Here is a 144,179-nt window from a genome sequence, read left to right as displayed (position 1 = left end):
GACACATATTGCAATCGATCCGATGCATATGATCGAAACCAGGTTAGCGGACGATACCAATACCTGAGTTTTTGAGTTTTTGCAGTAGAATGTCATGGTCTACTGTGTCAAAGGTCTTGGCAAAATCAAATAAAATAGCTCCAGTTACATCTCCTTGTTCCATGTCAGTTTGGATGTCATTGCAAACTTTTAAGAGGGCAGTTGTAGTTGAGTGATTTGGGCAGAAGCCGTATTGATTAGGGGTCAGATAGTTTGATTGTTGGTAATACTCACATAATTGTGCATTGATGCATTTTCACAGTATTTTTGACAAAACAGGGAGCAATGATATTGGGTGATAGATACCAAAGAGTTGTCACCACTTTTATGGATAGGTACTACTTTCTCAGTCTTCCAAAGTTTGAGTATGTAACCAGACATCAAAGAGTTGTCAGCACTTTTATGGATAGGTACTACTCTCACAGTCTTCCAAAGTTTGGGTATGTAACCAGACACCAAGGATTAATTAATTAGGGCTGTGACAGGTTTAGCAATTACAGGTGCGCTGTTCTTCAACAGCGTAGCTGGGATTTGACCAGGTCCAGACCGTTTTTTGCATTTTTAGATTGTTAAGGTGTTCCATAATGACACTAATAGGTACACATCTAAAATTGAACTTCTCTATATTGGTCTTTTCAAACTTAGTGGGGCTTGATCCATATTTGTAGTTTTAGAATGCGCGTCATTTAATAGCTTGTCAATCAGGGTGGTGAAATATCCAACAAAATAATTGTTAAAGGCATTTGATACATCATGTTGCGGGTTTGTTTGTCCAGTTTGACAGTGGAGGGTTGGCAGTGGATTGTTTTTTTTTGTAAGTTATTTATGAGTTTCCAAACATTTCTAGGGCTTCAAATGCTATTCTTTAGATTACAGATTACTATGATCACTGCAATAGGGTACTACCCTTAGTGCTGAAATTACCCAGGGCTGGAAACAAAAGCACTCATTCTTATACCAGTAATATGTGATTTAATCTAGAGTTGAACCCTCTGTAGAAATGTATATACATCATCAAGTAGCCTTTTATTGTAGCAGAACAAATACATTTATTCAAGATACAAAAATCATGACAAAATAAAGGGGAAACACAAAGAAAAAAAACAAGCAACAATCTATTTTCTCTGTAATTACCCTCTGTCATGTCTTATATATCCTGAGTAAAATAAATATGCTTAGCAACAATCAGAACAACCTTAAAGAACCCAGGCCACTTCATCTTAAGGTTCGGGTGCAGTGGTCCTCCTGTTATTTTAATATGTAATGTAAAACATGGTAGTTTTGTTGAAACTGCAATGTTTACAATGCACTGTTAAGCACTCTTCCATACTGGCTCTAGACGGATTTCCCCTCTAATACAGAGTTAAAATCAGTCCTGGAATCAAATGCTGCTTGTGGCAGTATTTGATAGGAGGAGTGTGGTGTGTGGTCACATATGTCTGGTTACAATCCATTGCTTCTCTATAATATCAATGGATTGGAGGAGATGGTGGGTGATGTCAGCTTGAATGCTGACATCACCGGAGGAGGAGCTGGAGGCTGCAGCAGAGGAGTCCCAGTGCTGGAAAAGATGTGAGTAATCATTACTTAACTATCATATTTTAATGCCAAATGGGTTTAGACAAATCGGCTTGGACAGAAGGAGCCTATGGTCCTAAAATAACAATTGTTATTTTTGTGACTATAGGTTCCCTTTAAGGATGTACATATGATTCTTGCGGTGATTGAACTCACATTGAACTCACATTTATTCACTCAGGAAAAATCTTAATTCAAAGATTATAATTATTTTATTCTCAAGAGAACACATCAACAATACAAGATATCCAGGGTACCCACACCTGCTCTAGCAAAGTGGACTCATATCAATAGTTTTCTCATTTTAAAATGATATTAAGCAAGACTGAAAGTAATTAAAGTTAAAGCTGTTACTAAACCATCTTAAAAAAAACATTAAACACTATGAAAATGGATCTTTATATCCATCCAGAGTAACACTACAGCACTTGAGGCAGAATTTAATCATAAACATGATAATAGAAAAGTATGATATATTTCTCCCATAGTCCGTAACTCTCTTAATGCATGAACTCTTGTTATCATTAAGAAATCCTATTAACTAAGGCCTACCAAAAAGATAAAATGCTTGAAAAAAGAGTTTAAAATCTGCAAAAGAAAGAAAAATGGATCAAAGATAATAGGTCAGAGACTACAATGTCATACATAAAATGCCTGGGGAGTAAAGCATTTTGGTTACTACAGTCATCCATCACTGCAGACAGTCTTAAATTGGCAAGTGAAATGTACAGAACATTTACAATTCACAGGGCCATTTACTGTCCCTGAAATATTAAACTTGATTGGTAATGTGACACGTGAAGGGAAAACCAAGATCAGTGTGTTGTAAGAGTCAGATTTAATTTTCTGTGCTTGACAATACCAAATAATTCCCAGAACTTGCCATAAATAATGTTTACATTTTATAAACTGATTTTAAAAATATGTAAATACTACAAACAGTTACTGTGTCACCTGTGGATACCCAATGATATAGCCACCAACTATAGTTCCTCAACCATAGGGTCAAGGGGCTTTAAGTGGCTTTGTCACTTGCTGGGGTCTTTGAGTATTTTGCAAAGACACTTGATGGTGACTTTGCTGTTTGTAGTGCGGTATTCATAGGGTGTAGGGGAAGTTAGATTGTACTTAACTGCAGCTGTTCCTTGTGACCATCTTTTTCAGCCGGATTCTTTTAAGCTCCTGACACTTCATCTGCCAGGGGCCACGTTTGTCAGGGTGGCGGTCCGGTGCCCGGGACCCAGACACAGTGTCCAGGTGGCGGTGCGTGGACCGGGACCCAATATGCCTGATGTTAAGTGGGAGTCTTCAGCGTGGAGGTGGATTAGCAGGGTCTGGTGCAGGGTAACCGCACGCCCCCTGGTGTTGAGCACCAGCGTTTGTACAGCCACATACCAAGACCCTGAATCAGCTTCAGCAGATAACAGGAACTAGGAGCTTGGAAATTAAGCAGGCCTCCCAGGAGCTGAATAGGGAGGCTCTGCAGCAAGATTGTATCCAGTACTAGAAACAAGGCTAGACTAGAGATAGACATCAAACATGAAAACAAGACAGAAGTAGTAGAACCCAGAACCAGAGAAGGATAGTAAGCTAAACCCAGAACATATACACAAGACATGAACATAACATGAGCATGACTGGACAGGACTGTACATGGACTGGGTATACAAACGAAAACAAGACAGGATAACATAGGCAAAACAAGAGGAGAAATAACTAAGTACTACATACGAAAATCATGGGGATTTAGTCACACTATATGATCATACATTGCATAAGCCTGCCAACAACGCCAATGTACCCCATATCTGGCAGGTCCTACACTGCCTAAAGTATGCTAAAACATCCTAAGTAGACATATATATCACTTACCTGCAAGAAAGGGCAGAAGCTTTGAGCAGCTGCCTGCAGGACTCTGAAACAGAAAGGAATGATGGAAAACAAACGGGTGTGGCAACATAAAACAAACATTTAAAGGAAACCTGGAGACTGGGAAATCCAGGAACGAACTATAGGAATGAACCCAGAAATCCCAGCATAAAGAAAACCAGACATAGAATAGAAAACCAAAAACCAAGGAAAACTAAGCAAGAATAGCAAAAAGAGTACTAGATACCAGAAGCCAAGTCCAGACATCAGAACAGAGCAGAGCTGTATTCTTATGCAGGCTGCATTGCCATTTATGGAGGATACCACAATACCCTCCACTGACTATGCATTTTTCACCACAGCCATCAGTAGTGACAGCTTATGGCTTAACAAAGCTTCATGGCAGTAGCTCCAGGGCCGGCGCTACCATAAGGCGGCCCAGGCGGCCGCCTTAGGGCACACAAGCCCTGGGGGCACAATGTCAGGCTGACCGGAAGGAGGGAAGCGCACTGCGCTCCCCTCCAGCCGGTTACTACTTGTAGCGTGGCCAAACGCAGCCCATAGATTCCCGCCCGCGGAGCCCAGCCTCGGCCCGCCCACCTCCTACCCTGGTGTCTGCCGACTGCCGCAGGCTGTGTGGAGGGGGCGGGGATATGAATGACATCATATCCCTGCTCCCTGTGTACCACACAGCGCGACTGGCGCCCAGTGATGGGGCTGGGCTGGGCTGCAGGATGAGACTCCACAGAGCCGGACAGCAAGCTCCCCAGGGACCAGATTGAACAGATGTAAGTATGAAATTATGTATGTATGTATCTGTATTTATGTCTATCTGTCTGTATGTCTCTGTATGTATGTATGTATGTCTCTGTATGTATGTATGTATGTATGTATGTCTCTGTATTTATGGATGTCTGTCTCTGTATGTCTATGTATGTATGTCTCTAGATGTATAGATGTCTGTCTGTATGTATGTCTCTGTATGTGTGTATGTCTATGTATGTCTGTCTCTGTATGTGTGTCTCTGTCTGTCTCTGTATGTCTATCTGTCTGTATGTCTATCTGTCTGTATGTATGTCTCTGTATTTATGTATGTATGTATGTATGTCTCTGTATGTCTATATATGTCTGTCTCTGTATGGATGTCTGTCTCTGTATGTCTATGTATGTATGTATGTATGTATGTCTCTGTATTTGTCTGTCTGTCTGTATGTCTCTGTATGTATGTATGTATGTCTATGTATGTATGTATGTCTCTGTATCCATGTATGTCTCTGTATCCATGTATGTATGTATGTATGTATGCATGTATGTTTGTCTCTGAATGCCTGTATATATGTATCTGTATGCATGTGTGTAACTGTGTGCGTTTATGTCTCTGTATGTACGGATGTATGTATGTGTCTGTGTGTCTCTGTATGTCTTTGTATGCATGTTTCTGTATGTATGTATGTGTCTGTATGATGGTTTGCCTCTGTATGTATGTATACAGGGACATATTAGCCGCAAGGCTAACAAGGCATTTGCCTTGGGCGGCATTTTCCAGGGGGCGGCAAAAAAAGCCGCCCCCAAACGCCCAGGGCAAATGCCTTGTTAGCCTTGCGGCTAACCGACATGCCGGTTGGGCTGATGGGCGGGCGGCTGTCGAGGGAGCACTTCCTCTGAGCTCTCTGCTCAGCTCCCTTGCATGCTGCCCGCAGAGTGAGGCTGGGAGCCGGAATATGACGTCATATTCACCTCCCAGCCTCACTCTGCGGGCAGTGTGCGAGGGAGCTGAGCAGAGAGCTCAGAGGAAGTGCTCCTTTGCCAGCCGCCCGGCCGCCAGGGCCGCCCAGCAGCCACTGGACCACCAGGGAATGGGAGAACCACCCCCCCCAGCATTCCCAAATGGGGGGGGGGTTAAATTAAAAAAAAGAGAAGTGAGTATTAATGTGAGTGAGTGTGTGTGTGTGACTGTGTGTCTGTTAGTGTGTGTGTCTGTTAGTGTGTGTCTGACTGTGTGTGTCTGTTAGTGTGTGTGTGTCTGACTGTGTGTCCGACTGTGTGTGTCTGATAGTGTGTGTGTGTGTCTGTGTGGCCGACTGTGTGTGTCTGTTAGTGTGTGTGGAATACAAAAAGGACAAATGTGTGAATTACAGGCGCTTATTTGCTTAGTGATTATTTTTAAAAAATAGCAGCTTGAACACTTTGTGGATGCTCCAGAAATCACCCACCAATTTAGAAAGCAAAACAGAACACACAGAGAGGATAGAAAGTGAAAGAATCGTCTCCACTCCGTGGGATATTAGTGCAGCGCTAATTAAGAATACAGTCGACTCACCCTATTGATATTGATTGGGTGGTTCAACTAAGTTGGACATATATGGAGAAAACACAAATAGAAAATATATAGTGCAGGGTTGTTTAGACCACAAATTAGAGTTGTCTGTAAATTGGCAAACTCACATGGTAACGAGCCTTTTCAGAAACAGGCTCTAAACTTTTCAGCTGGTATGTTATAGGGTAACATACACCCCCCTTTTTGGATCTCCTCAAAGGTCGTGCTTCCAATATATATGGTGGAGAAAGGGAGAAAAGAATCTCTAAGTGAGATCTGTAGGTGTGAAACACAATTGTGAAAATTATAGAATTTGCTCACCTGGCTCAGAGCCTTCCAAACTGGCTCTGAGTTTAAAAGTTTGCGTCAAACATAGGCGTGCGCAGCCTATTGCATTAGGGTGTGCACCCTAAAGCACAAACACCCGCCGCATGTATATGTATATCTTGAAAAAAGACCCGGCAGGGTCGAAACGTCGATTGATTTTTGTACACTTTTTTGATGACCAAATAAAGCACCAATTTGTCCACTAATTTGAAGACCTGTGAGTGCATTTTGATTTTTTTCATTTATGAGTATATATATCTGACGCCAGCAATTTGCACCCAGGCACATGTGATATAATTAATTATTTTTGGAGGAGAGTGCCAAGCTTCCATTTGTTTATATATATATATATATATATATATATATATATATATATATATACACACATATATACATACACTGCTGTGTGTGTGTGTGTGTGTGTGTGCTGTTAGTGTGCTGTGTGAGGGTGGTGTGTGTAAGGGTGCTGCTGTGTGTGTGTATGTGTGAGGGTGCTGGTAGTGTGCTATGTGGGTGAGGGTGTTTGTGTGTGTGTGTGTGTGTGTGTGAGGGTGCTGTTTGTGTGTGTGTGTTAGGGTTCTGTTAGTGTGCTGTGTGTGTGAGGGTGCTGTTTGTGTGATGTGTGTGTGATGGTGCTGTGTGTGTGCTGTTTGTGTGATGTGTGTGGGTGTCGTGTATTTCTGAGGGTGCTGTTTGTGTGTGTGTGTTTGCGAGGGTGTTGTTAGTGTGCTGTGTGTGAGGGTGTTGTGTGTTTGTAAAGGTGCTGTGTGTGTTTGTGAGGGTGCGGTTAGTGTACTGTGTGTGTGAGGGTGCTGTATGTGTACTGTATGTGTGTGGGAGCTGTTTGGGTGCTGTGTGTGTGAGGGTGCTGTGTGTGTGCTGTTTGTGTGAGAGTGCTGTATGTCTGTAGGTGCTTTTTGTGTGTGGGTGCTGTATGTGTGTGTGTGTGTGCTGTATGTTTGGACAGATTGTGGAGGTGGGGGCAGATTAGTAAATATCCCCCCTCCCTTCTTACCTTATGTAGGGAGGGGGGATCCTTGCTGCCATGTGCCATCCCTGGTGGTCCAGTGGAGAGTGAACTCTAGCCTGCGGGGCTAGAGTTAACTATCGTGAGATCTGAGCGTTGCCGCGGCAACGCTCAGATCTCGCCAGAGGAACCTGGCGGAGCTGCTGTCTCCCCGGGTCCTCTCCTGCCTCCCTTCATGCTGCTGTGGGCCGGTGAGGTAGATCTTTGATCTCCCCGCCGGCCCATGGAGGCTTAGAGCAGAGCCGACACTCAGCGCCGGTTCTGCGTGAGCCGACAGGGGAGAATAAAGTCCTGGGGAATAAAGTGTGGGAACCAAGATTCCCACCCCCCCAAAAAAATAATATACACTCCAGTGTGTGTATGTATATGTGTGTGTGTGTGTATGTATATATATATATATATATATATATATATATATATATATATACACACACACACTGACACGCATACTCAAACACACACACACTCATACATTCATAGACACACACATTCACACTCATACATTCACAGACACACATATTCAAATACACTGACACACATACACATTCACACACACATTCACAGACACACACATTCACACACACACACACACACACATTCACATACACACACACACAGACACACACACATACACAGTCAAAGACACACACACACACAGACACACACACACAGACACACACACACACACAAACACAGTCACAGACACACACACACACAGTCACAGACACACACACACAGTCACAGACACACACACACATTCACACACACACACAAATGATTATTTTTTAATTAAAAAATGTCCACCCAGCCTCCTTACCTGGAGAGCTGGCGTGGACTCTTCCCTGGGGTCCAGTGGGTCGGGCGGCTCTCTCAATATCAGCCGCGGCGAGGGAGCTGTGAGCTCTCTGCTCCCTCTCGCCGCGTGGGCTGTCTGCTGTAGCTGGGAGCCGGAATATGACGTCATATTCCGGCTCCCAGCATCAGCAAGCAGCGCGCTTGCGCTCACAGCTCCCTCGCCGCGGCTGATATTGAGAGAGCCGACCGGGGGGGGGTCCATAACCTCTTGCCCCCCCCCTTCCCATCCATGACAGGGGGGACATGGGGGGAGGAAGGGGGTCGCTGAGTGCCTGCAGGAACGGCGTTCCTGCAGGACTCAATACATAGGCGTGCCGCGGGGATTAGGGTGTGCCCAGGCACACCCGGCACACCCGGCACACCCCGTGCGCACGCCTATGGCGTCAAATATAGGGTGACAGCCCCCTCTGGAACCTGGGCAAGACTAAAGACTGGATCCACTTTTGGTCAAAAATGCACGAAAAATTGCTTTTTAATGTAATTAAAATAAATGCAATTTGAATGCAAATAAGAATACAAGTAAAATACAAATAAAAAATATATAAAATGTATATCTGGATAATCCAAAACGCGTTTCACCTATCCTGTAGGCTTTTTCAATCGGCATGGTGTTGCTTCCTGGTTCCGGTATTTACATCATCAATCTGGTACATCCTGTTCAATTCCGATCCTATCGGAGTGCGTCCTTACGTCTGGCTCCTCCCTTTCACAGCTATTTCTTCTTAACTCAATGATATGGCTTCATTGGATCGTCAATAGGTAGACGGGACTACATTTCCCGAAATGCATTGCGGCCGCACTATTTTGTCATTTCCGGTACGGCAGAAATGCCAAACTCATCATACTTAGCCAAATAATGTCTCAGATTTTAGCGAATTTCGCTCAAATTCAAGGAAAAACGGGAGAGAAAAATTATACAAGTATCAATAGAATAAAAAGCTAAATCAGATCTATAACAAAGGAAAGAGAAAATGTGACTCCAAAACTCAAAAAATAATAATATAATACCTTGCTATGTACAATATTAGAATCCCTGATATCAAATCAAAAGAGAAACTAATATTTAGTGTCTCAAACTCCTAATTTAGCATGGATCAAGCAGGGATATAGTAGATTGTTTTTAACTTAGCGTAGATCAAACAGGAATACAGCAGATCACTTCTAGTCCTACATGGATCAAGCAGGGACGCAGTGGATCATAGGAAATGGTACAACTCAAAGTCCGCATTGAGACCGTGCGGGACCAGAGTGTCCAAGTCAAAGATCCACCGCATCTCCGCCTGACCCAATTTCTTGATTATGTCATCACCCCTCCAATTGGGACAGACCTTGTGGATAGCGAGAAAAGTCAGATGTTGTGGATCGCAACCATGGTGCTCTTTAAAGTGAGACGAAACACTGTGTTGCATAAATCCTCTCTTGATATTACGAACGTGTTCGTTTATCCTTATGTACAACGGTCGCTTTGTTCTCCCTACATAATATAAGTTACATGTGCACTTAAGTACATATATGACTTGTTTAGTATAACATGTAATCATATTACTAATCGTATATTTCTTTTTGCCCTGTGGATGTGTAAAGGTAGTCACATGTCTCTTAGTACTCCCTGTCCGCCTACATGCTATACATAGCCCACATCCAAAAAAAACATCTTTATGCAGAAAGGTTTTGGATTGGTTGCCATTTTTTATATGATTTTTAACCAACTTTGATGCTAGGCTCGGGGCTCCCCTATAAACAACTTTTGGCTGTTCTGGTAATAAGTTATATAATATGGGATATTATACAAGATACACCACTGTATGTATATATATATGTTTGTATGGGTCTGTATGCCTGTATGTCTTGTATGTATGTTTCAGTATGCCTGTATGTACATATGTATGTGTAAGTATGCCTGTATGTCTCTATATGCCTGTAAATATGTATGTGTCTGTATGGCGGTATGTCTCTGTATGCCTGCATGCCTGTATGTTTCTGTATGCCTGTATGTCTTTGTATGTATGTTTCTGTATGCCTGTATGTGTCTGTATAACGGTATGCCTCTGTATGTATGCATGTCTTTATATGCCTTCATGTCTCTGTATGCATGTATGTCTCTGTGTCTGTATGTCTCTGTATGATTATTTATGTGTTTGTATGACTTTTACTGTGTGACTGAAAAATGATGGCTGTGGCTTGGGAGGAAATACACACAGGTGAAGATGCATTTTTTTTTTTTTAAAGGAGTGTAAGGGCACCAAAATGCATCTTCGCCTGTGTAACTAAAAATCCTAGCACCGGCCCTGAGTAGCGCCACCTTTTTTTCCAGCTTTGTCAGTCATAGAAAAAGTGCAAAAGACAAAGTAGTCCCTACTTTGTCTCACTATATCTTTTGAGTGCATTGGAATTTCAGAGAAATTCCAACACAAACTATGTCAGCATTTCATAAAGATTTAAGGTTTATAAAATACACATTTTTGGGGAGATGGGGGTGACAGAGTCTCTTTAACAAAGGAATTAAATCCCTCATGCTGAAAGCCTTTGGGAAACTGCACATTTGAAAGCCTTGAAGAAACTGCACATTTTGTATATGTGCTGATCCCTGTTTGCCTAACAATTTGTTACATTCAGTCAGCGCTGGCGGATTAACATTAATTAATTAGTTAATGAAGCTGTGCATAAAAAAGGCCCGTTGATAAAAAAAATAAATAAAAAAAATAAAATAAATATAAATAAATTATATATATATATATATATATATATATATATTTGTAGTTGTGGCAACAAGTCCAAAAGGTGATAACATAGATGTGATATAGCATAACGTAACATAGGAGTAGTACGTAAGTCAGTTGTGGTGTGCCGAAACTGATGTACCGGTAGGTCTTTAAAAATGAAGATGATCCACCTATGAAAAAGTGCTCAGAAATTAGTTCTGAAATTAGGAGTGTAGGGTGGGATGACGTGATATGCAGACGATGATGCGGAGGCTGGAGAGAGGAGGGGTGTCCTGTAAATAGCTGAAATATCCCTTCCCACAACTCCACACTCCCGCCTTTACATTTGTGGTCAAAGCACAAAAGGACACAACATAGAGGTAATATAGAAAAACATAACATAAAAGTAGACTGTAAGTCACTTGTGGTGTGCCTAAACCAATGTAAAATGTGGCCTGTAAAAAAAGATGTCAAACATTTTAAATACAAAATACACAATTTATTCCAACCAACAAAATACAATAATGCACAACTTAGGCTATTAAATCTTGAAATGCCTGTCTATTTAAGGCTGGGGAATGTAACAGCACTATATGGTAGATTTCCAGTGCTCTCATTTTTTTTATTACATGGAAAGGAACATTCTTAATAAAAGTGGTAGATACTGCCTCTATCCTGAATGAGTATCCTGAATAAGTATTTCATTCAAGCCTAGTCCTATAAGTAAGATTTTTACATAGCATACATTTTGTGGTGGTGAGAATGGTAAGAGAAAATAACGTCTGGGATAGAAATGAGTGGATTGTGGATAAATAGCAGTCTAATATTTTATCAGGGCACCATTTCTTATATGTAGGGTAAAATGGCACATCAACACGTTGACCCATCTAGCTGGGTTTTGTATGGGGTAGGGAGAGTGTATAGTGGTCTAAAGGTTTTTTCTTAATGTAGCTAACTTTTCAGGATTGATCTGTTTTACTTAAGTTACCGATAAATTCTCTGGGCCTAAGAAATCCATATAATGCAAGCTAGATTGCTGTATGTATTACCAGATTAAAAACAAGACAATGGATAAGCTCAAAATAACTTAAGAAAGGAAAAACAATTGCAGCAAACCTAGGGTTAAGGGACTTCCTCAAAGACGCCCAGAGAAAATGTACAATAAGGAAAAATGAAAAAAACAGGTTGCACCTTATGATAAAATAATCTCTATAGTAAACCAAATACAATAAGACAACACAACATTTTTTGCCAGAAATATGTAATAATAAAGAAACAAAACAAAAACAAGTAGTCTCAGGTATAATTATCTTTCTTCCCTTTGGGAGAAGGATAACACGTTTCTTATGGCAGGTTGAATCCGTAAGAACATGATAGGAAGGACCTGTCTTGTAAAAGAGCTAGCAAATGGAAACTGAATGGAGAAGTCCTACGAGTCCTAAAAAAGACTATTCTAAAGGACTTGCTGAAGGCAAGAGGGAGAATTGCCAGCAATAAGTCCAAGGCGACATTAATAGCCGAAATGGACAGAGTCATCTCCACATCTTCTGCATCTATGGGCAGCTCATCTCATCCTTGGGCAGCTCACCCTATGTCTTTAAGCCTGAGCTGCTGAGGCTGCACCACGCTCAGATGAGACCCAGATAAGGCAAAATAACCCTGACCCAACCCTAATGTCAGCCCCGCTAGAGTGGGATACTCCAGCTGAGTTAGGGTGGGAGGTAGTCAAAGACACATCTCTACAAAAGTATAGGTCTCGGGCTGATGCTAGTCAGGGGGGACTTGTGGCTGAACAATTTACTTAGGTTCAGTGGTTGCTGTATAGGGTTACTGAGACCATGACCTGAGGTTCTGCCACAATGCTAAAGCTACAGCTGGTAATTTTGAGTAAATTTTTGCTGGAGCTTCTGTGGATCGTGCATGACAGGATATTTGGATATCCGCCAGATGTTGCACCTAGTTACCCCATGCTTTTCCTTGCTCAAAGTGTCATGGGACATCCGGCAATACTGCCAAACCTGTGACACCTGCCAGCGGGCAGGAAAGAATTGAAAATGTCCCAAAGTGTGGTTACAGTTGTGCTCAAAAGTTTGCATAGCCTGGCATAGACTGTGAAAATATGACTGATCATGCGAAAAAAATTATTTTATTGAAGGATGGTGATCATATGAAGCAATTTATTACCAGATAGTTTTTTGGCTCCTTTTTAATGTTAATGTGTGTGTTTTCTCAGTGAATGTGTGTGTATGTCAGTGAATGTGTGTGTGTCTGTGTGTATTGGTATCGAAAGTGATACACTGTGTTGGAGGGGGGTGATAGGATTAAAAAACTTTCCCAACGTGAGATCGTTTGGATACATAAAATTAAAACTTTAGAACCTAAGGGACCTCAATGTAGATATAGATCTAGCTAGCTTATGATATTGTATTTTTTTATTTCATGTTAAAATCTGCTATATTAACAATGTCTAAGACACTTTTATATGGATCAGTAAATCGACTTTCCATTACATTGTCTGTTGAATCCTTTTTACAATTTTGATTTGACATGTCTGAAACACTTTTAATTCAAACAAAAGAACTGTGTGTAAGCTTTTTCAAAAAATGAGAAAACGACACACAGAGGTAAAAAATGGTGGTACCAGCTCCACCTAAGGGCATAACCCGATATTTATTTAAGAAAAAGACAATAAACACATTATTAGAGTTTCTACTAAATGTGAGACTCCAACCTGGTTTTGATACACAAGTTAAAGACAGGGCCGGATTTTCTTTTTTTTTTTACACACTACTCTTAGGTTTGCCATCTGACTGGTATTTTACTAGTACAGCCGGTATTTGAGGCTGCCTGGCCGTGCTGGTATTGCAGTAATACAGGCAATACAAATGCAGGTATTTTTCTCAGAATAAATGGAGATTACTCTGCAATACCAGCAACGGCGAGTAGGGGTCACTGTGTGTGGAGAGAGGCAGGGATAGGAAGTTACAGCATATCCCTGCTTCTCTCTACTCACTGATCCGTGGGGGAGCAGCAACACAGCCAGCAGCTCTACAGCTCAGGTAAGTGACGGATGGGGGGAAGGCAGCAGGGACACATGGGGATACTGAGACACTAGGGGACACTGAGACACTAGGGGACATATGGGGACACTGAGACACTAGGGGACCCAGACACATGGGGAGACAGACAATAGGGGACACTGAGACACTAGGACACATGGGGACACAGACACTGGGAGACCTGGGAACACTGAGACACTTGGGGACACTGGAAAACACGGGGACACTGAGACACTAGGGGGCACCGGGACTCATGGAGATGCTGAGACACATGGGGACGCTGTGAGACATAGGGACATTGGGAGACACCTAGACATTGGGACATGGAGACACTATGTCCCCATGTCTCCCAGTGTCCCCATGTCCCCCAGCCAGTGTCCCTAGGGTATCAGTGTCCCATGTCTCTCAGTGTGCCTAGTGTCCCCAAGTGTCCCTATATGTCCCAGTGTCCCCATGTCTATGTCCACAACTGTCCCCATGTCTCCCAGTGTCCCCAAGTGTCTGTCTCCCAGACAGTGTCCCCTAGCCTCCCAGTGTCCCCTAGTCTCCCAGTGTCTGTGTTCCCATGTCTCTGTGTCCCTAGTGTTTTAGTGTTCCCAAATGTTTCAGTGTCCCCATGTCTCCCAGTGTCTGTGTTCCTAGTGTCTCAGTGTGCCTAGTGTCCCCATGTCTCCCAGTGACCCTATATGTCCCAGTGTCCCCATATCTATGTACACAACTGTCCCCATGTCTCCCAGTGTCCCCAAGTGTCTATCTCCCATCCAATGTCCCCAGTGTCCCCCAGTCTCCCAGTGTCCCATAGTCTCCCAGTGTATGTGTTCCCATGTCTCTGTGTCCCTAGTGTCTTAGTGTCCCCAAATGTTTCAGTGTCCCCATGTCTCCCAGTGTCTGTGTCCCTAGTGTCTCAGTGTCCCCATTTCTCCCAGTTTCCCCTGTGTCTGTGTCCCCGGGTCTCTGTGTCCCCATGTCTCTCAGTGTCCCCATGTCTCTCAGTGTCCCCATGTCTCTCAGTGTCCCCATATCTCCCAGTGTCCCCATGTGTCTGTGTCCCCGGGTCTCTTAGTGTCCCCATGTCTCTCTGTGTCCCCAGTATCCTAGTGACATGGGGACACACTGAGACATTGGGACACTGGGAGAAATGGGGACACTGAGACACTGGGAGACTAGGGGACTGGGCGATATGGGGACACTGAGACTGAGACACTGGGAGACAGGGAGACACTGGGAGCAATCCATCTATACAGCAGAATCAAACTGTGAGTAGTTTGTTGGTGATTTTACAGACTTTTCTCTGATGTCACTCCTTATGATTTACATTATGTGATGCCACGCATAACTAATTAATTATACAAATGATTCAGGCTGGTATTTTTTCCCAAGAAAGGTGGCAACCCTAACTACTCTTCACATACTCTTGCTTAAAGGAGCACTATAGGGCCAGGAACACAATCATGTATTTCTGACCCTATTATGTTAAAACCACAACCCTGGCCCCTTCTTGCCTCTCTAAATATAGTAAAATATTACTTGTATTCAAGTCTGCAGCTGCTGGCTCTGCCTCTGAACTGACTGTCTGCTGACATCTTTAGAAGTGGTGGTCTGAGAAAATTACAATACTTCCCCATAAGATTGGCTGAGACTGTCAACTAGGCAGATCAGGGGCAGAGCCAGCACAAGTCCAACATAGCCCTGGTCAATCAGCATCTCCTCATAAAAATGAATTAAATCAATGCATCTCTATGAGGAAAGTTCAGTGTCTGAATGCAGAGGGTGGAGACACTGAATGGCAGTGCTGCACACTAGGCAGTACTGCCCCAGGAAGCACCTCTAGCAGCCATATAAGGAGCAGCCAGTGGAGTTATTTTCTCTGAAAAGACAGTGTTTACTGCAAAAAGCCTGAATGGAATGATTTAACTTACCAGAACAAATACAATAAGCTGTAATTGTTCTGGTTACTATAGTGTCCCTTTAAGTTTGGAAGCTTAAGAGGGATGTATGGGAACAAATCTTGTGTGGACTGGGTGACAATAAAATTAGTTTAGGTAATGCAGACGTTGGTCTCTCTAACACTGTGGCATGTCCCCTTTCTTCTACACTCACTACATACACCTTTACTCTATCCCAGACTATATACCAGGAACTTCTGCCTGCTAGGAATAAGGTAAGGAGACAAGTGGACCAGCGAGTGCTAGGGGGCAGTCCTTAGAAAGCATGGAGTGAGCGCATCATTAGACGCATTTATGCCAAGCTCAGGGGGCTGTCTGCATAGTATGCATTTAGTTGGAAAGCCTGCATGATTGGCATTCATGCCAGGCTGTCCTTCAAATTATTTGGACATACATGCCCCCTTTTTGGGCATGTTCACCCCTTTTGGCAGTTCTGGTCACGTGATTTGCACCAGTGGCACACCCTTTTACCCCGCCCATTGACTTCCTGCTTCACTGGACACTGTTAGGGGGCATGGATTTACTTGAAAGATGAAAGCATAAATTAGAGAGAGATTAGCATAGAGTATGTGTTTTCTTATAGCTGCATCCTATGAGTTTCCCTCCAGCACCATCTCCATCAGATACATGACCGTTGGGAGGTATGACTGTTTTAGTGTTTTGGTCGATAAGATTCCGTAATTAGGCCTATCATAATTGTCAGCACCAGGCCCACTGTGCTCTTAGTCCGGCCCTGGTTAAAGAGGGTAAGTATAATACAAATAGTGATTCCTATGAAAATAAGCTCAGACTATAGCCCAAATCGTCAATAACAATAACTCCAAAAGGTGCCAGCAACAAAAAAAGATAATAAATAAAATGAATACTTTATTGGTATGAATAAAAGGCACTATACATGAAAGACGATAGGCTAGTGGCCAGGGGTATATCAGTCAATCATCTGGGAATCTCAAAAATTGACTACAGATCTTACAACTACTATATATGTCCAAATTAGTGAATACTATAAGGAGAGCCCAAATGGGGAGAAAATCCCAAAATTAATACTCAGAAAACTGTTAATTGACTTTCCATTACATTGTTTGTCAAACTCCTTTTACAATTTAGATTTGACATATTTAAACTTGAACCTTGCTTCTGTGAATCAATTAAAACTCATCCTAGGATGAGGATAAGTATGTGTAGCTATATACCGGTATATTCATTTTTATTTTTTATAGAGAACACACAAATTCACCTGGTAGATGTAACCAATAATTAGATAATTAGATATTTATTGGACATGTATAAGAGCAGATCAATTCACATTTTTTACATTATGATTATATTATTATTAATTCACTTTTTATACAACTACTATTGTTATATCAGACCAAACTACTTATGAGTCTGCACAATGGATTTTGAATTCTTTGTAGTTACAAAGTATTTATACATTGAATCACTTTGTGGGAATAATCTTCATTTTTTTTAGCTTAACCGTCAAAAGATGTTACTTATGTTCCATGTTAGGGATAGGACATATCATTTAATCACCACCAGGGGCCATATATCATGCCGGCAGCACCATTGGTGGAATGCACGACCACATTGATTCCAATGATAAATCACAGGTGGAACGCATGGAAATGCTGAGGTTACTACACTTCCGGTATGGAATAATCACTCACTGAGGAAGCTTATGAATGAGGACCCACACAGGTGAATCAATTCACCTAATTTCAAAGGAGAACACACTCCCATGGATCCACCAATGAACTTAGGGATTAGCCCTAAGAAAACTTGAGGGTGGGAGGGTTAGGCTGTTTTATTGCTGTATGTCATTGTTGCATGCTACTGTTACACACATTGATTTTTGGTTTCTGAGGAAGTCCAATTGTACTTGGATGAAATGCGTAGAACCAGTTCTGTTTTTACTTTATTGGTGTATTTTCACCTTTATAAATAAATCCGTACATTTTTTTTTAACCACTATCCTCTAGATTTCGATTCTTAAAGGAACACACACGGACCAAGGCGTGGGTTTCCAGCCCCCCAACACCATTGGGGGAGGCACCTTTTGAATGCGTTTATATCTTCAATCTTGTGAGTGCACAAGATTACCAGCGCTCATATATAATTTATAACAGTAATACACTATGTTTTGTTTTTGTGTTCTCTTTTAGATTATACAGCCATTTCCCATGTTTTGTTGTTTCTATTCCTACAAAATGACTTTAGACCTGTTTAGCCAAAAAATCTTGAATGGTCCCAGTATTCAGTGGTGAAAACAATGTAGATTGGACCAAAAAATGTTGTGCCCTCATCTAGTCCAAGTGTTGCCAAACAGTAGATCCTCAACTGTCGGGTAACTTCCATGCTGCTTTGCCAGGCCGGCATCTATCATTTGCCCATCCATGCACAGAAATATAGAAACATAAAATGTGATGGCAGATAAGAACCATTTGGCCCATCTAGTCTGCAAAATTTTCTAAATACGGTACTTTCATTAAATTGGGTAATAGTAACAACCCCTGGATGTTGGGCTAAGGTAACATCCCCAGGACGTACTTGAAAACCACAGTAATCTAAATGTACCTTTCCTGGTTATATACTTTGTTGTTATTATTATTATTATTATTATTATTATTATTATTATTAGTCCCTGGCCTCTAGGATAGCCTTATGCCTATCCCACGCATGCTTAAACTCCCTCACTGTGTTAACATTTACCTCAACAGCTGGAAGGATATGCCAGGGTTGTATCTATGCGCAGTGTATGTGTTTGAACGTAAACATGTTTTGGTATGGAGTGTGTGTAAATGTAGGCGTGTGTTTGTACGTACTGTTTCCAATTGAAAGCATTGGTGTGTTTGTATGTAATTTATGCATTAGAATGTAGGTATGCATTTAGTGTTGGCTTTTGAATGCAAACATGTATTTGTGTATGGGGTTTGCGTTTGAATTCAAGGGTGTATTTGTATATAATGTTGGCATCTGAATGTAGGAATGTGTTTGTGTATAGTGTTGACATTTGAATGCTGTAATGGATGGATAAACAGTATTTAACGTACACCACCATATACACCATACACACAAAATGACAGAGACACATATACACTAACACAAACACACATATGCAGACATTCTAACACAGATTTACATACGCACTGACACACAGAGATATACACACATTCTGACACAGATTCTGACAGACTGACTGACAGAAATACACACAAGTTATAAATTACATATTTTAACCAGCACCTTACCCAATACTTTTTTGGGTACATGAGAAGTTAAGCTATTGAGGCACACCTTAAAAAATAACCTTTTTAGGCTGAGACTGGCTTATTTTAATGTGTTTCCTAATACCGTAACTTAACTGCTCTTTAGATTGTGTTTAGTTTGTGTAGGCAGCTATCCTATATCTTTGTACCACTGTTAGAGGTGTTTCACTGCACTAAGATTTGTTTGTACTCTGCAGTTTCTATTCCTTGACCAAAAGGCCACGGCATCAATTTGGCATCCAACTGGCATCTGACTGGGCCCTCATCACAGAGATGCACAATCGATGCATGCCCCAAGCTTGCAGGCTTCTGGCAGTTGCACTGACTGAACCAGCAGTAGTTCCATGCCTGGCTGAAGTGTCCTTCTAATATTTGTAACCATAACCATTACTGCTGTTTGAAAGATAAAAATGACCTAATCGTTTATCAGTCACTCCAGGCAGTAGTGCAGTCTGCATCATTACTAATGGCTAAAATGAGGTTGTCATATCTCATATCACTAATTAAAAAGACAGAGAGGTTGTGATGCTACTTATTTGGGGGGGGGGGGGGAGGAGGCGGAGAACTCATTTGGGGAAGTAAAACATTAAGAGGCTTAAAGGGACACTCCAGGCACCCAGACTACATCTGCCCACTGAGTGCCAACTCCCCTTAACCCTGCAACTGTAATTATTGCAGTTTTCATAAACTGCAATAATTACCTTGCAGGGTTAACTCCTCCTTTAGTGGCTGTCTACTAAAGGGCACTTCCTGCTTCATAGCAAAGGTTTTCTGTGCTAGAGCAACGCTGGATGTCCTCACGCTGTGTGAGGACCTCCAGCGCCGCTCAATTCCCCATAGGAAAGCATTGAAAGCATTTTCAATGCTTCCTATGGAGAGCTCTAATGCGCATGCGCTGCATTGCCGCGCATGTGCATTAGGTCGCCTCAGCCGGCGGGCGGGATCAGTCTCCCCTGCCGGCTGACGTGATGAAGGGGAGGAGAGGCAGTGAGGGACATCGGCGGGGGTCTCAGGTAAGTCACTGAAGGGGTTTTTACCCCTTTAGCAACCGGGGATGGCTGGTGGGAGGGAGAGGGGACCTGCAGTGCCAGAAAACTGATTGTTTTCATGGCACTGGAGAGTCCCTTTTTTAGGAGAATTCAACTTTAAAGAATGAGTCCTCTTTATTCATTTTTTTTTAAAGTGCAGATTTAATTTGAAATTAGAACATTTATAAATGACCTAGATGTTTCTTTGGTGTTTAGAGGGCACACTATTTTAAGTGGGTGTAACGTGGTGCATATATAGTGGTTAGATATACTCTTTTTGTGGTTTATACTTTTATAAATTAACTTTGTTACACCCTTGACTTCTCATTGAACTTCATTGGGAAAGTCTGTGATTGGACAGCCACAGAAAGTCTGGCCTGGGAATGAAGAGGTGGGCTTGCACAGACAACAGACAAACGAAGTGCAGCGTTTGCAAGCTGGTTTTACATATACCCCAATAAAAAAATGCATAATTAAATGGATGCATGATTTCATTTGAGGTTTATCTACTAAACGGTGATTTAAAAAAAATTATTTTTTACTTTTGGCAGTGGAGCAACTCTTTAAGATTTAACAGATGTAAGTATGTTAGCACATATTCGTTACAAGCACATGTTGTTTGTTAGGATCTACAGTTCAGTCAGGGTTGCCATCAGAAATTTTGGGGCCCCTGACACAGTTCAAGGTCTGGGCCCCAAGGGCCCACCCCTATGTCTGCCCACGGGGCCCATTCTGAGTCCCCCCCACAAGGATGGTGTGTGTGTGTGTGTTTGGTGTGTATAGTGGATACAGATTGCACATGTGTGTAATGGATGTAGTGTTTCTGTATATTAGATGCATTGTGTGTTTGTGTAGTGAATAGTGATGTCGCGAACATAAAATTTTCCGTTCGCGAACGGCGAACACGAACTTCCGCGAATGTTCGCGAACGGGTGAAACGGGCGAACCGCCATAGACTTCAATAGGCAGGCGAATTTTAAAACCCACAGGGACTCTTTCTGGCCACAATAGTGATGGAAAAGTTGTTTCAAGGGGACTAACACCTGGACTGTGGCATGCCGGAGGGGGATCCATGGCAAAACTCCCATGGAAAATTACATAGTTGATTCAGAGTCTGGTTTTAATCCAGAAAGGGCATAAATCACCTAACATTCCTAAATAGTTTGGAATAATGTGCTTTTAAACGTCAGGTATGATGTTGTATTGATCAGGTAGTGTAAGGGTTACGCCCGCTTCACAGTGACAGACCAAACTCCCCGTTTAACGCACCGCAAACAACCGCAAACAGTCCATTTGCACAACCGCAAACTCCCCATTTGCACAAGGTTGGATACCAAGCTAGCCATGTCCCGTTCCTTGTCCTCACTGATGTCATTGAAGGTCTCTTCCTCCACCCAGCCACGTACAACACCATCGGTCCCCGAAAGGTGACAACAAGCCCCCTGTATTTTTTTTTTAAATATACACTACTGTTACACCAGATATGAGTTGCACTAGTGTGACACTGTGCCCTGGCAGGCCCTGAAACGCACACGTGTGAAGGAAACTGACTGCTATGATTTCACAGTCACATTTCTAGGTTTTTTTTTAATGTACACTACTGTTACACCAGTGATTGGCCCACGTCATGCCGACGCCCCCAAAAATGTTCGTGTGTGGGGGTGCTGTAATGACGTTGGCCAATGGGAGCCTGAATCAACTTTTGGCTCCCACTGCCCCTTTAAGAGCAAGCTCTTGACTCGAGCCGTGCTCCTAATGCCAGGCGGGCCACGTGACCGATCACTGCGGTCAGTGCACGCGGCTAAGTCAGAAGAGGAGATCAAGCCGCATGCGGCTCGCGTGGAGGCAGGAGTGATCCAGCCACGCGCGGCTCAAGCTTAGAAGCCAGGTCGGTCCCAGGATAAGGTAAATACAGCCACAACCACTTATCCCAATCACACACCTTTCCTAACGTCCTATCCCATTAAAAGCATATTACCGCGTATTTAATAAAACAGATAGACCCCCTACTTCATCCAGGTTACCGATCGTTGGTACGAGATTCTGAGCCCTCTCTGATTTACTGTACACCACTATTCGATATTCCCACAAATTTTATATAGCATTTTATGTTTGTTTGAGACCACCTTAAAAATATTGGATATCGCTTAAAATCATGATCACTATATACTTTCTCTACAAAGCTCTAAAACGAACCAAACTACTCATCCATCCGCTATACCACTTTATCCCACCTAGAACTAGTGCCCAGTTAAAATACTTGACTCTTACTTACCCACACTCAGTCATGCCACACACATTTCACCACTACTCTCACTGAATCCCTCTGACTACGGCTAAATTCATCTTCTACATCAGAACACTACTCCTAAGATTGGGTTGTATCCATGTCTCGGGTCTTTCATTTAGAATAGGGGCAGCTTCGTTCTCCTTCAACACTGACACTCCAGTGCATATTATTAAAAGATTGGGCAGATGGAAATCCTCAGTCTACAACCAATATATTCCTCATCCCGAGAAAGAAATGAGGAAAGCTTTTAAAAGTTTGGCTTTGTAAATTTGATGCAATAAGTGTGTTTTTCTTTAATACCTTTTCACCCTCTTTGCATGAACCCGATTTACATATATTACTAATATATTTCGGAACATATATATTATATTATTCACTCACTCACTCACTCTCTGGGCCGGCCTAAGACATCATGCTGCCTAGGTCCAACGATAAATATCGTTGGGAGGGATATGGGATATGGGAGGATAATGTATAATAAACACAGGTTACTGGCTATGGGAGGGATAATGTATAATAAACACAGGTTACTGGCTGTGGGAGGATAATGTATAATAAGCACAGGTTACTGGCTATGGGAGGGATAATGTATAATAAACACAGGTTACTGGCTGTGGGAGGATAATGTATAATAAACACAGGTTACTGGCTATGGGAGGGATAATGTATAATAAACACAGGTTACTGGCTATGGGGGGATAATGTATAATAAACACAGGCTACTGGCTATGGGAGGGATAATGTATAATAAACACAGGTTACTGGCTATGGGGGGATAATGTATAATAAACACAGGTTACTGGCTATGGGAGGGATAATGTATAATAAACACAGGTTGCTGGCTATGGGAGGATAATGTATAATAAGCACAGGTTACTGGCTATGGGGGGGGATAATGTATAATAAACACAGGTTACTGGCTATGGGAGGGATAATGTATAATAAACACAGGTCACTGGCTATCGGAGGATAATGTATAATAAACACAGGTTACTGGCTATGGGGGGGATAATGTATAATAAGCACAGGTTACTGGCTATCGGAGGATAATGTATAATAAACACAGGTTACTGGCTATGGGGGGATAATGTATAATAAACACAGGTTACTGGCTATGGGAGGGATAATGTATAATAAACACAGGTTACTGGCAATGGGAGGATAATGTATAATAAACACAGGTTACTGGCTATGGGAGGATAATGTATAATAAACACAGGTTATTGGCTATGGGGGGGATAATGTATAATAAGCACAGGTTACTGGCTATGGGAGGATAATGTATAATAAACACAGGTTACTGGCTATGGGAGGGATAATGTATAATAAACACAGGTTACTGGCTATGGGAGGGATAATGTATAATAAACACAGGTTACTGGCTATGGGGGGGATAATGTATAATAAACACAGGTTACTGGCCATCGGAGGATAATGTATAATAAACACAGGTTACTGGCCATCGGAGGATAATGTATAATAAACACAGGTTACTGGCTATGGGGAGGATAATGTATAATAAACACAGGTTACTGGCTATGGGGGGATAATGTATAATAAACACAGGTTACTGGCTATGGGGAGGATAATGTATAATAAACACAAGTTACTGGCTATGGGGGATAATGTATAATAAACACAAAAAAAGAATGAAAAAAAAAAAGAATGCAGCTTCAGAATTAATGTAAATTGTATGCTGTCTAGGAGGTGGGAGGGTCTGTGAGGGAGGGTCTGCTGCTGATTGGCTGGAATGTGTCTGCTGACTGTGAGGTACAGTGTCAAAGTTTACTCAATGATGACGAATAGGGGGCAGACCGAACATCTCAAATGTTCGCCATCCGTGGTGAACGCGAACAAGCTATGTTCGCCAGGAACTATTCGCCAGTGAACCGTTCGGGACATCACTATTAGTGAATGCAGAGTGTGTGGTTCTGTAGTGGATGCAGTGTCTGTGTGTATTAGATGCGGAGTGTTTGTTTGTGTAGTGGATGTAGTGTGAATATGGTGAATGGAGTGCATGTTTGTGTAGTGGATGTAGTATGTGAAGTGGATGTAGTGTGTGTATGGTGAATGCATTGTGTGTTTGTGTAGTGGATGTAGTGTGTATATAGTGAATGCAGTGTGTGTTTGTGTAGTGCATGTAGTATGTGTAGTGGATGTAGTGTGTATATGGCGAATGTAGTGTGTGTTTGTGTTGCGATTTTAGTGTGTGTATGGTGAATGCAGACTGTGTGTTTGTGTTGTGATTTTAGTGTGTGTATAGTGAATGCAGACTGTGTGTTTGTGCTGTGGTTATAGTGTGTGTAAATGTGTAAAATAGAGGCTGCATTTGCGGGTGAGGAGAGCATTTTTGGTGGTATTTACATTTGTTTTAACACACATATTAAACACACTATTTTTATTTTATTGCATTCCTGGTGGTCCTGTGGTATGGTGGAGGGAGACAGCCACTGTATAATGTAGAAGGGATCCTGCAGGCACCATCTTAACTTTCAAGCAGCTCCTTTCTCCCTAACTCTCGTGAGCTTTGCCTGCGTGCTGTGCGGAGCGTTGCCATGGTAATCCATGGCAACACTCTGCCACACTGCGGGGCTTGCCAGAGTTACAGACACAGGAGCTGCTGGAAAGTTAAGATGGTGCTGGCAGGATCCCTTCTACATTATACAGATAGTCGGGAGCCCGCAGGTGCACATAGTATATATAGCAATAATCTATATATATATGTGCACAAATGGAATGAGGGGCCCGGGACTTCCAGAGCAGTCTGGGCCCCACAGCCAGGCTCATGACAACTGTTATGGTTGTCATGCCCTGATGGCGGCCCTGAGTTAATAAGCACGTAGTAAAAACATACAGCATTTCAGCATATCATTCAGCTTGCAGTAAATCTCAGTGAAATCACATTTGTTTCAACAGATGTATGCAAATCAGAAATCTGGCAGTATGAAGTGCAGCATTTACAAATGGTCTATGTTAATATTTAAAAATGGGGGTACCCACATTTCGAATGTATAGTTTAGTTTATGGCTCCTAATGTATTTCTTGTTTAGAATTTTGTATCCTGTTACTGTCAAAACGACAATTCATATTTTTGATAACTTCTCAGACCTATCTCTGAAAGGTGATATTTTCCAGTATTTGTAGAATTGCAATGCTACATTACATACATTTTTGAACATGAATCTTTGCTTTATTTAAAGGAACCCTCCAGACATATAAAGCACTTCAGCTGTTTAGCTAAAATCCGGACCAAATTAATAAAGTTCGGGTCTGGAGAATTCAAATCCAGGCTTGGATTAAAAACCAAATAAATAAATATTTGCCCACTGGAAGTGTTAGCAGCCAGTGGGAAAATATTTAAAGCAACCCTCGGTGGTGCAAGGAGTTATTATGTGTCTGCTGGGTCACATAAGATTTATTTTGAAAGTTATTTACAAATATATAATTTAAATAAATATTTAAAGTATTAAAAAAGCATATGGTCAATAGAATCCACATATTACTGTGACAGGTGTGGGCATGCATATTAAGTTGCTAAAACTTGTTAAAACTAGCAACTGTGTAGCCACTGCTGCCCAGTCGCTACAAAAGGCTTGAAAGAGGTTTATTTATTTATTTTATTACTTTTTTTACTTTAATGTTGCAGGTGGCTCACGAGAGCTAACCAGCCACCACATGGTTACCTCTCAAAGCGCAAAGTTGTTGTTTTTTAAACTATTTGCCTGTGGCGCAAATAGTACTTAAAATTACTGTCCACTTTGAAAAAGCAAGTGAATTATAATTATTACACTTGCAAGGTTAAGGGGACTGGGACACTGCACCAAGACCACTTCATTGAGTTAAAGTGGTTGGGTGCCTATAGGGTCCCTTTAAGCACACACTCTGACTGACACACACAAATTCACTGACAGTCACACAAACACACTCAATGACAAACACACAGACGTCACTGGCAGACAGAGACTCACTGATTTGACACACACACATTCGCTGACTGATACACACTGACAGTCACATACACACACAGACATCACTTACACACACAAACTTACTGATTTGACACACACACATTCACTGACACACACTCATTAACAGACACACACACTGACAGACACACTGATAGTCACACACACACTCAATGACAAACAGGCTCTCACTGATTTGACAAACACTCACATACACACACTCACACACACACACATACACTCATACACACACACACATACATACACTCATACACACACATACATACACACATACACACACATACACTCACAAATTATTACAATTATTATACATTTAAATTTTCCACCCAGCCTCCTTACCTGGAGAGCTTGCGTGGATCTGTCCTTTGGGTCCAGTGGGGCTGCTAGGAGGCGGGCGGCTGTGTTCGAATCAGAGGCATCGAGGGAGCTGTGATCTCCCTGCTCTGCTCCTTTGCGCTTTGTAGACTGTCTATTGATGCCGGGAGTCGGAATGACATCATATCTGGCTCCCGCGGCATCAGCAAATGGCAGGGAAATCACAGCTCCCTTGCTGCCTCAGATTCAAACACATTTTTTGCCGCCCCCTGCTTAGTGCCACCCAAGGCAAAAGTCCTAGTTTGCCTTGGGCTAAATACACCAGTGTCTACAGTACCATCTAGTAAACATCTAATGTATGGAACAGTTTTATTCCAGTAGGAATTATTTTAATACGGATGTGGTGGCTAGTATATGTAAGCTAGTAAATAGCATGTTTACATAGCTTGTCACAACACCATTAAAAAAAATCATCAAATCTAGCAAATCAACCTGTTAATATTAAAGTCCCTAGTGCTTATTATGTTGTTGCATGAAGATTGTACAAAAGCTGGAACATCTTTTATTTCCATTAAACTTCTGCTTGTTTGATCAACCTCTACAAATATTCTCTTTCAATTTAATGTGCTAAAAGTCACATTGTCCCAAACACACCATCTTATTATGCTTCATTAATCTCTGGCTGAATGATTTCATATCATGTTTATGCATGCAGTGTGAACTTAAATTTCTGGTTCAAAATAAGGAAATAGAGTAAACACATCTGTTAAGGTGCTTGTTCTAATATATTTTATAGTACTTTACATTCCTCACAGTCATTATAAAACAAATACAATTTCAATATTACTGTTTTTGGTGAGTAAACAAATATCTTTACATTTGTGATTATGAACACAAATGGAAGGTTGCATGGGGAAACATTTGCATTTTAATTATGGCTTGACCTCGGTTTGCTAACTCAAGATTCATTTTAAGACTTAAAACAAAATTACAATAGTCTACAGCAATTCTATTTACAAAGTATATGGATGAGTATTTGAAGAACTGAAAATTAATTTAGCTACACACAATGGACAATAATAAGTAAAAATATTTTTAAAAAAATAATAGATAAATATAAAAAGAAAAAAATAATTTACATGAATTTATTCATTGGTGTCACATTATAGAAATATTATTTTACACATTATTTTCTCTTATTCCTGTAACAGCTTTACAGGGAATTAATTTTCTTTAACATGTAATAACAATAAAATCAATTTGCAGCCTGTACTGTAATGTACAGCATCACTAATTCCAATATATTATTCGGAACTTACTGAATTTGTTCTTTTTAATGGTCTTTTGGGAATATGGAATATATATGTACGTATAGAATTTTATAACATGACCGGAGGCTTCGTATTTGCTTAAGACTTTCTTTACTTAAGCTTCACAGCAGCACTTTTTTACTTAGTAACAAGGTAACCAATCAGAAAAAAGGACAATAAGGTATATAAGTCCCTCCCAGTGATGTCATTTCCTCTTTCTTTGCTGCTTCACACCAGTACAGGTCAGAGTGCCACTGTCTCCTACTTCTGTGGGTTTCTGTGGTTTATCTATTATTGTATCTGTCATCTGTTTAACTCATATTTCTTTAATTTATATTTCCTTATAGTATATATTTAAATATTTTCTCTGTATACTATCCCTTTGGATTTGTTAAATTACCATTAATTTACTTTCCTTAACATCTGATAATCTATTTTTTCCACATCTCTAACAACTTTGGTATTTCATTACTTTTCCGTTTTTATACTGTCCATTTTGTTATTTTCTACCTTCTTTAGCCCGGTTTCTTCGAGCGGCATTCTTGCCCCGTTTTTCCCGGGCTGTTTGGACTGTGGAGTACGCCTCCAACGGTCCCTAGTGCGCACGGCGGCCATCTTGGATCTCGCGCTCCTCCGCGGGATCCAAACGGCCCCTCCTTTCACTTGTTCACATGCGCAAGATCGCGGCGGCCATTTTCTTGGAGCCGCGATCTCCATTTACTCCGGCCGTGCGGCGGCCATTATACCGCTCATCATAGCGGTTAAATAACTAACGATATCGGTATAATCTTTAATAATCCTTAATAAATTTCACAATATTATCTATGTTCATTTATTTTAATCATTATGGAATTTTATTTTCAGCTTACTTCTTTCCCTACAAAGGAAGGAGTTTGACTCCAAATGCAGTTTAATCTCTATCTCACTCTACTTCCCTCTAGTGGAGGGTTATATATACTGCATATATAAATTACCATTAATCACTCAATATATATTTACAACTAATAACTGGAGCCACATTTCCTTAAGTGTTTTATTGGTCAAAATTTTCCAAATATACTTTATGATTATTAAAACTCATATCTACACTGTGCATGTGTATAAGGTTAAACACATAAAACGAAATTATGATTGCTGTTATCATATACAGCCCATGATTGGCCCGCTTTGTCTGTGCCACTATACCTCTATACGGGTTTGAAAAAGTATTCCCTGAGGTGATTTATACTGGGTGACCCCCAACTTCAACAGTCTTCTCAGATGGGACAGCTTCCACCCTGTACCCCTCAAACGAGGTATCCCGACTGGTCAATACCTTAGGATCAGACGCAACTGCAGCACCATTGACGAGTTTAAGATCAAGGCCAGTGAATTAAAAAAGCAATTCAAGGCTAAAGGATACCCTAATAGATGCCTTAAACAAGCATACAAAAGGGCACTGGACTCTGATCGCAGCACTCTGATAAGTGGTGATCCCCAAAAAACATCTGAGGACCCTAAAAGGAACATACGTCTAATTGCCACCTATGATGCAGGTTGGGAGGTGATAAAAAGTTCCCTTAGACGCTTCTGGCCACTGTTAACGGGTGACCCACATCTCCAAGAAGTACTGGCTCCAAACGTTTCTATCATGGCTCGGAGAGGAAAAAACTTACGAGACCTTTTAGCCCCCAGTCATTTGAAAACCGGATCTCCCCCCAGAACATGGCTCCAGACCCCTTTAGTTGGATCCTATGGATGTGGGAGATGTATCTCTTGCAAGTTTATTAAAAGAGATTCTAAAACAGTTAAGGACAGTTTGGAAAAGAAAGACTTTGCCATAACCTCCTTTTGCAATTGCAACACATCTGGTGTTGTATACTTGCTGACCTGTGAATGTAACAAAAAATATGTGGGCAAAACGTTTCGCCCCTTTAAGAAACGGATACAGGAACATATCAGATCATGTAAATATTCGACTGAAAATCCGATCTCAAGACACCTTCGTGAATGCCATAATAATGACCCTAAGGGGCTACGTTTCTGTGGCCTGGAACTGGTCAAAAGGAACCCTAGGCGGGGGGACTATGATAAATTTCTGAGGCAAAGAGAATGTTTCTGGATTTATCAACTCAAAACTCTGAGTCCAAAAGGCCTCAATGAGGGCTTCTCCTTCTCCCCCTTTCTGTAATATATGGTGTCTCTGAGACATAAACACAAACTAATAACACCCTCTTTATATATGTGTATATATATAATATTTCATTCTGTGTCATTTCAATATTTGGTAAAGTCTTTTTTACTTTAACCCTAATGGGTATATCATATACATTATAATTCAATTTACTCTATGTTTCCTCACCCTAAGTAGTAATACTGTACTGTAATCTCTAAAATTCTGCATACATTTACAATATACCGATTACTACATGATCTAATGAAGGGATACATTCATCCATTTTATTTTACCTCACCCTAAGTAGTAACACCTCTTGGACTATGAGATTCTGTACATATTCTGTACATATCTAAAGTACATTGATTACAACATACTTTAATGTAGGGATACATTCATTGAACATGTGGCTAAACAGCCTGATATGTTCGGGCAGTATTGCAGGGAGCTCCCCTACCAATATGTAGAAATCTACACATGTTCCCCCTCGCTAACAAAACTGCCCGATCACGCATTTTCTGGCCACTCCCCCTGCTCGTGACGTGGCGCTACACAATTGGCCACATGACGTCACGATGTGCGCTGGCCCTGTATCCTTTAACCCCTTAAGGACACATGACATGTCTGACACGTCATGATTCCCTTTTATTCCAGAAGTTTGGTCCTTAAGGGGTTAAAACCGTGGCGGTTCTTCAGGCATCTTACCGCTCTTGATAAAGGCGCCACATAGCGCCGAAACGCGCGTCGAGTAGGACGCTAGGTTTTTTAATCACTATGGGTTGTTAGGTCTAGGGTTACTATTACTATTTTCTGAGATGGGTACCAAGGACGAGGAAAGGACTAAGACTTTATAGACCTTGTTAGTGGATGTAAGCACTTGTAGCAAATTATCGGCTGCATGTATCCCTCCTAGTACAGTGTTTCTCTGTTTGCAACTATGTATCTGAATTCAGGCTATTAATCTAGAGGACACTACACAGCAGTGTGTACAAGGGGAATGATACTCTGTATGCTGTAATATCTTAAGGGCTCTTAAGTTATTTACTTGGAAGACTGGGGCACTGGCAAAGTTATATTTGTGGGGGATTATAAATGCGAAACCCATTTTTAGGGATTTTTCTCTCCACATACTACACTTTGATCGTGGACTGTGTGTGCCTAAGCAGTCATCTCTAACAGCACTTGAGAACCCTTCACTATACCAACATACAGGACAGCGTCCTGCCTTAGACTACAGGGAATCTACATCACCCTGAATTTACTAAACAGGGATTTATTTTAGTTCCTTTTTCTTTGTAGCCTGGAGGACAATACACATTAATGGGTACAAGGGGAATGATACCCTGTATGCTGTAATATTTAATTTTTGGGCTCTTAAGTTATCTGCTTGGAAGACTGAGGCATTGGCAAAGTTATACGTGGGGGAATATAAATACTAAACCCGTTTTTAGGGATTTCTCTCTCCACATACTATACTCTGACCCTGGACTATGTGTGCCTAAGCAGTCATCTCTAACAGAAATTGAGAACCCTTCACTATATCAACACACAGGACAGCGTCCTGTTTTAGACTACAGGGAATTTACACCACCCTGAATTTACAAACTGGGAGTCCAATTCACCTGGGGCTCCTCTTTTGCGTGTTTCCCACAATAGTAGTCTGTGACTTACATATGCAGTTATTCTTCCTATATATACCTCTATATGCTAGTTTACCTCTGCAGGTCCACTTCAAGGTATTTTTTACCTGTTTAATTTACCCTGTAATATCCTTGCTGGATACCTATCTATCTCATGGAATCCTGTACTAAGATAACCTAATCTCAGCAGCTAGACTTCACCCTAGACCCACACCCAGTGTACATAGCACTGTTTTTTTCCTTTTTTCACGGTTCTTTCTTTTGATTTATTTTTCTATTTAGGACGTAGCAATTTATCTATTGTGCATTTATTTGTATATCTAATAAAGATTTATTATTTTTTACGCCGTATACCAGGGGATTTATACTATATACCGTTGTGTATGGGCACACCCTCTATCAGCGTGGCTTGTAAGTGGGACTTCTGCTCCACTTTCAGTAACTCTGACTTTTGGGATTTTTTTATCGACCCCGAACTTCAGCTTGCAATATGAAATAATAACGTACTGTGATATTTCGAGACGGCCTTAAAATACATTCTAACACTGGCCTATTCTGCCCCACTGTTGCTATGGAGGCTTCAAATCAAGATCAAAACTTGCAAGCAATCATAAATGCAGCTGTTGCTGCTTCGCTAGAAAAGGCCCTGGCTCGGGTGCTGCCCATTGAGCAAATAGACCCTAACATTTCTGAAACCCCGCTTTCTGACGAAAATGCAGGGGATTCTGATTCCACTAAAAGAAACCCTTCCAAACCATATAAACGTTATTGGAAAGGGAATGGGCCAGAACCTCTCAAACGTAAGGGGAAAGAACCGGCGAAACGCCCCAAACAGGTGGATGTTAGAGAGAAACACTCCATCCAGCCTACTCTGTCGGAAGAAGAGGAAGATTCTTTCGACTTACACCCTTTGGCCATCCTAGATGAATGGCAAGCTGACCACTCCTCAGAAGACGAGGAGGACTGGCCCGAGACATCCTTTAAAGGAATACCTCTCCCTCAATCTGTTATGGGAGACCCCTCAACCGAAGTTACGAGACCCGGATCACTTCCATCTGGGGACGCTGAATCCTTTCTGGATACGCTTGGTCAACCTCTTTTTGACCCGAGACAAATTAGATACCCTTGATCATCTGAATGGTCACTACCAGACCATCTTTCCCAGTATATTCATTTTTGGATCAGAAGACCCCTAGATCGGGAGGTCCGCAAACGACTACGAGCTGAATGCCCTAGACCCACCTTACCGGATAAGGTCGCGGTGACCCCGGAGTTTGATACGCTGCTCTACACATATTTGGCCAAATCGGGCCGTGACCCAAAAAAGGGCATTGAGTGCAGCCTACGCCTAACCCAAGACAAAATGCTGGATATCCTAGGACCTCTGGCAAAAATTCTTCTACTGGCTGATGAAGCCTTATCTAATGAAGGCCCTCTAGACCCATCTGTGATCAGAGAATGGTCTCTACGCTCTATTTGCCTGCTGGGCAATGCTAATACATCCCTCTGTACTGAGCGTAGAAAAGCAGTGCTGCTGCGTATGGATGCCAAGTTAGCTGACTTGGGAACCAAAGAATTGGGCCCCAAAGCAAAAGGTCTATTGTTTGGAGAACCCTATATTAAAGAGTTACATAAACATGTAAACTTATACGCCACACTAAATAAGGCGCAGTCATCCATGAAGAGGGTATTTCATTATCAACCCTGACGGGTTTTTGGCAGGGCTGGCCGTTCAAGGGGTCGTACAGCCAGCCATTTCTGGACCACAAACCAACGCCAGAGAACCCCAACTCCTTCATTCTTTCCCAACTACCAACCAAGAGGCTCTTACACCCAAAGAGCAGATAAGGGAAGAGGATACAGAACCCGTGGACGCAACAGATACCCAACAGGTGAGATTTCCTACCTTTCACCTTTCTACTGTTTATCATGCGGGCAGGTTGTCACACTATGTAGACATGTGGAAGACACTGTCTTCAGATACCTGGGTCCTAAATACAGTTCAGGGTTATTCCATAGAGTTTCATTCTCTCCCTTCTCAAACAGGTTCTCCTCACTATCCAAAAATGTCATGGTCTCAGAGTCTTCTTCTAGATTCAGAACTACGTTCTCTTTTAACAAAAGGAGCGATTCAACTCGCTCCTCTCGACGAAGGTTTCCTCAGCTCCATCTTCTTAATAAAGAAAAAATCAGGGGAATTTCGTCCAGTAATCAACCTTCGTCAACTGAACTCTTTCGTTATTTACAGACATTTCAAAATGGAAGGGATTCATCTCCTCAGAGACATTCTCCGACCACGCGATTGGTTCACCCGTCTCGACCTCAAGGACGCTTACCTCTCTGTGCCGATACACCCATCCAGTCGGCGTTTTCTCCGTTTTCATTGGCACCACCGGATTTCCAATTCACCTCTCTTCCATTCGGCCTGAGTTCCGCCCCGTGGTGCTTCACCAAACTGCTCAAACCAGTCACCGCACATCTTCGAGAAAGGGGCATCCGTTGCTTAATCTACCTCGACGACCTCTTGCTTCTCTGCGAAGACGTATCCAGACTGCGTTCACAGACGAACTATACATCTGTATTGATCGAATCCTTGGGGTTTGTCATAAACCAAGAGAAATCATCTCTGTCCCCATCCAGAGTCATTCAGTTTCTCGGCTTCGAGATCGACTCCTCAACCTGTGTTCTTTGCCTACCTCAGTCCAAGTTAACTGCGATCAGGAAGGAGCTACGCAAAATGCTTCGTCAAGAGGATTTACCTCTTCGAGGATTAGCTCGAATCGTAGGCCTACTTTCTGCTTCCATTCAGGCAATCTACCCAGGCCCCCTTCACTACCGGGCCATGCAACGCTTGAAAGCTCAATTCCTCCGGACCCATCCATCATACGACCAGAGGGTCCCGATCACTACGGAGGTGAAGGAGGAACTCTTTTGGTGGCTCCACCACATGTCGGCCTGGAACGGCAAGGCAATTTTCGGTCCCACCCCGGACTTTGTGGTGGAATCAGATGCGAGCCTCCAGGGTTGGGGCGCAACCTGTCATACAACCTCCACCGGAGGACCATGGACCACCTCAGAACACTTTCTCCACATCAATTGGAGTTAATTCAAATCAATCTGGAGTTAATTGCAGGCTCGTTCGCAATTCGCAGTTTGACCAATCATCTCTCAAACTGCTGTATTCTCCTTCGGATGGACAATATCTCAGCCGTCCAATACATCAACAAGTTGGGCTGAGCCAGATCTCGCATCCTCTCCGAAGTGACAAAAGACATTTACGAATTTTGCTTCCAACGCAACATCACACTTCGGGCAGAATATCTCCCAGGGGAGACGAACATTACCGCGGATTGGTTCTCCCGACACTGGAGAGACGGCAGCGACTGGCGCCTACACAGAACAATCTTCCTCCATATCTCCAAACTCAGGGGCCCGTTTATCCTAGACCTATTCGCCTCCCGGACGAATTTTCAAGTCCCACGTTTTTTCAGCTGGCTTCCAGACCCAGAATGCTCGGCGGTGGACGCCTTCCTTCAGAATTGGCCGACGACGGGAGCCTATGCTTTTCCTCCGTTTGCGATTATTCCCAGAATCCTCCTTCAGATTCGCAGACAACAGATCACACTGGTACTACTCACCCCGCTCTGGCGGGGCCAAGCATGGTTTCTGGATCTTCTGGACCTCTCCTGCCAAGATCCTCTCCTTCTGCCTCCATGGTCCATCATCCAATGATAACGCAAGGCCACCTCCACCTAGTAGCTTGGACTCTTTCAGGGGAACCTGGCACTTCGGAGGACTATCGCAGAGATCTAAGGAACTCCTCTGGGATTCGTGGGCCCCTGGAACTAGAAGATGCTATCTTTCTTCCTGGAACGCTTGGTGCAATTGGTGCCTGGAACGGAATACAGATCCCCTTACGGCCCCTAGACAGTTCATATTGAATTTCCTCTCTCATCTATTCGATCTAGGCCATTCCTACAGATCCATCAACGTTTCCCATTCAGCCATCTCGGCAGCCCATGTTCCTCTAGACGGAGTTCCAGTGGGCCAGGACCAGCTGGTTTGTAGACTATTGCGGGGCATCAAACTGTCTCGCCCCCCTAAACTGAAATACTCCCATCTGTGGGACGTTAATGTCATGATTCGTGATTAAATTCTATGAGGTGTAGATTAAATTTGTTTTCTAGTGGCCTATAATATCTGTTTCATATCAACTGGTTATCATATTTTCAAAGTCCAATTTGTGCATTAATCCTTGGTTTCGACTCTGCTCTCTCGTTTCAGTGTAAAACTCCCTTAAGAGGTCAAGTCTAGTTGCTGTTCCATCGCAAGCTTCTTCTTTACTCCTCAAGAACTCAAGTTTACGTTCCTGTTTCCCTCTCAAGCATCATCCTTCTCCTCTGGCATCCTGAATCTCTCGTTTGGTTTCTTCAGTTCCGGTTCATATTTGTTCGCAGCCAGAAAGAGGAAATGACATCATTGGGAGGGACTTATATACCTTGTTGTCCTTTTTTCTGATTGGTTACCTTGTTACTAAGTAAAAAAGTGCTGCTGTAAAGCTTAAGTAAAGAAAGTCTTAAGCAAATACTCGCCTCCTGTCATTAATAAAATTAAGATTATAGGTACACTAAAGCTAACATAATCTACAATTATCATACACTACATAAGCAATAAAATAGAATTATTTTAATTGAGGTGCAATTCAGGCTAAAATTGATTTACTGATTTTATATTACAAATTTTAGCAATTTGTTCAACACATCATTTTGAAAAGAGATCACAGTTCAGGAGAAACTTTGACCCCATTTAATAGTTAATATTTGCTTATTAACACCTTTGAAATTTGTCTTAATAAAATGGTGGGCTTCATACAGATTCTGTTTTTTTTTTTTTTTAAATGAGAAAGTTTGAGAGTTACGCATACAGTCTATACATAATTCAAGAAACTTGCCAGATGCTCAATTCGACTAGTAAATCCTTTACAAAGTTCAATGTAGTTTGATCTTGCATCAATTATGAATCCCATGTAGTAATATTCATTATTTTACAATGTTGTTTGAACAATGTCATACACATTACACAGGTCCCAAAAGATAAGTAATGTCATGATGTATCATGGTATTAACCCCTTAACGCCGTTACGACGTACCATGCCGTCCCGCATTAAAAGGGCTTTAAAGCCGTTGCGGCGGCATGGTACGTTGTAACAGCTTAAGCCCCCAGGAGGAGAGGTGTACTCACCTCCGCCGCGATCCTCTTCTGGGGGGCTGCCTGACAGCCCAGGCAGCCCCCCTCCGGCAAATGAGGCCCCCGGGGGCCATGTGATCGCTCTCAAAGAGCGATCACATGGCCCCCTATAGCTGGCTATGGATCTGCCAGCAGGGGGACTGTTTGAAATATCAGACAGACCCCCTGCTGGTGGGAAAGTAAAAAAAATATATATATTAGACATGTGTAAAACTAAATTAAATATATTTATAATAAAATACACTTTGTATGACGTTACATATATATATAATATGTATATATATTATATATATAATATTTATACATATTATATATACCGTATATACTCGAGTATAAGCCGACCCGAATATAAGCCGAGGCCCCTAATTTTACCCAAAAAAACTGGGAAAACTTATTGACTCGAGTATAAGACTAGGGTGAGAAATGCAGCAGCTACTGGTAAATTTCTAAATAAAATTAGATCCTAAAAAAATATATATTAATTGAATATTTATTTACAGTGTGTGTATGAATGCAGCGTGTGTATGAGTGCAGCGTGTGTATGAATGCAGCGTGTGTATGAATGCAGCGTGTGTATGAGTGCAGCGTGTGTATGAGTGCAGCGTGTGTATGAGTGCAGCGTGTGTGTATGAATGCAGCGTGTGTGTATGAATGCAGTGTGTGTGTATGAATGCAGTGTGTGTGTATGAATGCAGTGTGAGTGTATGAATGCAGCGTGAGTATGAGTGCAGCGTGTGTGTATGAGTGCAGCGTGTGTGTATGAGTGCAGCGTGTGTGTATGAGTGCAGCGTGTGTGTATGAGTGCAGTGTGTGTGTATGAGTGCAGTGTGTGTATGAGTGCAGTGTATGAGTGCAGTGTGTGTGTATGACTGCAGTGTGTGTGTGTGTATGTTGCAGAGCCTTGGTGGGGGGTGGGCAATTTTTTTTTATTTTTTTTTTATTTTAATTTTTTTATTATTATTTATTATTATTTTTTTATTTAATTATTATTATTTTGTATTATTATTTATTATTTAATTATTATTATTTTTTTATTATTACTAATTACTTTTTTTTCATCCCCCCTCCCTGCTTGCTAGCTGGCCAGGGAGGGGGGCTCGTACTCCCTGGTGGTCCAGCATTGGTAGTTCAGTGGGGGGGGGGATAGGGGGTCTGGCAGAGCTGTAACTTACCTGTCCTGCAGCTCCTGTCAGCTCTCTCCTCCTCCGCGCCGTCCGTGCAGCTCCCTCTGTCAGCTCACACTGTAAATCTTGCGAGAGCCGCGGCTCTTGCGAGATTTACAGTGGGAGCTGACCGAGGTGCTGAACAGACGGCGTGGAGGAGGAGGGAGCTGACAGGAGCTGCAGGACAGGTAAGTTACAGCTCTGCCAGCCCCCCTCTCCCCCGGTCTGTATTATGGCAATGTAAATTGCCATAATACAGACTATTGACTCGAGTATAAGCCGAGTTGGGTTTTTTTAGCACAAAAAATGTGCTAAAAAGCTCGGCTTATACTCGAGTATATACGCTATGTAACGTCACACAAAGTGTATTTGAATATTAATATAAGTATATATATTAATATTAAAATACACTTAGAATGACGTTACATATATACATAATATGTATATATATTATATATATAATAGATGTACATATATATATATTATATATAAATACGTATAATTAAAATAATAAATAAAATAATAAAATAAATAAATAAAATATTGAAACAAAATTTAATATAAATTATATATGCATATGTAATTTCATTCTAACTGTATTTTGTTATTAATATATATATATATATCGGTAACAAAATACACTTAGAATGATATTCTATATATATTTATCTATATATAAAATACAAATAACCGCAAATATATATATATAGATAAATACATATAATTACATAAAAGATTACATTAGTATACACGTAGAATTTAAATACCTATAAATGCATATATATTAAAATTCTACGTGTATATTTAAATAATCTTTTAACGTAATTATGGGATTTGAATCATTAAAATTTGATTGACATGCCTGACAACACAGGGAGAAAGTGCAGAGAATTTAATTCGCAAGCACTATATTTGACCCTGTAACTCTCCAAAACACCATAAAACCTGTACATAGGGGGTACTGTTTTACTCGGGAGACTTCGCTGAACTCAAATATTAGTGTTTCAAACTGGTAAATTGTATTACAACAATTATATTTTTTCGCATTTTTTACAAGCGAACTGCACTTTTATGATCTATATTATTGTTGTAATATGTTTTACTGTTTTAAAACACTAATATTTGTGTTTAGTGAAGTCTCCAGAGAATAACAGTACCCCCCATGTACAGGTTTTATGGTGTTTTGGAAAGTTAGAGAGTCACATATAAGGCTTGCATTTCATTTTTTTCACATTGAAATTTGCCAGATTGGTTATGTTGCCTTTGAGAGCGTATGGTAGCCCAGGAATGAGAATTACCCCCATGATGGCATACCATTTGCAAAAGTAGACAACCCGAGGTATTGCAAGTGGGGTATGTCCAGTCTTTCTTAGTAGCCACTTAGTCACAAACACTGGCCAAATATTAGTTTTTTGCTTTTTTCACACAAAAACAAATATGAACGCTAACTTTGGCCAGTGTTTGTGACTAAGTGGCTACTAAAAAAGACTAAACATACCCCACTTTCAATATCTTGGCTTGTCTACTTTTTCAAATGCTATGCTATTATGGGGGTAATTCTCATTCCTGGCTACCACACCGGAAAATTTCAATTTGAAAATGGAATGTTCTATATGTGACCCTGTAACTTTCCAAAACAACATAAAACCTGTTAATGGGGGGTACTGTTGTACTCGTGACACATCGCTGATTACAAATATGTGCATTTTTTCAGTATTATGACATTCACAGTTAAAATGTCAGACGGAAATGCAAATTTTAAAACAAATCTTATTTTCTCACATTTTTTTTAATTTTATTCATAATAAATTATGTTCCATATATGAATAGTTAATGATAAATTAAAGCCCTCTTTCCCTTGAACAAAATGATATATAATAAGTGTCGGTGCATATAATTTGAAAGAGGGGAACTACGGGTGAACAGACATATAGCGCAAATTCTAGTTTTTGTTTACGTTTGGTTTTGATCAGAACGTGCACTATTGACTCCGTCCTGAAGGGGTTAAAATAATCACAGTGACATTACATTTGTTGCAATCATTGGGAAAGACAATGAGATTTTAGGATCATCTCCCTCCATAGCTTTTTTTTTTTTTTTTTTGCATGTGATCTCTATCAGAAAAAATCACAAGCACGGAGACAATCAAGAAACATAAACAGTCTTAAAGCATAACTGTCATTTCTCTGGAATGTACACTATTGAATAAAATATTGAACATTACCCATAGCCTGTGTTCACTTTTCACGATTTTCTTCATTTTCCTTTTTATTTTTTTTACAGATTTAGCAAATTACATCATAATTTAGTTCACACAATACAAAGCCAGGGCAAACATTGAAAAGGACCAGGAAAAATATAAATATTGTTTCATTTCTCCTCCTCTGTGTATGCTTTCTCTCTGATGACTGCCAAGTGTAAATGACAGAGCTTGTAACAAAGATTGACATAAAACTAAGCAGAATGTGGATATCTACATTTAATATTGTTTTTCAAATCTCACAAATATGTATTTATTAAACATAGAGATAAGTAAACATTTTATTTTAAATTGTGTCATTACAATTTTAGTTAATGAACACTTGTGTTTAGCTATATAAGCCATGAGTGAAATAGAGGCTATGAGGTAATTGCATTCTATCTGTCCCCCTCTCCCTCCAAAAATGCATTTACTGTGATCAATAGGACCACATGGTTTCCTTTCACACAGTGTAGTGATGGTGGAAATTATTACCAGAGGGAGCATAGGCCCAGTATTATCAACGCACACTGCAACTCTCTACTTAATAAAGCTCTAAACCACTGTACTACTCTGTCACCTACAAGCTTTTTACTCATAATTCTTACTTAAAGATGGCAAGTTGCAGAGTGGTTTGAGGTAAGTGATCATTCAGCCTCTGTCTCATGAAAATTTCAAAACCTCAAGCTCCCCACAATAAATCAAACAAAACAATGCCCATTCAGAATTGTATTAAACAGTGTCAAAATATTATTTTCAGTAAGAAGCAGATATTTTTTTTTTTTCAATTTCTCTTTTTTTTTTTACATTGTTTATTTTTCTGGTGCTTGTGAAGAACATCACTTAAGTAATAAAATTTCTTCAAAGCCAAGGTTAACATTGTGAGGGAGCATTGTATGCCAAGGTTTACAGCACCATTTTTGTGTATATAGCATGAGGGAAACAGTTATGTCTTAGGAAAGAATCAAAGCATAACATAGGTACAAGTAGATAACATAGACATGAATATTGAGGGATTAATCAGAGATACTGCAGTATTATTATTCCACTGGAACCATAGAACCGCAGGCATGGAACGACTGTGGGTCCGCACCACTGCGGTAGACCATCATTTTCGGGTAGACCGTCAACCAACACCCTTACTGGGTAGCATGCTGTGATATAGTAAAAGTTCGCTCATGGGAGCAACAAAGCAGCAACAGGCAGAGCAATCCCTCCGGCCCCCGTTCTGATTAATCTCCGCCACTCTATGTCTGCATATTCGGAGACTTGCTGCGTCTGAGCCCATCCCACGAGGACAACTGCGTGGTGCCTTAACACGCCTTGTAAGATGGCACCGGAGGTGCTGTTCCCCTGACTCCCATAGATGTGGGTGGTTTGTTGGGGCAAGGACCCAGATTGCCTTTAGCGGAGGTGGGTATACGGTGGAAGTAGCAGGAACTGTAGGTGCATGTCCGCTTGGAGCATGCTGCAGACTGTTAGTTGTAGGCAGTGTGTTTCTAGCAGCTAATGCCTCATGTACCTCCTGTTTTGGACAGAGTCGCTCCAGGACAGCGTCCAGGAATGTCAGGCACTGACATACTGCAGGACCCATGTATCTGCCTGATTCGGCGCTGTGCCTTGCGTATCAGGAACACGTGGAGCAGTCATTATGTGAAGTGCGGTCTGTGAGGTGGGTTGCCGCATTATGCAGGTCTGCAATTTCTCGAGTCCAGCAGAGGCCGGGATGACTGCCACAGGCCCACAGGGTGGGAAGGGGGTATGGGACCCTATATACTTCAGACCTAGGCAGGCCATGAAGTGGAAAATCATCCTCTTCCCCCTTCAACATTCCCGCACCAGGCCTTTAAAGCTCATTCGTCAGACAGCACTCTCAGCAAACAGGTTGGAAGTTGACTTTCTCAGATAAAGGTGAACAAGAGCTTCCCCTCTGAGATTAGCTTCAGCTGGTGCCAAAATTCTGAGTTTAATTGTTTTTTGATAGACAATGCTGAGGAGACGATGTACTGTACGTCTTTCCAGCACAACGGTCAGGTCCGGCCCCCCCATTTATTTATTTTTTTTATGCTGGACTGCTAAACTGTCCTAAAATGAACAGACCAAAACTGTTAATTATAGCTTGAAAATCGAATTGAACAGGTAAATCAGAAGCAGGAAAAACAGGTGAGCAACAAGATCTATGTGACTTTGACAAGGGCCAAATAGTTATGGCTACATGACTGGGTTAGAGCATCTCCAAAATGGCAAGTTTTATGGGGTATCCCTGGTATGCAGTGGTTAGTACCTACCAAAAGTGGTGCGAGGAAGGACAGCCGGTGAACATTGTTAGAGCCATAGCTGCCCAAGGCTCACTGATGCATGTGAGAAACGAAAGCTTGCCCATCTGGTCCGATCACACAATACTGTAGCTCAAATCACTGGTGATAATAGAAAGGTGTCAGAATGCACACTGCATTGCAGTTTTCTGAATATGTGGTGCTTGATCACAATGCAGTCAGAGTGCAGATAATGACTCCTGTTCACCACCAAGAGCAGTTTTAATTGGGATGTGAGCATCGGAATGGGACCATGGAGCAATGGAAAAATGTTGGCCGATTTGATGAATCATGTTTTCTTTTAGATCAGGTGGATGGCCAGGTGTGTGTGTGTCATTTACCTGGGGAAGAAATGTAAAGAAAGCAGGCTGGTGAAGGCAATGTCATGCTCTGGGCAATGTTCTACTGGGAAACCTTAGGTCCTGACATTCACGTGGATGTTACTTTGGCATGTATCACCTACCCAGAGATTGCTGCAGATCATGCACACCCGTTCATGGCAATTGTGTTCCCTGATGGCAGGGGCCTCTTTCAACAGGATAATGTACCCTACCACACTGCAAAATTTGTTCAGGAATTGTTTGAGGAACATTACAAAGAGTACAAGGTGTTGCATTGGCCTCCAAATTCCCCAGATCTCAACCAACTTGAATACCTGTGGGATGTGCTGGAACAACAAATATGATTCACAGAGATCCCACCTCACAACTTGTAGGATTTGCTGCTAATATCTTGGTACCAGATACCACAGGACTCATTCAGAGGTCTTGTGGAGTCCATGCAGTGATGCATCATAGCTGTTTTGGGAGCATTATTCCTTTATTAGTTAAAGCCCTGCTAAACTTACCTCTAAGCTTACCTAACGTGAGAGATGGACCCACGTCACTATTTCTATTTTCAACCTGAAATAGGCAGGTACCTAATTTGTTACTGTAAAGTCTAGATATCCAAATATGTCTGTATCAGGTGGGGATGATTTTTATTTCTTTGCTTATTACCTGAGAAGGATTTATAAATGTTCAACAATAAAAAAATGTAAAGTGTGTCTTCCATGGCATGAAAAAAGAAACAACATAGTTTTATTAAAACATTGGCAGATACTCCTGATTACATACCAAATTTACAGATGCTAGATTTTAGCTTTTAATTTCCACCTTCTAATGTTTTAACTATAACTGCCAATTTATGCATTTTTAGCTGCACTATCTATCTATCTATCTCTCTCTTGCTCTCTCTCTCTCTCTCTCTCTCTCTCTTTTTCTATGTGTATATATATATATATTTTCTATGTGTATATATATATATATATATATATATATATATATAGAAAAAGAGAGAGAGAGAGAGCAAGAGAGAGATAGATAGATAGATAGTGCAGCTAAAAATGCATAAATTGGCAGTTATAGTTAAAACATTAGAAGGTGGAAATTAAAAGCTATATATATATATATATATATATATATATATATATATATATATATATATATATATATATATATATAGAAAAAGTCCAATATGCTTGCACTCCTGGTTAACTGCAGATATTGCCCGGTGCTCATCCAGCAAAATTCAGAAAAGTCCAAATGAACGGAGAGCACTCAAGAGTCTTTGTATATTATAAAATATAACTTTTAATTCATAATAAAATAAAATATAACATCAACGCTTTGGCTCACATCTGGAGCCTTCTTCAGGATACAAACAACATCATAAATTGGTCGTTCAGACAAATTTACTAATACTAAGTAAAAATTACTTAGTATTAGTAAATTTTGCCCCTACTTACTGAAAGTAATCAATCAGAGAGTTATGAGTCAAATTACACAGCGTGGGAAAATTCCAAAGAACTTTCCCATGCTGTGTAAAATGACACCGAACACTCTGATTGGCTGGATTTCAAGCTAACCAATCAGAGTGCTGTGACAGGTAAATGTAGAGACTTTCCTGTCAGTCCCTTCATTTACCTGTCAGAGCACTCTGATCAGATGGCTTAAAACAACCAGAGTGCTCTGAGACGAATTTCAGGGCGGGGCAAGGCTTTATAAACCTTCCCCCACCCTGCATAGCTCAGTCTGCGTGGAGCCCTCCATAGGTTAACGTGGATTCGGGTTTTTTTGCACACTTGTTTTTATTTTTTTCAAAGTGCTTCGGTTATTATGGATTTTTATTTGGCCTTTTTTGGGGCTGAAAAAAGATGTTAGAAAAAGAAGACTGGGGGCTGGAGAGGGAGGACAATAGGTCCTGCCCCTTATTGGTATTTAGGGCCCCCACCCACTGCTCAGGGGTGGGGGCCAGGGGGGAGGACTATAGGTCCCCCCTTATTCTAACTTAGGGCCCCCACCCACTGCTCAGGGGTGGGGGCCAGGGGTAGGACAATAGGTTCCCCCCCTTATTCTAATCTAGGGCCCCACCCACCGCTCAGGGGTGAGGGCCAGGGGGTAAGACAATAGGTCCCCCCTTATTGGTATTTATGGCCCCCACCCACCGCTCAGGGGTGGGGTCGGACAATAGGTCCCCCCCTTATTCTAACTTAGGGCCCCCACACACCGCTCAGAGGTGAGGGCCGGGGAGAGGACAATAGGTCCCCCCTTATTTTACTTTAGGGCCCCCACCTGCTGTTCAGGGGTGGGGGCTGGGGGGGCAAGAGGTCCCCCAATCAGGTTAGAAGCCCCCACTCATGCGGCACGGGAGGGGGGACACGTGTTTGTTTGTTTTTTTAACAGTGAGCAGCCATAGGCCATAGGCTGCTCACTGTTTACTAGACATGCCCCTACTCGCGGTATAGCAAGTAGCGGCATAATTTAATAATACTAAGTAATCTTTTAGTAGATAGCTCCCTAATACCATGGGAATGCCCACCTTGGAATGCTGGATAAGCAGGAATAAGGAAGCAGGATAAAGGTGAATGACTATGTAAGTATAAATGTATAAAAAGTTACCTTACTGTATAATTGCAACAAATATAGAAATGAAGAAAAGTCAAGTAAATGCTAGGGACCACACTTAACCACACCACTAAGTGTGGCTTCTGGCATTTACTGGACGTTTTTTTACTTTTACTTTAGGGCCCCCACCTGCTGTTCAGGGGTGGGGGCTGGGGGGGGCAAGAGGTCCCCCAATCAGGTTAGAAGCCCCCACTCATGCGGCACGGGAGGGGGGACACGTGTTTGTTTGTTTTTTTAACAGTGAGCAGCCATAGGCCATAGGCTGCTCACTGTTTACTAGACATGCCCCTACTCGCGGTATAGCAAGTAGCGGCATAATTTAATAATACTAAGTAATCTTTTAGTAGATAGCTCCCTAATACCATGGGAATTAAGGAGTTATCTACTTATGAATTCCTATCATTCCATTGACTGGCTAAGTAACTTACATTTTATATGAATGTGTGTTACTTGATTGTTGTAAGTGTTGCAAATGCTTACAGCTGAATCCTGGCTATGTTTGTATACTTTTTATTTAAACTTGTATACAGTGTAACATTCTTCATTCTTCCACTGGGTTGGTATATTAGTACTTTGGCAATACTGTGCTTCGGAACTTCGACACTTCGGCACTTCAGAAGTTCGGCACTTCGGAACTTCGGCGACTTCGGAACTTTGGCACTTTGGAACTTTGGCATTTCGGAACTTCGGCATTTCGGAACTTCAGCACTTCAGAACTTCGACACTTTGGAAATTTGGCAATTTCTGAACTTCGGTAATTCGCCACTTCGGCAGTTCAACAATTTAGCTATTCGGACATTCGGAAGTATCCGAATGTCCAAATTGGCCGAAATTCGTCCGAATTTACATTCGGAATTAAACGAATTGCACATGTCTAGTATGAGTAAAGTGCACATTTTTGCAGATTCGTGTAGGTAATTCACTCACATTTTTCAGTGCTAACTAAGAGCACTGCTGTATTTAGCATGGAGGGCATAATCCATATTAAAGGATATATGCAGGTCTAGATGATAAATGTATGTCCAGTTGGATTATTTCTTGTGCAATATAGAAGGCAGAAGCAGAAAGATACTCCAATGGTGAAGTAAGTACAAATAAATAATATATATATACATGGAAATGTACTTACACTTTCGAGAGCAGGACTTTCTCTAGTATAATGAGCCTTAGGTGGGATGTTCTCCACCTTGGAATGCTGGATAAGCAGGAATAAGGAAGCAGGATAAAGGTGAATGACTATGTAAGTATAAATGTATAAAAAGTTACCTTACTGTATAATTGCAACAAATATAGAAATGAAGAAAAGTCAAGTAAATGCTAGGGACCACACTTAACCACACCAAGTGTGGCTTCTGGCATTTACTGGACGTTTTTTTACTTTGTTTTATTGTTATTATTTTTTATGCAATAAAGGTAACTTTCATTCTATTTATACTTATCTAGTAATTTACCCTTACCTTTATCGTATCACTCCACCCTATACTAGTGGAGCCAGCGTTTCGGCTCCATAATATGTGAGTGCATATTTTTACATTGTTTTATTTCTGCTATTTGGTGTGGCATACTGTACTATATTATTGTGATTTACTTCCACAAGAAAATCAACTAACATAAGGACTACACATATATCCTGCACCACATTATATCCTGGGGATCATTCCTCCCAAGTGTTCAAGTTGGAGGTAAACCCAAGCTCCCAAAAAGAGTGAGTGGACTATTTTTATTGTTTTTATTTTATTGTATTTTATGTCTTTCTTTGTCATTACATATATTTCCCAGGGAAAGTTAGGTTTCAATCATATATTTGCAAGTATCCATCATGTAGTATAAATTAATGCTAAAATAGTTATTCAGTAGCGTGAGAATTGCGGAAATTTAGCAAATTTCAAATGAAAAATTAAAAAATATCCAAAGTGAAAAATATTCTCCAAGTCAGCTATGTTTCAAGTTTGACTAATTTGACCTTAACACTTTTCACTTTAGTTAATAACCCAGTAAAATTAAATTTGAAAAAAACAAATCTCCCTATTTATGTAATTTTATTAAAATATTCCTACATTTTCTTATTGTTAAAATAACTAACTCTAGAATAGTATTTTCTAGAATAGTACACTGTAGAATAGTATTCTCTGTAGAAGAGAGGCGCTTTATTAGGTATTAAAGAACAGGTGTAAGAACTGTATCTTTAAGAAGCAGAGATTCTCTCTAGCTAGGAAACATAGTCACAATTGCAACATTCCCACTGCTTCTTTTGTTTGCTTTTGTGTAAGAGCCAGAAATCGACAGGGGCTCTTTCTCATGGTGATTAGAAACAGCCTAACACAAGATGATCTTTCTTTTCTTTTCATCCTTCCTTCCTTCTATCTTTTTTCATTCCTTCCGTAAGCTTTGAAATAAATATTGAGCAAGTTGGAAAGACTGAGATGTACAGATCTCACACACATTTAAACAAAAGAGATAGAGGAAGACTTCTGAACATAAAAAAAGAAAAGAATATGTGCGAGCCAAGCCCCCTTCAATATGAAGTGCCTCCTCTGGATGCTGTTGATAGTGAAAAATGCTTTGGATTTCCACTAGGTACCTGGAATTAGAGCTTCATCTTTCATAGAGTGTGCCATGCATGCTTCTTAGTATTCATTTTATTATATTTGAAAAGACATCCGGCAAAATAATTCTTCTTTGAAGAGGTTAAGCTCAGTGGACTAGAGAAACCATCGTATGGTGCTGAAGACAGACTTTTCAGTGTGATTCGGGAATAATCAATGAATCTTTCCAAACATAGGTAAGCTAGATTTAACTGATGATTGGAAATTAACGGATAATTGGAAAAAAAATTAATGATGCATGAGAGAGGTGTTCTAATTTAATAGCATACATATAGACACTATGCATCAATACATATTAATTTAGGACTGTGAATTTATTACGAAAAAAAGGACTAGCAGTGGTAGTCTGTTGCCCGGAGTATTCACAGATAGGGGGCACTCTGATACATTTTTGCCAATTGGGCAATTTACACAATTGTAAATTACATTTCAAACCCTTAGATATCCATATTATATTAATTATTGGTAACAGCAGTTTCTCTTGCATTTCCATTTAATTATCTATTAAATATGCTGTATTAAAAAAGGGGTTTAGAGTAAGCATTGATATTAGTTCTATCCTTATGTTAAATTGGTCAGTGTAAGGTGCACCCCAAAGAAAACATAAATACAAATGAAGCCTTAACTCTAGACAAATAATATTCACCTATTGTTTTTTGTTAGTTTTTATTTAGGGTTAGATCTCGGTTATTTAGGTTGTGGAGATATTTTTGTCTTTTTTTTTTCCATATGTTTGTCTGTAATCATACGAAACTTAATCAGTTGGGTGGAACTTTGCTCCTAAAAGGTTTGTGGGAATTTCTGATGAAAAGCTAAACTAAGCAAGATGTAAACATTCTTACAAATGCCTTTACATCTGTTCTCTGCTTATTCACAGATTTTTCTAACCTAAAATGAACTTTACACATAGACTTATTAATTTGTAATATTTTTAAGCTTTTTATTCTGCCAGTATGTCATTTATTCAATACAAAATGCTCAAGGTCCAAAGGGAAGTGCAGTGACCCAATGAACTGTAGGCTTTTTCTTGGTGTCTCCAAGTGCTCTGCACAACAAGGCTTACAGAGTAAATAGTATCGTTGCCATGGACAAGGTCTGCATCAGGATCAGAATGTCACATATAGACATAGTCTGAGCTCATTCGTTGAAAACATAAAGTGGATGGAGGTTTGTAAATATTGGACTTTGTAGAGTTTGCTGTAGAGTTTTATCCTGAGAAGATTACATTCAAACACAATATTTTCTGGATGATTTTTTAAAATTGTGGTATTATCAAGCATTATTTCACTAGCATTCCCAAATATGGGAAATAACGGGCACGAGTCCCTGAAAGTTGCTCCATATACAAATATAAATTATATATATTTAAGATTTAATTAATGCATTTGTGTTACACCAGAATAATAGCGAAGGAGATTTATATACTTATTACTGCTATTAAGTATACCAGACCTGTACAAAGGAAAAGACTGCTTGCAATGCCCACAAAGTAGGAAAAATGGGATAGGTTTACGTGCACCTCCTTATTTTGCCAACATCAACTGTGTGAGTGTCCACATTAACTGTGTGAGTTCCTCCACTTTTCTATTGTCAATATTCCCTTAAATTGGCTTTCATAGTGTGCATAAGAAAATATTTGCATGCTGTGTGAATTCAGCAGCTATCCAATTATGGAGATTTGTGATTCACTGTTAATTATTTAATGTCTTAAATTATAACAGAATAATGTATAATTTACAGTTCCTGATGATGTGTGAGTTAGCATATTGTGTAGGAGTACGTAGACGTTAAGGAAAAATATCAACATTTATTTTTAGTATGACACATACTGTTTAACATAGACCAAATATGTTTTTGACAGGTGGCATGCTTCTGTATTCAATAATCATTTCAGCTGTTGGAAGCAAAAAACAGAAAGACATATATTTGTAGAACGAATTGTTGCTTGAATATGAATTAGAAAAACTATTTTAGAAACAATATATTATAGAGTACATTTACATTTTCGACCCAATTGCCCAGTCCAATTTTGAGACCAAAATTCTTCCTTTTCACTGCTACTCCAGTGAACATCTTTTCTGCAAGGTCACCATATCTGTTGTGTATGCATGTTTATCACAAAGACCCAGCACATAATTCTGCAATATTACTTTTTGAAATGTGTTTAACTGCAGAGGGATATTTGGATGACCTAGCTTACATTTAGATGACCTTGGATATAAATTGTAATTAAGATTTGCTAAGCTATTATTAGTCATGCTACCTTTTCTAACCAGATTTTTTCACATGCATGTAATGTTCAGGGCTGTGGCTTTGTCAAATTGCTTATCGTGTCCTTGTTGAAACACACATTAATAAAATACTATAATTTATTTTCCATGACAACACTAGCATTACATTTTAGGAGTAGCATAGAACCATATTTTATAAATTATTCAATACTTAATTTTGTTCAGAATTATCAAATGTTGCCCTTTTTAAAATACTGCAGGCAGAGCCATCCATTGAAGGGTCACTATAATTTTTTTTTTTTTTTTTTTGGGGGGGGGGGGACCATTTTGATGTAAAATGCTGTATTGGGCACTATGAAGTAGACCCCCGTCCATTTGCAGTAAACCTGCAAAAATAAGTATTTTACTTACCTGGAACCCAGCCAGGACTGGGCAAAACTGACTTCCACACCTAAGTCTGATATCACAACAAGGGCCTCGTAAAGAAGCCTTAAATTGGACCATTTTTCTGTGTGTGTAATCTGAGCTGGCTAGGGGAGGTTGAGAGTGTTAATTTAATTAAAGAAAATTGCAAATAACAGAGGGAGGGGAAACTATCTTCTCCTTGCAGACGCTCTACCTTTAAGAGGGAAGATTAGCTCATGTGGACTGCTTAAGTCATATGTGCTTGGGTGGCAACAAGCCCCCACTAACTCTGTGATACCCCCACTAACTCAGAGATACTGCACATAGAGACCCCTACCACCATGACCACTTCAAATCATTGAACTGCTCATGGTGATTTTAGTAATCCTTTAACTCTTGAAAGACTACAAAATAATTATTGTTATCATTAGTATTCATAGAGCCAACATATTTTACAGCACTTCACAGTTATAGACAGGGGATATTTGACAAGTAATCTACATACAGAATATTAACAGAGGTTAGATTTCATTCAGAATCTAATTTTATCTGAAATTCGGTCGATTAAGCAATTCAGAAGCATACAAATTTCTGAATTGCTGAAAAACAAAAGAGGAACGAAAATGAACAAGTCTGTAACAAATCAAATTCAGGCTTTGCTTAATTTTGATCTTTCAGAAGTTTAGGCAAAGTACCTAACTGGTACTTTGTAATTTGTAACTGCCACCTTCATTCATTCCCTATAGTAAATAATGTGTGCCGAATTTTTGAAATTTTTCGAATGAATTTCGGTTCGTCTAAATTGATATTTTCCAAATTTGGTCAACCGGAAATTTGAAAATTCATGCATCAAAGCAACACACAATTTTCACCTATGCACATGTCTACAAGGAGTGAAGAAGGCCCTGCTAAACAAGCTCACAATCTATGAGGATTTGAGGTAGGTGGATAAATATCATCAGGTGCATTGCTCAGGGACACTTACTGATAAAGTGGTCTGTAAAAACAATACAAATAAAAACCAGACCTAGTTATGTGGCATATAAGTCTGGCTTTGATGCATTAAGGCTGTTAATACATAGTTTTATTTTTTAGGTATTTTTGTAGCACACGGATAGGGAGCCATTAGCGGAATAATATAGCTTTAGGAATACAAACAAAACAGGGTAGTACTAGCGCTTAGGAATACAAACGTACATGACCTTTAGCCCTCACCACGTGCTACCCTGACCCCTTGGTTGAGATCATCAAGATTAGGAAGATTGCCATAGTGAATAATTGGGAGTTTAGTGCAATTGCATGGCAAACCAATGTATTGTGACAATCAGCATCTAATCATAGAGATACAATTACTCAACGCATATATATGGGGAGCATTCGGCGTCTCCATGCAGACTGTGGAGACGCCAAATGTTTTTCCTGTACACTTTGCAGGACCAAACCCAGGAAGTCCCTGTAGCGCATACAGGGGTGATAACCACTAGAGGTGGTCAAATCATCACTGCCTTTTTTCAGAAAAGAGCAGTGTTTACACAGCTGACCTGGCAGAGATAGGCTACATCCCCCAGAACCACTACATTAAGATTTAATTTCTCTGGTGACTATAGTGTTTAATTACAAATATCATGGGTTAGGGAGTATAACAGAGGTTAATTCATGTGCTCTTACTCTGTATATTAACTCTAAACATGTGGGACGTAGCTAGAGTACTCTGGCTGAGTACCTCCGTCAAATGTTCTCTAATGTTGGAGAAGAGAGGGCTGAACTGAATATTGCTCTTTCCCCAAACATCAGACGATACTTGGTGTAGGTTAAAACACACACTTTATTGGGACACAGGCACAAATTTATATCATGTATCAATACAATTAGGTAGTCCTGTAAATGCATGCACTTTTGTCAGTCACAGTCTTGTTGTTTTCATTTTAACTGCCTCTTTCTATGTTCAAGACCATCATATGTTGGCCAATCTCATTTCTTCTATCTAGGGAGCCAGGAGAAAATAACAAAAAAAAACCTCCTGAAAACACATAAATATTAAAAAATATATATCATCATCATTGCAAAATATGTGCTGTTCTTCAGTATTCGGCACGCTCCTAAAAGTTGGATCACAATTCACGTAGGAAGATGTAAACATCATATGACATCCGTATTTATTATATAATTTTCATAAGAAATAGACACAGTAGGAGATTCCAAGAACTTTAAATGAGAACTGTAAAACAGAAATGTACAGTTTTTATTCTTAGATGCTAGAATCCAAACATTTTTCTTATATTATTTTAAAATAATCAAGATATTGTAAAACAGGTACACCGGAACAATTAAAGCAAATAATAAATGGACAAAGCAATCTGTAAAAGATGCTAACCAGCAAATCAGCAAAGTTTAATAGCATGTTTTATTGGATGATGCTGACATGTAAAACATTTCAATGAATAAATCACAGTGGTTCTCAGCAATAAGAGTGATTGAATCGGAAAAGGTAGCAAAGTCTTCTTAATCCCTTTAATACCAGTATATACAGAATTTTTCATTTGTAAAACATGTCCATGGTTTAGATCAGGGGTGCACAAAAGGTAGATCCACAGATGTTGTAGAACTACATCTCCCATGATGCTTTGCATGCCTTTAGAATGACAAAGCATAATGGAAGCTGTAGTTTTAAAACATCTGGGGGGGGGGGGGGGGGATCTACTGGTTTAGATGGGTAACTCACTCCTGATCCATAGTAGAAGTTACTGATGTTTGTAGCTGGTGGATCAATGCTAGAGATTCACCATTGTGGCTCCTCTGTGTGTGCATGTGTATGTATTTATCTTTCTGCATTTATTTTTCTCCAGCTATCTGACCCTTTATACGTGTCTCTCCCTATGGGTGTATGCATGTGTATATAAGGAGACAATGTGTGTGGGTAAAAATTACTATATACACAATCAACAACAACATTAAAACCATTGACGGGTGAAGTGAATACTATTGCAGAAAGATAAGTCCTGCGCTCACTCCCACCACTGGGCGGCTGCAAATGACTACAGTACACATCAGCCCCAATATATAGTAAAAACCAAAGAAAAACAAGTTACCTGCGCTCTCTCCTTAATCCCTATGTATTTTTAAACAAATGGAGGTTTTTTAGTTACCTCCAATGGCCATGAGAGGATAAGCCCACCTGCCAACGTCAAGGCAGACCCGCCCAGGTGGGTCCTAACTCTAACCATTCACCTTACTTCCTTGAGCTTCTGGCAAAGATCTCTAATGAGACAGAAAGGGGTATCTTTTATATACACCCCTATAAGTGAATAACATTGACTATATTGTTACAATTACATCGGTCAGGGTGGTGTGGCAAACTCCCCTTTTTACCCGAGTTTGCCACGAGCTCCTGGAGGAGCCTGCTTGCCAGCCTCCTGCCCACAGACTATGGGCCCTGCAAGGAAACCTGTAAAAGACTACAGAACATGACCTACTGTTAGCACTGATTTTCCTGGAACTGCTTTGGGCATAGGACCATGTGCACGGTCGGTCAAAACTATGACTTCCAGGAAAATCCTGAACCCCAGAACCGCTCTGGGTGATTTTTGGATATGTTGTTCACCCAGATTGTGTGTCACGTTTAACATTTGTTATGAAGGAACACAACTGCAGATTTCTTAGAGCTTGAATATTTATTAGAACAATTAGAAGATATTGTGACTTTAAGTCCAGAATTACAGGCACTGTAGCTTTAAATAATAAACGGTTGCTTAAGTCCAGAATTACAGGCAATGTAGCTTTAATTAATAAATGGTTGCTTAAGTCCAGAATTACAGGCAATGTAGCTTTAAATAATAAACGGTTGCTTAAGTCCAGAATTACAGGCACTGTAGCTTTAAATAATAAACGGTTGCTTAAGTCCAGAATTACAGGCAATGTAGCTTTAATTAATAAATGGTTGCTTAAGTCCAGAATTACAGGCAATGTAGCTTTAAATAATAAACGGTTGCTTAAGTCCAGAATCACAGGCAATGTAGCTTTAAATAATAAACGGTTGCTTAAGTCCAGAATTACAGGCACTGTAGCTTTAAATAATAAACGGTTGCTTAAGTCCAAAATTACAGGCACTGTAGCTTTAAATAATAAACGGTTGCAATTAGCAGGTTCTGAATCATTTAGAGTCTGATAGTTGAGTTAACAAGTTAGGTGATAAGCAATTACAATAGTTTGTTCCATTAGCAATTATCTGAAGCAAGACAGGTGCAGCTAAACTCGAATAGTGGATAGGTTGAAGATAGCTGTAGCTGGGTTGTTTGATAATAAGACTTTGGTAACAGGCAATAAAGGCTTTAGATATGTAACTCTTATCACAGAGGTTTAATGTTACTTAGCTTCCGGTAAATAGAAAACAGGTTCCCAAGTTCTCCTCAGAGGCGGTTATATCCAATGATATGTGTGTAGAGAGTTCAGGCTTTAGTCGAAGATGAGGAGAGGTAAAGGGGACGTGAGTAGTCTTCCAGTCCGGTCCGGTAACAGATGGCTTTCACAGAGAAGTTTGTAGCCAGTTCGTGAGTGCGGTACGTAGTTCAATAATCCAGCGTCTATCAGCTGGTGCGGTTGCATTAAGTAAGGAGGCCGCGTCATAAGGGGGTGTGGCTAAGCTCCGTGGAACCCGGAAGTAAGAGGATACCGGGGTTAAGGCATGACAGTACCCTCTCCGTAATGAGCAACCTCTGGGTGCTATTTAACATGGTTTAGAAGGGTAGCGTTTGAGGAAAGCGGAAATTAATTTGTCAGCATGAATGACAGAGGAGTTTTCCCAAATATCTTCATCAATTCCATATCCTTTCCATCTAATGAGGTATTGTAAAGAGCCACGATGAATCCTTGAATCCAGAATTTTTTGAATTTCGTATTCTTCTTCACCCTGGACTAATACAGGATCAGGAGAAGTAGTGACATCTGTATGGAAACGGTCAGGATGATGAGGTTTAAGCAAGGACACATGGAAAACAGGATGGAGTTTCAAAGTAGGTGGAAGCTTCAATTTAACAACATTACTGTTGATAATCGATATTATTGGAAAAGGACCAAGAAAAAGGGAACTTAACTTCTTTGATGGACGGGTTGTGGAAAAGTTTTTTTAGGAAAGCCAGACAAGATCACCAATTACATAAGCGGGAGGAGGTTGTCTTTTTGTATCAAAAAACTTCTTTTGATTGGATGACGCCAATTCCAGATTTTCATGTAATTTCTTGAATTAAGAGGACATGTGAGAGATTTGATTTGAAACGGAAGGGTTAGATGAAGAAACTGTCTGAGCAGGAAATGAGGAGAGATGAATTCCATAATTGGAGAAAAATTGAGTCATTTTGCTACTGGTATGAAAAGAGTTGTTGTATGCAAATTCTGCCATGGGTAACCATGTTATCCAATCATCTTGTAAGTGAGAACAATAACATCGTAGATATTGCTCTAAGCATTGGTTGACTCTTTCAGTTTGTCCATCAGTTTGAGGATGATATGCGGATGACAGTTTACGTTGGATATGAAGAGAAGCACATAATGCGTTCCAAAATTTGGAGATAAACTGAGTTCCTCGGTCTGAAATGATTTCGTCTGGCAGTCCATGAAGTTTCACTATATTGTCGAGGAATATTTTTGAGAGTTCAGAGGATGAGGGTAACTTCTTTAAAGGAATATAATGAGACATTTTCGTGAAGCGGTCCACTACCACTAAAATGGTGGTATGATGTTGAGAAGGGGGTAGTTCCACCAAGAAGTCCATAGAAATGGATTGCCAAGGCCTTTCAGGAATCGGTAGATTCAATAATTGACCGAATGGGTGATGATGTTCATGTTTGGATCTTTGGCAGGTAGAACAAGATTTAACATAAGATTCAATGGTTTTGTCTTGGCGAGGCCACCAATAGTATCTCTTAGACAATTCAAGGGTCTTTTTTATACCTGGATGACCTGCCAGAGGAGAATCATGAATAAATTCGAGTATTTTAGTTCTGAAAGCGGGAGGTACATAAATTCGGTCTTTGAAATAGTAGAGACCGTCTTTCTTCGATAGTTTAACTGATGTAGGAAGATTAAGAGTATCTTTACTGAGTCCTTTTATGTCGTCGAGAAGAGAAGATAAAGTCCCAACGACTGTAGGAGGAGGAAACTCCAGTTCGGTGTCAGAACAACACGAGATTTTAGCTGGTTCTTTAGTAGACTGAAGAATTGGAATATGTTGCAAGCATGTTTTCTTGCAATAATCGGAATTAAAGGCAAGAGAAAAGGGAAACCATGAGATTTGAGGGTTGTGGTTCCTTAACCAGTTGATCCCTAATATAATAGGAAAAAATGGTGATGAGATAACATCAAATATAAGATTTTCAGTATGAGTATGATTGATGGTTACTTTTAGAGGGATGGATTCATGAAGTATTGGTCCCGATGAAATGAGGGACCCGTCAATCACTCTAACAGGCACAGAAGTTCTTTTACGAACACAAGGAATTTTATTTTTTGTTACAAAGGCTGAGTCGATGAATACTCCATTTGCACCGGAATCGATAACAGCCTTGGTCATAATTCTTTTATTGTCCCACTGTAATACAAGAATGATAGGGGACATTTGAGTATTTGCTGTAGAGGGGAGTACACTTAGGATGGAAGAGGCATGAGTCTGCCTACTGCCTTTTATCCGTTTCAATAAAGGACAATCAGAGACTAAATGAACTTGAGAGGCACAATACATGCAGAGGTTTAATATACGTCTTCGATTTTTCTCTTCAGGAGGGAGGGGACTTCTTATTACCCCTATTTCCATAGGTTCGATTGGTACGGATGGGTTGTCAGAAGGCTTTGGAGGATGAAAGGATTTTTTCCCAGTTGAAGTTGAGAGAGCCTTTTCGGACTTTCTTTCTCTAAGCCTTCTGTCAATGCTGATCGATAGATGAATCAGAGCATTCAAAGTAGTAGGGAGTTCTATTCTGGATAGTTCATCTTTTACAGCTTCAGATAAGCCGATTCGAAACTGGTTGCGCAATGCGATGTCATTCCATTGCGTTTCTACTGCCCATCTTTTAAATTCAGCAATATAATCTTCAACGGGTCTATGGTTTTGTAGCAAGGTTCTAATTGTTAATTCAGCAGTATTTTGTTTGTATGGATCTTCATAGAGAAGAGACATGGCTTTAAGGAATTCCTCCAGTGAATCTAAGATGGGGTCATCATTGTCCAAAAAGGAATGGGCCCAGGACATAGGTTCACCTCTCAGAAATGAGAACTGAAAAAACCTTAGATCTTTCTGTGGGATAAGATCTAGGTTTTAAAGCAATCAATAATTTGCAGGAATAAAAAAACTCCTTATATTTGGAACGATCACCATAGAATTTTTCAGGGTTACATACAGCAGGATCGCTAAGTGAGTGCAGAACAGTATGAGGAGGATGTGTCTGTAAGTCTTTGACATAAGTGAGAATTCTTTCATTAGTAACTTGCAGGTCTTGCACACCTTGGGCTAGTGTATCGACTCGTTGATTCGGCATAGTTATCGTAGAATCGAAATCTGCTGGATCCATTACAAGGGCTGGATTATTCTGTCACGTTTAACATTTGTTATGAAGGAACACAACTGCAGATTTCTTAGAGCTTGAATATTTATTAGAACAATTAGAAGATATTGTGACTTTAAGTCCAGAATTACAGGCACTGTAGCTTTAAATAATAAACGGTTGCTTAAGTCCAGAATTACAGGCAATGTAGCTTTAATTAATAAACGGTTGCTTAAGTCCAGAATTACAGGCAATGTAGCTTTAAATAATAAACGGTTGCTTAATTCCAGAATCACAGGCAATGTAGCTTTAAATAATAAACGGTTGCTTAAGTCCAGAATTACAGGCACTGTAGCTTTAAATAATAAACGGTTGCTTAAGTCCAAAATTACAGGCACTGTAGCTTTAAATAATAAACGGTTGCAATTAGCAGGTTCTGAATCATTTAGAGTCTGATAGTTGAGTTAACAAGTTAGGTGATAAGCAATTACAATAGTTTGTTCCATTAGCAATTATCTGAAGCAAGACAGGTGCAGCTAAACTCGAATAGTGGATAGGTTGAAGATAGCTGTAGCTGGGTTGTTTGATAGTAAGACTTTGGTAACAGGCAATAAAGGCTTTAGATATGTAACTCTTATCACAGAGGTTTAATGTTACTTAGCTTCCGGTAAATAGAAAACAGGTTCCCAAGTTCTCCTCAGAGGCGGTTATATCCAATGATATGTGTGTAGAGAGTTCAGGCTTTAGTCGAAGATGAGGAGAGGTAAAGGGGACGTGAGTAGTCTTCCAGTCCGGTCCGGTAACAGATGGCTTTCACAGAGAAGTTTGTAGCCGGTTCGTGAGTGCGGTACGTAGTTCAATAATCCAGCGTCTATCAGCTGGTGCGGTCGCATTAAGTAAGGAGACCGCGTCATAAGGGGGTGTGGCTAAGCTCCGTGGAACCCGGAAGTAAGAGGATACCGGGGTTAAGGCATGACATTGTGGCTCTCAGGGGATGTAACTTTTATAGGGTTTTATGTGGTTTTAAGGTACGTTTTGGGGTTTCATAATATGTCATGTTTTTCTGTGCTTGGAGATAATTAGGTTAGATTAGTACAGTTCCTGATTAAATTATCTCCCAAGCACAGAGGAAGGATTCTATTGTTTGTGAATGACTCTCTTTTTTATTGGTTTGGTCACTTTGTGTCCCTGTGACCAACAAGGTCCACCTGGGTGTCGCCCTTGTTTAGAAACTTGCATAAAAGGCCAGTGTGCCTCCATTAAAATGCTATTTCAGCTTACACTACAAAACTGTGTGTCGTCCTGTTATTGGAGGGAAAGAAGATTCACTCCTGTGTCTGCTGTTCCAGCTTGCGGGGATTCAATGGGGAAAGTCATTGTAAGGACTAGAGCTAATTCCCCATTCGACTACAGGAAGGAGCAGTTCCAGGGCCCAAGTCCCCTATTCAGGCTAGAAAGTGGTCCTTGGCGGAGGTACCCAGTCAGGGTACAGGGAGCTCCATTACAGGTGGAATATATTAGGCTTCAAGTGGACAGTCAGTTCTTGAATTTCATGTGTTGGAAGCAGAAAAAACAGGCAAGTGAAAAGCTCTGAGTGACTTTGACAAGGGCCAAATAATGATGGCTAGTCGACTGAATCAAAGCATCATCCGAAGGGCAACTCTTGTGGGGTGTTCCTGGTATGCTGTGGTTAGTACTTACCAAAAGTGGTAAAAGTAAGGACAACCAGTTAAATGGCATAAGGGTCATTAGTGCCCAAGGCTCATTGATGCACTTGGGGAGTGAAGGCTAGTCCATCTGGTCTGATCATAAATTAGATGACTGTAGTTTAAATTCCTGAAAAGCATAATGCTGGCAATGAATGAAAGGTGTCACACCTGCTGCCGAGGAGTAATGTGAGTTTGAGCGCAGGACTAGTTTCTTTGTATTTGTATTCACTTTTGTATCACACAGCTAGGTTGCAATACTGCTACCCATCCCATGTGTTCCCTATTAAGGGTTAATAAGCATGTAGGGATGTATATAAAAAATACCCATTTCTATCTCATTAGAGATATTTTTACCAGAAGCTCAAGGAAGCAAGGTGAATGGTTAGAGTTAGGACCCACCAAAGAGGTCTGCCTTGACCAGTGGTGTATCCTGGTTTTGTGCTGCCCTAGGCAGGACAAAACTCAGGCGCCCCCCCCCCCTCCCCCCGCGCCACCACCACCCAACCTTTCCCCCCGCCCCGCATTCTAAATACACACACTCGCTAACAGAAACACACACACACTAACAGACACACACTCACTCACTAGCAGACACACACTCACTCACTAGCAGACACAATCTAGCAGACACACACACTCACTGACACTCACTGACATACACACACACTCACAGACACACACAGTCACACACTAACAGACACACACACACTAACAGACACAGACACACACACACACACACACACTAACAGACACACACACAAACTAACAGACACACACACTGACACACACTAACAGACACAGACACACACTCACCCACCCACATTAACACATTTTTTTTTAATTTATTTTTAACAAATTTTTTTTAATTTTTTTTAACATTTTTTTAATTTATTTTTAACACAATTTTTTTAATACGTTTTTTTTTAAATGTATTTTTAACACATGTTTTTTTTTTTTTTTTTACTTATTGAATAGGTTACAGTGCTTTAAAAGAATTCCTACACTCTTGACTTTTAAATTATTTCTCTCCTCCGATCAATTCAATACTGACAAGCTATAGACAGTTAGAGAAGTTGTAATATATCACTGCATATATTTTTATAGTGAGTCTGTTTGGGTAACTTTGTATAATGCAGTGTGCTTATACTAACTTGTAATACATTATGAATATTCTTTATATAACCTACAACCAACCTGCGGACAGCCACAGAAACAACAGACAGACGGATAGTGATATAATTACTATGCACTTCTTTACAATATTGTCACCATTTTTTAGTAACCAGCAACCTTTTATTACCATGCTTGTTGTTAGAGAGAGTAACGGCTCTACATACAACATTTCACAAGTAGCAACATGAATTTGCCACCTGCAGCTACTAAACATCAGTCACTAAGTAGTGAAATCCCTACATTTTCCTGCTGAAACATTAATATATTTTCCAAATATGTCCCTACATTTCACTGACCTATTGCTGCTTGCCACACAGAGTGAAGAGTTCATGTGTTTCTGTGTTTTACCAACAAGCCGCTAATATGGGAGTGTTTAGTGTCTGTTACGGTAGCTGTCAGTAGTGATAGGTTAAAAACATATAGTAACAAGATTGTAGAGTTGGTGATAACAGTTGGTGATAGGCTACATGCTCTTATTAATAGTAACAGGAATACTCGATTGTTAGGAATACAAACAGATATTTCTCATGCTAGAGTGCAATATTAACTATTCAGATTATCGGGCCCCTTTAATTGTATGGTGACTAACTTTCCTTGTTTCTCCAGTGCACCAATCTTGACACAGCTATCAATCCTCTGCTGGCTGAGAACATTGATGATGTCAGCCAATCCAGTGCTTCCCTCATTAAACTGTAGTGATTACAGTGCTTAAAGTGTCCCTTTGAGGAAAGATTGTAAATTAACCCCATGTAAATGAGTAAGTGTACACTCTTTATGATGCAGGCTGTTTGGCATACAGACATTCAGCTCATTCTCTCTCTTATGGTCAGTGTCAGTGCTGTCAAGTGAATGTATAGCAAGCAGTAAGGACATCTTTGCTATTTAATAATTACATCTGATATTGGGGTGGCGGGGATGTTGTAATACTAAGCAAGAAAGATATTTTGCATATTAGTAAGGTACCTACCAAATGACTTGTTGTGCTGTTGCCCAGACTGTCTTTTTAATCTAAGGTAAATGACATCAAACATCCCCGGCGTATAACACGCACCTCATTTTAAGAAGGAAATTTCCCCCCCTCCCATAGTATTCTCCCCCCCTCCCATAGTGTTCCCCCACCCTCATCCCGTAGTGTCCCCCCCCTTTCCATAGTATTCTCCCCCCCTCCCATTGTATTTTCCACCCCCTCCCATAGTGTTTCCCCCCTCATCCCATAGTGTTCTCCCCCCCTCCCATAGTGTCCCCTCCCTCCCCTTGTCCCATAGTGCACTTTCCCTACCCTTGTCCCATAATTACTTAAATTTCAGGTTCCGGTTTCCGGCGGGACTGAAAGGAAGTGTGCACACTGAGTGCGCACTTCCTTTCAGTCCCGCCGGAAACCGGAACCTGAAATTGAAGTTCCAGTACCGCGGTGCACGCTGAACACCGGCCCACGCTTCAAGACAGGTAAGTAAACCTTCACATTCGCTCCATAAGACGCACAGACATTTCCCCTCACTTTTGAGGGGGAAAAAAGTGCATCTTATGGAGCGAAAAATATGTATATCGGCGTATAACACGCACACATCATTTGCCCCCTATTTTCAGGGAGAAAATACGCCAATAAATACGGTAAATAAAACTTTTTTTTTTCATTGAGAATCCATTTAACTTTATTGTTCTTTACCAGAAATAAGTTTATTTTTTTTAATTTATTTTTTTAACTGGGTATTTGTTATTTATAATTTTCTTGTATACAATTCCTGGTTTAGACTTATGCTAGTTAATTCCTGCTATTATTAGAAGTAATTCATAGTTACTATTATTACTAGTAGACGTATACAAGTTTATTCAAACAGTTTAAGGCAGGTGACGAGTGAGTGAAAAATATATATATTTAAAAGTATGCCAGACTTTTAAAAAAAACTAGAACACTGCTATTTTTAATAATACACCTTAGACATGCTCTAGTTACACTACACTAATTAGCCTAAATATTTTAAATAATTTTTCTTAAGGGAATTAAAAGTATTTTACGATGGATAATTTGCACTAAATAAATGGTCAGCTACTGAATATAACCCTAATCCTTTATATCAGAGGTGTTAAACCAGTCCCCATGCTAATTTTGTTTCATTCAAAGGACACTATAGTCACTACAGCTTAATGTAGTGGTTCTGGTGCCTATAGCATCTCCCTGCAGTATTGTCACTATTACCACTGTTTTTTCAGAGAAAAGGCAGTGTTTATATTACTGCCTATTAACTCATCTTGGTGCTGTCACTCAGATGGACTCTAGAGGTTCATCCTGGGTCAGGGCTGCACAGGGTGCAGCACCCCCATACAGCATCTCCACACTGTGCATGGAGTCGCTAAAATTCCCCACCGAGATTTAATGCAACTCTATGAGGAGATGCTGTTTGGCTCAGAGTGGCATTTTGACATGCATGCAATAGCATCCTAATGCTTTCCTGTGGGAGTGCATTGGATTGTCTGAGATGTTTGATGATCTCAGCCATGGAGGTGGAGTGAGGCAGGGCCAGCCATGGCAAGACTGGCACAGCATTGGAGAAAAGGTGAGTTTAAACACATTATTTCTCCACAGAGAGGCCTGGGAACCTAATTAGCTATTTTAACACACTTGTGTGAGGAATACATGTTTTTGTTCCTGACACTATAGTGTTCCTTTAAACAATTCTTTACAATTCAAATGTCCGGTGTAATTTTAAAGAGACTCTATAGGTACCCATACCAATTCAACTGAATGTAATGGTCTGTGTGCCATGTCCCTGTAGTTTTATCCATGCGAACGAAATATATTGCCATACTGCAGGGAAACATTGCTGGGTTTAAGTCTTTAGTGACAGTCACACAGAAAGCCACTAGAGACACTTTCAGAGAAATAGCATAATAAAACTTGGCCATTTATTTCAGAATGTCTCACAGAGATCATCTGATTGACACATCACAGTGTTTTGTCCACATATGTATACTATCATTCCAGAGCTTTCCTATGGCATGGTATTGGATTGACTGAGATCATTGATCTCACACTTCCAAGCCTCACACTGCACAGGACGAACATTAATTAACATTAATGCAGTATTTAACATAATGATGTAAACTAAAAACTATAGGAATACAGCTAAGGAAATAATTCTCCCCACCTTGCCATTCTCTTTCTCAAACACACATAGATCCTACCTTTCCTACCCTTCAGACTTTCTCCCGGGCTACTAAACAAGAGGTGGCTGTGCTTCTCCTTTCCTCTCGCCCCACCACTTGCTCGCTCATCCTGTCCCATCTCACCTGTCTTCCTGTATCCTATAGGAGTCAATTAAAAGTGCTAACCCATACCTATAAAGCACTGAACAATTCTAGCCCCTCTTATATCTCTTTACAGATCCATAGGTATGCCCTTTCTTAGTCTCTCCACTCTGCCTGTGATCTTCTCCTGTCCGCTGCTCGCACTCGTAATGCCAACTCACGCTTACAGGACTTCTTGCGGGCGGCTCCCTTCCTAAGGAATAGGTTGCCTACCACCATCAGACTCTCCCCTAGTCTTCAATCGTTTAAGAAGTGCCTTAAAACCCATCTCTTTAGGAAAGCTTAAGGCCTCCCAGAGTAACCTCTACCTCAAATATCTGTCTCTTGCTCTTTCCTAAAGGGCAGCACTTTACTCTCTCCTCCAGCTCTGCTTCACTCCCACCTTATTTGATTGCTATTTCCTGTCCTAATGTGTTTTATACCCCACCTCCTATAGACTGTAAGCTCGTTTTAGCAGGGTCCTCTTCAACCTATCATTCCTGTAAGCTTTCTTGTAATTGTCCTATTTATAGTTAAATCCCCCCCTCTCATAATATTGTAAAGTGCTACGGAATATGTTGGCGCTATATAAATGGCAGTAATAATAATAATAATAATAATAATAATAATAATAATACATACAGGGAGTGCAGAATTATTAGGCAAATGAGTATTTTGACCACATCATCCTCTTTATGCATGTTGTCTTACTCCAAGCTGTATAGGCTCGAAAGCCTACTACCAATTAAGCATATTAGGTGATGTGCATCTCTGTAATGAGAAGGGCTGTGGTCTAATGACATCAACACCCTATATCAGGTGTGCATAATTATTAGGCAACTTCCTTTCCTTTGGCAAAATGGGTCAAAAGAAGGACTTGACAGGCTCAGAAAAGTCAAAAATAGTGAGATATCTTGCAGAGGGATGCAGCACTCTTAAAATTGCAAAGCTTCTGAAGCGTGATCATCGAACAATCAAGCGTTTCATTCAAAAGAGTCAACAGGGTCGCAAGAAGCGTGTGGAGAAACCAAGGCGCAAAATAACTGCCCATGAACTGAGAAAAGTCAAGCGTGCAGCTGCCAAGATGCCACTTGCCACCAGTTTGGCCATATTTCAGAGCTGCAACATCACTGGAGTGCCCAAAAGCACAAGGTGTGCAATACTCCGAGACATGGCCAAGGTAAGAAAGGCTGAAAGACGACCACCACTGAAAAAGACATACAAGCTGAAACGTCAAGACTGGGCCAAGAAATATCTCAAGACTGATTTTTCTAAGGTTTTATGGACTGATGAAATGAGAGTGAGTCTTGATGGGCCAGATGGATGGATTGGTAAAGGGCAGAGAGCTCCAGTCCGACTCAGACGCCAGCAAGGTGGAGGTGGAGTACTGGTTTGGGCTGGTATCATCAAAGATGAGCTTGTGGGGCCTTTTCGGGTTGAGGATGGAGTCAAGCTCAACTCCCAGTCCTACTGCCAGTTTCTGGAAGACACCTTCTTCAAGCAGTGATACAGGAAGAAGTCTGCATCCTTCAAGAGAAACATGATTTTCATGCAGGACAATGCTCCATCACACGCGTCCAAGTACTCCACAGCGTGGCTGGCAAGAAAGGGTATAAAAGAAGAAAATCTAATGACATGGCCTCCTTGTTCACCTGATCTGAACCCCATTGAGAACCTGTGGTCCATCATCAAATGTGAGATTTACAAGGAGGGAAAACAGTACACCTCTCTGAACAGTGTCTGGGAGGCTGTAGTTGCTGCTGCACGCAATGTTGATGGTGAACAGATCAAAACACTGACAGAATCCATGGATGGCAGGCTTTTGAGTGTCCTTGCAAAGAAAGGTGGCTATATTGGTCACTGATTAGTTTTTGTTATGTTTTTGAATGTCAGAAATGTATATTTGTGAATGTTGAGATGTTATATTGGTTTCACTGGTAAAAAAATAAATAATTGAAATGGGTATATATTTGTTTTTTGTTAAGTTGCCTAATAATTATGCACAGTAATAGTCACCTGCACACACAGATATCCCCCTAAAATAGCTATAACTAAAAACAAACTAAAAACTACTTCCAAAAATATTCAGCTTTGATATTAATGAGTTTTGTGGGTTCATTGAGAACATGGTTGTTGTTCAATAATAAAATTAATCCTCAAAAATACAACTTGCCTAATAATTCTGCACTCCCTGTAGTTGTATTCCTAACACTTTACATACATAAATATTAGACTTGGAGATCCAAATCCGTCAGAATTTAAATTAGGCAAAATTGGTGTCATTTTGAATCACTAATCAAACTTCAACTAAAATTCTTCTTCACAGAAAAATTTTCAAAACCCGAATTCTATCAATTTGGAAGAATCGAAAGATGTTCGCCTTGCAAACGTTTGATAGCCACTGCCTTCTGTCTACTAGAAACTTTGTAAATAGTAAATAGTAGTGAATCACTATTTAAAGTTTCAGAGCTTTTTTGTTTTGTTAAAGGAACACTATAGGCACATTTTTCTTCCTTCATTTGAGGGGTTTCCTGGCAATTTTCAGATTGATCTGAAATTCTTCTAACTTACCCATAATTTCAAACTGAACCAGAAAAGTTTTGACGAAGTTCTTCAAAACCACAAAATCAAAAATCAGAATTTGAAAGAACATAACATTATCGCAGGGCACGTCTGCAAGTCTAATATGTATAACTAACTTTAGTTTTAAATATGCATACATCCAGCAATGAAAAGTGGGAAAACTAATTGAACATTGCTCTACTGACCAATCTAAATTAAATCTTAATATGTGTTTCAGCTCTCAATACTGTTTAGCAATGTGACCCATTCTATGGTGTCTGTCCTATGGTTTACCAATGCTTTTTCCATTAAGATTTCCTTTGACTATGTATTCAGTAGATTTTCTTCACAAATTTAGATTAGCACCCATGTAATATGACAGAGGTGTGATCTAGTGAGGTCATAGGAATATAGTAAGGAAAAAAAAAACTTTAATCATTACCATCATTATTTATGCAGGGCAATTCATAAAAAGTGCCCTGAACTTGTAATTCATTAGTCAAGTGATGTATCTTAATAATTTATTGGCAAGTGGTTAGGTCTAGAAGCTAGAAGACTCTAATGACTAAGATTTGGAATAATACAAGAGTGGGATAAATAGATTTCCTGAACAGAGAAATTGCCATTACTGCTACTAATGTATTGTGGAAACAGGCAGATTAAGTAGAAAACTAATTATAAGATACAACGGAGCGATTTATCATTGTATCGTGTTCTGAAGAATGGTGCAAAGTACTAATATTAGGGCAATCCCCCATAGAAATTGCTGGAGCCAGCATGCACATTCCATTAGTGACATTTTCCCTTGTGCACCTTTACTCTACTTTTCAGAAAAATTTGATGTCTCTCTCGAACTGCACATTTTGATCTTGAAGCAATTTAATACAATGGTTATTTGTAAATATTGCTTTAAAAAACACAGGGAAACTACCGCTTTTTAGGATTAGATTTACTTATTCCACAGATTTAACAAACATGTCGCTATGAGGAGGGAATTATAAAGGAAATCTCTATTGAAGCTGAAGATCTAACTTACTCTGGGATCAAAAAGAAAGACATATAAGCTTTAGATAGGACTAGCACACGTATATTCCTACATACTGCCTATGATATGCTCCGGCATGTGCAACACAATCTTACTTATCCACTAATTGGTACCACTACAGAAGTGTTAATGCTAGAAATGTGGATGTGCTGATAACCAAAGCACTCGCTTATAAATGTCTGCCGTTAGCGGCGCTGTTTATGTTTTTAGCCCCAGTTTGTACCTCCAACTCCGAGATCAGAGCCAGGTAAACTCAGTGCTCCGAGGTAACGCTACCTTCTAACCAGCCTCTAATGACCCGCAATACCCTTCAAGAACCGCACTATGGTCCCGGCGGACTCGCTCAGTTGGGTTAATCCCATATAGGATAAGCATGTTAATATATGTTACTATATGTTACATGTTACTATATGTTACAGTAGTAGCGGCAACCACAGCAGCGGCAAACACAGCATGTTATACCCACCATCTATGTCTCCCTCTCTCTTTATGTATTTCATGTTTACAATGTTTAACCCCTTAAGGACGGAGGACGGTTCAGGACCGTCATCGGCATTTTTGCGTTGCCGACCGGTGACGGTCCTGAACCGTCCTAACCGTCCAATGTACTTACCCGATCGCCGTCGTTCCCCCGGCAGCGATCGGCGGTGCTCCCGATGTGGGGAGACTGCCTGCAGCCCAGACAGTCTCCCCATGGCGGTTTAGGACCCCTGTGGCCATGTGATCGCCCAACAGGGCGACCACATGGTCACAATAGGTGTCCTAGTCTCTGCCTGCAGGGGGACTGTCTGTGCTGACAGGCAGTCTCCCTGCATGTGTAAAATCAGAAAAAAAAATTTAAAGTGAAAGTTAATAAAAAAAAATATTATTATATATGTGTATATATATGATATATAGACATATATTATACCTATATAATATATGTCTATATATCATATATATAATGTCATGCTAAGTGTATTTTTATATTAATATGTACATATATTAATATAAAAATACACTTATAATTAATTTACACACGTATATATATATAATATATATAATAACTATATATATTGTATATATATATTATTATAAAATACGAATAATAAATAATTTAAATTAAATTAAAAAAATTAAAAATAATAATAAAAATTAAAAAAAAATTATATATCTATACGAAATTTTATTCTAACTGTATTTTGATATTAATATATATATTTATATCAAAATACACTTAGAATGAAATTGTATATATATCTATGTATATATAAATAAATAAAAAGAATGCGAACTATTCATATGTCCATATACAATTATATAAATAATTATATAAATATACACGTAGACTTCAAATATATAAATATGCATATATATTTAAATTCTACGTGCGTATTTATGTAATATTTTTACATAATTAAGTTATTTTATTGATTGCAATTTAAGGGACCTGCCTGCCAACTCAGGCCGAAAGTCCAGAGAATTTAATTTGCTATCACTGTATTTTACCCTGTAACGTTCTACGACACCCTAAAACCTGTACATGGGGGGTACTGTTTTACTCGGGAGACTTCGCTGAACACAAATATTAGTGATTCAAAACAGTAAAACATATCACAGCTATGATATTGTCAGTGAAATTGACTTTTTTTGCATTTTTCACACACAAACAGCACTTTTACTGATGATATAATTGTTGTGATACATTTTCCAGTTTTGAAACACTAATATTTGTGTTTAGCAAAGTCTCCTGAGTAGAACAGGACCCCCCATGTACAGGTTTTATAGCGTTTTTGAAAGTTACAGGGTCAAATATATGGGTCAAATATTTTTACATTGAAAATGGCCAGGTTGGTTACGTTGCCTTTGAGAGCGTATGGTAGCCCAGGAATGAGAATTACCCCCATGATGGCATACCATTTGCAAAAGAAGACAACCCAAGGTATTGCAAATGGGGTATGTCCAGTCTTTTTTAGTAACCACTTAGTCACAAACACTGGCCAAAATTAGCGTTCAATTTAGTTTTTTACTTTTTTCACACACAAACAAATATGAACGCTAACTTTGGCCAGTGTTTGCGACTAAGTGGCTACTAAAAAAGTCTGGACATACCCCATATTGAATACCCTGGGTTGTCTACTTTTAAAAAAATATGTACATGCGGGGTGTTATTTAGCAATTTATGACAGATAATAGTGTTACAATGTCACTATTGATACATTTTAAAAATGTATGTTTTGAAACCGCAATATCCTACTTGTACTTATAGCCCTATAACATGCAAAAAAATTGCAAAAATCATGTAAACACTGGGTATTTTTGAACTCAGGACAACATTTTGAATCTATTTAGCAGTTTTTTTCATTCGCTTTTGTAGATGAGTAAAAGATTTTTCACATAAAATTCAAAAAACTTGTATTTTTTTCAATTTTTCATCATATTTTTTCATTTTTTTTAAATTAAATTACATGAGATTATATAAATAATGGTATGTAAAGAAAGCCCCTTTTGTCCTGAAAAAAACAATATATAATTTGTATGGGAACAGTAAATGAGAGAGCGGAAAATTGCAGCTAAACACCACAAAAGTGTCCGGTCCTTAAGGGGTTAAATTACGCACTGACATGGTTTCTACCTTATTATACAAAATAAAATGTGCAACGTCCAGGCATTACTTGCTTTTACTGCATCAGCATATTGTGAATTATATCCAGCAAATGTCTATGCATTGCTACCTGTCAAGCCATGCACTCACATGCACTCAAAAAAGAATTTCAGAAAGAAAAACATACCACCTCTACGGAACCTTTTATTTAATATAATATGCTGTAATATAGTATAAAAAAAAAAACTAATGTCTATTTGTCAATACTTCATGTTTTACTCACTACTTGTCTGTGTCAAGATTGTGCTTGAGTCTGTATAGGACACATTGGACTGCTAATAGCATGTGGCAGCATGACCTCATGCATTGTCTGTTGACATCTCAGTAGTGGCCTCATGTTCTGCATTCTAACCAAGAGGAGAAATAGTCTGAAAAACCAAGAGGGAGTTACCATTTCTAATGAACTAATTAATTGGAAAACAGTTCTTTGGATGGTACTTCCATCTATGAATAACCTGGAACATGATCTCTTTATCCTGCAGGGATCAAATAATCAGGTTTTAGATATACCACATACAGTGAATTTGGTTGCCGTCTCCACTGTCATTCCATCGGGGATAGTTTAATAAGCAATCCTCTCTTTATTCAGCAGTTCAGAGGCTTTGATGCTACAGGACCAGTCTTGTATTAAAAACCAAATAACTGATTTAAGGACAAAATAGTCACGTTGGAAAACAGATGTACACAGGAATTTTAGGCTTACTGTTTAAAAGAACAAGCCCTCTTGTAATCCTATTATCTGTTAGCATAAAATATTGTCCATGTGCAAAACAAAGCATGTCATAGAAATTCAAACATTCTGGTTGCACTTGCAAGATTAAATATAAAATTTATCACAATACTATGTTACTTACATTTATTTACACTAGGGCTATGTTGTGAAGAGGTATAACTTAAAGGGACACTCCAGGCACCTAGACCACTTCTGCCCATTGGAGTGGTCTGGGTGCCAACTCCCACTACTCTTAACCCTGCAAGTGTAATTATTGCAGTTTTTTATAAACTGCAATAATTACCTTGCAGGGTTAACTCCTCCTCTAGTGGCTGTCTGCTAGACAGCCACTAGAGGGCACTTCCTGGTTCCTAGCACAGGAAACCTGTGCTAGAGCGTCGCTGGACGTCCTCACGCTGTGTGAGGACCTCCAGCGTCGCTCATTTCCCCATAGGAAAGCATTGAAATGCTTTCCTATGGGGAGCGCTAATGCGCATTGCCGCGCATGCACATTAGGTCTCCCCGGCCAGTGGACGGGATCAGTCTCGCCCACCGACTGACGCAGTCAGAAGGAGGAGCGGCGCGAGGGAGCTCAGTTTTCCTGCTCCTCACTGTTCCATCGCGCGCGCCATCTGTAGTGATGCCAGGTGCCATAATATGATGTCATATTCCGGCATTAGGCATCACTAAACAGTGCACGAGGGTGCAGTGAGAACTCGCAGGAAGGAGATCTCCAGATAGAAGATCCCCACTGGACCCCAAGGAATGATGTGAGTGTGTGCAAGAATGTTTAAATGTGTGTGTCAGTATGTGTCTGTCAGTGAGTGTGTGTCTGTCTGTTTGTGTGTATGTCCGTGAGTGTGTGTATAGGAAAAAGCAAAAATGGTCCAGGCACTTCCAAGGTTCTTTTAGTGGCAATTTTTATTAGAACCCAGTAACACAGAGCAACGTTTTGACCTGATAGGTCTTTTTCAAGTTAACAAACACACCCAAAGAACTGCTTTTTATAGCAGTACAAGGGATTAAAAACATGCAAAACATATGTGACATGATTAAAGTGAAGCATTAGATAATCAACACATCGTTAAATCATTATCCAGATATTGTTAAATACATGCAAGACGTACTTAATATAGGTGTAGGCTGGTATAGAGGAGAACTGACATCCAATAGTAATTAGTTTAATCCTAAGGACTGCTAGTAAAGCAGCTGATTAGTGGAAAATAATCAAATTAAAATTAAAAACACGCCTTGAGGAAGTCAGAAGACCTTGTGTCATTAGAACACACCCCTTACGTGTAAAAATGGGGGACGCGACCTCAGTTATCAAAAAAAGGTTCAAATGCAAATGAATGCGCATGCGTCAAAACTAAACCGCGTGCGCATGCATCTCAATCCATCTCGGATCTCATCAGACGATCCGGACGGAGGAGAGCAAGCCCCAGCACATAAATGCGATACACATGCATATTGACCCGCGCAAAATTGAAAGGGCCTGATGCTCATTCAAATAGACGCATTGCGTCTTCAAAAAAGTTCCTTAAGGATAAACTACTTGGGGGTATATTGACCTAAATAAATCCTATTAATCCCACAAGAACATCAAAAACAAAACTTAAAATTGTCTTATTAGACATCAGAACTTCATATAACCAGTCCTAATTAATGATAACCACGATTAGTATGATAATAAGGTCCACATATTGTCTACAGCAGTGTTCCCCAACCCCCGGGCCGCGGACCGGTACCGGTCCGTGGATCAAACGGTACCGGGCCGCCCAGGGGTGTGCGAGCCTGCCGCTAATGCAGGGCTGGCATTGCCCAAGTGCCAGCACTGCAATGTGCCTGCGGACCGGAGGGGAGATCAGAGATCTCCCTCCCCGGTCCGCAGGCACTGTGCTGACAGCCGGCAGCGGAGGGAATGAGAGAGGACCCGGGAGCTCTTACCTGCAGCTCCTCCGGGTCCTCCTCTCGCGAGATTTGGAGCGTTGCCGCGGTAACCACGGCAACGCTCCAAATCTCGCGAGAGTGAACTCTAGCCCTGTAACTAGGCTAGAGTTCATTTCACCACCACCGGACCACCAGGGAATCCCCACCGGACCACCAGGGACTAAGAAATGTCCCCCCTCCTCACAGTAAAGGTAAGAAGGGAGGGGGGACATGGATATATTAAGTTTAATTAAATAAATAAAAAAAAGCCTCCCTACCCTCCTTACCCCCCATACACACACTGCCCCACAAACACTGCCCCATACACACACTACACACACTGCCCCACAAACACTGCCCCATACACACACTACACACATTGCCCCATACACACACTGCCCCACAAACACTGCCCCATACACACACTGCCCCACAAACACTGCCCCATACACACACTACACACACTGCCCCACAAACACTGCCCCATACACACACTGCCCCATACACACACTACACACACTGCCCCCATACACACACTGCCCCACAAACACTGCCCCATACACACACTACACACATTGCCCCATACACACACTACACACACTGCCCCACAAACACTGCCCCCATCATACACACACTACACACACTGCCCCGCAAACACTGCCCCCATAGACACACTGCACACACTGCCCCACAAACACTGCCCCCATACACACACTACACACACTGCCCCACAAACACTGCCCCCCATACACACACCGCCCCAAACACACACACTGCCACCCTCACACACACACTGCACCGCTCACACACACACTGCACCGCTCACACACACACTGCACCGCTCACACACACATACACACAATTTTGAGTCTATGTCTTTATGTGACTGTGTTTGTGATTTTCTGGCTATGTATGTGTCTGCGTGTTTTTTTAATATATGTGACTGTTTGTTTTTTTTTTGTCTTATTAAATCAAAACAAGCGGGCCATGGAAAAATTATCAAACGTTTACCGGTCCGCGGCGATAAAAAGGTTGGGGAGCACTGGTCTACAGTACTTCTCTCATTCTTCATATACAACAGAAAAACTATTATTAAAATGCATATCTAGTGTACAATGACCTTACTAAAGTGCATATCATCCTTCCTTCTTTACCAAGTCCCCTACTGGTAAGGCTTTTAAGGGACTCTAAAGTGCAATCAATTTGATAAAGTATCATTACTTTACTGAGAGGGTAGTGTATGCATGGAATAGCCTTCCAGCTGAAGTGGTAGAGGTTAACACAGTGAAAGAGTTTAAGCATGCATGGGATAGGCATACGGCTATTCTAGATATAAGATAAGACCAGGGACTAATGAAAGTATTTAGAAAATTGGGCAGACTAGATGGGCCGAATGGTTCTCATCTGCCGTCACATTCTATGTTTCTATGTTATTAGGTGATGTTATTGTAATGATTACCTAACATTATACAACCTCAAATTCTCCAAGAATATTTTATGTGGTTGTACAATTTACCATAAGTTGGCACAATATACTAAAAGGCAACAATTATCCCCTTTTGGACTACAGAGATAACGGATTAAAAATATGCACAGTACAGTTAAAAAAAAAGAATGTAAATGTTTAAAGTTCCTGAAATTTCAGCAAATATGGGAAGCGGTATAGAGAAGTAATAGCCTCAGTGACTATAAAATGTGCTTTAAAGCTTAAACTTGATAGACTTGAGTCTTTATTCAATCTAAATCACTATGCAACTATTTAACACAGGAGAAAGAGACTAAATTTAACCCCTTAAGGACACATGACGGAAATATTCAGTCGATTCCATGTTATTCCAGAAGTTGTTTCCTTAAGGGGTTAAAGACATTGAAGAGAAACAAATATATACAGAAGTGTCTGACTGATGTCAGAAACAGACACAGTAGAGCGATAAAGACAGAGGAGCAAGACATATATTAGATAAAAATAACATTATCATTATTATATATTGGTCAAATATAGAAATGGAAAACTAATTTCATAGATTGTAAGTTTATTTGAGCAGGGCTTTCTTCAGATTCTGTGGAACATGATGGTGTTAGATAAAAGCTGGTAATAATAATAATAATACTAATAATAATAATTGTCAAAGCATGTTATCGATTTTATTTGATTAAATATTATTTACAATATTTAAAATATTTACAAATGGAAAATCCATTACATTTAAAAAAACATGTTTTTTTTAAAATGTGCTTTATTTTATTTTACAGCTTGAGTGTGTTAATGAAGAGAAAATTAAGTCACCTAGATTTTAGAGTCAGCGTGAAAATTAAATTAAAAAAGTAGCATAACATTTTTTTCATTCAGTGACAATTAACTTAATATTTTTTTATCCATGTAATAAAAAATATATCTTTGAAAAAAATGATCTTTGCTTAACATAATTTAATATGCTAAAAAGGCATTTATTCACACATTTCATTATCTATTGCAATTTCAGTGTCAGAGAATTAAATTAAGGAAATATAAAAAAAAACTAACAGAATATGTGTTTTATTAACTATGCACACTTTATATAATTATATAATTTTATGTAGAACATAAGAGAGATACAAACTGGGAATTGAACAGGGGGGATAAAGGTAGTGCCAGAAATTATAAAAACAAAGGTGTGTAATAACATATATAAATATGTACATATATATATATATATATATATATATGAGGACAAACAGATAAAAAACTAAAGAAAGTTCAAGTGTGAATCCAAATTTAAAAGCCTGCTGGAAGATAAAACCTCAAAGAGTCAGGGTAGTTTCTCTAGAATGGGGTCAGATCAGAGTATTCTTGGCAACCATATATGCAACAGAAAGAGAACTAATGGTGTAGAAAATCCCAGAATAACATAAAAGTAAATAACACTTCTATGGTCCTACTTACAATTGATAGAGCTTAACCTAGCTCTAGTCTGAATGGCGTGCAGTGGTACAATCCCCACTTATAGGATCAGTGGCGTACACACAACCCATGGGGCCCCGGTGCGAAAACTGATCCGTGGCCCCCCCCCCCGCGCGCGCGCCTACTCTGCGCGGGCTGGGGCCGCAACACATGGCGGCGGGCACCGGGTCGCAGGGCTGCGACCTGTGTGACCGTGGTATGTACGCCAGTGCATGCATAAACACATACACTTAAAGGACCACTACAGACACCCAGATCACATCAGCTCAATGAAGTGGTCTGGGTGCCAGGTCTCTAGTTTTAACCCTGCAGCTGAAAACATAGCAGTTGAGGGTGATCCAGTCTCTAGTGGCTGTCTCATTGACAGCCGCTAGAGGATTTTCTGCGATTCTCACTGTGAAAATCACAGCGAGAAGACGCTGAACGTCCATAGGAAAGCATTGGGTAATGCTTTCCTATGGGCGGTTTGAATGTGCGTGTGGCTCTTGCCACGCATGCGCATTCGGAGCTGAGAGGCGGATCGGGACGGAGAGATTCCCAGCGCCAAGGGAGTCCGGCGCTGGAGAAAGGTAAGTGCTTAAGACACACACACACACTCTCATGAACAGACACACACATTTACTGACAGACACACACTCAGTGACAGACATACACACTCACTATCAGATGCACACAAACATACTCAGTAACAGACACACACACTAACACACACTCTAACACACACACACACTAACACACACACATTAACATACACTCACACACACACACACTCTAAGACTAACACACACACACACACTAATACACACACTCTAACACTAACACACACTAACATACACACACTAACATACACACACTCACAAACACACACTCACACACACTAACACACTCACTAAAACCCTAACACACTCACTAACACACACTCTAACACACACTCTAACACACACTCACACACACTAACATACACTAACATACACTCACACACACTAACATACACTCACACTCACACACACTAACACACACACTAACACACGCACTAACACACACTCACACTCTAACTCACACTCACACTCTAACACACTCACACACACTCTAACACACACTCACAAACACTAACATACACTCACAAACACACACTAACATACACTCACACTCACAAACACACACTAACATACACTCACACTCTAACTCACAAACACACACTAACATACACTCACACAAACACAAACACATTTTTTTTTTAATCCCCCCAGCCTCCTTACCTGTGGGAGAGCTGAGGGGATTCCCTGGGGTCCAGTGGTGTTGCTGGCCCTGCTGTCACCCGGCTGGCCGGTCCTGCGGGCGCGCGAGGGAGCACTGTCTCCTGAGTGCTTCCTCTTCAGTTCCCTCGCGCGCTGCGTACTGATACCGGAGCCGGAAGACGTCATCTTCCGGCTCAAGTATCAGTGCGGTGCGCGAGGGAGCTGAAGAGGAAGCACCCAGGAGACAGTGCTCCCTCGCGCGCCCGCAGGACCGGCCAGCCGGGTGACAGCAGGGCCAGCCTCGGGGGGCCCTGAGGTGGCCGGCTCCTGGGCCCCCCAGGAGAAGAGGCTGGCCCAGTGACATACATACCTGGGTCGCAGGGCGGCCGGGCCCCCTGGTGGGCCGGGCCCGGTCGCAGCCGCGACCCCTGCGACCCTGGTATGTATGCCACTGTATAGGATAAGTAGGATGGTGTAGGTAGGCAGATGCATCATCAATATGAAGAAAATTAAAAAGAGACAGCAATAGTGCTCACAGTATAAAAGGTACCACGAGTATAAAATAATGAATTGGTACTCACATTTAATTGAGCAGACTAACTACTTCTTTTGGAGTATCCCTCACTGGAACTTAAAATCGGATGCCAGGTAGAAAATAATAAAAAAATAAAATAGCACACTCACAGTGGAAAGAGGCCAAAATAACATGATCCTCTGCATTTTTGTTATGTTAACACCGTCATAATTGCACTTGTTGAAATATGAAAAATAATTGTCAAAATATCTGGTAAACTATACTATATACAACAGTTATGTAAACAAATGTGCTATTTTGCAACTTTGTATTGTTAAAATCGTATATGTTTCACTGGTTGAAAAACTAAAAATAAAAAAACTTTAAATAAAAAAAAAAGAAATTGAAAAAAAAAATACAACATTAAACAAACAGTTCAAATATCCACAACGCGTTTCACCAAAGTGGCTTTCTCAAGTCGAGGTAGAAAAATCATACCTTACTTTTTTATTATTTTCTTTACTTTTATGTTATTCTGGGATTTTCTGCACCACTAGTTCTCTCTTTGTGTTGCAAATATGGCTGCCAAGAATACTCCGATCTGACCCCTTACAGAAGAACAGTTCAGAGTTTTACTCCACTGTCTAGCTTACCCAATACCTCTTTTCTATTCTGTCTTTAAATATCAAAGGTTATTCTGCTGGCTCAAATGTTATTCTTCTGGCAAGATCTGTTGCACATACTGGTTCAGTAACAGACCAGAGCTCTCTCCGTGTGTTTTAATGAGCCCTTCCATTGAGGTAAGCCAGCTGCTACAGGAGATAACTAAATGTTTTATTGTACGTGTGCCTCACAGTGGTGCAATAGTGATGTTGCTGTATATTTTTATTCTGTTTTAACCCCTTAAGGACTGAGGCTATTGTACAAGTTTTGATCAAAACAAAATGTAAACAAAACCTTGAATTTGCGCTATATATCTGTTCAACCGTAATCCGCTCTTTCATATTAAGTGCACCCACACTTATTATATATAGTGATGTCCCGAACGGTTCGCTGGCGAATAGTTCCTGGCAAACATAGTGTGCTCGCGTTCGCCACGGACGGCGAACATATGCGATGTTCGGTCCGCCCCCTATTTTTTTTTTTGTTGGGGGGGGCAAATTTACTAATACTAAGTAAAAATTACTTAGTATTAGTAAATTGTGCCCCTACTCGCAATACCGTGAGTAGGGGCATGTCTATTAAACAGTGAGCAGCCTGTGGCTGCTCACTGTTAAAAAAAAAAAAAAAAGGGCCCCCCCTCCCTGAGCGAGTGGGGGCCTTAAATACCAATAGGGGGGCGCCTATTGTCCTCCACCTGAGCGGTGGGTGGGGGCCCTAAAAATAACAATAAGGGGGGGACCTACTGTCCCCCCGGCCCACATTCCTGAGCGGTGGGTGGGGGCCCTAAAATTAACAATAAGGGGAGAACCTATTGTCCCCCCCCGACCCCCACCCCTGAGTGGTGGGTGGGGGCCCTAAAATTAACAATAAGGGGGGGACCTATTGTCCCCCCCCGGCCCCCACCCCTGAGCGGTGGGTGGGGGCCCTAAAAATAACAATAAAGGGGGGACCTATTGTCCCCCCCGGCCCCCACCCCTGAGCGGTGGGTGGGGGCCCTAAATACAAAGGGGAGGGACCCTAGTCACCCCTCCCCCCAAAATAAATTATCTCCCTACCTACTCCCTTCACCCTAAAAATAATGAGTTGGGACCTTTAATTAAAAACCTGTAAAAAAAATTTTGATAAAAACAACTTACCATTCGATGTTTTCTTTCTTCTACAATCTTCTTTTTTTCAGCCCCAAAAAAGGGCAAATAAAAAACCATAATAACCGACGCAATAAAAAAAAAACAAAAAAAAAAACAAGCGCACAAAAAAACAACCATGTTCACCCATGGAGGGCTCCGCGCAAACTGAGCTCTGCAGGGCGGGGGAAGGCTTATAAAGTCTTGCCACGCCCTGCAATTAGGCTTATAACACTGGCTGGTTTAAGCCAATCAGAGTGCTCTTTGTCATTTTACACAGCGTGGGAAAATTCCAAAGAACTTTCCCACGCTGTGTAAAATGACACAGAGCAGTGTGATTGGATGGCATGAAATCCATCCAATCACAGTGCTCTGTGTCATTTTACCCAGCGTGGGAAAGTTCAATTAAAATCAGCCAATCAGAGTGTTCTTAGCCTAATTGCAGGGCGTGGCAAGGCTTTATAAGCCTTCCCCCGCCCTGCAGAGCTCAGTCTGCGCGGAGCCCTCCATGGGTGAACATGGATTTTTTTTTGTGCGCTCGTTTTTTTGTTTTTTGTTTTTAATTGCGTCGGTTATTATGTTTTTTTATTTGGCCTTTTTTGGGGCTGAAAAAAGAAGATTTTAGAAGAAAGAAAACATCGAATGGTAAGTTGTTTTTATCTCATTTTTTTTTTTACCGGTTTTTAGTTAAAGGTTCCCCCCTCATTATTTTTAGGGTGAGGGGGGTAGGTAGGGAGATATTTTTTTTGGGGGGGGGGAGGGGTGACTAGGGTCCCCCCCTTTGTATTTAGGGCCCCCACCCACCGCTCAGGGGTGGTGGCCGGGGGGGGACAGTAGGTCCCCCCCTTTTTGTTAATTTTAGGTCCCCCCCCCTGTTATTACCATTATGCCCCCACCCGCCGCCCAGGGGTTGGGGCCTGGGGGGGAGGACAGTAGGTCCCCCCATTGTAATTTATGGCCCCCACCCACCGCTCAGGGGTGGGGGCCGGGGGGGGACAATAGGTCCCCCTTATTGTTATTTTTAGGGCCCCCACCCACCGCTCAGGGGTGGGGGCCGGGGGGGATAGTCGCCCCCCCCCTCTTATTGTTATTTTTAGGGCCCCCACCCACCGCTCAGGGGTGGGGGCCGGGGGGGACAATAGCCCCCCCCCCTTATTGTTAATTTTAGGGCCCCCACCCACCGCTCAGGGGTGGGGGCCGGGGGGGGGGGACAGTAGGTCGCCCCCTTTTTGTTAATTTTTGGGCCCCTGCCCACCGCTCAGGGGTGGGGGCCGGGGGGGACAATAGGTCCCCCTTATTGTTATTTTTAGGGCCCCCACCCACCGCTCAGGGGTGGGGGCTGGGGGGGACAGTAGGTCCCCCCTTATTGTTATTTTTAGGGCCCCCACCCGCCGCACAGGGGTGGGGGCCAGAGTGGGGGAGGACAGTAGGTCCCCCCCTCATTATCTTTATGGCCCCCACCTGCCGCCCAGGGGTGGGGGCTGGGGGGAGGACAGTAGGCCCCCCCTCATTATCATTATGGCCCCCACCCGCCGCCCAGGGGTGGGGGCCGGAGAGGGGGAGGACAGTAGGTCCCCCCCTCATTATCTTTATGGCCCCCACCCGCCGCCCAGGGGTGGGGGCCGGAGGGGGAAGGAGAGTAGGTCTCCTCCCTTTCCCCTTAAACCACTATTGTGGCCAGATAGAGTGCCTGTGGGTTTTAAAATTCGCCTGCCTACTGAAGTCTACGGCGGTTCGCCCGGTTCGCCCGGTTCGCGAACATTTGCGGAAGTTTGCGTAAATTTTATGTTCGCGACATCACCAATTATATAGTATATTGTATATATAGTATATATTGTTCAGGAGGAACAGGACTTTCATGTTACATCACATATTTATATATGAAACATAATTTAAGTTGAATACAATCTAAAAATGGAATTACCTGGGTTGTCAGGCAGTCCCCCTGAATTGGAGCAAAGTTGGTTACTATGCCAGGTAAGTATGGTGGCATGGGGGATCTGCATGGCGTACCATGCTGCCTTGTGTCGTTAAAAACACTTGCTGCAGGGTGACATAGTACGGTGGTAAGGACTTAAGGGGTTAAATACAAGTCTTAAAATTTTAAAGCGGCACTGTCATGCCGAATCCCGTGTTTTTTTTAACCCCGTCCCGCCTCCACTACATCCAATCGACCCCCTAGTCACCCCCAAATGCCCCTAAGCCCCCCACATTACCTATTTTTATTCTTTATTTTCTGTCCCGATCTTTATTCAGGGCGCCGCCATCTTTGTGTGGGTAGGTGAAGTCCCTGTGGGACATTTCATCTACCCACACTAGACAGACTGTGAGATTCCCGCACATGCCCAGTGAAACACAGACGACAGACGAATCATCAGACAGACGAAATCATCAGACAGACGAATGAATGAATAGAAAAAATCAAACGAACAAACAAACACCGAATATCAGTGGTCGTTTGTTTGTTCGGTTTATTACAAGGAGGGAGCTACCGGCGTGCAGATCCCTCCTTGTAATATATAAAGACAGAAGCGGCAGGGAGCTGTGCTCCCCACCACTTCATAAGCCCCCCAGGTCCCCCCTCACCCTATGGGGGTCAATATGACCCCCATAATAGCATAAGGGAGATTAAAATCTCCCCAATGCCCCTACTCGCTATACCGCGAGTAGGGGCATGTCCACTAAACAGTGAGCAGCCTGCTCACTGTAAAAAAAAATGGTAATAAGGGGGGGGGAGATGGGACCTACTGTCCTCCCCTGCCGGCCCCCTCCCCTGGGCGGCGGGTGGGGGCCATAATGGTAATGAGGGGGGGGACCTACTGTCCTCCCCCCCGGCCCCCACCCCTGGGCGGCGGGTGGGGGCCATAATGGTAATGAGGGGGGGGGACCTACTGTCCTCCCCCCCGGCCCCCACCCCTGGGCAGCGGGTGGGGGCCATAATGGTAATGAGGGAGGGGGGGCTACTGTCCTCCCCCCCTGGCCCCCGCCCCTGGGCGGAAGGTGGGGGCCATAATGGTAATAAGGGAGGGGGGACCTACTGTCCTCCCCCCCCGGCCCCCACCCCATGGCAGCGGGTGGGGGCCATAATGATAATGGGGGGGACCTACTGTCCTCCCCCGCCCCCACCCCTGGGCGGCGGGTGGGGGCGCTAAGTCAATTCCCCCCCCACCCCCCATCAAGGTGACTAGGGGTCCCCAAGCCCCTAGTCACCCACCCCCCACCCAAATTAAAATGCCCCTACCTACCCCCCTCACCCTAAAAAATAGTGAGGGGGGAATAAAATTGCTAACCGGTAAAGTAAAATTAAACTTACCATTCGAAGTCTTCTTTTTTCTAAAATCTTCATTTTTCAGCCCCAAAAAAGGCCAAATAAAAAACCATCATACCCGTCGAACTAAAAATAAAATAAAAAACCCGAGCGCAAAAAAAATAATCCATCTTCACCCATGGAGGGCTCCGCGCAGACTGAGCTCCGCAGGGCGGGGGAAGGCTTATAAAGCCTTGCCCCTGCAATAAGGCTAAGAACACTCTGATTGGTGGGTTTAAGCCAATCAGAGTGTTCTTTGTCATTTTACAAGCGTGGGAAAGTTCTTTGGAATTTTCCCACGCTTGTAAAATGACACAGAGCACTGTGATTGGATGGATTTCAAGCCATCCAATCACAGTGCTCTGTGTCATTTTACAAGCGTGGGAAAGTTCCAAAGAACTTTCCCACGCTGTGTAAAATGACACAGAGCACTGTGATTGGATGGATTTCAAGCCATCCAATCACAGTGCTCTATGTCATTTTACAAGCGTGGGAAAATTCCAAAGAACTTTCCCACGCTTGTAAAATGACACAGAGCACTGTGATTGGATGGCTTGAAATCCATCCAATCACAGTGTTCTGTGTCATTTTACAAGCGTGGGAAAATTCCAAAGAACTTTCCCACGTTTGTAAAATGACACAGAGCACTGTGATTGGATGGCTTGAAATCCATCCAATCACAGTGCTTTGTGTCATTTTACAAGAGTGGGGAAATTCCAAAGAACTTTTCCACGCTTGTAAAATGACACAGAGCACTGTGATTGGATGGCTTGAAATCCATCCAATCACAGTGCTTTGTGTCATTTTACAAGAGTGGGAAAATTCCAAAGAACTTTCCCACGCTTTTAAAATGACAAAGAACACTCTGATTGGCTTAAACCCACCAATCAGAGTGTTCTTAGCCTAATTGCAGGGCGGGGCAAGGCTTTATAAGCCTTCCCCCGCCCTGCGGAGCTCAGTCTGCGCGGAGCCCTCCATGGGTGAAGATGGATTATTTTTTTTGCGCTCGGGTTTTTTCTTTTCCGTCGTTTTTTTTGGGGGGGGCGCTCGGGTTTTTTATTTTATTTTTAGTTCTACGGGTATGATGGTTTTTTATTTGGCCTTTTTTGGGGCTGAAAAATGAAGATTTTAGAAAAAAGAAGACGTCGAATGGTAAGTTTAATTTTACTTTACAGGTTAGCAAATTTAATCCCCCCTCACTATTTTTTAGGGTGAGGGGGGTAGGTAGAGGCATTTTTATTTGGGTGGGGGTGGGTTACTAGGGGCTTGGGGACTCCTAGTCACCTTGATGGGGGGGTAGGGGGGGAATTGACTTAGTGCCCCCACCCGCCGCTCAGGGGTGGGGGCGGGGGGAGGACAGTAGGTCCCCCCCATTATCATTATGGCCCCCACCCGCCGCCCAGGGGTGGGGGCTGGGGGGAGGACAATAGGTCCCCCCCCTTATTACCATTATGGCCCCCACCCGCCGCCCAGGGGTGGGGGCCGGTGGGGGAGGACAGTAGCCTCCCCCATTGTAATTTATGGCCCCCACCCACCGCGCAGGGGTGGGGGCTTGGGGGGGAGGACAGTAGGTTCCCCCCATTGTAATTTATGGCCCCCACCCACCATGCCAGGGTGGGGGCCGGGGGGGAGGACAGTAGGTCCCCCCCCCCCGTTATTACCATTATGCCCCCACCCGCCGCCCAGGGGTGGGGGCCGGGGGGGGAGGACAGTAGGTCCCCCCATTGTAATTTATGGCCCCCACCCACCGCTCAGGGGTGGAGGCCGGGGGGGACAATAGGTCTCCCTCCCTTATTTTACTTTAGGGCCCCCACCGGTCGTGGGCCACAGGCTGCTCACTGCTTACTAGACATGCCCCTACTCGCGGTATAGCGAGTAGGGGCATATTATTTACTAATACTAAGTCATTTTTACTTAGTGTTAGTAAATTTGGCTGAAAGACCAGTTTAGGTCTTTCAGCCTTTTAGTAGATAGCTCCCTAATACCGTGGTAATTAGGGAGTTATCTACTAAGCGGCTGCAAGATGCAGCCACAGCAATGAATAGGATCGGAGTTTTATTCATTCGAATGAAATTCCGATCCGAACAAAGTGCCGAATTATGTTCTAAAACAAACGAACATACTGTTCTCATTCAGTTAGAATGCAATTTGGCAGTTTCATCTAAAATGACAGGAAGCATTGCGGGAACACAGAGGAAAGGTAAGGATTATGGGAAAATTGCTCTGACCAGTGGAAATGAAGCACACTTTGCTCCTCCGCTGGTCTGAGCTGGTCAAGTGGAGAAATCCTCCATAAGACAAAGAGTCCCTACTTTGTCTTATGATTTTAAAGAAAACTAAAGAAAGAAAGAAAAGAATAACAGATCCCGAGAGAGGGGGAGAAGAGGAAGAGATTGAGGAAAGGTAAGTTCGGCATGACAGTGCCGCTTTTAGTCTTACTTGACTAGACAGGTCTTAAAAGTTACTCACTGCTGCAAGCCTGTAGGGTCAATGACACTCTCACCAGGGTAAACCTGTCACTCACCAATGGCTTGAGATGAGGAGACATTTTAAACAATATATATTGCTTTACTATGTAAGGGGTCTCATTCCATTTTTATCACATAACACAAACCTTATGTGGTCATTGGCAATAAGTATTTAAAAGACACTTTTTCCACCGTTTGACCTAATTTTTTTTAAACGTGACTCATAACAAATCTGTCTGTATGAAGTGAGCAAAATCATTATTGCAAGTCATCCCTTTCCATTTACAAACAACTTCTGTACATAAAAAATAAGGCTGTGTTTGTTATGATAAATACATCTAAATCTTAAAGGGAAACTCCAGTGCCAGGAAAACGATCCATTTTCCTGGCACTGGAGGGTCCCTCTCCCTCCCACCCACCAATCCCCAGTTACTGAAGGGGTGAAAACCCCTTCAGTCACTTACCTGTGGCAGCGGCGATGTCCCTCACCGCTGTCTCCTCCTCCGCAACGCTCCTCCCTCTGGCTCCGTCGGCCGGCGGGCGAGACTGATCCCGCCCACCGGCCGAGGAGACCTAATGCGCATGCGCGGCAATTCCGCGCATGCGCATTAGGTCTCCCCATAGGAATGCATTGAAAACTATTTTCAATGCTTTCCTATGGGGATTTGAGCGACGCTGGAGGTCCTCACACAGCGTGAGGACGTCCAGCGACGCTCTAGCACAGGTTTCCTGTGCTATGGACCAGGAAGAGACCTCTAGTGGCTGTCTAGTAGACAGCCACTAGAGGTGGAGTTAACCCTGCAAGGTAATTATTGCAGTTTTTTTAAAAAACATGCAATAATTACACTTACAGGGTTAGGAGTAGTGGGAGTTGGCACCCAGACCACTCCAATGAGCAGAAGTGGTCTGGGTGCCTGGAGTGTCCCTTTAAACATAATTGAGTGCATGTCATTGTTCTGTGTATGTAGTGCTACTATGAGTGCATGTCAATATTCTATGTGGCTTGGGAACTCCTAACCACCTGAGAGGGGCCAATTTGTGTATGTCTTGGGAACCCCTAACCGCCTGTGGGGGACAATTTGTGTATGGCTTGGGAATCGCTAACCACCTGCAGGTGGCACCCTTATTTGGGGGCATGTCAGCCCTGAGATTAAAACTCCACCACCACTTAATGCTAGTGGGAATGAAAGTCAGTGTCCTGGAAGTGCAATGTCAGTACAAGTGCATGTCAGTGTTCTATATGTGCAGTGCCACTGGGAATGGAAGTCAGTTTTGTGTACTGGGCTGCCATCAGAAATGTTGGGGCCCCTTATACACCTCAAGGCTTGGATCCCTCGGCCTCACCCCCAAGCCTGCCCACAGGTCCCACAAGTCTGCCCACAGGGATAACTAAAGTAGATGCAACGTGTGTGTATATAGTGAATGCAGTGTTTGTGTTAGTATTGTGGATGCAAGGTGTGTGTGTGTATGTGCATGGTTAATGCAGAGTGTGTGTGTAGTGAATGTAAAGTTCATGTGTATAGTGGATGCAGTGTGTGTATAGTGCGGCGATAGGCAACCTTTTAGCAGTACTGTGCCAAAACAAGATTTTGAAGTATCTTGGCTTGTTTATGGGCTGCTTATGTAATTGAGTGTGTGGATGATATGTCACATTGTGTGTTTTGCGGTGTGTGTATGTGTGGGGCTGCTTTGGATATTGCATGTGAGAGGCTGCTTGTGGGTTTATGTGCATTTATGTGGATTATCAGTGATGTTGTGATTGTGGGGACCGTGTGTGCTGTGTGTGGGCTGTTTGTGTTATTTGTATGAGGGTGCAGTTTCTTCTGCAGCTCTGTGTATATCTGTCAGTGTGGGTGGCTTACCTGGGCCCTGTGGGGACCGGAATGGCAAGGTACAGGTCAAGGGCAGGAGCTGCAATAGCTGCTTTGTGCTCCTCTATTCTAGTGCTGATTCCCGTTCACATGTGCTGGGAAGACGTTGTGTGCGATCATTTCCTCTAAGTGCCCCAATGCGTAAAATAAGGATTGCTCCTCACCACCTGCAATTACCACTGAGTTTGCAGATGTGTGAAGTCCCACTTAAAGGCCAGAGCCTGTTGGCTTTGACAGCCTTTAGTGCCGGCCAAAGGCACCTCAAGTGCTATTATTATAAATATTATTATTACTATTTATATAGCGCCAACATATTCCATAGCGCTTTACAATATTATGAGAGGGGGGATTTAACTATAAATAGGACAATTACAAGAAAGCTTACAGGAACGATAGGTTGAAGAGGACCCTGCTCAAATTAGCTTACACTCTATAGGAGATGAGATATAAAACACAATAGGACAGGAGGTAGCAATCAAATAAAGCGGGAGTGAAGCAAAGCTGGAGGAGAGAGTACAGTGCTGCCCTTTAGGAGAGAGCAAGAGCCAGGTATGTGAGGTAGAGGTTAGTATTGGAGGCCTTAAGCTTTCCTAAAGAGATGGGTTTTAAGACACTTCTTAAATGATTGAAGACTAGGGGAGAGTCTGATGCATGGCACACGTGCCATAGGTTGCTGACCTCTGGTATAGTGGATGCAGTGTGTGTAAAGTAGATGCAGTGTGTCTGTGTAAAGTGGCTGCAGTGTGTGTATAGTGGATGTAGAGTGGGTGTGTGCATAGTGGATGCAGTGTGTGTAGTGGGCACAGTATGTGCCTCGTGTATGTACTGTGTATGTAGTAGATGCTGTGTGTAGTGGACTGAACATGTGTGTATATAGTGGATGTAGTGCTTGTGTCAGGGCCGTCTTTAACGCGGGGCAAACGAGGCAGCTGTCCCGGGCCCAGTTACTCTTGGGGGTTCAAAGAATCTACCCCATGGGCCTACTGCAATACTCTATTATTTTGGCATCTTGTTTACTGGACTAATATGGCTAATCCAATATACAATATTATATATATATATATATATATATATATATATATATATATATATACATACAATGAAGCAATCCAGGAGGCACTCACAGGTCTTGAATTAGAAAAATGTGATTTATTGTGTCAAAGTTACATACAGTTGATAGATCGACAACTATTTATTTTGTATCCCCCGTGGGTCGACATACACTAAGGAGGCCAACTGGGTGGCCCATGCACATGTGTCAGTATGTCTGTTAGAGTATGTCTGTGTTTCAGCATGTCTGTCAGTGCGTGTGTGTGTGTATGTGTAGTATGTATCTGTGTGTGTGTACGAATGTGTATCAATATGTCTGTCAGTATATATGTGTGTCAGTGTGTCTGTCAGTGTGTGTCTGTCAGTATGTCTGTGTGTGTCTGTGAATGTGTGAGTATGTCTGTATGTTTGTGTGTGTGTCAGTATGTCTTGCACCTCTCTACTTTAGTGCCCCCACTGTATTACGGTAAAAGGTGTAATTGAATTCCAGGGAGGGGGGAGTCCTGGGTTAATGGGGCCCAGGAAAACGCTTTGCCCAGGGTCCTATATTATATACGGCCCTGGTGTGTGTAAAACCAGCGCTGTATTTCCCACAAGGCTAACAAGGCATTTGCCTTGAGCGGCACTTTCAAGGGGTTGGCAAAAAATGCCCCCCATGCACTCTGGCAGATGCCCTGTTGGCCTCTTTCAGGGGGGTCCAAGAGATGGTCTCTTGGACCCCCCTGAGGCTTTCAGATGCTCAAATTGTGGGCGGGGGCCCTTCCTGCTCAGCTCCCTTGTGCCCAGCAGTGATGCAAGGAGCCGGTATATAACGTCAAGAGGAATACAGCTCCCTCGCTGCCTCCAGTGTGCGTCGGCCTGCCTGCCTGCCTGCACGCAGCCTGCACGCACCTGTAAGTGAAGGTGTGTGTCTGTCAGTGAATGTATTTTTCACTGTATGTGTATCTGAGAGTGTGTGCCTGTCAGTGGGTGGGTGTGTCAGTGTGTGTCTGTCAGTCAAACTGCATGTTTCTCTTAAAGAACACTGTAGCCACCCAGACCACTTCAGCTCATTGTAGTGGCCTGGGTGCAGTGTCCCTATTGTACTTAGTGCTGAAATGTTAAATATTGCAGTTCCAGAGAAACTGCAATGCTTACATTGCAGCACTAAGTTTGCCCACAGTGGCTTCCTGGATTGAAAAGGACCTTTGGTCCTCCAGTATCTGATGCTAGACGTCCTCACGGTCTGCATGAGGACAGCAAGCGTCAGATCATTCCCCATAGGAAAGCATTGATCCGTACATGCGCATTAGCGCCCACTCGTTGGAGGGGGCTGAGCATAACTAAATAAAGGGGATTTAACCCTTTATTTACCAGGGAGGGTGGAGGCAGAGGGAGCTATAGTGCCAGAAATACAGCTTTGTATTCCTGCCACTATAGTATCCCTTTAACCCCTTAAGGACCAAACTTCTAGAATAAAAGGGAATCATGACATGTCATACATGTCATGTGTCCTTAAGGGGTTAAGTAGGTAGGGGCGGGAAAATTTAGATTGGGGGGGTGCCTGAGTTTTACTATGCCTAGGGCAGCACATATCCAAAAATACACCACTGTGTACAAAGATGCAGAGTTTATAGATTTGTGCATTGTGGATGCACTGTGTATGTAGTGGATGCAAGGTGTGTGTGTTTGTTGTGAATGCAGTGTGTATAGTGGATGCAAGGTGTGTGTGTAATGGATGCAGTTTGTGTTTAGTGGATGAAGTGTGTGTAGTGGATGCAGTCTGTGTATGTATTGGAGTGTGTGCGCAGTTGATGCAGTGTGTTTAGTGAATGCATAGTGTGTAATGGATGCAGTGTGTATGTTTGAGTTAGTTTGTGAGGTTGGATAGCCAGCAGTTGGGGGTGAGCAGCTTTTTAAAATGTATAATTATGTTTATTAACCCTCCCTACCTTTTACCAGGGAGGGTGTATACGAGATTACCTACTGATCCGGTGGCATAGTGAACAAGGGGGCTCAGGAGTCTCCACCTTACCCATGTGGCAGGAAGTAGGTTCGCTACCTCATTTAAGTGCCTGCATGCATGCCGTGCAAAGCGTTGCCATGGTAACCCCCAGAAACCCTCTGATAGCTCGGGCTTGCAAAAGGTGGAACTTGGAGTCTTCTGGGCCCCCTCTTCAATATAGCAGCCAGCATGGGAATATATATGTAGTTCTGGACTGATTCCTCACCATTCTCATGATCATTTAAAGTCCACTAGGTGAGATCTTGCATAGGGGAACCAGACCGAGGCAGACTGACAGTTATTTTGTGTTTCTTTCATTTGCGAATAATCACACAAACTGTTGTCACCTTCTCACCAAGCTGCTTGGCAATGGTCTTGTAGCCCATTCCAGCCTTGTGTAAGTCTAAAATCTTGTCCCTGACATCCTTGGACAGCTCCTTGGTCTTGGCCATGGTGGAGAGTTTGGAATCTGATTGATTGATTGCTTCTGTGGACAGGTGTCTTTTATATAGGTAACGAGCTGAGATTAGGGGTAATCCCTTTAAGAGAGTGTTCCTAATCTCAGCTCGTTACCTGTATAAAAGACACCTGGGAGCCAGAGATCTTGCTGATTGATAGGGGAACAAATAGTTATTTCACTCATTGACATGCAAATCAATTTATACATTTTTTGACATGCGTTTTTTCTAGATTTGTTTTTTGTTATTCTGTCTCTTACTGATAAATACACCTACCATTAAAATTATAGACTGATCATTTCTTTGTCAGTGGGCAAATATTCAAAATCAGCAGGGGATCAAATACATTTTTACCTCACTTGAGAAAGACCCGGCAGGGTCAAAACGTCGATCTATCAACTGTATGTAACTTTGACACAATAAATCACATTTTTCTAATTCAAGACCTGTGAGTGCCTCCTGGGTCGCTTCATTGTATAGATATATATATAGATATATATATAGATATATATATAGATATATATATATAGATATATTGTAGATTGGATTAGCCATATTACTCCAGTAGACAAGATGCCAAAATAATCGAGTATTGCAGTATGCAATGATACCTTTTTTATTGGACTAGCATAGTTTTTAAAAGACAAGCTTTCAAGAGTCTTCCTCTCTTCCTCAGGTCTGAAGCAATACTGATCAATCTAATAGAGCTTGTCACTTTAAACAATTGATGCTAGAGTAGGGGAGGGAGGGGGTAAATGGGGTGTCATAAATAGCAGACAATGTGCCTTTCACTTTCAGACACTTTCAGATATTCCATGATTATTGCTCAAGCTCTATCAACTTCAATGTTTCAGTTCCTTGCAGGAAATTTCATCAGGACAGCATCTGTTTAAAGTTCACTTTTTAAAGTATATGGACAGCCTGGTTTGATATATAATATATATACAGCTGTTGTCGTACCCTCTGATGTCGGCCCTTGTTGTGTAGGTGCAGTGCCAGTGTGAGTGCATGCTATTGGTCTGTATGTGTTATGTCAATATGAGTGTTTACATGAATAAAGCAAGTCTGTACTGTTTCCCTTCTACAGATCGGATGCAAACAAGAGTATGCCTTCCAAGCCTTTACTGATGTAGAAATCTACAGAGACAATCGATATGAATAGCTTGTTATGGTTGCTTTCCCATAAACCCATGCAGTGTAGTATTTATATGATTTTACAGCACTCTCTTTGCGAGAAGTGTATTTAAAGCATAACTTAGAAACAATATTCAGTAAATAATTGAAATGCATAGACTGTGTATGCAAATTTTTATTTTTAAAAAAAACCTCAGTAAAAATAATTTGGACTGCACTCTTTTCACACATGACATATCAATTGGTTCATCTATGACAACTTATTGTACAGATGTTTTTGTTCAATAATAAATCAGTGCTTGTTATGTCAATATAAATCTGTTCATAGTTATTATTATTATTTTATTATTTATACAGCGCCAGCAAATTCCGCAGTGCTGTACAATGAGTGGACTAACAGACATGTAATTGTAACCAGACAAATGGACGCACAGGAACAGAGGGGTTGAGGGCCCTGCTCAATGAGCTTACATGCTACAGGGAGTGGGGTATAGTGACACAAAGGGTATAAGTAGGGGTGGTTGTTTTCTGACCTTGTTTCAATCCTTCTAAAATCTGTTTACAGTAAATAAAGAAAAATATAATAAATAGAAAATTTGTAGGGATAACGACTAAAATCAACATGCTGAACTTAGCATCTAATAGCCAATTAAACGTATCTACCTTCAACACAACATGTTACGCAAGAACACCTGAGGTCTCCACATAGGTATAAAATAATATTAATAGCATTTCGGCTTTAAAGATGTGCATTTAAATGTTACATTCCATTCAAATCTCTCCTTTCTTTAAACATGAAAATAAATAAAAAGGTATCATATGCATGTGTGCAAAATTCTCTGCATAATATTGTGTAGTTCTTGCCAAATAAAAGTGCCTTTCACAAAGAAAAAAAAAATGTTTGATATGGTGTGAAAGTAGCAGACATCTGTTCACCATACCCTGAGATGTCAGCAGCACCGCTTGTATAACATTACCATGCTACCTCAGTTGCCATAGCAATTACAAACCAATGACTGAACCACATCACATAGGAGTGAGGTGAGTGTGAAATTGATTCAGTTGTACACAGGAATATGAAGGAGTGAAATTTGCCAGGATGCAATTTCTGGTAGGAATTAAATGCCATTTCTCTTTATATGATATCAGTGTTGTGCATGTTTATTTTGATAATGTTTACAATATATTGTATTTGTCTACTTTTTTATTAAGCGAGCTTTGGATGCCTTTTAAATCAGTATTCAAAACTGCACACCCATTTCCTATATCATTAATCCAGGTCTGTGTCAGCATTCAATGTGGCCTCATCGTTATACATACAAAACAAATAAAAAAATACCACATAGCTGATAATTTGCAGCTGCAGACAAAGGCAACAGTTTTTTTTTTTTAAATAATAAAAACAATGCATATATATATATATGTGTGTGTGTGTGTGTGTGTGTATGTATAAAGATATGTATTTTATATTTGTTAAATAACATTTATTGTATTGCATAACGTTAATGACATTTTATTGAATAAAAATAATTAGCCAGTTGTTAGATTGTAATATCAGAGTACTATGCTGTAACACAAGGGCTTTTACATGAATTTATCAGCTGTGTTTTTACATTAGAAGATGTGTGCTTGCTTGTGTGTTTTTTTTCCTCTAAAAGACCTTACATACATTTGATATTAAGCACCTGCATTCATTATTATTGTGTTATAAGTATAATCAGTTCTATACATTTTTACTGTTTATGGTTACATTTTATCATACAGTATTTCATTGTATTAGTGTGGTTAATAATGCAGCTGTCTCTTTAAATTATCATTATTCATTAGTGGATGATTTATAGAATGTAAAAAAATAAGAGTGAAGAAAAAAGAAGGTAAACATACACATGTAAAAGGATAATAATAATAATTTTATATATATATATATATATATATATATATATATATATATATATATATACATACATACATACATACATATATTTCAAGGTATACTTGGCACTCACCCCTTGTAATATACAGTTTGGAAAGCTTGCCTTGGTGCAAACCGTGTTTATATATAATTGAAGAAAAAAGGGTGCACTCTCCAGGTCTTTTCAATGTGGTTTATTCACATTATTGCATACATTTTGTTCTGATCGACGTTTCAACCCCAGCGGATCTTCCTCAAGATCAAGAGTAGAGTGCAAACAGGACAGTTATATAGTTAATTTATAAATTGACTTACCAATTACAGAGTGCGTGCTGTACTGTGTACTGTGCTGTTTGCACTGTACACTTGATCTTGAAGAAGACCCGCTGGGGTCGAAACGTCGATCGGGACAAAATTTATGCAATAATTTGAATAAACCACATGCAGAAGACCTGAAGAGTTCACCCTTTTTCCTTCAATTATACACATATAATATATATATATATACATATATATACTGTACCTTGCACACAAGTTGACAGTTATTGCAAAAACCGGGTGCATCACCAGGGCCAAAACATCATAAATACAAGTAGTATGGCTGCACTCACGGGAATTTCTTAAAATATAACTTTTATTGTAGTTCCATAAAAGAATCTTATATATATTTATATATTATATGTGTATATCTATCTATCTATCTATCTATATATTATATGTGTATATCTATATATATATTATCTAAATGACCATACATCACAAAAATGCTTTCATATATATTCAGTTTAACAGTATTTTTTTTTTTTTAATTATGCATTATACAGCAACAATTTTATACTAGAAAAGCTACAATTTCTGGGGAAATTGTGAAGTGTTCTTGCCTCCACCAGTAGTATACAACTGGAGTGGGCGGAGTAACTGTTATTATTTATTTATATAGCACATTTAATTGCAACGTTGTTGCACAGTTACATTAAAACATACAGTTATAAAAACATTAGCAGGTGCAAATGGCCCTGTCTATGACATCACTTGCTGCTGCAGCCTTGCACAGGTCAGAGTATTTTTGCGGTTGCCATCTTCAAACGGTCGTATTTTAAAAACTATAAATCCTACAGTGAAGAGCTTTATATTGTGAGAATCACAAGACCCAGACCTACATTTTGATGTATAGTATGTCTCTGAGATATTAACAAGGAAGGCACAGTCGCAGTTTAGAAATTGCCCTTCAAATGTGAGCTTTGCAGAGTGGCGTTTCAATGAATGTCAATGGACTGCGTGAGTTGCAAACAAATGGTCATATTGCGAAAACAATCAGGACTATGGCTTAGCCGTGGACATTTTTAGTGGCAGCAGGGATAGCTGAACGTTTTTATATAAGATTTGTGTAGGTGGGCTTGAAAATGAGGGAGTAGTGGCAGTTTAGAAATCATGTCCTGATTTTTCAGCTTTTGCCAGCTCCCACTCTAGCTTTGCCATTCATTCCTATGGGACAAATTTCGCCACAAGAATGACGATATTCCGAGAACCATTCAGCGAAACGTTCCACAAAGTAATAGCAACGCGATCGGGAACAATCTGCACGTTTTGGTAAATTTTTGTCTATGTAGTGTAAAAACTGTGGGAGGAGTTAGGGTGGCAAATTTGGCTATAATAAGAATAATAATAACTAGAAAAGCTACAATTTCTGGGGAAATTGTGTGAAGTGTTCTTGCCTCCATCAGTAGTCTACAACTAGAGTGGGCGGAGTAACTGTTAGTATTTATTTATATAGCACATTTAATTGCAATGTTGTTGCCCAAAGTGCTTCACAGTTACATTAAAACATACAGTTATAAAAAATTAGCAGATGTAAAAGGCTTTGTCTATGACATCACTTGCTGCTGCAGCCTTGCACAGGTCAGAGTATTTTGGCGGTTGCCATCTTCAAACGGTCGTAGTTTAAAAACTATAAATCCTACAGTGAAGAGCTTTATATTGTGAGAATCACAAGACCCAGACCTACATTTTGATGTATAGTATGTCTCTGAGATATTAACAATGAAGGCACAGTCGCAGTTTAGAAATTGCCCTTCAAATGTGAGCTTTGCAGAGTGGAGTTTCAATGAATGTCAATGGAAGGCGTGAGTTGCAAACAAATGGTCATATTGTGAAAACTATCAGGACTATGGCTTAGCCGTGGACATTTCTAGTGGCAGCAGGGATAGCTGAACGTTTTGATATAAGATTTGTGTAGGTGGGCCTGAAAATGAGGGAGTGGTGGCAGTTTAGAAATCATGTCCTGATTTTTCAGCTTTTGCCAGCTCCCACTCTAGCTTTGCCATTCATTCCTATGGGACAAATTTCGCCACAAGAACGACGATATTCCGTGAACCATTCGGCGAAACGTTCCACAAAGTAATAGCAATCCGATCGGGAACAATCTGCACGTTTTGGTATATTTTTGTCTATGTAGTGTAAAAACTGTGGGAGGAGTTAGGGTGGCAAATTTGGCTATAATAAGAATAATAATAATAATAATATATATGTGAGATAACATTAAGTGGTCTTGCTATGCAAGAACACTTAATAATATAGTTTATATAAAATATGCAGATATTAATTTTAGTGAATAGGTTTTGAATTGTCTTAAAACAATATAAACTGCTATGTTTATATTGGGGTTAAGCCAACCTCTAGTGGCTGTCTCATTGACAGCTGCTATAGGGCTTCCGCGCTTCTCACTGTGAAAATCACAGTGAGAAGACGCCTTCGTCCATAGGAAAGCATTGTAAATGCTTTCCTATGAGACCGGCTGAATGCGCGCTCGGCTCCTGACGCGCATGCGCATTCAGCCGAGGAGGCGGAGAGGAGGAGTAGAGCAGGAGGCGAGCTCCCCGCCCGGCACTGGAAAAAGAGGTAAGTTTAACCCCTTCCTCCAACTTCAGCCTGGCGGGAGGTGGTCCCTGAGGGTGGGGGCACCCTCAGGGCACTATAGTGCCAGGAAAACGAGTATGTTTTCCTGGCACTGTAGTGGTCCTTTAATTAACCAGTTGTAATTGTCATATTGATGTTCTATTAAAACCAAGCAAGAAGCAGGGCCGGTGCAAGGATTTTTGCCGCCCTAGGCAAAAGTAAAGTTTGCCGCCCCCCTCCATGTGACATCACAATGCCCCACCCATATGAACTGCCATGTTAACTAACGCCAGTGCTGCAGTGCCGCCATGTTTACATTAAAAAGCCTTCAGGGACAGGCTATAGACACCAGAACCACTACATTAAGCTGCAGTGGTTCTGGGGACTATAGTGTTTCTTTAATGTGAAGTAAATTAGAGATTAGTGCCACTAATAATATACTAGATTGCCTACTTACAACCAGATGAGGATGATGATGGGCTCTAACTGCAGTCTGGCACCACTGGTCTGGTGTAGAATAGGATCTCTGGAGGCTGTTTGTAACTGTGGTCACAAAAATCAATGTTCTGGGAGAAAGGGAAGCAGCTCCCTTTTTTGGGGGCTCTTTACACAGCTCAGGGTCCACCTTCATGTTCCACCAATGAGTTTGTTCACAGGGGGTGGAGTGTGTAGGGGATGTCCTGATATGTGTGTAAGGAATGCAGTGTGTGAATCTGTGTTTGTATGTGTAAGGGCTGCAAGGTGTGTTTCTGTGTATGTACGGGATGCAGTGTGTGCGTCTGTAAGGGGTGCATTGAGTGTGTGTAAGGAATGCATTGTGTGTTTCTGTGTATGTAAGGGTTGCGTGATTGTGTGTGTGTGTGTGATGGATGTCAATCTCTTTCTCCCCATCCCTCCCTTGTCACTCTCTTTCCCCCCTCCCTCCCTTGTCACTCTCTTTCCCCCCTCCCTCCCTTGTCACTCTCTTTCCCCCCTCCCTCCCTTGTCACTCTCTTTCCCCCCTCCCTCCCTTGTCACTCTCTTTCCCCCCTCCCTCCCTTGTCACTCTCTTTCTCCCCCCTCCCTCCCTCCCCACTCTCCTTCTCCCCCCCCCCCTCCCCACTCTCTCCTCCCCACTCTCTCCTCCCCACTCTCTCCTCCCCACTCTCTCCTCCCCACTCTCTCCTCCCCACTCTCTTTCTCCCCCCTCTCTTTCTCCCCCCTCTCTTTCTCCCCCCTCTCTCCTCCCCACTCTCTTTCCCCCCCTCTCTCCTCCCCACTCTCTTTCCCCCCCTCTCTCTTTCCCCCCCTCTCTCTTTCTCCCCCCTCTCTCCTCCCCACTCTCTTCTCCCCACTCTCTCCTCCTCCCTCTCTCCTCCCCCCTCTCTCCTCCCCACTCTCTTTCCCCCCCTCTCTATTTCCCCCCCTCTCTCTTTCTCCCCCCTCTCTCCTCCCCACTCTCTTCTCCCCACTCTCTTCTCCCCACTCTCTCCTCCTCCCTCTCTCCTCCCCCCTCTCTTTCTCCCCCCTCTCTCCTCCCCACTCTCTTTCTCCCCACTCTCTTTCTCCCCACTCTCTTTCTCCCCACTCTCTCCTCCCCACTCTCTTCTCCCCACTCTCTTCTCCCCACTCTCTTCTCCCCACTCTCTTCTCCCCACTCTCTTTCTCCCCCCTCCCTCCCTCCCCTCCTCCCCACTCTATTTCTCCCCACACCTCTATTGTAGCATGGCCGAGCGCTGTATGGTCCGCGGGTACAGGGAGCTTTTGATTCCTGTACCCGGCCGGACTAACAGGAAGTGCACTCAGTGTGCACTTCCTGTTAGTCCGGCCGGGTACAAGAGACAGATGCTTCCTGTACCCACGGACCATACAGGGCTCGGCCACGCTACAGTGAGGGAGTGACAGGAGGGAGCGCTGAGCTCTTCCCTCCTGTCAGCCCCTCTCCTCATGCTGCGCCCGGGCGGTGCGCCCTCATGGATGCACCAGCCCGGGCAAAGCTGCAGCTGCCTGAGGCTCTCTACAGAGCGCTCGGGCGGCTGCAGCATGAGGGGGGCCGGCGCTCCTGGCGGTGCCCCTTCCCAAGGGGCGCCCTAGGCGGCTGCCTAGTCCGCCTAACAGATAGCGCCGGCCCTGACAAAAAGCAAATAAAAATAAACACCATCTCTACATCATTTTAATATTTTAAAATCAGGGAATGTGAATACAAGAAATAAGTCATTGGGCAAGTCTTTGCAAAGTAGGCTAGTTTTCAAAATATGTCACTTATTTGTTTTATATTATACGGAAAAAAAATCTCTACTACACTTAAAATGCTCACATCACAAATGTTTGAGTGTGAGATGTACCAGACATCCCTCATCTGACAGAGGGGACCTGGGGCTGTCAGCCAAGATAGCCCTGTTTTGTGACATAATGTCATGACTTCTTGATGTGTGCCAATCCAGGAACTGGAATGAGCCATTTTCTCAAGGGTTTATTCCTAGCATTGCTGTGGACATTAAGTGCATAAATTAGTGACCAAGTGAGCTATAAACTGTGCCTTATTTAAGGGTTCACTAGCCCCCCTACAATAAATGTAAAAAGTTGAAAAAATATATATAGATATTTTTGAATATTTGTATATGCATGTATTCATATTAAGATATTATTTGAAAAATTGCAGTGCCCTTTTCTAATCAAAGGCTGTTAGGGTTTTCTAGGTTTAACTGCCACACAGACCTATGGGTATTTAAGTCATGCTAAAAAAAAAATCAGGTGATCGCATTACCATGCTGGTTACCTGGTTTTATAGTACTCCTGAACCTGAAGATTTGAAACATGAGTGAAAATAATATGTTTTTGGAAAAATGCTTAATTCTCTTCACCACTTGAAAAGGCTAAGCAGTGAATGAGGGAAGTTTGCTTTATACAGAATCCCCTCTGCTTAAAAATGCAATACATTTGTGTGTGCTGTTAAAATGTTTGTAGTTTTTAGTTAAGGAACTATATATTTTCAAACGAATATTGTACAACTGAAATCAAAATATGTTTTGACTGAATTGTTTGTGATAAAGAATAACATCAAGATATCATAAGGCATACAGTATCAAATACTTGCCAGTGCTTCAATTGTATATTTTTTCATGGTGTTAAATGCTGAGTTTGCGTGAAACAGGGAGATAAAATCACAGACAAGGTTAATTATACCTGCAAATCTTTATATTCTGTCCATAGCTATAATGCCATTAATTTGAAATAAAAAATACACCCTGGGTCCTTAGGATCCTCAAATTCTTTACAAGAAGTCATGGCATTTTAACCAGGAGGTGCACAATAAATGCCCCGTTAACTTCCTCCACCCCATGTATAGTCAGATGCTGGGAACTGAATGCTGTGTATGGGCCCATCGAATGGCCATATCCATTTCTCCACTCTCGGACCAGTGTGTTGTAAGGTAATATAATGAAGCTAGGGAGTGTCCAAGAACACTAGTCCCATCATAACAGGACCAGTGGACACCATAATTCCTTCCCGAAGCCCCACATGGCAATTGCTTCCCTCCATACTGCCACTAGTGATGTACCGAACTGTTCGCTGGCGAATAGTTCCCGGCGAACATAGCGTGTTTGCGTTCGCCACGGCGGGCGAACACATGCGCGGTTCGATCCGCCCCCTATTCGTCATCATTGAGTAAACTTTGACCCTGTGCCTCACGGTCGGCAGACACATTCCAGCAAATTAGCAGCAGACCCTCCCTTCCAGACCCTCCCACCTCCTGTACAGCATCCATTTTAGATTCATTCTGAAGCTGCATTCTTAGATAGAGGAGGGAAAGTGTAGCTGCTGCTCATTTGATAGGGAAATTGATAGCTAGGCTAGGGTATTCAGTGTCCACTACAGTCCTGAATGACTCATCTGATCTCTGCTGTAAGGACAGCACCCCAAAAAGCCCTTTTTAGGGCTAGAACATTAGTCTGCTTTTTTTTTTTTTTTGTGTAATGTAATTGCAGTTGCCTGCCTGCCAGCTTCTGTGTCAGGCTCACAGTGGATACTGTGCCCACTTGCCAAGTGCCACCACTCATATCTGGTGTCACAAAAGCTTAAGCTTGCATTTAAAAACAAAAAAAAATGTTTCACTGTAATAGATTGAATAGCAGTTAGTTGTCTGCAAGCGTCTGGGTGTCAGGCCTTCAGCGTGTACTCTGCCAACCTCTGCAAGTGCACTTTGCCACTCATATCTGGTGTCACTATAGCGTGCCTTTAAAAAGAAAAAAAGTTTTTCACTGTAAGCTAATAGCAGTCAGTGTCCTTAAAGCGGGTGTCAGGCCTTCAGCGTGTGCTCTGCCAACCTCTGCAAGTGCACTTTGCCACTCATATCTGGTGTCATTATAGCGTGCCTTTAAAAAGAAAAAAAGTATTTCACTGTAAGCTAATAGCAGTCAGTGTCCTTAAAGCGGGTGTCAGGTCTTCAGCGTGTGCTCTGCCAACCTCTGCAAGTGCACTTTACCACTCATATCTGGTGTCACTATAGCGTGCCTTTAAAAAGAAAAAACGTTTTTCACTGTAAGCTAATAGCAGTCAGTGTCCTTAAAGCGGGTGTCAGGCCTTCAGCGTGTGCTCTGCCAACCTCTGCAAGTGCACTTTGCCACTCATATCTGGTGTCACTATAGCGTGCCTTTAAAAAGAAAAAAAGATTTTCCCTGTAAGCTAATAGCAGTCAGTGTCCTTAAAGCGGGTGTCAGGCCTTCAGCGTGTGCTCTGCCAACCTCTGTAAGTGCACTTTGCCACTCATATCTGGTGTCACTATAGCGTGCCTTTAAAAAGAAAAAAGTTGACAATGCGTCCATGGATGTCACGTGGGTGCCCGCTCGGCAAGAAGAAGAACAGGGCGAAAGTTCAGATGGGGAGACATAGAGGAAGAGGAGACGAGTTGGAAGCAGGGGGAGGTCGTCGCAAGGAGCTAGTGGCACAGTCAGACAGCATGCATCGGCACCCGGGGTCAGCCCAACAGCACGCCAATCAACGCATGCTGTGTCCACCACCAGAATGCCGTCATTGCAGAGCTCAGCAGTGTGGCTTTTTTTTGTGTGTCTGCCTCTTACAACAGCGATGCCATTTGCAACCTGTGCCAAAAGAAACTGAGTCATGGGAAGTCCAACACCCACCTAGGTACAACTGCTTTGCGTAGGCACATGATCGCACATCACAAACGCCTATGGGATCAACACATGAGTACAAGCAGCACACAAACTCAAAGCCGCCATCCTCCTCCTGGTCCAGCATCTTCAGCCATGTCAACCACTGCTGTCCTCCTTGCCCCCTCTCAACCATCCGCCACTCCGTCTCTCGTCTTGAGCAGTTCCCACAGTCAGGTGTCTGTCAAGGACATGTTTGAGCGTAAGAAGCCAATGTCAGAAAGTCACCCCCTTACCCAGCGTCTGATGGCTGGCTTGTCTGAACTATTAGCCCGCCAGCTTTTACCATACAAGCTGGTGGAGTCTGATGCGTTCAAATTTTTTTTTAGCTATTGGGACACCGCATTGGAAGGTACCCGGATGAAATTTCTTTTCACAAAAGGCAATCCCCAACCTGTACTCGATTGTACAAAAAGAAGTAATGGCATGTCTGGCACACAGTGTTGGGGCAAGGGTCCATCTGACCACTGATACCTGGCCTGCAAAGCATGGTCAGGGCAGGTATATCACCTACACTGCGCATTGGGTAAACCTGCTGACGGCTGCCAAGCATGGAATGCGTGGCTCCGCAGAGAAGTTGGTGACACCGCCACGACTTGCAGGCAGGCCTGCTGCCACCTCCTCTACTCCTCCTACTCCATCCTCTTCACATGTGTGTAATCTGATCGTACAACGCTTTGTGCATAAGTACACAGGCTTACAGGACGTCCTGAAGCAGGCCAGGAAGGTGTGTGGCCATTTCAGGCGTTCCTACACGGCCATGGCACACTTTGCAGATATCCAGCGGCGAAACAACATGCCAGTGAGGCGCTTAATTTGCGACAGCCCGACACGTTGGAATTCAACACTCCTAATGTTCGACCGCCTGCTCCAACAAGAAAAAGCCTATAATGAATATTTGTATGACCGGGGTGCTAGGACAGCTTCTGGGGAGCTGGGAATTTTTTTGCCACATTACTGGACGCTCATGCGCAATGCCTGTAGGCTCATGCGTCCTTTTGTGGATGTGACAAACCTAGTCAGTCGAACCAAAGGCACCATCAGTGACATCATACCATTTGTTTTCTTCCTGGAGCGTGCCCTGCGAAGAGTGCTGGATCAGGCCGTAGATGAGCGTGAAGAGGGAGAGTTGTGGTCACCATCACCACCAGAAACAGCCTTATCAGCATCGCTTGCTGGACCTGCGGCAACACTGGAAGAGGATTGTGAGGAAGAAGAGTCAGAGGAGGAATGTGGCTTTGAGGAGGAGGAGGAAGACCAACCACAACAGGCATCCCAGGGTGCTCGTTGTCACCTATCTGGTACCCGTGGTGTTGTACGTGGCTGGGGGGAAGAACATACCTTCATTGAGATCCCTGAGGAGGAGGAACGGGAAATGAGTAGCTCGGCATCCAACCTTGTGCAAATGGGGTCTTTCATTCTGTCGTGCCTGTTGAGGGACCCTCGTATAAAAAGGCTGAAGGAGAACGACCTGTACTGGGTGTCCACGCTACTAGACCCCCGGTATAAGCAGAAAGTGGCGGAAATGTTACCGAATTACAACAAGTCGGAAAGGATGCAGCATTTGCAAAATAAATTAAAAAGTATGCTTTACACAGCGTATAAGGGTGATGTCACAGCACAACGGGAATCTAACAGGGGGAGAGGTGGAAGTCATCCTCCTCCTCCAACGACCACGCCGGCAAGGACAGGATGCTTTAAAGACGTGTTGTTGATGGAGGACATGCGGACCTTTTTAAGTCCTACGCATCGCCACAGCCCTTCGGGATCCACCCTCAGAGAACGACTCGACCGACAGGTAGCAGACTACCTCGCCTTAAAAGCAGATATCGACACTCTGAGGAGCGATGAACCCCTTGACTACTGGGTGTGCAGGCTTGACCTGTGGCCTGAGCTATCCTAATTTGTGATAGAACTTCTGGCCTGACCCGCTTCAAGTGTCCTGTCAGAAAGGACCTTCAGTGCAGCAGGAGGTATTGTCACTGAGAAGAGAAGTCGCCTAGGTCAAAAAAGTCTAGATTACCTCACCTTTATTAAGATGAATGAGGGATGGATCCCGAAGGGACTGACAGTGGGCGATACATTCGACTAAAAAAGGCCTGATGAGATGAGCTGCCTTGGGCTAAAAATGGTCCACACGCTGCTGTATTTTAGCTCTGAATGCCGGTTGACTTGCGTGACTTATCCGCCACCAACTAGAGTTCAAGCCGCAATGTTTTAGGGCACTTTCTGCCTGGGAAACAAACATCAATTTTTATGGCATGTGTACATGCCTAATTTTTCGGCCCTCTGGTGCTGCACTGTGGCTTTAAAAAACAAACCCAAAAAAAAGGCACATAACAGGGATTAAACTGATAGGAATAGTACTAAATAGTACTAACACACCACTCCTATCTGGTGGCACATTAGATTGCACGCGCAGTGCCCCAAATTTGAAGTAGGAGGACCGACCAAGCATCTTTTTCCATCTCCCGGTTCCTAAAATCGATGCAATATACACGTCCCCTGATAGGGCGCCAGCTCGTTATTCTCTTGGGCGCCAGCTCATTATTCTCTTTTTCACTTCACTAGGGACACTTTACTGCACTATGGGCACTTAGACCCACTCTTTGTCTTGCACACTGTTTTTCCTAGCCAGCATCTGTGATGGGAAATCAGGCAGTCATCTAAACATTTAGATTGAGCTTTAGCTTAGAACACCCTTGAAGGTGTTTAAGGAGATTAGGGCTAGTTTAGAGGATTCTTCTTAGACCTCTCTGAGTCTTTATAGCCCTTCTACCTATCCAGCATTTCTGGAAACTAGCTAAGAGAAAGGGTGGCTGTGTGTCTGTGATACATTTAACTTTATATCACCTTATTGACACTATCACTTGGGTCTCCATACTCTCTGCCTATACCCATCTATTTAGAGGGAATTTCCTTGCCCCTGCCAATATTATATAATAGGTAATAGTATTACCATTATTACACAATTAGCCACTATAGGGGAATGAGTATAGTATCCCTTTGTTATTTATAAATGATACAATAAAGACATTTGTCCATTACTCAATATACTTTAACAAAGGGTACTAACCACGGTATTAGGAAGCATTACTCTGCTTTCCCTTTCTCCCTCTATTATACACCTATGCTCACTAGGATTTGTAGGTATCACTTTATTGTAGTTGTCTAACCTTTTCCTGTGCCAGTTTTAGATCTCCTTCTTGGGAGATTTTTTCTTTTTTCAGTTTATTAGAATACTTTCAGGGACCCTTGGTGTTGTACGTGGCTGGGTGGAGGAAGAGACCTTCAATGACATCAGTGAGGACAAGGAAGGGACATGGCTTGCTTGGTATCCAACCTTGTGCAAATGGGGAGTTTGTGGTTGTGCAAATGGACTGTTTGCGGTTGTTTGCTGTGCGTTAAACGGGGAGTTTGGTCTGTCACTGTGAAGTGGGCGTAAACCTTACAGTACCTGATCGATACAACATCATACAGTAGGTCCCTCCCTCATTATTTTTATGGCCCCCACCCACCGCTCACAGGTGGGGGCGGGCGGGAGGACAGTAGGTCCCCCCCCATTGTGATTTATGGCCCCCACCCACCGCGCAGGGGTGGGGGCCGGGGGGGAGGACAGTAGGCCCCCCCTTATCCTTATTTACTGAATATTCCCCTGTATAACAATGTTTGGCATTTAGTGAATATTCCCTATTCTGCTCTGTGTCAGTGTGTATCAGGGTCTCTGAGTACAGGTGTCAATCCATATCTGCCAAGTGACCCTATGTAGGGGGAACAGTCCCTATTCTGCTCTGTGTCAGTGTGTATCAGGGATCCTTAGGATAGGTGTCAATCCATATCTGCCAAGTGACCCTATGTAGGGGGAACAGTCCCTATTCTGCTCTGTGTCAGTGTGTATCAGGGATCCTTAGGATAGATGCCAATCCATATCTGCCAAGTGACCCTATGTAGGGGGAATAGTCCCTATTCTGCTCTGTGTCAGTGTGTATCAGAGTCTCTGAGGACAGGTGTCAATCCATAGGTTTTTTTACTGTAAGAACAATCAGGATGTCGAATTCTCTGCCTGAAGAAGTGGTTTTATCAGAGTCCATACAGATGTTCAAACAGCTACTAGATGCATACTTGCAAAGACAGAATATTCAAGGATATAATCTTTCAATGTAGGGTAATAACTGCTTGATTCAAGGATAAATCTGACTGCCATTCTGGGGTCAAGAAGGAATTTTTTGTCCTAGCTTGTTGCAAAATTGTGCTTCAAACTGGGGTTTTTTTTTTTTTTTTGCCTTTTGGATCAACAGCAAAAAACAGGTGTGAGGAAGGCTGAACTTGATGGACGCAAGTCTCTTTTCAGCTATCTAACTATGTAACTATGTAATATGTCAAGGTGTCAATATGTCATATGTCAGATGTCAATCCCTATCCATTGTGATTTAGGAATGTTAGGTGATTTATGCCCTTTATGGATTAAAACCAGACTCTGCATCAACTGTGTAATTTTCCATGTGAGTTTTGCCATGGATCCCTCTCCGGCATGCCACAGTCCAGGTGTTAGTCCCCTTGAAACAACTTTTCCATCACTATTGTGGCCAGAAAGAGTCCCTGTGGGTTTTAAAATTCGCCTGCCCATTGAAGTCTATGGCGGTTCGCCCGGTCCGCCGGTTCGCGAACGTTTGCGGAAGTTCGCGTCCGCCGTTCGCGAACCGAAAATTTTGTGTTTGCGACATCACTAACTGCCACACACAGAGTACAGGCAGAGTTATGGGAAGTTATCCATGTCCCAACATGGATAACTTTTTGCTTCTACTGCCTCGCCCCCTCCACTCCCCAACTCCAAACATAATTCATAGAATGGTTGAAGAGTAGGGCCTTCAGTTAAACATGAAGTTAGTGATAGTGAAGCTAAGTGTGATGTTAGGCTCTCATGTTATGCTGGGTTTTCATTAACCCCATATGTCTTTATTTGTAATCTCTAATTAGAACTTTCAGCACCACTGCAGAGAACTGTTGCATTAAATGGAATAGGCCAAATGTAGGTGAGCTACTGCATATGCATAGTCCTACTTGACTTACACCTTATTGTAAAAAAAATAATTATACTTGCACACTATCCTAAATCCCTATGCATATTTAAATAACTAGAGGTTATTTAGTATCACTCCAATGGCCATTTAAGTGTTAGCTCACTGGCCACGTCAAAGCAAAACCTTCCAGGTGAGTTCTACACTAACAATTCACCTTGCTGCTTTCAGCTAGAAGGTGAAATCTCTAATCAGACAAAGGGGGTATTTTTCTAAACCCCTACGCACGTATTAACCCTTAATATGGAACACATGGGGTGGGTGCCAGTACTGTAACATGGCTGTGAAATACAAACATACAAAATTAAGCCCTGTGCTCAATCTCCCACTCATCCTGGGTGGCAGCAATGAATATAGTACACATACAATAACAAACAAAGCAAAAAGTTACTTGGCACTATCCCAAATCCATGTGCTTATTTAAATAATTGTAGGCTTTTTAGTATCACTCCAGTCACCATTCCTTTACTGTTTAGAAGCAGGGGGTAGGCTTATATTTTTAGCAAACTTGCAAGCATTATATCAGTGACTTTTGGCTTCTGACAGAGCAATTTATTCCTCTAGAGGCTGATAATCATATGTAGAGTATAAATGAGGGCGAGGAAGGCTTTTGAATTAGATTTCAGCAAAATATATGAAAATGTAAATGTTTATAATTGATTTAGGTGGTAAAGAGGTTAAGTAAATCTCTCAAGTAAATGAATAAGTGCATGTTGAAATTAAATCTGAGACACGGTTTATAAAAATGGTAGAGTTGGATTAATGTTTCAATGGTAAAATAGTAGTACAATCAAAGGCAAACTTTTAACTTGCAGTATTCGTCATGGAAACCAATGGAACCAGCATTAACATTCCACTGGTTTCCATAGTGATTGATCTACTTTTAGAACTTTACCCTAGAATGACTTTTTATACATCATAATATCACTTAAGAAAGAGCCACTGGCCCAGCTCTTGTACATAATATCTGTCACCATCCTTAATGTAGATGTTAGGAACTTGAACAAAAAGTTAAACACATATCATCCTGGCAATCATTTTAAACATCTCCTGCAACTTTGGGTCTCTTCTCCCTTTCATATAATATAGATTGTAAGGTCTCAATCTTTCTTGAAAGCTGTAAATGTTAGATTTTAGGTTCATGTGTAGGGTTGTTTATTTATTTTGTACGGGTGTGTCTAAATTGTACTTCTTATTTTTCCTCAACTCTGTTGTTGGACATGTTGGTGCTTTATAAATACTAAATAATAATCATGGCAAAAGTTTCAAAACATAGAAACATAGAATGTGACGGCAGATAAGAACCATTCGGCCCATCTAGTCTGCCCAGTTTTCTAAATACATTCATTAGTCCCTGGCCTTATCTTATAGTTAGGATAGCCTTATGCCTATCCCACGCATGCTTAAACTCCTTTACTGTGTTAACCTCTACCACTTCAGCTGGAAGGCTATTCCATGCATCCACTACCCTCTCAGTAAAGTAATACTTCCTGAAATTATTTTTAAACCTTTGTCCCTCTAATTGAAGACTATGTCCTCTTGTTGTGGTAGTTTTTCTTCTTTTAAATATAGTCTCCTCCTTTACTGTGTTGATTCCCTTTATGTATTTAAATGTTTCTATCATATCCCCCCTGCCTCGTCTTTCCTCCAAGCTATACATGTTAAGTTCCTTTAACCTTTCCTGGTAAGTTTTATCCTGCAATCCATGAACCAGTTTAGTAGCCCTTCTCTGAACTCTCTCTAAAGTATCAATATCCTTCTGGAGATACGGTCTCCAGTACTGTGTACAGTACTCCAAGTGAGGTCTCACCAGTATTCTGTACAATGGCATGAGCACTTCCCTCTTTCTACTGCTAATACCTCTCCCTATACAGCCAAGCATTCTGCTGGCATTTCCTGCTGCTTTATTACATTGTCTTAAAATTGAGGGAAATATCAGATAAAATCTAATACATATTCAGGAGTGGTATACCTTTAAATAGAAACAAGTGCTGAGCAAGATATAATAGACGATATATGGCTTAAAAAAATCTAATACATATTCTGAAGTGATATAGGAACAAGTGCTGAATAAAATAAAAGATATATGGCTTTAAAATACTGAACTATGATATGGTGGTTTACACAGAAAAAAACAAATAGATAAATATGTTAAATTGATATGCATAAAAAATGTCTCTATTTGGATACAATTGTATCTGTAAGAGGAAAGTTCACAATAGTCCAAAATGTAAGCTTGTTACAGCTATTTCCAGTTATAATAAAACTGGAACTGGTAAGCTGAATAGGCTAGTATTATATAATACACAATTATTAACTGATAATATAGTGTATATAATATTGGTAATAATATACCCAGTATGTAATTTTATGACTACCAGATCATAATTGATGATCTGTAGTAGATAAAACAAAATCTCTCCTTTTGTATAAAAAAGTGAATCGAAATCCAAAAGTGCTTCTTACTGGTAAAAATCCATTTATTTAGTATAATAAAAACGAAGGTAGAGCACTCACAGTACAATAAAGAGTCTTTGATGCTAGACTGGAACCTGGGAAGTTGCGGTGTTAGCAGCTAGATGTTCTCTCGGTCTGCTGGCAGATGAATGGACCTGGTTAGTAGCCGCGTGCGTGTCACCGATCTCCCTGCGTTCCACGTGAAGCTCGGTCTGCTTTACGATGTGTGCCAAAAAGTGAATAAGTCCTTACGCGTTTCGTGAGTCAAAGCTCACTTCATCAGAGGATGTTTGAGCAGGGGAAAACCGCGGGTTTAAATAGCCGGTTTCTGCTATGGCTTATTTAACCCTTTGAGTCCTGGGTTTATACTTGCTCTATTAATTATGTTAAAAAAAAAAAAAATCCTACATTGGTGAATAAATACCTAACATTGCATACATATATTATATTACAAATGGCTTTTGGAGTTATAGGACTGGAAAACATGAACAAAAACATGTGGAAAAAAATAGATAAATCAAAACTGTGGTAGTAATTAGGAGAGAATTGTTAAATTGCACAGGAGAAGACATCATGGAGAAATACTTTTTTACATAACCATAACTAAAATAGAATCGAATACTAGTATAAAAATACATGTATATAGTACCATAATCACAACTTGATCATATATAAAGTGCATAATAGATTTCAACATACTGAATTGAGATAAATAAAGGAGAAAGAGTATATAGATATCTAATTGAAAATTGCACTTGAATGACATAATATTTGGTGTGCTAAAATGATTATAAAAACAGACTACTTTATAGAATATTAGCTTAAAAGAGACACTTAAAATAACAAATGATTTAAAAAACACTGTAAAATATTTTAAAATATATTAAAAAGAATATTAAAAAGTGTGCTTTTTTATAACAATGCACGCAGCTCAAAGTCAACATTGAGTCCTTTAGGTTCCAATGTATCTAGTTTGAATATCCAACTAGCCTCTGTTTTATCTAATTATTTATCTATGTTGCCTCCTCTCCATGGGATATCCACTTTTTGTATTGCCATAAATGTAAGGTTCCCAGGGTTTCTCATGTGTTTCATATCAAAGTGTTTGGAGAGGTTATGTGAATGGAGTCCATTTTTGATATTCCTAATGTGTTCTCTCATTCTTATTTTAAAAGCTCTTTTTGTGCGCCCTATGTACAATTTCTCACAGGGGCATTTTAATAAATAGATTACACTTTTATTATTACATGTTAGCTGTGATTTGATTTTAAAAAATTATTTTGTTTGGGGATGAGCGAATTGTGTAATTTTGGTTGGCTGGTTTGGATTATTTTTGCAGGCTTGGCATTTTCCACATTTCCAGAAACCTGAAATTTTCTTAAAGATGGTATTAGTGTTTTCTTTTGGTTTTTCTTGTTTGGTTGTAGGGGCTAGTAGTAAACCTAAATTTGGAGCTTTGGAATAAATTATTCTCAGTTTCTCTTTCAGTATTTTATCTAATTGGGGATCACCTTTTAGAGTGCTCCAGTTTTTTTGTAAGATTTTTTTTAAAATTATGAGTGTGGTTGTTATATCTGGTAATAAAAGCTGGAGCCTCTAGCTTGACCTTATTAATTTTTGGTTTGGTTGCTAAAATTTGGTCTCTTGTTAAAAGTGAGGTTTTGGATAAAGCTTCATTGAGTATATTTGTTGAATATCCTTTGGCTTTGAACTGTCACATCATCTTTGTGGTTTGTTCATCACAAACATTAGATTCTGAACAGTTTCTTTTGATTCTCCTAAATTGGCTAAAAGGAATATTGTTGAGCCAACTCTTTTTATGGAAACTGTTATGGGGGATGAAACTATTACATGCCACTGTTTTTCTGAATGTTTTGGTTTCCAATTGATTACTTTTAATGTAAATTTCTAAGTCTAAAAATTCAAGCCTTTCTTTAGATTGATTAAATGTGAATTTAAGATTGTAAGGGTTAAAATTAAGTTGTTTTTACTCTAACTCTTAGGTCCATTTATTTGGACCTTATTTCTTTATTTCTATTACATTGTCTGCCTACCTTTAAGTCATCAGAAATAATCACCCTTAAATCCCTTTCCTCAGATGTTGAGGTTAGGACTCTATCAAATATTCTGTACTCTGCCCTTGGGTTTTTATGTCCAAGATGCATTATCTTGCACTTATCCACATTAAATGTCAGTTGCCACAACTTTGACCATTTTTCTAGTTTACCTAAATAATTTGCCATTTGGCTTATCCCTCCTGGAACATCAACCATGTTACATATCTTAGTATCATCAGCAAAAAGACACACCTTACCATCAAGACCTTCTGCAATATCACTAATAAAAATATTAAAGGGAATGGGTCCAAGTACAGATCCCTGAGGTACCCCACTGGTGACAAGCCCAAGCTTAGAATATACTCCATTGACTACAACCCTCTGTTGCCTGTCACTCAGCCACTGCCTTACCCATTCAACAATATTGGAATCCAAACTCAAAGATTGTAGTTTATTGATAAGCCTTCTATGTGCAACAGTGTCAAAAGCCTTACTGAAATCTAGGTAAGCAATGTCTACTGCACCACCCTGATCTATAATTTTAGTTACCCAATCAAAAAAATCAATACGATTAGTTTGGCATGATCTCCCTGAAGTAAACCCATGTTGTCTCTGATCTTGAAATCCATGTGTTTTTAGATGTTCAACAATCCTATCCTTTAACATGGTTTCCATCACTTTCCCCACTACTGAAGTAAGGCTTACTGGCCTATAGTTGCCCGACTCCTCCCTATTACCTTTCTTGTGAATGGGCACAACATTCGCTAACTTCCAATCTTCTGGGACTACTCCTGTTAACAATGATTGGTTAAATAAATCTGTTAATGTTTTTGCTAGTACACCACTAAGCTCAAGGGACAAGACATACACATAGGCAAAGGTACATTGACAAGAAAATTGCTTTCTAAATAAAATTCTAGCTGCCAACGTACAGTGTTATTGGTCATTGGTTAACTCTGAAAAAACTTTGTAGTCAAGTCTGTGGTAATGATCACAGCAGTATCCGTTCGATGACATTAAATGGTCAGTCTAAGCACTAAAATAATGTAATCTTGAAAGGACACTCTAGGCACCCTCCGGACGCCAACACAATTTAAGTGCATTTGATACCTTTAGCCATTTCTTCATTCTGTATTTTAATCTTCCCTTATTTATTTATTTTTACTTAGTAGCTTTCTGCAGTGTAACCCCATCCTTTCAGAAGTAATTTCTTTTTAGGCATGCTCTGAGTATGCACTCAGCTTAACCAATGAGAAATCAATGTGAGCTGAGCTGATATCACTCTGCCCCACAGCCAATCACCATCTTATTATCTGCCCTTTCCATTTAGCACAGCTTGGAGTACTATACAGATAAAAATAAGAAAGTGATTGACTTTGGGGGTTGAGTCAAATCACCAGCTCAGTTGACATGGATCTCTCATTGGCTAAGTTGAGTACATACTGTAGGTAAGCAGTTAAAAAAAAAATTTGAAAATGGAAAGCATGGCTAAGGAGTAAGGGTTATGTTAAAGATAGCAGCAAAACATTTTTCCTTTTTAACTCCTTCATTGCATGTTACATGCCATCCTCACAGACTGGGATTTACTAGCATTAGGAAAACGTCCTGCAGATTTGGTATGAGTATGGTTAAATCCCTGCTCACACCAGCGAGTCCCAGGTATCATTTCATACCTTGGGCTCCACTCGGTCAGCTATAAATATAGGATATTAAACAAAAACAGTTTCTGTCCTTAAAAACAACAATTTATAATAAGAAAGAGAAACCGTTAAATTATGGTGGAAAAAACACAGAACACAAATTGTAGATTATGCTAATATAGTGTAGCTATAATGTTAATTTTAGTAATGGCAGGAATATTTTGCATACTTCTCTTTACTGTTCTCCTATATCAAAACATCTCCCATATCAAAACAATCAAAAAACAATACCCAATCAAAACAGAGCAAGATCAATATAAGGTTCTGTCAGCACAAGCACCTGTTCTTACTTTGGTGTGAAAACAGGTGTATATAATAAACAGAGTTAACAAACAAATATAAATGATGTTCATGGAAACTAGGAAACAAGTTGTAGAACCAGGATTGAAGAGAACTTGCAAAATTGCTCTTCAACCAGACAATAATGAAGATCACACTGAAACAAAAGAGAAATATGTGTTAGGTCTCTGAAGTCACAAAAGGAAAGAATGCTAGTATCTAATCAATATAATAAGCAAACTGAACTAAAGTACAGTGAGGGAAAAAGGTATTTGATCCCCCGCTGATTTTTAACGTTTGTCCACTGACAAAAAAATGATCAGTCTATAATTTTAATGATAGGTGTATTTTAACAGTGAGAGACAGAATAACAAAAAAAAAATCCTGAAAAACACATGTCATAAAAGTAATTTCTTTGTCAGTGGGCAAACGTTCAAAATCAGCAGGGAATCAAATATCGTATTTATCGGCGTATAACACGCCCCGGCGTATAACACGCACCTCATTTCCAGAAGGAAATTCCAGGAAATTTCCACCCCTCCCATAGTATTCCCCCCCCTCATCCCCTAGTGTCCCCCCCCCCTTTCCATAGTAATCTCCCCCCCTCCCATAGTATTCTCTCCCCCCTCCCATAGTATTCTCCCCCCCATAGTATTCTCCACCCCCCCATAGTATTCTCCACCCCCCATAGTATTCTCCACCCCCCCATAGTATTCTCCACCCCCTCCCATAGTGTCCCCCCCTTTCCATAGTATTCTTCCCCCCCTCCCATAGTATTCTCCAACCCCTCCCATAGTATCCCCCCCTTTCCATAGTATTCTTCCCCCCCTCCCATACTATTCTCCACCCCCCATAGTGTGCCCCCCCCTCCCATACTATTCTCCACCCCCCATAGTGTGCCCCCCCCTCCCATGGTGTGCCCCCTCCCATGGTGTGCCCCCCCTCCCATGGTGTCCCCTAGTGCACTTTCCCTCTGTCCCATATTTACTTACCTGTCTTGAAGCGTGGGCCGGCTTCACAGCGCGCACCGCGGAACTGGAACTTAAATTTCAGGTTCCGGTTTCCGGCGGGACTGAAAGGAAGTGTGCACACAATAGTGTGCACACTTCCTTTCAGTCCCGCCGGAAACCGGAACCTGAAATTTAAGTTCCAGTACCGGCGGGACTGAAAGGAAGTGTGCACACAATAGTGTGCACACTTCCTTTCAGTCCTGCCGGAAACCGGAACCTGAAATTTAAGTTCCAGTTCCGCGGTGCGCGCTGTGAAGCCGGCCCACGCTTCAAGACAGGTAAGTAAATGTGGGATATCGGCGTATAACACGCACCCATGATTTTCTCCCTATTTTCAGGGAGAAAAAGTGCGTGTTATACGCCGATAAATACGGTACTTTTTCCCCTTAATGTATAAAAAAAAACATAAATATACATATATACCAAGTAACACGAATACTAACATAATAAACACGTTCTAATCATATGGATATACTGAGTTAAACTACTATTAACATAACAATGCAAGGTAAAAACATAACTTAAAGAAAGACAAGAAAGGTAAAAAGATGTATTAAAAGAGCTATGGGGCCAAGTAGCACCGCTAAATGACAACTTGAATCAAGAGTCATTTTTTGCTTACTTTAGTCACCCAGAACATAATTTTATATATATATATATATATATATATATATATATATATATATATATATATATATAAAAAAGAAAAAAAGAAAAAGAGACCTTGCACTCCAACTTACTTGATTGTAGACCCGGTGCTAGATTGCACTAAATAGATATAGAAAATTCCAAAGAAAATCAGCACTCCCAGGATTTGTATCAAAAATGAAAATAAGTCTTTATTCCAACGGTCAACGTTTCAGCTCCGCTAGGGAGCTTTCATCAGGACAGAATACACACATTTAAAAAATGGACATTGTTTAAATAAGGAAGGTAATCAGTGAAACTCACAGTTCAGATGTGCAGGGGGATAATCATCCTTCCAAACGAGCGTCTGGGCGAGTGCAGGAGGCAAAAATCTCTCTGTTCGCGCGCTCAGGTTACTTCCTGGTTGCTCGCGTCCTCCATCACCATGGAGACGTCGGGCGCATGCGCAATAGGTATATCTGCTCTCACTGCAGTCACCCCTCTGTTCCTGTATGCCTCTGTCCTGGACTGTGGGGAAAATTCTTTACCTTTAAGAAATCCAAACATATGAAACATCACAAGCAGAAAATCCTTAACTCCTCCGGCACCATGTCCAGAACCATGGTCAAAACCAATTACCCTAATGATATATACTGATTGATAATCAATACAACCTCATAAACTTAGTTTAAAAACCAAAAAAACATAAATTAAAAATCAAAGAGGGCCATCAATACATTTTGGACAACCCACTATACACTTATAGTCATAATGTATTATATTATGACTAGGGACCTCTCCATTCTATACATCGTTCTAGAGTAGAGAGTTAACGGATTTCACCATATGACAAAAATGGGTTGGAGTCCATGTTGATCCTTTGCGGCTAAAGACTTCTCTTTCGCATGTCCCTTTATAGAAAGGAGGTGTAGGTCAATTTTTCATTGAGTCCGTCTGGAGCTACTGTTCCCAGTTTTTGAATCCACCAAGCCTCCTTCTGTAGTAGCTGTTCCCGTCTGTTGCCCCCTCTTCTGGATATTGGGAGATGATCTATCGCCACACATTTTAAAGACGCCAACGGATGGCCTTTCTCCAGAAAGTGACGTGCCGCAGGTTTATCTGACTTGTTGTCCCTATAGGCCAACCTAATGCTTGACCTGTGCCCTCTTATCCTTTCACACAAGGCCGTTTCTGTCTTGCCTATGTAATTTAAGCCACAAGGGCATGACAATTTATAAATTACATACTCTGTACGGCAACTTATCCTGTGTTGGATTTTGAAAACTTGGCCCGTGTGTGGATGGTTGAAGCTCTTGCAAGAGATGAGGTGTCCACAGGTCACACAGCCTAGACATCTTACGCAGCCATGATTTACTACGTTCTTGCTAGCCGGCATATAACTTTGAACCGGATCAGTGTGAACCAGAAGATCCCTCAAATTTCTGTTGTTCCTGTACGAAAACATCGGTTTGCGATGGAGACTCTCCGGCAAACTCTTATCGTTCTCCATAATATGCCAGTTTTTCATTACTGTCTGACAAATTTTGGTGGTTGCTGTATTGTACATCATTGGAAATGGAATTCTCATATTCTTCTCTCGCGGCTTCCTCTCTGTCTCTGTATTCAGTTCTCTGGCTTTTCTGAGTGCTCTATCCAACACCTTGTTGGTATATCCTCTCTGTGTAAATTTATTGTACATTTCCTGTAGTTGTTTATCACACTGTGATTCCCTTGAGTTATTTCGAATTACCCTCAAAAATTGGGAGAGGGGTAGAGAATTTTTCACATGTTTCGGATGCGCACTCTCGTAATGGAGCAATGTATTGCGATCTGTAGGTTTTGTATACAGTTGATATTCAATCCTTCCCTGTTCGATTAATATCTCCAAATCCAGAAAATGTATCACATGGTTGTTGATATCGGAAGTCACTTTTATAGTTGTGGCTAGTCCGTTGATGTCTTCTACAAATTTTGCCGCCTCCTGAGTACTCCCTTTCCACAGGATCAGGATGTCGTCAATATAACGGAAATACTTAATGATACTGTCAGGATACTTTTTAAAGATGTATTCCTTTTCAAATTGGTACATATAAGCATTAGCATACATGGGGGCCATAGTAAAGTAACGAGGAGCAGTCGCAGAAACGAAAGAAACGAAAGGGACATGTCACAAGAAGGGGCCAGAGGGGGCATCCCCACTGGACTCAAGGACAAACCACCTCTCAGGAGATAATTCCGGTGTTTAACCTATCAAAAAGATCTCTGACTATAGAAGAAATGGAGGTTCTGAATAAAGGCCTCTCCTTCATCCCTATGATGCTGCCCAACAAATTTCAATGGGACATTGAACTCTTTAAATTTGGGAGGAGTCTTAGATTAAAAGATTTTTTTCACAAATCCAAAAAAGATTTAATGACGGATAATGAGAAAAGCACACAACATAGATTCAAAGCCATCAGTAAATTTGATCCGCCCATTTGCCATCCTTCCATTAAGACTTTCCTAATGTCAGTAAAAACAGAGACGGAAGATATCATGTCAAGACATCATTTAAAACACTCTAATATTTCAAAAAAACAAAAACAGATTATCCAAGCACTATCAGAAGATGCCACAATCACTATACGACCTGCTGACAAGGGTGGAGGCATAGTGATACAAAATTATGAGGACCACGCAAGTGAAATATACAGACAATTGGAGGATGGAAATACCTACCAACTCCTTAAAGATGACCCCACTAAGGAGATAGCTCAAAGAATCCATGATACCCTTACGTTTGGTGTAACAGCAGGGTATATTGATCTACAATTATTCCAATTTCTGTATAAAGATAGTCCCCGGACTCCTATCATCTACACACTCCCAAAAATTCACAAGAATCCAAAAAAAAACCCTGGACGTCCCATTGTCTCGGCCGTAGGGGGCATACTAGAGCCCATTGCAAAGTACTTGGATTTTCTGTTTAAATTACCCGTCAATGGAATACCGACTTGTGTTAAAGACACGGCCCATCTGATAGAGGAATTGAAACAATTGCAAACCCTCGAGGGACCTGTCACATTAATTACTCTTGATGTTTCTAGTCTATACACAGTGATACCCCATGAGGGGGGGATTGAAGCAATGAGGGAACTGCTGTGCGAGACGGAACAATATAGTGGACCACCCATTGAATATACCCTGGATCTCTTATCACTAACATTGAGAAACAATTATTTTCGATTCGAGACAAGGTGGTACCTACAAATGACAGGTACATCCATGGGGGCGGCTATGGCCCCCATGTATGCTAATGCTTATATGTACCAATTTGAAAAGGAATACATCTTTAAAAAGTATCCTGACAGTATCATTAAGTATTTCCGTTATATTGACGACATCCTGATCCTGTGGAAAGGGAGTACTCAGGAGGCGGCAAAATTTGTAGAAGACATCAACGGACTAGCCACAACTATAAAAGTGACTTCCGATATCAACAACCATGTGATACATTTTCTGGATTTGGAGATATTAATCGAACAGGGAAGGATTGAATATCAACTGTATACAAAACCTACAGATCGCAATACATTGCTCCATTACGAGAGTGCGCATCCGAAACATGTGAAAAATTCTCTACCCCTCTCCCAATTTTTGAGGGTAATTCGAAATAACTCAAGGGAATCACAGTGTGATAAACAACTACAGGAAATGTACAATAAATTTACACAGAGAGGATATACCAACAAGGTGTTGGATAGAGCACTCAGAAAAGCCAGAGAACTGAATACAGAGACAGAGAGGAAGCCGCGAGAGAAGAATATGAGAATTCCATTTCCAATGATGTACAATACAGCAACCACCAAAATTTGTCAGACAGTAATGAAAAACTGGCATATTATGGAGAACGATAAGAGTTTGCCGGAGAGTCTCCATCGCAAACCGATGTTTTCGTACAGGAACAACAGAAATTTGAGGGATCTTCTGGTTCACACTGATCCGGTTCAAAGTTATATGCCGGCTAGCAAGAACGTAGTAAATCATGGCTGCGTAAGATGTCTAGGCTGTGTGACCTGTGGACACCTCATCTCTTGCAAGAGCTTCAACCATCCACACACGGGCCAAGTTTTCAAAATCCAACACAGGATAAGTTGCCGTACAGAGTATGTAATTTATAAATTGTCATGCCCTTGTGGCTTAAATTACATAGGCAAGACAGAAACGGCCTTGTGTGAAAGGATAAGAGGGCACAGGTCAAGCATTAGGTTGGCCTATAGGGACAACAAGTCAGATAAACCTGCGGCACGTCACTTTCTGGAGAAAGGCCATCCGTTGGCGTCTTTAAAATGTGTGGCGATAGATCATCTCCCAATATCCAGAAGAGGGGGCAACAGACGGGAACAGCTACTACAGAAGGAGGCTTGGTGGATTCAAAAACTGGGAACAGTAGCTCCAGACGGACTCAATGAAAAATTGACCTACACCTCCTTTCTATAAAGGGACATGCAAAAGAGAAGTCTTTAGCCGCAAAGGATCAACATGGACTCCAACCCATTTTTGTCATATGGTGAAATCCGTTAACTCTCTACTCTAGAACGATGTATAGAATGGAGAGGTCCCTAGTCATAATATAATACATTATGACTATAAGTGTATAGTGGGTTGTCCAAAATGTATTGATGGCCCTCTTTGATTTTTAATTTATGTTTTTTTGGTTTTTAAACTAAGTTTATGAGGTTGTATTGATTATCAATCAGTATATATCATTAGGGTAATTGGTTTTGACCATGGTTCTGGACATGGTGCAGGAGGAGTTAAGGATTTTCTGCTTGTGATGTTTCATATCTTTGGATTTCTTAGAGGTAAAGAATTTTCCCCACAGTCCAGGACAGAGGCATACAGGAACTTATGCACAGATTCGGCACAGATCATGTCACATTAATTAAGTTTTAATTTTTTTTTCAAATATCCTGATGTAGCTATGTATCAGGGAGTTTTTTTTGGAGTATCTTTGCAAAAATAGCACTTGTTGTTAGGCACTAATATTTTTTTCAATATGCACCATACCAGTTTGTTTGATTAGTTAACTCCTTTTTTATAATAATGACAATACATTTATAACTAATATATATTTAGTAACACCTAGAAGGCTCACGTAATTATAATTCTTTATATATATATATATATATATATATATATATATATATATTGTACATATTGTATATATTGTATATTCTAAATTGAGAGACATAATGATAAGACATATTGTCCACTTTAATGTATTAATGGAATATTGGGCCATGGAATATGGCATTCATATACATTAGCACGTTTTTATTTTTTTGTAAACACATTTATCTATATATAATAGTAGTGTTTCTTTGTATGCGATTAACCAAATGAATGCATAATTTTGTCCGGCAGTTTGAGGGTTTTGAAACAATGTTTCAGTTGACACAATGCACAAATCCTATCTTCCGAGCGAGGGGTGACTGCAGTGAGAGCAGATATACCTATTGCGCATGCGCCCGACGTCTCCATGGTGATGGAGGACGCGAGCAACCAGGAAGTAACCTGAGCACGCGAACAGAGAGATTTTTGCCTCCTGCACTCGCCCAGACGCTCGTTTGGAAGGATGATTAGCCCCCTGCACATCTGAACTGTGAGTTTCCCTGATTACCTTCCTTATTTAAACAATGTCCATTTTTTAAATGTGTGTATTCTGTCCTGATGAAAGCTCCCTAGCGGAGCTGAAACGTTGACCGTTGGAATAAAGACTTATTTTCATTTTTGATACAAATCCTGGGAGTGCTGATTTTCTTTGGCTATATATATATATATTTAATTTGTTATTTATATGATTGTGTTTTACCGAAATTACCCCACTGCAGTTAATGTAAAGGAAAGTCAAGGAGGCCCCTTGCACACTGCTCCGAATACTGACCCTTTTAAGTATGAATATTTTATTATAACATAATACTATGGAAGCTGTTATTATCAGAGGTTATCAAGCCTGAATGTGCCAAATTTCACTTTCGTTAAACTTAATTACTAATATGATGAAATCTAACTTCAATGACCTTAAATCTCAGCTGTGTTCCATTTAAAGGTCAAGTGCATTTCAGCATTTGCCATATTCCTTTGAAAACAGTGCATATTTTGATATATCCCTTAATGTATTCTGGAAAAAGATGATTTAGCAGATACATACGTTTGCATATTACAATCATTCCCCATCCAGTTCTCATTGTAGGTTATGTTATTCTACTTACATTTATTATTAAAGTACATATGTGCCTAGTTTATTGTAGTTAAGAAATTGACTAAAATGTGTATTTTTATGTTAACTAGAGTGTAAACTGGAAACACGTTGACTTCACTTTAGAACAGTATAAATTAATTGTCTGCAAAATTACTATCATGCATGTCCCTTGTTGTGAAGCAAACAGAATATCTAACAAGTCATTTAGAACGTCCCATTTGTGTTTCATAGCTTGGGAATTAGAATGATAATGCAAGCTAAGAGTCATATAGAATTATGACTTAGAGCTTTCTGTTTGACAGATTCCACTTTATACATTTATTATCCTCTAGCTTTTTGAAACATATTATAAAATCTTTCTTTGCTTGTCAAGTTATGCTTGTTTGTTCTATGCAGTTCTGAGCATTTGAAGTACCGAAGCCACAGTGACACATAAATCCTTGCAAAACTGTTTAGACTGGGGAGGCTAGAAATGAAGAAGTCAATGGCTATATAAGTGGTAGCCCTGTAGCAGGAATTTTAGATACATTTTATGGGTCCCTTTTCCCAGGGGCATAGCAAGGCCGTGAGGTGCCTGGGGATAGACTTTTATGTGCGCCTCCCCAAACTATACTTTCATGCCCCCAACAGTTTGCAGGCCCCTTGCCTAGGATGTTTTTATAATATAAATCATAATAGTAATAAAAGCTGCCTTGGTACCCATTCATTCTAATACCTAAAATATCTCCTCTATATGGGCAGGTTAGTATACTATGGAGTTTATTCACTAAAAAGTGAACTGAGGTGAATTGGTAAGTTAATTTCAATATCCTGGCCAACACAGGTGATTTGAAAAGATTTGAATTAGAGATTGTTTCCCTAAAACAATTTTTGCCTAGATCAGTTCTTACGAGGATTCATTAACATATTCTCGGCTTCCTCTGAGCACTGGGAAGAATGGATCAGACATCACTTTCTCCCAATCCTGCTGGTAGAGGCTGTACTTTCTTGTAAGCGGTGCATTCCATCACCAGATTCTGCAATGTGAACCAGTCCCAGTCAAAACACAAATCATTACAAGGCACAGATCATGGTCAGGGATGTACGCCACTAGTAGAGGCTCTGCTGCCCTGGATGCTAAAAGGGAGCTGCGTGTGGGGGCCCAGTTAACCCTGTGGTGCCCCTGACCCCTGGTGACAATTGTTCTCCTCTGTCCAATGTTGCTATGCCTCTGCCTTTTCCCTGCCTACCAGTGATTGAGAAATAGAAGAAATATCAATCCTTGATGCATCTGCAGAGTCTTTCAATACTCTTCTGGTATTCTCTCTTATGGTCCTTCTTAGGACTTCCAAGGTACACTTTAATGAGAAGTGTTTGTGATCATAAAAAGTGAACCCAGAACAGGTACAGATCACATTTCCATGGTGGTAAGCCAAGCAGATATAATATGGATTGGCTGTACTCCCCTATATAGCTGACCTTTCTCAGCCACACACTGCGGTGTCTACTAGTCGGGCTCTGCATTAAATATGTAGTGCACTGTGCCTGTTATAGAACCGACTCATTTATGGGGAGTAGCAAAGTACCATAAGAAGGTCATGGGAAGATATATAATAGGTAAAGGATCCAATAGTGGACAAGTGGTGGCAAGATAATGGCAAACAGGGCCGGCGCTACCATAAGGCGGCACAAGCGGCTGCCTTAGGGCGCACCGGCCCGGGGGGCGCAATCCTGGGGTGACCGGCAGGAGGAGAGCACCCTGCATAGTGCTCCTCTCCTGCCGGTCATTGCGTGTAGAGTGGCCGAGCGGGCGGGCCGGCGGCGGTTTACCCGGTCTGACAGGAGATGCAACAAACTGCTTCCTGTCAGACCGGGACAGGAAATGGGATCCTCTACCACATACCGCCCGCTCAACCACGCTACATGGAGAGAGAAGGGGGCCCAATGAAAGGTAGGAGGGGAGTGGAGGACAATACAAGTTACAGGGTGGGGAGAAAAGTTACAGGAGGGGGGGCACAATAAAAGTAACAGGGGTGGGGAGAAAAGTTACAGGGGTGGGGAGAAAAGTTGAAGGGGGGACACAATAAAAGTAACAGGGGTGGGGAGAAAAGTTACAGGAGGGGGTACACAATAAAAGTTACAGGGGGAGAGAGAAGAGTTACAGGAGGGGGGACATAATAAAAGTTACAGGGGGGGAGAGAAGAGTTACAGTAGGGGGGGGCAAAATAAAAGTTACAGGGGGGGGAGAAGAGTTACAGGAGGGGGGACACAATAAAAGTTACATGGGGGGAGAGAAGAGTTACAGGAGGGGGGACACAATAAAAGTTACAGGGGGGAGAGAAGAGTTACGGGGGGGGACACAATAAAAGTTACAGGGGGAGAGAAGAGTTACAGGAGGGGGGGACAAGAAGAGTTACAGGGGGGGGGGACAAGAAGAGTTACAGTAGGGGAGGGGCAAGAAGAGTTACAGTAGGGGAGGGGGACAAGAAGAGTTACAGGAGGGTAGGTGGGCAATAAGAATTACAGGAGGAAATGGAGGGGCAATAAAAGGTACAGGAGGGTATGGGGATAATAAAAGGTTCAGGGGAGGCAATAAAAGGTGGGGGACATTTAAAGGCACAGGAGGGGAGGTGGGACAATGAAAGGTATAGGGGAGGGGGACATTGAAAGACACAGGAATGCTGGGGGGGCACAAAGAAAGTCACAGAGGCTGAATGCACACGGGGGGCAAAGAGACACACAGAGGGGCTGAGGGAGGACACATAGACAGACAGAAGGGTTGTGGGGAGAAAGAGACGTACAAAGGGACTCTGGGGGAGAAAGAGACACACAAAGGAGCTGGGGAGAAGAAAGAGACAGACAAAGAGGCTGGAGTAAGTAAAAAATACACAAATGGGTTGTAAGAGAAACACGAGGAGATAAAACACAGCAAAGCGGGTGTAAGACACATAAAGGAGAAAAGGGAGTAAGATATTCGAATGATAGGATATAAAACTCTGAAGGGGGTAAGAAATTCAAAAGGGGGGGGTTACTTGACACACAGGTGAAGACGCATTTTTGGGGGGGGGGGAGGAGGGGCGGCAAAACGCATCTTCGCCTGTGTAGTCAAAAATCCTTGCACCGGCCCTGATGGCAAACACAAAAAAACAAACACAATGTATGTATAGTGCAAAGGGTTTGTGTTGCACTGTGTCAGCATGTTTTAATACCTTTGTGTCATTAGTGTGATTCCATAAATGGCTTATCCAAGGTTAACGTACACAAAATGAGCTCATAGCACAGGGACATGCTGTCACAATACCTGGGGTATTTCTACTAAACTGTGATTTCCTTTTTATTTTGTATTTGGTCAGTGGAGTGTTTAGGAATATTATGAATATCTGTATGATGGAATCATATAAGGATATATATTATTAATATAAAAATGACAAAAGGGCAATTAGTAAACAACAATACACAAAAAAAAAAATATTAAAGTATTTTGTCACCAAGGCTACAATTTATCCTTTGGTACTTGTCATGCAGTTGAACGTTCAGAGATTTTTAAAGTATAAACGGATTATTAGTATGCCACAGGTTTTGTGTCATTTACTTAAAAAGCAGGCTAATTCAGATAAGGCAAATACGGTATCCTGGTTAGCAGGAGAAACACTGCATTTTTAAGAATGACACCTGAGGCTAACATAGTGAGGCATCATCCAGAAAATTACTGATAAATTCTTTTCAGCTCCTGCAAATGTAAAGAAAGGTTATAACCCCCAGACATACACTATATGGAAATTATGTACCTCCTGAGATTGAGAATGAGAAAGGAGCTGCAAAAGTAAAGCAATATGCATTTAATGAAAACTTTGAAAAGTTAACCCCTTAAGGATGGAGGCAATTGTCCAAGTTCTAAACCAAAACAAAACCTAGAATTTAAGCTATATGTCTGTTCAACCATAATTTACCTATTTGATATTAAGTGCACCCAGACTTACTATATATCACTTTGTTGAGGAGAAATAGGGCTTTCATTTCTCATCAAATATTTATATATGTCACATAATTTAATATGAATAAAATGTAAAAAAGTGAGACAAATTAAGATTTTGTTTTTAAGTTCTGCATGGCAATTTAACTCTGAATATCATGATATTGTTTGCTTATACTGCAATAAAATACATATATTTATATGTTTTGATGTCAAACAAATATAACAATGTCTATGTCTGTCTATACCCAGGTGGCGTTTCAGCTGTGTTTGTGGGATCTGAGTGCTTTCAGGATATGTTGGACACTCAGATCCAGGTTATCCGGGGATATAGTACTTGAGTGTGTATTTTGGGGTGTTTTTGTTATGCATGTCCTGGACCCGAGAGTTAGTATAATTATGGGTGTATTTTGTAACAGTCCCCTCTTGGGTCCAGTAGGGGAATGCCCCTGGAATATGTTACATGAGACCCCTTGCATGGGGACACACATAAAAGGCCGTGTGTGGCTCTCATTAAACCAGTTGACTCCAAGAACTGTGTGTTGGCCAGTTACTGGGGGATTGGGATTATTCTGCTGAACTGCGCTTTCTTCATGCTTTACAGAACACCAGTGGAGATATTGGTTTTATTATTACAACTGGTGGCAAGCAACAGGATACAAGCCTCACAACAAAAGGAAGCACAGTTTGTGTGTTTGGATTATACGAATGGAAAAGTGAAGCAGCAAGTTCGTATGCAAGCAGTGATTCATATACAGTTAGGTTATACAAATGAACTGATGAATGGAGACAAACTGTGCAGCGTTGAAACAAACAACATTGAAAGAATTATTAGAAGCAATGAGATAGCCAGTAACAAAGTGAAAGCTATTCTTATCGCCGAAATGATGGAGGGAAACTGAGCCAGCAGCGCTACACCTCAACCTCCAATAGCTACGGCTGAAACAGATTTTGAGAGGGAAGTGAGGACAAGGCTGGCATTCTACAGCGGAACACCCTCAATGAAACCATGACAAGGTTAATGGCAGACATACAGGACTATATATTGGCCAGACAGAAGCAGGCAACCCAGCTACAGTTAGCAGACCAGCAGTCCAGAGAGGGTTTACCAGCGATGTCTGCCAAGCCAAAAATCCCCTTTCATGCACTTAAGTCAGAGGAAGACATTGATGGATTTCAAGACTTCAAGAGGTTGTGCTACCTACACAACATCGTCCGTGAAGATTGGGTATCCCTGAACTGTCCGGATGTGCAGCTGAGGCATACAGGGAGTACCCGATGAGGACAGCAAAGATTACAAACGGGTTAAACAAACCATATTGGTGCGGTACACTATCACACCTGAGGCATACCGACGCCGATTCCGAGAAGTGAGAAAGCAGGAGAAAGATTTGCATGCAGAGTGGGCATGTAGACTTCAAAGAGCCGCCATAGGATGGGTACAGGCTAACCAAGCCAGAACTATGGAGGAACTACTGCAGCTTATCCTCCTGGAGCAGTTCTTCAATGGGCTAGTACCAGAAGTACAGGAGTGGGTAAGGGACCGTAACCTCCTTACCCTCACAGACGCTGCCCGGCTGGCATACGAACACCACAACGCCAGATGCCACCACCGGCCACGACCTGATTATTCTCTAGACCAGCTATGCCTACATCAGCACCACCTGCATCAGCCCCACAGCATCACGGGAATACGTTTAACCCCACAGCACCCCGGTTTCAACCTCGCTCCAATATTAGGTGCCATTAGTGCCAACAATTGGGACATGTACAGAGAGAGTGCCCCCAGAACCGGAACTGCAACACATGGGTTTGTACTGGTCCACCACCCATAAACAGAGCAGCAGTCAACTATTATCAGACCACTACCCGCTGTCCAACTCCTGACTACACCGAGGAACAACTGGGTGTTTTGCACCATGCCGACCCAATCCAGGCTGCGTCCGACAATCGGCAGCACCACTGACAAATCATATGTTTGGAGGGGAAAAATGTTCAGGGGCTCTGAGACACGGGTGCTACCTTAATGCTAATAAAACGCCACCTGGTTCTAGACACCACATGTACCAGAGGATCAGTGGCAGTATGGTTAGCATTGGGAGCCGTACTGCTCCTATCCACTGCCCGGGTCAATTTGAATTGGGGCGTGGGAGCGGGAGTTCTGGTAGTGGGTTTTATGCAGGAGTTACCCGCAGATGTGGTCCTCAGAAACAACTTGGGCAAACTAACTGCTTTTTTGCCCTAACCTTCATCACAGGAGACATACACCACCCGTCAGCAGGCTCGCACCACAGACCAACAACTACACTCTGAGGCTCAGGTAAGCAAGAAACCCCCACCCATAGAGAACCTTTCCTGGGATGCCCCCGCTGAATTTGAGAAGGAGGTAGCCTTAGACCCCACGTTGCAGGTGTATGAAGTTCGGGTCACCTCCAGTAAGGCAGGATTTGAGGGAGAGGTATACTCCTGGGACAAGGGATTACTCTATAGGAACTCAGAGAGGGTAGTGGCTGGGTCCGTACCAATCCTCATGAAAGAGTTGGTAGTTCCCCAGAAGTATAGACAGGAGTTACTCTGGATAGCACATGATATTCCGCTATACGGGCACCTAGGCGTCAGCCCGGACCAAATACCAACTGACACAAAGCTTTTTCTGGCCAGGGATTTCTAAAGATATTCGCCAATATTGTCAGAAATGCAACACATGTCAGAGGGTAGGTGAGAGTGGAGACCACCACAGGGCGAAACTTCACCCTCTTCCCATTATTGAAGAACCCTTTAGCAGGGTGCCTGCACACCTTGCCGGGCCCTTAGCTAGACCCAGTCCTTACAGCAAGAAATACATCTTGACCGTGGTGGTCTACACCACTAGATATCCAGAGGTGGTAGCGGTAACCATGCTGAGATGGTCGCGGATGCTCTGATGCAGATTTTCTCTTGCTTGGGATTTCCCAAGAGATTATCTCTGATCCGGGTACCCAATTCACCACAGAGGTCACCCACTAGCTCTGGAGACTATGTGGCTTAAGCCCATAGTGAACTCCCCATACCACCCACAGTCCAATGGTCTCTGCAAACGATTTAATGGAACTCTAAAACAGATGCTCCGTACGTTCGTAGATACTAGCAAGGACTGCAAGACATGGGTTCGTACAGGTCCTCCACCCGTAAACACCCGCACCTACTAATTGCATATCTGGAGGTGCCCCAGGAATCCACTGGGCTATCCCCATTCAAACTACAGTTCGGGAGGCGGGTGAGGGGGCCCCTAGATTTAATTAGGGCGCATTGGGAAGGGGATGTTAGCATGTATTGGAGTTTAGGGACAGTCTGGAGGAGTTAACCCTGGCTGTGCAAACTAACCTCCAGCCGGCCCAGCAGCACCAGCGCACTTGGTACGATAGGGGAGCAAGGCACCGCAGCTTTCAAGTGTCCACAATGATCAGCTGCAGGCCACCTGGCATGGCCCATACCGGGTGATGGAACAAAAGTGTGACACCACCTATGTGATCGGCCCTTGCTCGGGTGTCGGGGGGTGACGCATGCTCCATGTGATCATGCTAAAACCCTACCATGAGTAAACAGAGAATGTGACAGCTATCTGCGCCCTAGCCTCCTGGGATTTCATGAATCTTTCCCTACCAGACCTCCTAGGGGAGGAGGATCAGACAGGTACCCTTGGAGAGGTACAGTTAAGGGAGCGGTTGAGCCCTCAGGAGCATAGCCAAGTACAGGAATTAATCACGGCTAAGGGGGCCACATTCTCTAACCTACTTAGGTACACTCCTCTGGCCACCCACCGAGTAGAAACCCCCGGGGAGCGGCCGTTACGCCAGCCACCCTTCCGCATCCCTGAATCAGTGAAAGAAAGTATGCAAAGGGAGATTCAGGAGATGCTTCAGCTAGGAGTTATTAAGCCGTCTGACAGACCCTGGGCATCCCAAGTAGTGCTAGTACCGAAGCGGGACGACACGACCCGCTTCTGTGTAGACTACCAGAGGCTGAATTACAAAACCATGTCTGATGCCTACCCCATGCCCAGGATAGATGAACTCTTAAATAAGATGGCCAGGGGCCAGTACCTCATTACAATAGATCTCTGTAAGGGGTACTGGCAAATTCCACTAGTCGAGGACGCCATATCGAAGTCGACATTTGTCACCCCATTTGGCCTGTACCAGTTTCGAGTCATGCCATTCAGGATGAAAAACACCCCAGCTACATACCTAGACAATATTGCTATCTACAGCAACACCTGGCCAGAGCACCTGACCCACGTAGGGGCGGTGTTAGACCGTATCAGGGAAACAGGGTTGACACTTAAACCTAGCAAGTGTCATATAGGGATGGTTGGGGTACAGTATCTCAGCCACAGAGTAGGGAGCGGTCTGCAGAAACCTGAACCGGCCAAAGTTGAGGCTGTGGCAAAGTGGCCTATCCCCCGTACTAAAACCAATGTCCTAGCTTTCTTGGAGACGGCAGGGTACTACCTCTCATTGACCTAACCCGCAAGAACTTCCCTAGGCAGGTAGTCTGGGCCCCTGAGTGTAAGCAGGCATTTCAACAACTGAAAAATGCTCTAATTAATGCACCAGTACTTGCTGCTCCTGATCCAACTCAATGCTTTCTTGTTCACACAGACGCTTCTATGTTTGGATTGGAAGCAGTACTGAGCCAAGTAGGAGCCAATGGCAGAGAACATCCAGTAGCTTACTTAAGCAGAAAATTCTTACCTAGAGAAGTAATCTACGCCACCATCGAAACAGAATGCCTGGCCGTGGTGTGGGCCCTTAAGAGATTACAACCCTACCTGTATGGACAACCCTTTCCATTGCTCACAGATCACAACCCATTAGTGTGGCTCAACAGGGTGGCAGGAGACAATGCCAGGCTGCTTCGCTGAAGCTTAGCGCTGCAGCCATATGACTTTACACTCCACTACCACCCTGGGAAGCAGAATGGCAACACTGTTGGGTTATCCAGACAAACCGAACTAGAGAAATGATCTGTGAGCACTCTCCCGGACATCCCCAAGTCGATCCGTTAGGATCAGACTGTATGCTGGCTTGTGGTGACGGGGGAGCTGTGTGGTGAAACCAGTCACTTACCTGGATTATTTACCCTTCTTTTGGATTGTATACTGAGCTGGTTCGGTAATTGAAGTCCACTGAATGGATTATAATTGTGGTGTTCGTATACCGAACAAACTCCCGAACAGTTGGACCACCCAGGGGAGTCGTGTGTTGCCCCTTTTGACCACTTTAACACTTTGAAACCACAACGTTCTAAGTGGTCGGCTGGGTGGCCGTTGTTCGTATGGCTGAACACGTGGCGGTGGCCATCTTTAGCCTCAAACATGTACAGCGGTATTTGTGAAGAAATGACTATATTATTCGATATTTTGTTGCATAGTTCTTGTTTTTTTGTGTACTTTTCATTCGGCAGATGGGACTGCCGAACCGAGACCACCCCTGGCTCACTTAACTTCAAAGCCGGCATCACTTTCACCCTCTATGTGTGCGGTCAGCGTTCGTACTGTCGAACGCCACGTGGTAGAGAAAACCGCGGCCATCTTTTTTTCGCCAAACAAAGGCAGCGGGACTTGGTCGTCGAGTGTCTGGAACTAAAATCGGACACTCGACTTCCCAAACACCGGTCTCCATCATGCGAACGCTGGAACTAGTGATACCGATTAGCTAGGAGAGCGCTATTCGGTACAAATATACACACGAATGAGGGGAACAATCGCTGCTAGGAGCCAGGGGAATTCATTCGGTACTTTTATGCATTTCTTCCCTTTTTCTGAAGTGACCGGCAAAACCACACGAACCTCTGGAACTATTTTGGGCAGTCCGCCCCCAGTGGACCGGTCACAAAGGACTTCCATACTTTTTGCGAACCCCTGAACCGATCCGGGTGAAATTTGGATATGTTGGTCACCCGGATCGGGGCTATCAGGGGATATAGTATTTGTGGGGATACCCCAGGTATAAAGGGGTGTTCCAGAAGTTGGGGAAAATGGTGAATTTTCAGCCTGGAGATAATTAGGTTGGCACTATATCAGACCTGATTATCTCCAGGACTAGGGGAGGGAACTGCCTGTTTGTATTAGGTGTGTTTTATATTTTTACTGTCCAGGATTGGATAAATATTACTCCTCCCTGTGGGATGTCCCCTTGCATGGGGACCTGCATAAAAAGCCATGTGTGTGAATAAAAGTTAGTTCTGCTTGTATTCTGAATCTGGACTCTGACTGTTATTTTGGAATTCGTATGCTGTAACAAGGGAATTATCTTATGCAGCTGTTATATTCCGTAGGGATTTCGTTCCTGTGACTACCGAACCGGACTCTCGCTACCTTAGGCTCTGACCGTCCGGGAGGAAACTACCGAACTCGGTTTGGTTAAACTTGGTTTCCTTACAACTGGTGGCAAGCGGAGGGATTCGAATCCCGAATGGACATTGCAAACCAAGCAAGGGAATGAATGGCTCAGCAGTACCAGCTACTTAAAAGAACCACACTAAAGGATTTACTGGAAGCTCGAGGCAGAGTGGCAAGTAACAAGACAAAAGCCACGTTAATTGCAGAATTAATACAGAGCGATAATACCAGCAACACAGAAATGGATCAAGAGGAAGAAAATGCGATGCAAAAGGACATCCGATGGATGCTCAGTCTGTTGGGACCCAACCCAGCTACAGAGGCGGTTCTGCAGGTCATGGCACAAGCCAGACAATCGCAAAAAGAGCGAGAGGACCGGGACAGACCGTCACAGGGGGATTTACTACACTCCCCGGGAAGTACTGGGAAAATCCCAAAGAAGGTAAACTATGCAGCCTTTAAATCTTTCAATGACAATGAGATGGAAATTGACAGTTACTTGCAAGACTTTGAACGCCAATGTGCACTGGAGGGATTAGACTCCACGAAATGGGCTGCAGTCATTAGCAGTAAATTGTCAGGTAGAGCAGCCGAGGCGCTGCGAGCAGTACCTGAGGGGGACATACATAATTATGAAAAAATAAAAGACATTTTGTTGGCCAGATATGCTGTAACTCCGGAGGCATACCGGAAAAAGTTTAGAGATCTGAGAAAGACTGGGAGAGATTCCCATACGGAATGGGCGTTTCGGCTACAACGGGCGGCCCGCAATTGGATGAAGGGCTGCCAAGCAACCACCCTGGAGGATGCTTTGCAACTTATGTTACTGGAGCAATTTTTTAATCACGCTGCAGAGGACATAAAAGACTGGGTTAAAGATAGAAAACCAAAAACTGTGGAGGAAGCCGCCAGGTTAGCGGATGAGTATCAGGATAATAGGAGGAAGGAGCAAGGGGTGAGCAGACCACCTTTTAAGCCTAACTACCAGGCTCCAACAACCCCTACCCCTCCTAGACCCGCCATGAGTAACCCTTCACCGAACCCAGCAAACACACCACGTCCCCCTGCAGTGTGTCATTATTGCAAACAACCAGGGCATTACAAGAATCAGTGCCCTCGCTTAAACCGGGGAAGCTGGGAAAGGCAACCCCCACAACAACCCAGGGCAGCTGCTCATTGTGTGCAACAGGAAGGCACAACCGGTGTTCCTAACCAAGAAGAACAGTGGAGTGTATTGCACGAGGTCAACCCAGTTCAAGCTGGGGGTGACAACCGGGACCACCACCGCCAATGGATTACCGTAGATGGCGTGGGGGCCCGGGCTCTGAGAGACTCTGGGGCTACTTTGACTGTGGTGCAACCTCACACGATCAGAGCGCAAGCTCGCACCGGACGCACAGTCGCTGTGAGGGTGGCTGGGGGCGCTATTCACAAACTGCCCACCGCTAATATCCTTGTTGATTGGGGTTCCGGGTCCAAACAGCTGGAGGTGGGGATTATGCAAGAACTACCCGCCGAGGTTTTGTTGGGGAATGATGTAGGATGCTTGACCTCCCAACTGGCCCGAGACCCCCCTGCTGAGGCATACCCAGTTACCACCCGAGCTCAAGCCAGACTGGAAGCTCCGCTGCACTCTGAGGAAAACCAGGTAAGAGTCGAAATACCCCCCTTACCCGATCCTACCTTCCCTTTCTGGGATACCCCCCAGGGGTTTGAACAAGAGCAGCGTACCGACCCCACATTAGAGGGTTATAGGAAGGCAGCGGCCGTTACCCCAGGGAACAACCCGCACGAAAAGTTTGAGTGGTATAAGGGGTTACTGTATAGAGTGACCGAGGGGGTGGGACAGGGGGCCACCCAGGTCATCAAAAGACAATTAATTGTACCCCGTAAATTCCGGGCTGAGTTGTTAAAACTCAGTCATGACATTCCCCTAGCAGGACATTTAGGGGTTAAAAAGACAAGAGACAGGTTAACCCAAACCTTCTTCTGGCCCAGGGTCACCCAGGACCTCAAGTATTATTGCAGGACGTGCGACGTCTGCCAAAGGGTGGGAAAAAGGGGAGATCTTCAGAAGGCCAAACTTCACCCATTGCCCATTATAGAACAGCCCTTTCACCGAGTAGCGGTAGATTTAATAGGACCCCTCAGCCGACCCAGCCCGTCGGGCAAAAAGTTCATACTAACCGTGGTCGACTACGCCACTAGGTACCCGGAGGCAGTCGCCCTCACCAATATAGAGGCCGAGACCGTGGCCGAAGCCCTTATTCAGATTTTCACCCGAGTAGGTTTCCCACAAGAGATCCTATCCGATCGGGGAACTCAGTTCACGGCTACCCTGACACAACAATTGTGGCAGAGCTGTGGAGTGAAACCCCTGTTCAGCGCCCCGTACCATCCCCAGACTAACGGGCTCTGTGAACGTTTCAATGGCACTCTAAAACAGATGCTAAAAACCTTTACGGAGTCCCACAAGAACTGGGAAAAATTCCTCCCCCACCTTCTGTTTGCCTACCGTGAGGTGCCCCAGGCCTCCACTGGGTTTTCCCCCTTCGAACTCCTGTATGGGAGAAAAGTTCGGGGCCCACTGGAGCTCGTACGGGAGCACTGGGAGGGCAATACAGACGAGGGGGGAGTCCCTATCGTCCAGTATGTTCTGGAGTTCCGGGACCGTCTGCGGGCGCTCACCGCATCGGTTCGGGAGAACCTGCAGACGGCCCAGGAGGACCAGAGGAAATGGTACGATAGGGGAGCCCAAGATAGAGTCCTAGAATTAGGGCAGAAGGTGTTAGCTTTGAGGCCAGTTAAAAAGGATAAGCTACAAGCCGCATGGCAGGGACCATTTAAGGTAGTAGAACGGGTTAGCGAGACCACCTACATCGTGAGCAAATGCTCAGATGAAAGGCTGACCAAAGCCTTCCATGTGAATATGCTCAAACCATACTTTGAGAGAACAGAGGATGTGGGCGCCGTGTGTGCGCCCGCCACAGAAGATAGTGAGGGACTACCCCTTCCCGATTTACTAGACACCGCTCCCTGTACTATTGACCAAGTAAGCTTGGGTCAAAATTTAAACCCCCTGGAGAAAGGTGAGGCCACGCAACTGCTGCAAAGATATCAAGAGATGTTTTCAGCCACCCCAGGCTATACCTCCGCTGCGGTACACCGCGTGGAAACCCAGGGAGAGACGCCACTGCGGCAACAACCATATCGGATCCCGGAAGCAGTGCGTGAGAGTATGCTCACCGAGTTAAGGGATATGTTACAGTTAGGGGTAATAGAACCCTCGCAAAGTCCTTGGGCCTCCCCGGTAGTCCTAGTATCGAAGCGCGACGGTACCACACGCTTCTGTGTAGACTATCGGAGGCTTAACGATCGTACCATAACAGACGCCTACCCCATGCCCAGAATAGATGAGCTCTTAGACCGTATGGCGGGGGGGAACTACTTGACTACCCTGGACCTGTGCAAAGGTTATTGGCAGATCCCCTTGGAGCCTGCGGCCATCCCCAAGTCGGCATTCGTCACCCCTTTTGGGCTATACCAATTCAAGGTTATGCCCTTTGGGATGAAGAATGCCCCGGCTACCTTTCAGAGGATGGCCGATAGGCTCCTGGAGGGGTTTCAGGACTTCGCATGCGCGTATCTAGACGATATTGCCGTCTACAGCCGCACATGGGGAGACCATCTGGGCCATGTGTCCAGGGTACTCCAACGAATCCACCTCGCCGGGCTCACGTTAAAACCCGACAAATGTCACGTAGGTCTGGCCGAGGTACAGTATCTCGGCCACAGGGTGGGCTCCGGTAGACAGCGTCCAGAGCCAGCGAAGGTAGAGGCCATAGCGAACTGGCCCCAACCTAGGACCAAAACCCAGGTACTAGCTTTCTTAGGGACGGCCGGTTATTATAGAAAGTTTGTCCCAGAGTACAGCGCCCTGGCCAAACCCCTCACCGACCTTACCAAAAAGGCCCTCCCCAAACAGGTTTCCTGGACCCCAGAGTGCACGGACGCTTTCCAGAAGCTTAAAGCGGCATTGAGTGAGGCTCCTGTGTTGGCAGCACCTGACTACACTAAACAATTTCTTGTACACACAGATGCCTCCATGTTCGGACTGGGAGCCGTGCTAAGCCAAGTGGGCACAGACGGCATGGACCACCCGGTGGCATACCTCAGCCGTAAACTGTTACCCCGAGAGGTCAGCTATGCCACCGTAGAAAAAGAATGCTTGGCCCTCGTGTGGGCACTCAAGAAGCTACAGCCCTATTTGTATGGGCGGGCATTTACCCTTATGACGGACCACAACCCCCTGGTATGGCTTAACCGGGTAGCTGGAGACAATCCCAGGCTATTACGGTGGAGCCTAGCCCTTCAACCTTATAATTTTACTATGCAGTACCGGCCCGGAAAACAAAATGGTAATGCGGATGGCCTGTCACGCCAGACCGAACTGGACTCCTAAACCGCTACTTTTCTCGGACATCCCCAAGCCAACCCGACAGGGTCTAGGCGGGTATGCCGACCTATGGACTTATAGGGGAGCAGTGTGAAGAAATGACTATATTATTCGATATTTTGTTGCATAGTTCTTGTTTTTTTGTGTACTTTTCATTCGGCAGATGGGACTGCCGAACCGAGACCACCCCTGGCTCACTTAACTTCAAAGCCGGCATCACTTTCACCCTCTATGTGTGCGGTCAGCGTTCGTACTGTCGAACGCCACGTGGTAGAGAAAACCGCGGCCATCTTTTTTTCGCCAAACAAAGGCAGCGGGACTTGGTCGTCGAGTGTCTGGAACTAAAATCGGACACTCGACTTCCCAAACACCGGTCTCCATCATGCGAACGCTGGAACTAGTGATACCGATTAGCTAGGAGAGCGCTATTCGGTACAAATATACACACGAATGAGGGGAACAATCGCTGCTAGGAGCCAGGGGAATTCATTCGGTACTTTTATGCATTTCTTCCCTTTTTCTGAAGTGACCGGCAAAACCACACGAACCTCTGGAACTATTTTGGGCAGTCCGCCCCCAGTGGACCGGTCACAAAGGACTTCCATACTTTTTGCGAACCCCTGAACCGATCCGGGTGAAATTTGGATATGTTGGTCACCCGGATCGGGGCTATCAGGGGATATAGTATTTGTGGGGATACCCCAGGTATAAAGGGGTGTTCCAGAAGTTGGGGAAAATGGTGAATTTTCAGCCTGGAGATAATTAGGTTGGCACTATATCAGACCTGATTATCTCCAGGACTAGGGGAGGGAACTGCCTGTTTGTATTAGGTGTGTTTTATATTTTTACTGTCCAGGATTGGATAAATATTACTCCTCCCTGTGGGATGTCCCCTTGCATGGGGACCTGCATAAAAAGCCATGTGTGTGAATAAAAGTTAGTTCTGCTTGTATCCTGAATCTGGACTCTGACTGTTATTTTGGAATTCGTATGCTGTAACAAGGGAATTATCTTATGCAGCTGTTATATTCCGTAGGGATTTCGTTCCTGTGACTACCGAACCGGACTCTCGCTACCTTAGGCTCTGACCGTCCGGGAGGAAACTACCGAACTCGGTTTGGTTAAACTTGGTTTCCTTACAGTATTTAATTGTTGAGTGTATGGAACTATAATCGGACACTCGACGGAGCGAATATCGCTGAGACTTCCACTTCCACGTAGGTTTGGTTCCATTCGTAGAAGAAGAGCGGCATTTGGTGGCATCTGAGTCCTGAACGAGGGACACATAACCAGCTTACATACAAACAGTTATATTTGTATATGTTTTGTACTCCTAAAAGAGACTGACCGCTCAGCCTGGAACTCTTTTGGGCAGGCGCCTCGTGTGCGGTTGGTCTAAACTATAACCCGGTGGTGTTTTGTCTGTGTTCGTGGGATCTGAGTGCTTTCGGGATATGTTGGGCACTCAGATCCAGGCTATCTGGGGATATAGGACTTGAGGGGGTACCTCATTGTAAAGTGTGTATTTTGGGGTGTTTTTTTATGTATGTCCTGGAGAGTTAATATAATTATGTTGGAGTATCTCAGTCCAATCTCAGGTCCAGTGGGGAAATGCCCCTGGAATATGTTACATGAGACCCCTTGCATGGGGACACACATAAAATGCTGTGTGTGGCTGTGGCTGTGTGTCGGCCAGTTACTGGGCGATTGGGATTATTCTGCTGAACTGTGCTTTCTTCATGCTTTACCAGAAAACCAGTGGAGATTGGTTTTATTATTGCAGCTTCGCTACATTATATATATATATATATATATATATATATGTAGTAAGGCCTTTTGGCCTGTGTTTGTGGGAGGGGCGTATGACACACCCTTTCCCTACTTAAGGGACACCCCTTACCTGGCTCCATACCTTCGAGGTCAGCGTTGCATCCTGAATCCACTTCCGGTTCACGGACGGCGCCATCTTGCTTTCGGAAACTCCGCGTTTTTTCTTCAGTGTTAGCTGTGTCCAGGAACTCCTTACAGGTCTTTCCACGGCCAGCCACGCACAAAAACCCGGTCTTCTTCGCTGATTGAGTCCCCAGGACTTCTAAAACGTAAGTCCGTCGCCCGGATTAATTCCAACGGCGTCGCAATCATTATTCAGCCTTACTTTACGGCCACACGCTTTACGGCCAAGTCTCAGGCGAATTTAACCCTCTGGTTTCCGGAAACCAATGTACTGAGTATGTAGCATTCGGATGCTTTGCTTTTCTCCCTCCTTCACTTTAGTTTTGCTATTTACCATGTTATAAGACTTTTTAGTGTCTGATATTAGTATTATCCGTTTTAAATATGCTGTTTATAGTTCATTGAGTACACAGTCTGTATTTTATATACATATAATGATCAGAGCATACACTTCCTAATTTGTGCTTTCATATTCATTAATTATACTTAGGTTAGGGCTCTCTGTATTATTAGATCTTGATATTAATCTTGGTATACATATACATAGTCTTGCTTGATTAAACTTTACATTATTTTGTGTACCTTCCACCAGCACAATTTTTGTTTGAAACAACGGGTTTTGTTCCTGTTGCAACACACCATGTACACTTCTATTACATGGCACGTTTTCATATGCTGACTTTTTCTTTATGTACTCAAATTACATACACAAGAACTCAGATAATTAATCAGGAAATAGGTATAGTGTATATATATGTGATAAGGTTTCTCTAAGTTATTTGTGTATATTACGTTGTCACTACCATGTACACCCGATTACATGGCACGTACAATTCCTGACCTTTCTGCATATACTCAAACGATATTGTGTATACAGAACACGGTCCCAACATCACACACTTTCGGGATTGAATCACACTTTTGGTTTAACCTCTCATACGTCAACTTTTTCTGCATATGGTCAATTTTCATATTTTATAACTCACCCAAACCATCTGTCGTTTTTCACCCAGACTTATATAATCCATACCGGATAAATCACGTAATACTCCCTGCACTATGATTACTACAGTAGCACGGCCATATATATTTTTAAATTGGTCACCATGTATACACATTATACGTAGCCACTACAAGCTAATCCCTGCATTACGGTTTTTCTCCATAACAAATCAGGCTGGGTACTACCTTACTCTAAATTGTTCACCTTCAACACATACGGTTAATAAAATCAACCACAATCACAATCAATCTACGTTAGTATCACAGGATCCATTTCTCATACTATCATATCTATTTCTACCCATTTAGGTTTATCCAGGTTTTCTATACCTTACGCATCATATACGTATACATACTATCAGGTACGTTAGCCTGCTCACATATCACATACGTTCTCCCTAAATAGGACATAGAGTACTGGCAAGTTAGGGGTATAGGCCCAAATAGGTATCTCCCCTCTTGGCATACCGCCTATAGTTTAGAGGTCCGCGAGGCCAACACCCCGCCTCAACGTTTCGGAGGCAAACACCCCTCGAGCCACACGTTAGTTAGCCGCCTCGCAAAGTTTAGAGAGGGCGTCACCTGTCACTCCCTTCCCCTGTTTTTCTTTTATTGTCACCGAGAGGCCTACGAATTCCTGCCACTACGATGGGTGGCCTCAATATTCCCTCGCGCCAACGCATAGATAGAGCCTCTCATAGCCACTTGGCAAATAGCAGGGCCTCACCTGTCACCAAAGGACAAGATTAATTTTTTCGCCTCACACGGCATAATTAGCCCGCCAGTACATCCCCTGGGTTTCAACACTAACGGTATATTTTCTCATTTAGTATGTCGCAAGAAGGGGTAGAGGATTTCTCCATCCCGAGCACTCCGGCTAGACCAAACACCCCATCACCGGAAGAAGACATGGCTAGTCCTGCATCATTCAGGTCCTGGACAATCCCTCGCATAACTAGCGAACTCAGGAGGCGACACATTCCTTTCCCCGCTACTGCCAGGAAAGCGGAACTATACAAACTGTTGCACACCTCAACTGATAACTCTGATGCAGGGGAAGGGACTAGCCAGTCTAACCCGACAGATATACATGGCATGCTTACATCCCTCATCTCATCCATGGGCAAGGTCAACTCCAGGCTGGAGAAACTGGAATCGGTCACCACAGCCCTTACCTTGGCTGGGTCAGCCACTGTGACCCCTCCGCCACTGGTCGAGTTGCCACTAGTTTCTCCAGCCACCACCTCTGACGAGCAAGAGGTTAACCCTGCCCATATGATACCTGAGCACCTTAAGAAAGACATCCTGGAAGGTAAAGATGTCAACTTAGCTGCACTACTAATTGCCTCCCAGGATGTGGTGGAGCATAAAACTTATGCGTATGAGGATATTTCTGTGGTGGTCAAGTCCAGGGATGCACGCCTAAACAGGAAACTCACCATCCCGGAATTTGTGTTGGCTTTTGGCATCTACCGGGATGTCATATGTGCCGTTTACCCACACAGGCGTGAGGAATTTGACATGTATATGCACAAGCTGGTGGACCTGGGCAATAAATATGGTGGATCGGCATTCTACGATTACCATAGATCTTTTTCTGCAAAAGTGTCAGGCGCCTTCTCACAGTACGGGACAAGGTCCAACTGGAGTAAGATAGACACAGTGATTTTCTGCAGACACTTTGCAGGGCTAAGGACGCCGGCTTGTGCATACTGCTCCTCCATGTCTCATTCTGCAAATTTTTGTCCCACCACTGCTAACGAGCATACCCACGTGCAAGGACCTAGCTCCGCTGGTCCTACGGAGAAAATAGCTAAAGACAAACTGGGTATACCTATCAAGTTTCTGGGCAAATCCCAGATATGTAATAACTTTAATGTTGGTACATGTAATTACAGCGGTTGTCGTTTATTGCATATATGCTCAAAATGTTTCAGGGCACATGCAAAAATCATGTGTCCCAATAAAATGTATCCCAAACAGTACCTAACGTCTATCAACATATCCCTACTTGCGACATTTCTGTCACAGCATCCATCTACACATTTAGTAGATTTCATAATCTCTGGTCTATCAGAAGGATTCCACACAGGTATCATACATATGCCTTCAGGAATCCTGGAATGTCCAAATCTACAATCCGCCCAACACAACCCTACAGCTGTTGACACACTCATAGCTAAAGAAGTGACAGAAGGTTTCTTATTGGGACCTTTTCAATCCCCTCCTTTCACTACATGGAGGACAAACCCTATCGGGGTTGTCACAGGAAAATCTTCCAACAAGCAGAGACTTATTATCGATTTGTCGGCACCACACACCTCTACCACTCCTAGCCTCAACTCCCTAATACCATCGGAGGAATTTTCCCTGCAATATTCCACTATAGACCACGCCATTACGGCTATCTTACAGGCAGGAGTCGGTGCATGGCTCAGCAAGACCGACATAACAAATGCATTCAAACTACTACCAATCCACCCCACACTGTGGCACCTACATGGCATCAAGTGGGAAGGGAACTACTACTTTTTCTCACGACTAACTTTTGGTTCTAAAAGTAGTCCAGCCATATTTGACACATTTGCCGAAATCCTATGCTGGTTACTACTCAATATATCCAGATGCCCTACAGTCATACATTATCTGGACGATTTCCTAATGGTCGAGGAGAATTCTTCCCCTCTCAGTAGCCTCAAAGAAACCGTCAGCCTATTCAACCAGTTGGGGGTCCCAGTCTCCCCTACCAAGACCGAAGGCCCAGATACCATCATCACTTTCCTGGGCATCATGCTAGACTCGGCCAACATGCAAGCTAGCCTACCACGCACTAAGGTAGAAAACATCCTGACAAACATCAACCTCTATATACAACTACGCACTTGCAACCGCAAAGAATTACAATCTTTACTGGGGTCACTCAATTTTGCCATGCGTATTATACCTCAAGGCCGTGCTTTCATCTCACGTCTCCTCAGCATGTTCCCACTGTTTCTACATGATGCACACAGATTATCCCTAGATACCCAAGCCACGGCAGACCTTCTCATGTGGAGAAACTTTTTAACCTCCTGGAATGGAAAAAGCATGTTCCTCTCTCAATTGTCTGACACTTCTCCTACTGTTTGGACAGACGCGGCGTCTACCACAGGTTTTGCAGCGATATTTGGGAACGAATGGCTTTGGGGTAGCTGGCCTTCAGAGGTGCAGGACCTGGAGTGTTTTTTCTCTACCTCAGCTCTTTTCGAGATATATCCCATCGTGGCGGCTGCCGTGGCATGGGGACATCTATGGACAGGTTCATCAGTCAGGTGTTACTCAGACAACCAAGCAACCTGTTCCATTATTAACAAAGGTTGCTCCAACTCCCTTACTATCATGAGATTTTTGAGGAAACTCACTTGGTTGGCAGCATGTCATAATTTTTTCTTGCATTGTGTTCATATTCCAGGTATTTGTAACGAGGCAGCTGATAATTTGTCTCGTTTTAAATTCCAGGCCTTTCATCAACTTCTCCCATCAGCCGCGCTCACAGCCACAGCCACTCCACTGTTCCATCAGCTAGTAATGGACTAGACGTTATCATGCAACATTGCAGAACTTTGTCCCAACTAGCTCTATCTACAAATACCAGGAAAACCTACAACAGAGCCTTCAGTTTATTCAAAAGATTCCTTTTGGAACACAACATATTACAACCATTCATCATGACATCTTTTTTAGGTTTTGCCTCTTTTTGCCACATCAAACTCAAACTTTCTTACAACACAATCAAACTATATCTTACAGGCATCCAACATCACATGCTGACATTACAACCCAACAACTCAAGTTTCATGTCATCATACCAAATCAAGAACATCCTTAGGGGTATACAAAGATCCGAACCCCCGCATACAGCACAGAGGCTTCCTATAGATTTTCATATCCTTAAGAAATTATCACAACTACTAGATCTAAAACCCTTCTCCTTCAACACAACTCTAGTCATCAAAACAGCTATTTACGTGGCTTTTTATGGGTTTCTGAGACCTAGAGAGTTTACCGCCATCAATACAACACAATCCACTCACCTACTGCTCCATTCGCACTTAACCAAACACATGGACTATTATATCCTGACACTACCTCATTCCAAAAACAGTCAACACGCTCCACCCGTAGAGGTTAAATACTATCCGACTCACAACAGATGGTGCCCCGTCCAAATACTGGACTCTTATACAGAGAGTCTCAAGGCACCACCATCACAACCACTTTTTGTTCTACGAGGTTCAGTTCTCACTACTACCAACTTCATGACCCACGTTAGGTCCTTACTAACACAGCTGGGACTCAAGCCAGCTAACTATTCAGGCCACTCCTTCCGCATAGGAGCGGCCTCCACAGCCTCCAGTGTTAACATACCGGTTCATGTTATCAAGACACTGGGGCGCTGGAAATCATCCGCTTACACACGATACATTCCTAACCCTGTACAAGAAGTAAGAAATGCTTTTCAGAACATGTCTTGTTAAAAGTATGTATATTGGTTTGTATTAAATATTGAAATTTCTATTTTTGCCCTCTTTATTTTCAGGCCTACCTCATCGTCGGTTCCGGCACACCACAACCGACTTGCTACTTTTATACCATCCTACACTTATTAAGGTCTTATTTCTCTTTGCCATCATGAGCCCTTCACACAAGTAGTAAGGCCTTTTGGCCTGTGTTTGTGGGAGGGGCGTATGACACACCCTTTCCCTACTTAAGGGACACCCCTTACCTGGCTCCATACCTTCGAGGTCAGCGTTGCATCACCCTCCCACCCACACCT

The sequence above is a fragment of the Pelobates fuscus genome, chromosome 1, assembly GCF_036172605.1.
Source record: "Pelobates fuscus isolate aPelFus1 chromosome 1, aPelFus1.pri, whole genome shotgun sequence".
Lineage (NCBI taxonomy): Eukaryota > Metazoa > Chordata > Amphibia > Anura > Pelobatidae > Pelobates > Pelobates fuscus.
This window is presented reverse-complemented; position numbering follows the sequence as displayed.